General features: G+C 45.9%; 9 protein-coding genes and 1 long non-coding RNA gene across 17 annotated transcripts in view; 6 read left to right on the forward strand and 4 right to left on the reverse strand.

The window, feature by feature from the left end:
* nbn (nibrin) overlaps positions 1-12,114 on the forward strand; it is a 16,615-nt gene extending 4,501 nt beyond the window's left edge. The window contains exons 7-17 of the mRNA XM_030370643.1: positions 1-180; positions 293-393; positions 2,721-2,856; positions 2,981-3,189; positions 3,821-3,983; positions 4,311-5,037; positions 5,917-6,006; positions 6,149-6,289; positions 6,675-6,788; positions 7,102-7,151; positions 11,805-12,114. The exon at positions 1-180 is cut by the window's left edge and continues 14 nt beyond it. Of these exons, the coding sequence (XP_030226503.1) occupies positions 1-180; positions 293-393; positions 2,721-2,856; positions 2,981-3,189; positions 3,821-3,983; positions 4,311-5,037; positions 5,917-6,006; positions 6,149-6,289; positions 6,675-6,788; positions 7,102-7,151; positions 11,805-11,838 (1,945 nt within the window). The 3' untranslated portion in view covers positions 11,839-12,114. The remainder of the gene's footprint in view (positions 181-292; positions 394-2,720; positions 2,857-2,980; positions 3,190-3,820; positions 3,984-4,310; positions 5,038-5,916; positions 6,007-6,148; positions 6,290-6,674; positions 6,789-7,101; positions 7,152-11,804) is intronic.
* A 1,879-nt stretch (positions 12,115-13,993) lies between these two features.
* osgin2 (oxidative stress induced growth inhibitor family member 2) lies at positions 13,994-18,441 on the reverse strand. Of its 2 annotated transcripts, XM_030370645.1 has the most exons (8): positions 18,269-18,441; positions 17,219-17,301; positions 16,096-16,188; positions 15,858-15,994; positions 15,579-15,770; positions 15,356-15,447; positions 15,058-15,251; positions 13,994-14,928 (listed from the first exon to the last, which is right to left on the reverse strand). In XM_030370645.1, the coding sequence occupies exons 3-8, from the start codon at positions 16,160-16,162 to the stop codon at positions 14,069-14,071; spliced, it is 1,542 nt and encodes a 513-aa protein (XP_030226505.1). In that variant the 5' UTR covers positions 16,163-16,188; positions 17,219-17,301; positions 18,269-18,441; the 3' UTR covers positions 13,994-14,068. The 2 variants fall into 2 exon arrangements, with proteins under 2 accessions (XP_030226505.1, XP_030226504.1); XM_030370644.1 differs by having other exon boundaries at positions 13,994-15,251.
* A 10,662-nt stretch (positions 18,442-29,103) lies between these two features.
* On the forward strand, positions 29,104-32,519 carry gtpbp10 (GTP-binding protein 10 (putative)). The gene is made up of 10 exons (XM_030369761.1): positions 29,104-29,275; positions 29,688-29,881; positions 30,008-30,099; positions 30,182-30,326; positions 30,449-30,522; positions 30,648-30,700; positions 30,795-30,902; positions 31,385-31,462; positions 31,613-31,736; positions 32,057-32,519. The coding sequence occupies exons 1-10, from the start codon at positions 29,243-29,245 to the stop codon at positions 32,278-32,280; spliced, it is 1,125 nt and encodes a 374-aa protein (XP_030225621.1). The 5' UTR covers positions 29,104-29,242; the 3' UTR covers positions 32,281-32,519.
* Positions 32,520-32,626: 107 nt separating this feature from the next.
* Positions 32,627-93,951, reverse strand: adam22 (ADAM metallopeptidase domain 22). 3 transcript variants are annotated; one of them, XM_030369758.1, is made up of 32 exons: positions 93,125-93,951; positions 92,630-92,793; positions 88,058-88,134; positions 78,412-78,478; positions 73,996-74,078; positions 69,874-69,937; positions 60,928-60,994; positions 60,552-60,628; positions 59,138-59,212; positions 57,027-57,098; positions 55,675-55,841; positions 55,475-55,559; positions 55,211-55,301; positions 54,766-54,817; positions 51,481-51,580; positions 51,093-51,164; positions 50,388-50,480; positions 50,188-50,268; positions 43,477-43,527; positions 43,297-43,360; positions 43,095-43,200; positions 42,780-42,899; positions 42,457-42,625; positions 41,091-41,202; positions 40,164-40,254; positions 40,015-40,068; positions 39,419-39,616; positions 38,720-38,820; positions 38,486-38,552; positions 37,695-37,784; positions 36,342-36,465; positions 32,627-35,696 (listed from the first exon to the last, which is right to left on the reverse strand). In XM_030369758.1, the coding sequence occupies exons 1-32, from the start codon at positions 93,213-93,215 to the stop codon at positions 35,676-35,678; spliced, it is 2,946 nt and encodes a 981-aa protein (XP_030225618.1). In that variant the 5' UTR covers positions 93,216-93,951; the 3' UTR covers positions 32,627-35,675. The 3 variants fall into 3 exon arrangements, with proteins under 3 accessions (XP_030225618.1, XP_030225617.1, XP_030225616.1); XM_030369757.1 differs by lacking the exon at positions 37,695-37,784 and having other exon boundaries at positions 39,512-39,616; positions 93,125-93,948; XM_030369756.1 differs by lacking the exon at positions 37,695-37,784 and having other exon boundaries at positions 93,125-93,948.
* cldn12 (claudin 12) lies at positions 60,979-64,913 on the forward strand. Its single transcript, XM_030369763.1, has 3 exons — positions 60,979-61,274; positions 62,416-62,671; positions 63,299-64,913. The coding sequence occupies exons 2-3, from the start codon at positions 62,453-62,455 to the stop codon at positions 64,151-64,153; spliced, it is 1,074 nt and encodes a 357-aa protein (XP_030225623.1). The 5' UTR covers positions 60,979-61,274; positions 62,416-62,452; the 3' UTR covers positions 64,154-64,913.
* A 64-nt stretch (positions 93,952-94,015) lies between the features above and the next one.
* Positions 94,016-102,255, reverse strand: dbf4 (DBF4-CDC7 kinase regulatory subunit). 2 transcript variants are annotated; one of them, XM_030369760.1, is made up of 12 exons: positions 101,740-102,255; positions 101,477-101,602; positions 100,947-101,153; positions 100,757-100,807; positions 100,270-100,339; positions 100,092-100,168; positions 99,938-99,983; positions 99,780-99,825; positions 99,556-99,672; positions 99,270-99,366; positions 95,178-95,293; positions 94,016-95,062 (listed from the first exon to the last, which is right to left on the reverse strand). In XM_030369760.1, the coding sequence occupies exons 2-12, from the start codon at positions 101,591-101,593 to the stop codon at positions 94,240-94,242; spliced, it is 1,767 nt and encodes a 588-aa protein (XP_030225620.1). In that variant the 5' UTR covers positions 101,594-101,602; positions 101,740-102,255; the 3' UTR covers positions 94,016-94,239. The 2 variants fall into 2 exon arrangements, with proteins under 2 accessions (XP_030225620.1, XP_030225619.1); XM_030369759.1 differs by having other exon boundaries at positions 101,477-101,606.
* Positions 102,256-102,564: 309 nt separating this feature from the next.
* slc25a40 (solute carrier family 25 member 40) lies at positions 102,565-108,129 on the forward strand. The gene is made up of 9 exons (XM_030370895.1): positions 102,565-103,079; positions 103,550-103,609; positions 103,804-103,910; positions 105,355-105,422; positions 105,531-105,655; positions 106,572-106,855; positions 106,955-107,036; positions 107,181-107,264; positions 107,350-108,129. The coding sequence occupies exons 1-9, from the start codon at positions 102,983-102,985 to the stop codon at positions 107,481-107,483; spliced, it is 1,041 nt and encodes a 346-aa protein (XP_030226755.1). The 5' UTR covers positions 102,565-102,982; the 3' UTR covers positions 107,484-108,129.
* rundc3b (RUN domain containing 3b) lies at positions 108,125-114,979 on the reverse strand. Of its 4 annotated transcripts, XM_030370892.1 has the most exons (12): positions 114,892-114,979; positions 114,204-114,445; positions 113,184-113,299; positions 112,863-112,996; positions 112,123-112,208; positions 111,826-111,915; positions 111,293-111,373; positions 111,014-111,188; positions 110,504-110,661; positions 109,720-109,866; positions 109,330-109,451; positions 108,125-109,235 (listed from the first exon to the last, which is right to left on the reverse strand). In XM_030370892.1, exons 2-12 carry the CDS (start codon positions 114,296-114,298, stop codon positions 109,090-109,092), a joined length of 1,350 nt encoding a protein of 449 aa, XP_030226752.1. In that variant the 5' UTR covers positions 114,299-114,445; positions 114,892-114,979; the 3' UTR covers positions 108,125-109,089. The 4 variants fall into 4 exon arrangements, with proteins under 4 accessions (XP_030226752.1, XP_030226753.1, XP_030226751.1 ...); XM_030370893.1 differs by lacking the exon at positions 114,892-114,979 and having other exon boundaries at positions 109,720-109,780; positions 114,204-114,586; XM_030370891.1 differs by lacking the exon at positions 114,892-114,979 and having other exon boundaries at positions 114,204-114,581.
* An 18,606-nt stretch (positions 114,980-133,585) lies between these two features.
* On the forward strand, positions 133,586-134,364 carry LOC115554174 (uncharacterized). The gene is made up of 2 exons (XR_003978566.1): positions 133,586-133,704; positions 133,851-134,364. It is a non-coding gene; the product is annotated as an uncharacterized LOC115554174 (long non-coding RNA).
* Positions 134,365-136,101: 1,737 nt separating this feature from the next.
* Positions 136,102-139,045, forward strand: part of abcb4 (ATP-binding cassette, sub-family B (MDR/TAP), member 4) — a 19,173-nt gene continuing 16,229 nt past the window's right edge. Inside the window, exons 1-6 of the mRNA XM_030370931.1 lie at positions 136,102-136,206; positions 137,083-137,159; positions 137,464-137,547; positions 138,135-138,279; positions 138,386-138,419; positions 138,840-139,031. Coding sequence (XP_030226791.1) covers positions 137,482-137,547; positions 138,135-138,279; positions 138,386-138,419; positions 138,840-139,031 — 437 coding nt within the window. The 5' untranslated portion in view covers positions 136,102-136,206; positions 137,083-137,159; positions 137,464-137,481. The remainder of the gene's footprint in view (positions 136,207-137,082; positions 137,160-137,463; positions 137,548-138,134; positions 138,280-138,385; positions 138,420-138,839; positions 139,032-139,045) is intronic.

Consider the following 139,045-nt stretch of genomic DNA (forward strand, 5'->3'; position numbering starts at 1 on the left):
TGCCGCAGTGAGTTTCGGAGGTGGGGAGAGCCTGCTGCTGGAAGAGGGCTCTCTGCCAAGGCCCCTGCTCGAGTCTCCACAAAGCTGTGTTGTGTACCCCGCGGCCTCAGGGAGCTCCCAGCTACTGCTGCCCAGCTCCACCGCGGGCTGGCTGGACTCTGCGAAGAGGCTTGTGCACGAGTACGCTGAAATCCCCACACTTCTATAGAGTCACACCAGCGCTGCTGACCCTGGAGTTTCTCTGTGTACCCTGCTGAAGCTCTCTTGGTTCGCTTTGTTTTTCCCATTGCAGAAGTGGCTGTCGACTCATCACAGAGTCTGAGATTGGATTAGCAGCCATTTATGTTTCTTGTGAGAAATACTGCAATCCGTCCATTGCCTTCAGTGAATCAGGTAGGGCAAAAAATGTCCCACTTTGGAATAAAGAAATCTGTGATTGACCTCTTAGTTTGTTATTTAGGGTTATCAAGGTGTGCAAGTATGAGAAAAAGATTTTCCGTTATATCCATCTTTCCAAGATGTCCTTCTATTCTTTCAAGCCAATTTAAAGGTTGGGTAGGTGATTTGCGAAACGCCAGCAGATTTTGAAAATACACAACTCAAATGGTCCTACCCCCTCTCCTTCAACGCTGACTCTGACTCCACCCATTCCAAGTACCTGGACGCGCAATCATGCACGAGCGCGAACAGAGATGCGCGAGAGCGAGCCAGGCTAGCTTAGGTTTTCGTTTAACAACATGGCACTACATTCAGCTGTAAGTTGCACCCAGTACCGCGGGAAGTAGGAGTGCTGGGGGTGCTGCAACACCCCCTGTCCGAGGCCCTGTCTTATCACAGAAAACGATCATTTCTAAAAACTCCGGCCAAAGTGGAGATTTCTGAAAACGCCGGTTATGTGTTGTCGTGTCAACGGGGAGAAACGGGATTTTAGGTTCTGAAGCGTCACATTATGCACCAGGAAATGCTTAACGTCATGTGAGCGCCCGCTGTACCGTATTGGTCCGAATATAAACACAAACCCCATTGTACGACCTATATTTGGAAAAAAGATTTGAAGACCAGATCCGTTTTTTATGAATAAATAAATTGTATTCATTGAAATAATATACGAAAATAAAAAGGCATCGAATAAAACACTGCATTGCCACTAAACAGTAGTGCAAATAGGCCGAACTGATGTGTACACCAAAGACTATTCCTGACACTCCTCTGCCCCGCTGTGTTCGCTCTGGCTGTGGTCGCTCCGAACTGTTTCGGCCCGTGGCAAAGCGAGTCATCCTCGCGCTGTCCAAGGCATTTTGAGACGCAGCATTTATTTAATGCTCATATGACCTAGTGCTGAAAAAAGGTTATATGAAAAAGTGTGAGGGTAGCGGTGGTGCGCTAAACTTGTTCTGTGAGCAGCTGGATGTGAACGATCGATTTTCAACTGTCCGCGCATGCACTGGTGTAATTGAGCTGCGCTGCTATACATCTTTTTTTTATCAATGTAACGAGTTGCGAGTCTAGTGCAGGCTGAGTTTTTTTTTTCCCCAGCACCCCCTGCTGAGAATACGTTCTCGCTGCAATGGTTGGACCAGATGTTATAAACATTAAACGGTCACATAAATCATTACTATTTTTAGAAAATGTATGTTTGTTTCATATAATTGTATTGGAAGTCCTGGTTTTCACTAGGGTTGCCGCGGTGTGGACATTTTCACACCGAGTAATACACTCGTCTCCACACCGGTATTACCGAGTATAAACGGTATAAACTTTGAAACTAGGTCAACCGCCACACAAGCATCGGTTTTTAGACCCTTCTCGTCCTTCAGTTGCCGCCAACGTTCGAAAGCAGCGCCTAGGATTATTCTTGATTTCAGTTTTTCTCTTTCAGCGTTTTTATTATCAATTACTCTCTGAAAAAGAGTTTTCCTTCTCTTTGCTGGTGGTGGTGGTGGGGATGGTGGCGTCTTGTCTGCCATGGAAATTGTCTTCTACTGCTAGGTCCAAATGTGGATTAACTAGTTCCAGTAGCTACCGCAGGATAACAACAAACAGGAGCTTGCTCTGGGTCACGAGCTCTGGGTCACGAGTACTGCACGAAGGGGTCGCGCGCGGGGCGCGGGGGAGGGGGAGTGCAGTACGACCGTTTGATTGATGTACTTACTGTCCAATGCAACTCGGTGGCAATGGAAATGATTGGCTGGAGTTTTTCGAGCCCTGCCCGTTCCACAGATGATTGACTTGTTTAATTTTCATGTCAGTACTTCTAACTCAGTGGCTGTAAGCGGGTTATGATAAGGATTTCAAGTAATTTTGCAAAAATGGCCAAAAAAGCAAATCACCTATACAACCTTTAACTGGTGGATTCTATTCACCATCCTGGCTACTTAACCATAGAGGGTGATCATTTTACTGTACACTCACATGGCCAAGAGAGTTACCAATGACTGTACAGTCACATTACGTTTACTCAGATCAAGCTAAGGTGTATCCGACTTTGAGGAAGTAGACCATCATCCTGTGTCTTTCCTAGACTGAGTTTATGAGCTGACTTTATTTTAATCAACTTTTAGACCTTTTCCTGACAAAATATTTAGGTGGTGTTAAGTAGAAACATCCCTCTGTGATATGCTGTACACTCTTTAAACATATTTATATAATTTTTTCCTGAAATGGATGTGTTCTTTGTTTCCTCTTGCCTGTACTGTTATCTGTGTTTGTGCGTGCGTCAGACTCAGTCCAGAGTGTCCGGCCCCGGCTGCCCCCGTATGCCTCTCTGTCCCAGAACGTGGCTGTAGAAGAGACAGTGCTGCAGGCATCATCTATCAACATCACCGCATACGTTGGCAACACAGAGGCCTCTCAAGGGTACTCTCACTGGATTATAACTCGCATCCCCTTATAGTGACCAAACGGTCCTGCTGAAGTCACCCCTTCCTCGTGTGCCCCAACACCCATCACTTTCTGTGTGTCTTGTTCCCTCCCTGGCCAGGCTGGGGACGAAGTCCACCGCAAGGATAGAGACGGTGGGAGAGACCCAGAAGACGCCCCAGCACAGCAGAACCCATCCGCTTTCCAAGCCCAGGCCCAGCGCTCAGGGAGCTGGACGTGTGTCCGCTGTCGCTGACACCATGAGCGCCTCCTTCCACACCGTAGAGAACACCGGCTCGCAGCAGCAGGAAGCAGGCCCCAGAGAGCAAGGTCAATAGATGTGTCTCATGGGGTTGTGTTTGTGTTGAGAGCCTTTGATTGGTCTCCCAATACACGTCACAAGATAATCACTGGCTGATCTTTAAGGGATTGGGCCAGTTTGAACCCAGGTTCATTGTTTATGTGTCATGATTGTTGCTATGTTCACCAACCCAGCGAGGGCAAGTGTAGGAGGGTTCATCATTTCAGTCGTCTTCTACTGCCCAGTGGTGTGTCAACACGGACATTGAACTTGTGGATTTGCATATGACCATAGCTGGGCTGTATGCACTACAGATACACCCAGCTGTACAGCGATGGCAGCGGCTGAACACTGTTGTTAATAGAATGAACGTCAATGGCTCTCCAACAGTTTCAGAACGGGAACCAGGAATGGGGGCGAGTTTAACAAAAGTCATGATTAACATCTGGACGAAGACAATGTCAACAGTTAACCCAAAGTCTGTACATATCGGCACAGTCTCTCTGATTAAGTGGAGATTATCAGTTATTTAAGAAGTCTTTATTTTAAGCAAAATCCCAGATATTGACATACAGCCTGACATGACATGATACGTATATTGTTAGGTAGAAGAGCAAATGTGCAACTTAAAAATCAGTTCAATATATTTTTACCGACCAGGTGCAAAGAATGCTGGTGTCTTGCCATCCAATCAGAAGAACCACATTGGTGTTGGGGCTTCCTCACAGAAACGCTCTTCCCAGAAACAGAAGCCCCCAGCCCAGTTATCCCCACAGAAACAGGCCCCCCTCACCAACTTCTTCCAGCCAGTCAACAAAAAGAGGTATGCATTGTTTTGTTTAGCATAGTCTTATACTTAATATTCCTTTTACTATTCACGGTTAGTCAATGACCATATAGCTTTATCTAAAGCAGCTTAAAGTGAATAGGGTTGAACAGCATCTTGCTGAGGATGCCTACATTAAGACTGCATGCATAGGGTATTTGATATCAAGATAACAATGCTAGTCATATTAGCACTACATGTTTCATCCTAGAATTACAGATTTTCTTTAAAATCATCAGCCCCCGGTCCGTTCCCTGTCATGTCCTCCATGGTTTATTATCTGTCCATGTTTAAGTCATGTTTACACCCGGCACTGTGCTCCAGGCCTCGGGCGGACGAATTCTCTGCTGAAGAGTCGGAGCCCAAGAGAGCCCTCCAATCAGGCGCCTCCTCCTCCTCCTCCTCCTCAGCCGCTTCGAGAAATCCCACAGGGGCCCAGAGTCCGCCGGGCTCAGAGTTCGATCTCTTCACGAGGCCCATGGACACTCAGTCAAGGGCAGGCGGGGTCTCCCATCCATCCCAGCAGGGGACGCTGGGCAGGAAAAGGAAGGAGCTGGAGGAGGTTGGGGACAAGGAGCTGGAGAAGGAGAAGGCAGATGATCTGGACATGGAGGAACTGGAATCCCTTATGTCTTTAGAGATGGAGGATTTTGGCGAGCCGTCCCGGGCTGCCCCGGACCAGCAGGCACAACTCGTAGGAAACCGCTCGGTGGACAAGAGGAATCCCGCCTCCACGGTCGCTGTGGAACACTCCTCTACAAGCAAGAGGCCGCGGGTCGACCCGCGGGACCCCGTGGGTGCTGGTCCAGGGCCCAGCGGTGGCCTGCTGAAAGGCTCCACCTCAACCACCACCACCACCACCACCACCACCACCACCCAGAGCTTGGAGGCGGAAAATTGCACCAACTCCATCATGAGACCCAATCCCCTCATAACTGCGGACCGTGCAGGGGGTGCGCGGTGGCTCTGCGGGGGTCCAGAGGAGGCCCCAGCTGGCACCAGAAGTCAAGAAGCACTGGCTGTTAAAGATGAAAATGTGTCTATGGTTGTGGTGAGGCCAGCGTCGGCTCAGTTGTTAAATATTGAAAGCACCCATGGCCCCCTATTGCCGCTTTCACACCAAAAAGAACCGAGAGCCAGTTCCGGGCTGGTGCTAGGGCCAGTTCCAAACTGGTTCCAGCCTTACCCCAGTTAAGAACCGGTTGGTTTCACACCGGCCAGAGCCAGCCATGGAGCCGGCGTGAGCAACGTCATGACGTCACTGCAAACGTCTCGGCTAGTGAGCTTGGACAGAAGCATACGGCCGACATCTTTCTTTATTCTGGGTGGAAATAGTAACATAGTAACGCCATCAAATGCGTTTATGGAAACATTTTTAGCGAGAAATGTGCATTTTACTTTCATAATGTTCGCTCGGTGAATGTGAAGGATGTTTGGTTTGATAGTTATGACGAAGAGGGAACGCTCCGTTGCGCGTTGACGCGTTGAACCACCACACAATAGGCGCGCAGAAGAACCCTTGCGCCAGTTTCAAACACAACAACAACAATTTCGTCTTCGATTCAATCCGTGTATGGTTCGTTCTTTGAATATTCCGATTTAAAACAAAATCAGAAAAAACAAAAGAACCATACACGGATTCACGTCCATTGTTTACTTCGGTGTTTTAAAAAATGCCGGTCTTCGTTGGTCTTCCTGTTTATGAAGGTACGGATAACTCCGCCCCCTGCCCCCGGCGTAAAAGCGGTTCTAGTTCTAGCCCAGCTCTAAAGTGGGGCCAGAGTTGAACCGGTTTTTAGGGGCCGGAGCCGGTTCTTTGGCGGTGTGAAACCAAAGCCCTGGCCCTAGCTCCGAACTGGCCCGGAACCGGCCCCGATTTTGCGGCGGTGTGAAAGGGGCATATGTAACCAGTCTCCCTGTTTTGCTCCAGGATGGTTCAGAGGCATTAGGTGGTACAGCCCGTGGACAACCTATGGAAGTGCTGGAAAAACCACTGAAAGTATTCAAACAGGACAAAATAGTAAGGGGTTTCTTTTTCTATTGGTTCTGTTTCAAATGTTGTTATTGACCAAGAAACCTCGCACAACAAATAATTGTAATACTTACGTGGAAACTAAATAAAGATACTCAACTGATAAACAATCCATTCTTTGTCACTTCAGGCCTCTGAAGCAGAGGAAGGTCTTCCGAAGCGGCTGGTATTGGTGGAGTTTAAATCCCTCATGGTCACAGCGCCTCCTAGAGGCAAACCCCAGCAAACACAGGGGCCCAGCTCCACAAAGAACTTCAAATGCTTTTGCAAAGTCAGTTGAAGATGCTTTTAATTATTTCATTATTAACCTTAAAATCACTTTGTAATTATTCTGATTAGTATGTGCTCATATAAAGGTGGATGTATGCGTCCAAACATCCATGTGTATATCATAGTCATTTTTCTAAATTGTAGTTTCGATTCAATGAATTCTTATTACAAAATTAACTAGTATTAATTGAAATATGTAAAATTGCAAATGTAATGCACCCAATATTTATTGGGTGCATTACATTTACATAATTATAATTCACATATTCGCAATATACAGGTTTATTGTTTCCTCCTTTTGGCTATTATCCTCACATAGAAACTTCCATACTTGGTAGTAAGAGCCCCTGTGTTGACCTGGCTCACCCACTGTGTTCCTTGGGCAGGTACGGGGGTCCAGCACCGAGAGGCTAGCCCGGCTCATTGGAGGCGGTGACCTACTGGCCCACAACAGGGGCAAGAACTCTGAGCTGGATGACTTGCTGAAGGATGCTTCTGAGGTGAGTCTTTCACTGTGACCCTGTGCTGGTAGGAGACAATGGAGTGCGTCTAGTGTTACTGGGGCGGCAGTAGCTCAGGAGGTAGAGCGGGTTGAGTGGTAACCGGAAGGTTGCTAGTCCGATCCCGGCTCCTCATAGCTGAGAGTCAAGGTGGGCCTGAGCAAGACACCTCAACCTAACTGCTCCAGAAGGGCTGGCTGTTGCCCTGCGTGGTTGACACCGCCGTCTGTGTGTGAATTTGTGAATGAATAGTTGTCAGCAAAATCCTATAAATGTATAATGTAATTGTTCCTGATGTGTGTGTTGGTTCCAGGAGGAGCAGCAGAGCAGGCGGGATGAGAGCCTTGGAGATGACCTCTTCAGGTGAGGACAAATGTTTTTTTTCTTCAGATTAGTTCTGAGTTACGTCTTTATGAAACACAACAGAAAATATGAACTCATTTTAAAGCTCCCATGCCATTAAAATCTCATTTTTCCTATTGTTTGTTAAATAACATGGGTCAGAATAAGTTTGTGACCTATGGTAAGTTTGAAATCTATGCAGTTTGTCTGCTGTATGCAATAGCGAATGAAAGGAAAAAGGCAGAAAAAATGAGCCAATCTCGATAAGGTGACACTGCTACGTAGCGTCGTCAAATTATTATTCATCGACCTGCCCACTTGGTTGGTTCGTAACCACCCACAGAAATCCTGAAGGAGTCGAGTTTGAGCTAATGCTGCTAAATAACAGGCTAGTTACAGAATTTTGAATGCAATGGCAGAACGACATCGAACCTGTGTGTCATGCCAAAGGAAAACGTCCACATTGCATCTACTGCCAAAGACAGAGGTATTAAGGGAGAAATGGTTACAATTTATTGTAACCAAAAATACCAAAAAACGATGGAACCAGATTAGTGCTGTGTTCGGCGCATTTCGGGGACGATGACCGTGTCTCGTCTCTGGTATTTCCACAACGAGACTCTTACTGTGGGTTATCTCAGCCATGGTGAAGAAGGAATTGGGGGAAAGGAACTCTGGATTTTGACTCCCTGAAGTACAAGAACCACAAAATGGGGCAGAAAGGGATTGTTGCCCGCGAATGTCTCCCGCTTGATCCCCGCTTCCCGCTGCCGAGGGACCACCGCCTCGGCGCTGCCTGCTGCAGGAGGCGTTGGTGCCTAAGCGCCGAGACTCCGGCGGGAGAGAACCACGATCAACAATCCCTTTCTTCTCCATGTCGTGGTTTCAGTCTACTTCAGATTGTTGTGGACGTGGAAGAAACCAGAGACGTCAGAGAACCAGACGCAGTCGTTTGTGATTCATATCGTCTGGAGGCACACACAGCTTTTGGCCGTGATGATATGTATTATATGATATAGGTATCATTAAGAAATAAAGCTCCTGGACTGTAACGCAAGTTTTGTTAAATTAAATAATCACCAAAAGTCCACATTTAAACGACAAACGACACAAACTAAGTTGCTTCAATAAATGCCATTTATTAAATTAGCCTAGGTAAAAAAACATAACAGCCATTCTCGGCAAAAATGGTAAACGGGTAAAAAATTATTAATTAGATAATTGGAATTCTTGCAGGCTACTTTCGGCGCAACTTCATGGCATGGATATGCTCCGCTGCTCGCGAAAAGTTTAAGCCTTTCAACCCCGGCCCAAGGCTCGATCTGCGCATCAGCCATCACCTTTTCCTCAGCTAGGCGGATTCTGATAGATGTTTTATTCCTGTTTTGGAGTGAAAAGCCTCGTTCCGCAGGAACACTGGACACGGGGATTGTACTGGCGATTTTGACCAGCTTTGCCCAGTCGGGAAAGATTTGTGCGTTCACACCAAACTCGACGGGGCGATAAGATCCCATACAAAGTGAACATAGAGACGCGTATCGGGCAAATTTTTCGCGAGAGAAAACCGGCGATAATTTTTGATTTGTCGCGCCACACTTTAGCCGGGGACAGGCAAGCGCGTTCACGAGGATTTGTGCCACGACAAATTTGCTCGAGTTGAAATATTTCAACTTTGACGCGAATTTCGCGTGATGACAGCCGATCAGCGTTCAATAGCGTGGCCACTGAGTGACATGTGTATGCATGTGCGGTAGCACTGCACGCGTTCATGAATGCACGTTCGTGTTTGCCTCCCTGGTGAGCTCGGCCAGGAACCGCTATTGGTTTTCATCTGCTGCTGATTTATTCATACATATATGCAAACTTCTTTCTTTTTTTTCTCGGACATGTGGGCCGTTTACATTTTATTATACCGGCCATGCGTGCGTGCTATCGGCCAATGTCCTGCTATAGCCGGCTAACGTGAACACTGGTTCTGCTGTTGGTGTTATGGCGCATAACAGGTCGGACTCTCGTCTCTGGTATTTCCACAACGAGACTCGTAGTGGGGGTTATCTCAGCAATGGTGGAGAAGGAATTGGGGGAAATAACTTTGGCTTTGACTCCCTGAAGTACATAAACCACGACATGTAGGAGAAAGGGATTGTTGCCCGCAAATGTCTCCTGCTTGAGCCCCGCTTGAGCCCCGCTTCCCGCTGCCGAGTGACCACCGCCTTGGCGCTGCCTACTGCAGGAGTTGGTGGGGCCTAAGCGCTGACCACTCCCTCGGCAGCGAGGCTACGGCGGGAGACAACGGCGGCCAACAATCCCTTTCTCCTCCATGTCGCGGTTAAGTCTAATTCAGATTGATGTGGATGTGGAAGAACCAGAGACGTGGAAGAGCCCGACGCAGTCGTTTGAGATTCATAATATTCTCTGGAGGCTCACACAGCTTTTGGCCGTGATAATATATATTATATTATATAGATATCTATGTATAATACGATATTATTTAGATATAGAGCTCCAGGACTCCCGCCGGAGCACCCGGAGTGTTCACAAATATTTACAGAACGCGGCCAAAGGCTGTTTGCGCCTCGCCATCACGAAACTAAACAGAGCGCATGGTACCGTGGCCGCAAGATGCTCAGGGCCATACCCATACACCCTCCTCCTTGACCCTTCTCCCTCCTCCTCATTTGCATTAAAGCTACAGACACCGAAACGGCACATTTGGGGAAAGCTCAATGTGCGACTGGCTCGTAGTGGCTGTAATTCTGCACCACGGCTGAATTTCGGGAACGTCTTCAAATACTGTGTTTGGGGCCCACTAATATCTGTATTAAAGCATCCATAAAGTAGCATGCCATGGGACCTTTAATTTGCACCACCACAGTTTCAAATCTCTCAAAGACAAAGACATATTTAAGCACCCATTTCTTAATCTAAATGATCCTTTCTAAGTGCACCAGGCATATGATCTTGTGCACAGGAACATTACGACACTGAGGTGCTATTTTTACACATGCACCCACGAACGCACAGACTATGAAATAGGATTTTTGTCAATAACATCTAACAAAACTTCTTAAATATCAAACAAAAGTAAGAATTTGAGAGAGAATAGAACCCTGTTGAAGCGAAAAAATTATTGGGTATTATTAGTGTTGTTGCTACTGCAAGCACATCTACTGTTCTTCTTAAGTTTCTTTATACCCTTTGCCAGTTTTTTGTGCTGTTAACTGCTATTTCTTACTTTCTGCTACAGAAACCATTCAACTATCAAAACGTCCAGCACTTTAACAACATGATGGCTATCTCTATGCGTTTTTCAACTCTTCAAAGTTTTTAAACTATTACATCAACTACTTAAGACATTATAACTTGGTCAATTTTCAACGTTAACCTTCATAACCCTAACCATTTAATAAATCAACACACTGTATCCTAAATAATTTGAATAACCGAATTTCGATTACCTCTGTACTTTTTTCACAGTTTTAAGTTCCATATCGGCTTCGTTTTCAGTTGGTCTCATTGATTTACGCTGAGGTGAGAGCGCGGAGGACGTGCGGGCAGTGTTGCCAGATTGGGCGGTATTTCCTCCGAATTGGACTACTTTTTACGACGTTCAGGCAACGGTGACTCTAGCGTTGACGTTAGCGTTGACGTTAGCATTGATGTTAGCGCTGCCGTTAGCTTTGACGTTAGCGTTGATGTTAGCATTTTAGCAAGCACACTCTCGCAATTTGTTAGGACGAAACGCACTCTAGTTTAAACCTGTTTTTTTGCGTTTTTGATAGCATTTCCAATTGTTTTCAGCCTGGAAAAAAACAGTCCACACAAGAAGTTTGCGTCCGAATTCAAACTAAAGTCAGGCAGTAAACGAGACAGCTTGCAGCCTGTACGCAAAGTTGACTGTGGGAATTGTAAACTAAAGGACTTGTCATCATACATAGAAAATAGCTAGTTTCCACGATTAAAAAAAAAATGATTTGTTTGCAAGTTAAAGTTTTCCTTTTGAAATTTATATTTTTCGCTTCATTAACTTTATGGTCCCTCAAATTCTTATTCTTGTCTGATATTTATGACGTTTTCTTTGATAACATTGATCTGATTCCACATACACATACACACACACATCCTGTTATATTAATGCATTGAGGTGTTGGTATTTAGAGACACCTCAGCTTGCTTCAACTTCAACCAATCATAATGGTGCCATTCCTACGTGATAGGAATTTAAGAGTTACCATGGCAATGAAGAGGATAGGCTGGCTCTTAGGCTGTTCTGTTTTCTCAGGCTGAGTAAAAAGGTGCGCGTGTGTGTGTGTCTGTTAAATATTTGGTGCGCATGTGTGTGTGTCTGTCAGGGCTGAGCTGTTTGATCACTGAGTCACCCTGCTCAGCCAGTCATGCGTAGCCAGGGAACACATTCGGTCCCTAAGAAAACAATCTTTTCATATTTTGGTTAAGGACAAACCCTGCCATTCAGAAGTGCTTTATTGGAAGGGTGTTTGACTTGCTCAAACACTGTCTGTGATTTACAGATCCTAATTTGGTCTATTTTTATGGTTTGAGCAAAATGTCACTCAGGACATTAAGGAATGATCCACCAGGGAGGGTAAAAGCTGTTGTTCCAACATTGTGTGTGTGTGTGTGTGTGTGTGTGTGTGTGTGTGTGTGTTTTTGAAGGTACAATCCATCCAGGCTGTCCAAAAAAAGATGAACCCTCCACATCAAGCGATGCCGCAGTGAGGAGGTGGTTGACAGGCATCAGGATAATATAAAGGCCCTCTCTAACAACGTCACCAGACCTGCTGTTTGTGGTCTAAGGAACAAGTTAATGACAGTGAATGTTTGTTTTGTTGTATGTAGCAGGCATACCTTCATGTCTCTCGCACTAATTGCAGGTTGTTTATACAATGTAAAAAAAAAAAGACTTCAGATTTGTTTTTGAAGATTGTATTTGTTAATAAAAAAATACAGTTTATAAAACATCAAATCCATATTGTTTGTACTAGAAAAGGAAGTCAAAGCTTGCATGCACAAAACTACTATTCCTGTTTCTAAACCAAGAAGCCAAACAAGTGCCCTGATTTCATAACTACAAACAAATATCCTTTTCTATTTTGATGTATTTATGTATTAACTTATTTCATTAGATAAACCAACATATAAGGCACTTGCACAATGCTAGAAACAAGTTTTTTGTGCAATTGGTTGATGCAGAGAAAGTCCATACACACATCCACAGCAAGTTCATAGGAGCAGAGAAAGGAACTAAAATTTGGCACATATATTCGAGAGGTAATAATCTATTTTCTGTAGTAGTAGCAATATGGTTTTCCAAGGAGACAGAACCTCCTCCAATGCCCTTGAGCAAGGCTGCAAGACCTGCTGAATATTTTTGCCCATTTTATTTGTGAAGAGGCACTGGGCCTTGAGTGGGATGCTCCTGTATGAAGCTACCTGGAAGGGAATCTGGGTCTAGACAGGCTTAGAGGCCTTGGTACCTCAACAACAAGCCAGACGACCTAGAGATAATGGCAATTTCACAAACTCTTATACAGAGGGAATATATAGTTAGTACACAAGCTTCAAATGAACTCATTGACAACTAAACATCTTAAGAGGAAGAAAATGTAATCTTTTTTGTTCAAACACTGTTGAGACTTGCTTCATTTCCTTCCCATTCTGCCTGACTAAGCAGCCTTTTCTGTTTCAGACAATATGCAATTCTATCTTTTGAGATGCTTTCCTATTCTAGTTCGCTCACTGACTTATTGTATGCCTCTAGTAGACACAGATATGATCAGCTTCTTTTCAGTATCATAAGACTAATGAACCACGAGATCAGGCTAACATTTTGAGCATTTCAGTAAAAAAAGCAAGCTACAAAATTAATGCTCAGGTATTTGACACAATATAGTTTGACGGATTAGAGTATTGATATACCCTGGCCATTTTAGAAACTCTAGGCTACAGCCAGTATAACAAACAAACGTAGAACATAAATACATAAAACCAATACTGCTCAAGTGGTTGTTTGATTCAGTCCACTATCAATATAAACCCCCTAGATGCAGAGCAGATTGGAAAGCAAGGCCAAGGAGCAACTTTTCTTCTAATTTTCTCAGGTTGTCTAACATTAATGGATTTAATTGCATTTGAAATTATAGAATTTCACAGTTGTAGTTTTCTTGCCATCAACAGCAAATAATCTGCATTTAATATTCAATATAATATTTCCCAATATAATATTAACCAATAGAATTGTCAAATAATATAAATATTGATGCCATCGTATATTTGGCAGTTACTTTCAAAAGTCCTTGTCCAAACTAAGGTCACACTGAAGGAAATATAGCAGCGGGTAACAGGCTCAGAGTCCACAGGCTAGTGGAAATTGTTTGGAGATTGTTTTCTGCCGAATATGGCAAATAGTTTGTCGCATGTTTACATTGATAGAAGGGCATTAAAGAGTGTGTGCAGCACATGCCATGCAAGTATGCATGCGTGCATGCATGTCGGTACGGCAGTCACCCACAAATGCTGTCGATGAAGGCTACGCCAGTCTTTAAGCATTCAAGTCTTCCAAGACAATATTCATCCTCATTATGCATTATGTTCTGGGCTTAATATTTGACCCCAAGAAAAAACAAAGATCACCCTTATTTGATGTAATGCATCACTGTCATTTACACATAGAAGAGAGGCTTAGGTGGTAATGAAAGACACACGTTGAAAATGTTTTTAAAAGAAGAATCAGATCCAAACTGAACAGTGGTACACTATTTCCTATATATGAGGACCTTTCACAATCGTACTGCCCTTTCTAGTAATAAACTGACTAGGATTAACTTGAGATGAGCTTCACTGTCTTTTTTTATCTCTATTAGTAACAGCTTTTATCAGGTGTGCTCTTCAGCCAACAAGCCACTACCAACAATAACATTCTAGATGAATGTTTTCGCCCCGTCGCCGATAAGCTTTTCATTCTTCTTTAGTCGCTTCATTAAACAGGAGGCTATGCCTAAAGCTCCACCCTTTAAAAAACGAACAAAGTTGTCTCCTACCAGGGGGCCCATCGCAAACAACCCCGGTTCCTTGGTGCATTCAAAGTTGAAGGGATTGATGTCAATGGGATTCTGCTTGCAAGAGATGGGCTTTGTGGGGTCAATACCCAGGTACTGGCCCTGGCCCTTGAGGAAACACAGGTTGGGGTTTGTCCCGATCAGAACCAGAGCCATGGAGATCTTGAACGCTTTCAAGGAGTTGTTCCCCTGAAGTACACACTTCCTGTCGGGCTGAAAGGAAACCACACAGTGCTCTGGGAAACTAGTGTAGTCAGGGGAGAGATTGCTGTCACCGTTGGTAGACATGTTAACGGCCTGTGGGGGCTTTGAGCATATTTTGGCACACATTGAGGAGGCAACACTCGCTACCTGTGGTCCATTAGCGACAGAGGGAGCAGCCATGCTTGTCGTGTGAAGTCGGGAGCACATCATGTTATAGACCTTGTGATATTCTGGGTACAAAGTCTTTGGCAGCTGTTTGAAGATTAGGTCAGGGTTGTCAATGTTTTTACGAAAGACGTGTAAGACAGGAATGTTAGCACTGCAAGCGCATAGCACTGCGTCAGCAGCACTAAGACCAGCGCCTACAATCAAAACTGGATCAGAGGTTGAATCCAGTTTTCCCTGGCTCACAGCCAACCCCAGGTCAGAAATGCTGTGAAGTACAAAGGGAAGTTCCTCCCCCTCTACGACAAGTCGAGCAGGGAAATCTGATGCGCCGGTGGCCAGAACAACATTCTCTGCAAACAAGCAGAAAGGGACATGGCTGTCTTTCTGCAACCTCTGGTACCCCCTCACTTCCCAGAGCGTGCCCCCTCCCCCACTATCTTCACACTCAACTCCATTTCCATCAAACGCTTCATTCTCACCGTTACCAACCCCTCCACTCTCTTGCTCCGAACCCTCCTTTGCCACAGCCTGCGTCTTGTGGCCCCGGCAGAGTTTCTGTACAGAGGTCACATATGTGTTGTCAATGAAGTTCTTCTGCAGTCCCATGAGTTTCACATAATTACGGTAGTAGGACGAGATCTCCTCTGGGGTGGCTCTGTCATTGGTGACAACCCTAGGGAGAGGATCATAGAGAGGAGAGAGAATATCAGCAGCTGCTAGAAATGTTTGGTCCATGGCCATCCACCTGTCTCCAGCCTGCCCTGAAACTCTCAATACCTGCGTTTTCCATTGGTCAGGTCTCTATAGTTCACCCCAGGGAGCTCCATCCAGATGCCAAGACTAATAGTCAACATGGATCCTTCCATCGCCTAAGTGAGAAGAAATCCTGATTAAACCGGGGAAGAAGAGGCCATTCTAGAGGGGACCAGTGAATCTGTGTGTAGGTAAGGTATGGAGATGCTGACAGCAATGATGAAAGTGAGGAGAACAAGTTCCTTACATGCCAGGCCCCTCCAGGTGTTGCACTGCCCAGAACCAGGTGTGGGATCTGCTGCTGCTTGTCCCGTTTCCACTGAACGACTGGGGGGAGTTCATAGCCAAAGTCTGCGTTTGGGTGCATGAGGGTGTCAAACAACACCGCCACGGGGTTCCCTGACCTCCCCTCCAGGCCTTCACTCAAATACTCAAGATCCTGCCGCACAAAGGGAAAGGAATTTACAGAAGTATTAGCAACCTGTATTTCAAACTGCACGGTTTCCAGCCCCCGGAGTGTGTTTACCTGTTCAGTGATGGGGAGGTTCTTGGCCTGCTGTAGCTTTTGGTACAATATGGGGTTAGGATGCACTGCCCCGGTCTCTAAGTAGGGTTTGTAGCCACTCAGCAGGTAGGATAGACAGATACCTGACGGCCCATTGCCTAAAAACAGAATAAATCATTAGAGAGAGAGTTTAAACATAGAACAGGAAATGAGGAACAGGGTCATGACTGAGTCATGCTCATGACTGAGTCATGCTCACCTATGACGACTACAGGGAGGGTGGGGGGTCGACCCTTTGGCACCGACGTTTCTTCCAAAAGAGGCATGGCGGCAGTCAGGGCCAGCGCCGCTACTGGGGAAGAAAAGTAGGAAGATGGAAAATAAGAATAAAGGAAGAGCAAAGTGGATGCTATGAGACTGTGAGAACAAACAAGACTCATCTTCATTCCCACACTGCATTCATACTCATACCTGTTGAGCCCAGTTGACGCTAACACAACACAACAGTGCTCATTGCACTGTTGTGTTGCGTTAGCACAGTTCCCCTGGTGCCACCTCTGTCTACCGGGCATCAGCTGAGCCACACACATGCACAGACAGAATCAAAACACAGATTCATCCCGTTATTTCCCCTCAATCTCACTCTGGGCATTTCCCACACACCCACTAAACACGTGGCCACTCCCGCCACAAGCTCCCACAACAGACGGTGCCCCCATGCCCGCCACTGTCCACAGAGAACCCCCCCCCCATTCTACCAAACATGGGCAACGGCTAGACTAGCCTCTGTTGACTCCAGTGTCGCTTCCACAACAAAGGGGGATCTCTGGTCAGTTTGATGGAGGCTCACTGTCTGTTGTGAATGTTTGCCATTGAGCGTGTGTAGTGTGTGTTGTTGCGTCAAGCAACAATGCCATTGTGGGTCCGCTGGGCGGCAAATCCCCGGTGATCACTCCTCCGAGAGGGCCCTAATCCCAGCGGCCCTGTTTATCTCGGTGCTACCCATTTCAACGGCAACAGGAAGGGAATGTGAATCCTGGCACAGTGACAAACCAGTCTACCAGCCCCCCCCCCCCCAGACCACCCCTCGTATACCCCCTTTACCTCTGCCTTCCAACTGCCGCCATGCCCACTAACACACACACACACACACAGGTTCCCGCCAAACATTACCTTCAACTGCTACCTGGCTTTCGTGGCCTGACCTAGCTCAGCATAGTGCCAGACGACTAGCTCAGCTTTACCTCAACAGAAAGCTCCACCAAAATTATTTATTTTGCCGTCTTGCAGCCCTAAACTGTCAGTATTTTTTGAATATCTAATATCGAATAGCACATTTGGAATGACAATAAACAAAGTTAGATATTTCATAAAATTCCTACCTGCTCTCTGTTTCCCAGAGTCTATCGACCTGTAGGGCAACCGATGGTGGGATGTGTTCCTTTGGAAACTGGTGTGCTCTTTTCTGCAAACAAATTGGGACTTTATAGGGTGATTTGTATATTAGGAAGGTGTGGGGCAATGGGATTGATCCAAGTGTTTCCAGCCGTACACAGCCAGTCTGCTGCATTACATGAAATGTAATTTTGTGTACGCTTGTATAATGTTTACACCCTGATGTCTTCCTGTGAGAAACATGTACAGTGACAAAATGGTTTCAAGGAAATATGATAGACTATGAAGACTTACATTACATCAAACCACGCAAATTAGATTTAGTCATATTGAACACAAATGATACATCATTTGTTAGTTTGAAGTTATAAGGCTTACGTCATTTGAATGTTTTTGTATGTTTGTGTGTGTGTGTGTGTGTGTGTGTGTGTGTGTGTGTGTGTGTGTGTGTGTGTGTGTGTGTGTGTGTGTGTGTGTGTGTGTGTGTGTGTGTGTGTGTGTTCAGAGAGAGAGAGAGAGAGAGAGAGAGAGAGAGAGAGAGACTAGTGGGGAGAACTAGTGAGGAGAAGAGAAGGGAAAGTAATAGGAAAATATAAGAAGCATTTGCACTTGAGCTTGGTATTTAGAAAGTCCACTTCATAAAGGGCTGAGCATAGTTTCTTCATGGTTGGTTTCATTTTAAAAACATTATTTAAAAGATAACCTACGACACGGAAAAAACAACTAGATATCAGCTTCTCAGCAACATGAATGTTATATTATAAAACCAAAAAAAACTCTGTCTAGCGATATTAAAGACATGACAATCATATCAACCCCTTTAATCTGTTCAAAAATGTCCATGTTGTGTTGATGAGACCCTACGGTCCATCTCTCCTCCTGGCCGGTCAGCCTCAGCAGGGAGGCTGACTGTCTGATGCACGAGGAGCAGGCGATTCCGGCTTGCATCATTACATAATTTAGGTCACTCACACTTCCAACCATCCGCATCACTTGGGTAAGGGTGAACTGCGTCTCTCGCGCGCATTGCCACTTACCGCGGTTTGCTTTATCCGTCGTCCCGGTCGCTCCTCTTAATGACGGCCGCGTTGGTTGTGTTCCTAACGGTATAAATATGCCGTCAGTCACTGGTGGGAGGATCAATGTAGGCAAAGTCTTGCGTGAGATTGCCGACAATAGCCTATGCCAGCCTTCCTCCCTCTCTCTCCCCCCTCCCTCTCTCTCGTATTTTTCTTCCCCCCCCCCCCCCCCCCCCCCACACACACACCTCTCTCTCTCTCTCTCTCTCTCTCTCTCTCTCTCTCTCTCTCTCTCTCTCTCTCTCTCTCTCTCTCTCTCTCTCTCTCTCTCTCTCTCTCTCTCTCTCTCTCTCTCTCTCTCTCTCCCTCCCTCCCTCCCTCCCTCCCTCCCTCCCTCCTCGCCTCTTTTTTATGATTCTGAAACAAAACAGACCAGACCTATTATTGGTCTGGTCTGTTTTGTTTCGAGACTGTACTATAATAGTACAGTCTCGATGATAAACATTCATTGTAGCCTTTGTATTTTCAGTACAGAGATAAACCGACTATGCATTTGATGTAGTCCTACTCGTAACCCGCAGCACCGGCGGGCATTCACTGTTCCGGTACGCGGCGGCGCTTGTTCATATAGCCAGGGCCGCTCCTCGCCGTTTAGGCGTCATAGGCGGGAATGCTCATTGGCCAAAGAAATCCGTCGAAAGAAATTGGGTTAACACAGTTATCAATCTCAGAACGCTGGTTAATTTGTCAGATTTGTCCCATTCAGTTATTCAGTGTGGTATTGTAAGGAAAGGTTTTTTCAGACTACAAGTATGCTCATCGCTTATTCCTGTGTTCTTAATTTAGAGTAGGCAGGCTACATTCTGATTCTGCTCTCTACACAACCTTATAAACGCATCATGTAAATGCCATGTTCAGAAATAAATATGAAACAATACAAATATGTATTGTATTGGCTAATGGTTTAATTAATGATGCCAAATGTATTTGTGCTTCATCCCAAACTTGAATCCTTGATCATTATGATCATCATCATCCTCTTCATCATTGTGTTGCGAGCCCCCCTGCAGAACTTGGTGCCATAGGCGCAGCGCGTTATGCGCCTGGTGGGAGCGGCGGCTCTGCATATTACAACGCGACATAGCACTAATGTTGTAATGGTAATGGCAGATACGGTGAATACGGTTGGGGGGAAACATTCATAAGAAAAATTATGGATTGATTGATTGATTGATTGATTGATTGATTGATAATTAAGATGCTGTGGTATTTAGGGTGAAAAACAGATTAGTGATTATATCAGGCTTCAGGCTTGGTAAGGACAAAAAAAAAATAAAAATTATGACTTACTTACCTATCCCTGTGAAACAGTGCATATCAGATATCTGTGTGCAACGAATAAAAGTAGGTCGGTTGAGCTGATGTGTTTGTGTGTTCATATGTGTTTGTGAATTTAATATAATCAATCGGTCATAATGACAACCCACGATTATAGTATTTATGAATTCAATTTTACATCTCAATATATTTACATTTAATAAGTGGCATGAATTTTTTAGTAGCGTAACAGATTGAGGACCCGTCCACACGGAGCAGATTTTTTGGTGAAACCGCATAGGTCCAAACCTATGCGGACCGCGCCCAACCCCCTATCCGACGCGTCCCTCTGCAGGGAGAAAGGGAGATCAAAGTTAGGAGCACACAGGACCGACTTTCCACAGAGGGCTGTTTTAAAAGCCTCAAACGACACCTGACATGACTCCGACCACTGGACTGTATCTGGGGCCCTCTTACGGGTGAGGTCGGTCAAGGGGCTGGCCAGGTCGGGTAAGTGTGGTACAAACTGCCGGTAATACCCCGCCAGCCCCAAGAACTGCCTCACCTCTTTTTTGGTCCTGGGCCGAGGGGAGTTGGCGACCGCTGCGGTCTTCACGACCTGTGGTCGGACCTTCCCCCCCCACAGTTGGTACCCCAGATATTTGATCTCCCTGCCGCATATGCTGCTCCCACGTTCCGCTATAGATGACGATGTCATCAATGTAGGCAGCAGCATCAGCCGCTGAAACGTGGCCGGGGCCCCGAACAACCCGAATGGAAGCACCTTAAACTGGTACAGACCGAGCTGAGTGGAGAAGGCTGTTTTTTCCTGGGCTGCTGGAGACAGCGGAATCTGCCAGTAGCCCTTCATGCAGTCCGGAGTCATATAATAGGTGGCCATGCCAAGCCGGTCCACGAGCTCGTCGATCCGAGGCATTGGGTAGGCGTCGAACTTCGACACCGCATTCACCCTACGATAGTCTACACAGAACCGGACAGACCCGTCCAGCTTCCCCACAAGCATGACGGGACTGCATCAGTCACTGTGAGGCTCCTCGACCTCGCCGAACTCTAACATGGTTGCCAATTCACGCCGCACCACATCTTGTTTGTGGACGGGTATCCTGTAGGGGCGTGTCCGCACCGTTAAACCGGGCTGCGTCTCGATGTTGTGAGTAATTAGCGGGGTGGGACCGGGCAGGGGCGAAAAAACGTTGGCGAACCGGAGTTGCAGACCGGGCGTTGTCGGGCGGCAATGTCCCGCGCCTGACTCCCTGAGAGACCCTCGTGTGGTAGACCTGTGTGGTAGACCTGTGGTAGACCTGCTTGTTTTCGCCCCTCGCGCCTCTCGTCCGAACGCGCTACCTCGTAATCCACGTCCCCAATCCGCCGTGTGACCACAAAGGGTCCTTGCCACTTCGCGAGTAATTTGGTGCTAGAGGTGGGCAATAGTACAAGGACCTTTTCCCCCGGAGTGAGATTGCGTAATCACTCTGTCGTACAGGCGTCTCTGACTCTCCTGGGCTCGGTGCAAGTGCTCACGTGACAATACCCCTAGTGAGTGAAGCTTTGCCATGAAGTACTGGATTTCGTTGAAGTACTGGATTTCCATGAAGTACTGGATTTCGTTCTTGCTGTCAATGGACCCCTCCTCCCAGTTTTCTTTAATGAGCTCCAGGACGCCCCTGGGCTTGCGCCCATAAAGCAACTAAAATGGGGAAAACCCTGTGGAAGCCTGGGGCACTTCCCGCACTGCAAACAACAGAGGGTCTAGCCATCGATGCCAATTCCAAGCATAAAACCGGTTAAACCTCTCACACAAGCCGTCCATGGCTGGGTGATGGACGCTTGTGTGGATGGCCTTGACCTTTAACAACCCGTAAAGTTCCCTAATCGTGCGTGACATGAAATTGGTTAGGGTTAGTCAGTGAGAATCTCTTTCGGGATTCCCACCCGCGATATGAAATGAAACAACACCTGCGCAACACTCTTCGCGGAGATGTTGCGCAACGGAATTGCTTCCGGGTATCGGGTTGCGTAGTCGATGAGGACCAACACAAATCGACCCGTGTGAGCAATGCTCTAATGGCCCGATAATGTCCATGCCAACGCGGTCGAAGGGGGATTCCACCAGGGGAAGGGGCCGTAAGGGAGCCCTGGGGACGGCCGGGGGATTCACCAACTGGCACTCGAGGGCAGGATGTGCACCACCTGCGCACCTCCGCCTGAATCCCCGGCCAATAGAACCGGGCCATTATCCGGTTAAGTGTTTTCTCGTACCCCAAATGGCCCACCATTGGGTTATAATGCGCCGCCTGGAAAACCATTTCCCGGCGGCTCCTGGGTACCAGCAACTGGGTAATATCCTCCTCACTCTGGGTGTCACGACTCACCCGATAAACCCTATCCCTAACCACTATAAAGTGTGGGTAAGTCAGCGCTGCGTCTGGCCGGACCTTACTCCCATCAATAGCCATCACCTGGTCTTAGGCTGAGCTCAGTGTGGCGTCACGAGACTGCTCGAGGGGGAAATCCTCCACCGGTGGGAACCTCGGCGCTGAAACCTCGAGTTGGAGATCCCCCGCCTCCCCCGATTGTTTGGTTTGTATCGTGAACCTACGGGCTTCAGTGGGGGTTTCATTTCGTCTGCGCACGGCATCTTCTCAACGAGCAGAGTAAAACGTAGTTTTACTCTGTGTGGCTCATGAACCCCCAGTGGTTTTCCTTTTCAGCCCCCTTGTTAAGGAGGTTGAATAGCCCTGGTCTATAGCATATAACTGCGTTGTCTGATTACAGTTTAATTCATTTTTCAGCTCTTGTTTAAGAATAATCACCGCGCCATTCATTTCAATGGGAATCGCGACGGTCTATACTTTCAACATAAAGTGTACATATTTACAATACGAAATTTGTCCCAGCCTTTATACCACTCTAGGGCAGGGGTCGGCAACTGGCGGCCCATAATATCTGGCCCGCCAGATTATTCTGGAGTTATATGAATTTATTATTATTATATATTTATTTATTTTTTGAATATCGATTATTGATTATCGATTATCGAATATTTTCTTTCACAACCGTTTTTGAATCAAATCCTCCTACTACTCCCAGAATGTTAGAGACACACTCATCACGGTCACGCGTAAACTGCGAGGGGCTGAGCGGGAGTTATTGGAAACCATATTAAATTAAACAGAGCGCCCCTCTATAGGCCTATATACAACAATCTTGGCGACCCAACATTACGTATTTTTGTGTGATACTGCACGTAGAGAAAGGCAGGAGCTGTTGACAAAGGTTCACAAAAGATTTAAGACGCCAAGCTCTGAGACTTTGCTGTTGAACGCAAGTAGAGTCTCTGATGAGGCTACTTCGCCTACAGCTCTCTCTACGGTGAGCAGGGTTTGTGTGTGTGCGCAGTCAATCAGCACCCGCCATGGTGTGTGTGTGTGTTTGCAGTCAGTCAGCACCCGCCGTGGTGTCTGCGGGTGCACTACTGCCCTCTCTCCAGCATAAGGCCTTTCTACACTGCCAAGCCGGTTCGGTCAAGGCTTGGCACGTATGGCGATTTCACAGTCTTATCTCGTTTCCTTTGCAAAACCGAGGGGGTAATATGCAGTCATATTAAACAAAGACGTTGAAAGATGGTGTGATCTACAAGAGAGGCTTTTGTCGGGATAAAAAAACCTAACCCGTCCCTAACCCAAAAGTGGTCAGCAAAATAAAGAATATGTTGGCGTTTTTGCACTTGGAAATAGTTAATCGCGTTTGTAGCCTACATTCACAAGAGCGATGTTGGACCACGGACGACTGGGGATAGACAGCGGGCGAAGCAGTCCAGACCGAGGTTTGTTGGAAGTCTTGTTGCGTGCACAGGTGGCACATGTGGCGACGAAGGACCGGGTGTCTCGATCCATAGTAGGCCACCAGAACCGGTGGTGCAGGAAAGCCAGGGTGCGGGTGATCCCAGGATGACAAGCCAGCCTCGACGAATGACCTAACTGTAGAACGTCCGAACGAACTGCATCCGGGACGAACAACCGACCGGGAGGGCCAGTACCCGGATCGGCCTGGTGAGCCTGGGCCTGGGTCACCAAGGACTTGATCTTCCAGACCAACGAGTCCACTACGCAGGTGGGTGGTAGGATGGAGTCCAACTCGGAACACCCCTTGTCCACGGAGTGCAAACGGGACAAGGCGTCCGGTTTGGTGTTGCGGGAACCTGGGCGATAAGAAAGGGAGAACTTAAAATGACCAAAAAATAACGCCCACCTGGCCTGGCGAGAATTGAGACGCTTTGCGAATTGGATTCTTATGGTCCGATGCATCAACCTCGACCACGAATTGCAGCTTGCCATCGGGCTGCGTGAGAACCGGGGCAGAGACGAAGCGACGCTTCAACACCTCGAAGGCCGCTGCGGCCTCTGGGGTCCATCTGAATGCCACCATGACGGAGGTGAGCGCTGTGAGAGGTGCGGCGATGTAATGTAATTCCTGATGAATCTTCTATAAAAATTGGCGCTGGAGCTGCTTACGATTGGTGGTAGCCGGCCAATCTGTCACAGCAGTTACCATCTCTAGCCTCCCCTGGCTGATGATGAATCCCAGGAAGGCCACTGAAGGCACATGGAATTCGCATTTCTCCGCCTTGACAAACAGCTGATTCTCCAAGAGACGCTGCAGGACCTGGCGGACATGCAGCTTATGTTCTGCGAGGGACCGAGAGAAAATCAGAATGTCATCAATGTACACAAACACAAACTGATGGAGCATGTCTCTCAAAACGTCATTGACCAGGGCCTGGAATACTGCAGGAGCATTGGTAAGTCCAAAAGGCATCACCAGATATTCAAAGTGACCTAACGGAGTAGTGAAGCCCGTCTTCCACTCATCCCCCTCGTGGATGCGAACCAAGTGGTAGGCGTTACGAAGGTCCAATTTGGTGAAAACGGTAGCGCCCCGCAGAGGAACAAAGGCTGAGTCCATGAGAGGCAACAAATATTTGTTCTTTATCGAAATGTCGATGAGTGACGAATAATCCCCGCAGCAAGAGAGTCTCGGATATATACCTCCATGGCCTCTCGTTCAGGACGAGAGAGGTTAAACAGGCGGCTGCTAGGGAGAGGGGAACCAGGAAGTAGGTCAATAGCACAATCGTATGGGCGATGTGGTGGCAGAGATAGTGCGTGTTGCTTACTGAATACCGAACCCAAATCATGATAATCCTGGGGCACCAACGTGAGGTCCGGGGGATCTGGAACGGGCTGTGGAGTGACTGCCGCAGGTACTGAGGCGGAACGTAGGCAGTTCAATAAGCAATGGGTACTCCAAGCAGAGACCTTACCGGAGGTCCACTCTAAACTGGGGTTATGAAGACGAAGCCAGGGATGACCCAGTACCAAGGGGGACTGGGGTGAATCAATGAGGTGAAACGAGATTTGCTCCTGATGGTTCCCGGAAAGCAGCAGGGACAAGGAAGTGGTCTTATGCTCAATCCTGGCCAAGTGCATTCCCTGGAGAGCGCTCACCTCCATTGACACGTTGAGTGGAATGATGTCTACTCCCAGCTGTCTTGCCACCTCTCGGTCCAAAAAACTCTCGTCTGCTCCGGAATCGACAAGGGCGGAGAGGTGTAATGAGCGGTTCTGCCACGATACGGGTACGGGAGTTGGCGTTATTGGGAGCGCAGCTATATCTGTAAACTCCCATTACGACCGAGCCGGTCCGTTTCCCGGGTGCATGGGGCAGTGGAGGCGGATATGACCCACTCTCCCGCAATACATGCAGGAACAACGATCACGAGCTCCGCCACGCTGCGGCAACCCTGGCGTAGATCCAGAAGACGCTGAGCAGCCTCTCGCCCCCGAACTGGATGGTCGAAAGTCCGCCGCATCGCCCTCGTGAAAGCCAGGTAGTTGGAGGCCTCGGATGCCCCGCGGTCCATCTCTGCTGAAGCCCAGGTAAGCGCTACCAACCTAAGGCAGGCGATGAGGTAGCCGATGCGGGAGGTTTCGGTGGCGTAGGTGAGCGGCTGTTGCTGAAAAAACCCTCCTACCTGGAGAAGAAAGCCATGACAAACCCCAGGGTCGCCCTCATATGGTGCCGGAGTCGGAACGTAGGGCTCCCGGCGAACAACAGGACCCGTAGGGGGGGAACCAGCGAAGGACGGACTCAAAAATGCCATCCGGGATTCGAGGGACGACATGGCCGTAGCAAACCGACTTAGGCTCACGGAAACCTCCCTCAGGTTCCGGGAATGTTCTTCTCCGAGGGCGCCCTGGCGGTGTACCTGCAAGGATGAGCTTGCTATGCGAGCGGCCAAGGAAACGGCTGCGTCATCTTTGTCGGCTGGGTCCATGTTTGGTCAGATCGTACTGTTACGGCTCAAGACGAGTTGGACCCAAACGCACGGCACAAATGACCACAGATGAGAGCAGAAACAGTAGAACAGCTTATTAGTCCACCTTCGAAAACAAAAACCGAAAACGAACGGAATTTTACGAGGAACGGAAACCGAAAGGAAACCAAATGGTCTTCAACTGTTCAGGAACAGAAACGTTATTCTGAAATCCCCAAAACCGGTTAATAACGTTTTTTTTCGTTCTCTATATAGCCTATATAATTTCACAAAAGCATAGCCTATTTCATGAAAGAATTAAAATATATCCGGTTGCCGCGTTCACTTCGCCGCCCGCTAAGCTCAGTTGTCACAAATTCCCATCACCACCCTGGCGAGAGGCGATTTGGAAGCAACAGTTGCGATGAGCTCTATCTTCGACAAAGGTAACGTGAGCTAAATTAACCGAGTTCACTATATCGCCTTTGCATTGTTTCTTGTTGGTGGGCGTGCACTTAACCTGCGTCCGCGTCCAAGTTTCATTGACATGATCAAACAGCCCGCCCGCTCCCTGATGACAGCCCTCACTGCTGTCTACACACAGCTATTTGATATAAAATAGATAGATATAGAAATGCCAGATTATAAAACACTTATTTCAAAAATCGAGTCTGACTGTCAATAACAATTAGGGCTGGCCCGAATGCCATTTTTCAGGCTTCGAATACTTGAATATTCGAATACTCATTCCAGAAAAACACAACATCAAAAACAACATTAATAATCCCTATATATTCTCTGGAACCGATTTTGACAGTATCTGCATATTTTGTTACTTTTGAACGTTAATTAGTAGGCCTAAGTAAGTGGGAGTTACTTAGTTTATCCCCGTGGAGGCGAACAGCTGTTGTTCCGTACCAAATCAGATGTCCTCTGCCATCTCAGCCCTTGGGGGAGCTTTTCAATTCATTCTGGAACATGCATCTTTTCAGGGAATTTGTACAATAAATCCATAACAAATACAGAATATTGATTGTCTTATGTGTCCATATTATATCCATTATATTGACCGGGTATTCGCAAGACGCTCACGCTCTGCAGCAAGCCAGTCACAGTTGATTTGCGCGGCTCTGTACAGCGAACGTAAACAAACAACTAAGCTAAGGTTAGCGTTTCACTAAGCATTTATTTTCCTCCCGAGATCCCGCTAATGTTGTTATAAAGTAAAGGGAAACAAGATATCTATTCTTCCTCCACCTCTCTCGCTTCTATGCTTGGTGTCGCTTAGAGTTTGCCTCCCTCGCTCTGGTAACGTCACGTAGGCCCTACGTGAAACAACGAAGCTCCGAATACTGATTTAAGCTTTGAATACAAATTTTCCCAACGAGTATTTGAATACGTGAATAATTCGGCCAGCCCTAATAACAATGCGGGACAACGTCTCGATTTGCGGGACGTGTACAAAGAAATGGAAATGCGAGACTGTCCCGCACAAAGCGACACATCTGGTCACCCTTTTATCGACCACAAAAATAGACTAGGCCCAATAACACTGCCGGAACGTTAAGAACGAACGTTATTTTACGTTCCGAACCGGTTCAGGAACGATATGTTGGTGGCGGAACGCAAGAACGAAAACGTTAAATATACCGGTTCCGTTCGGAGCGGAACGATTGAAAAATAATTTTGTTTTCAAGCCCTGGTCCACGGTTGATCAAGGTTAGTGCAGAAGGTTGCATCCGTTAGGGGTAATCCTGAAACCACGGGCCGGGGGGTCCGAACCGGGGTTTGATGGGTCGGCTGGCAGCTGACAGTCACGCACGACGATTCAATGAAGATGGTAAACCGGCAGTAGAGCAGTTGGTATAGTTATGATGGGGATGACTGGTAGAGAGAAAGAAGTATTAGGAATGCGCAGACTTGCACATGAGTAAACTAGAACTAGGAATACAGGTAGGAATAGAATCAGGAAGCTACTCAACATGGTAAATACAAATGACGATCTAGCGACGAATGGTTGGAAGACTGGGGTAGATATCCTGGTGATCCTGATTGCAGATGACCGTCAGGTGCGGGTGATCAACGAGGCTGGGTCAGGGAACTGTGCTGGAATGCGGAGGCCGCGCCCCCTGAGACAGCAACAAACAGGGACAGACAAGACTGACAGAGAACGGAACTAGTGGGAGCTAGTATCCGATGGGAGAGACCGTGACACCGACAAAATTCTGTTCACCCTATCACAAGTGAAAAAAAAAAAAGCGTGGCAAGCCACTCAGCAAAAATGTGCGTTTGACAACAATGTGCGGGCCGCACTAACACTAAACTTTGATGTCAAGTAGGGGGCCACAAAATATCATCCCGCGGGACTCAATTGTCCCCCGGGCCGCGAGTTTGAGACCCCTGGTCTATAGCATATAACCGCTTTGTCTGATTACAATTTAATTCATTTTTCACAATTTACCAGCTCTCGTTTTGAAGAATAATCACTGCGCTATTCGTTTCAATGGAAATCGCGACAGTCTATACCTTCAACATAAATTGTACATATTTATAATTCGAAAGCCTATTCCACAGATAATCTAGGGTCTAGCATATAACCGCTTTTTCTGCTAACAGTTTAATGCAACAGTAAGCTGACAAAATCGCTAATTAACACCGCAACTGCAAATTAACCACACGGAGATAACCATGTTAACTGGTCAATTATATTTCTTTGCCATCTTTCTGCGCGCATCCACCGTGTTGATAAGCAAATAATCATCCACGCCCCTTCCAGTAGAGCCCATGGGATGAGGTCGAAAAATATGACAGGGTTTCAATGGAGAGTAAATTCTTATTTTCTGGTCCCAGTTTGTATATGCCCCGGATTACACATAATTATGTTGCTTGAGAATTTATATGCTAATTTTTCATGCAAAGAAAAGTAAACATGTTCGTGAATAAGTTTGACAATGTTTCCAAGGGGGGGGTTTTCTCTACAGCCTTTAACTGAGCAATTGCACAATAAACGGTCAAACTCTTGACATGAAAAAATGTAATTTATATCCACAACATATGTGTAATCCAGGGCATATAAAGACTGGGACCAGAAAAAAAAAACTTTCTCTCGATTGAAACCCATTCATATTTTTCGATCTCATAGGTCCCATGGGCTCTACCGGAGAGGGCGTGACTTCGCCGCTCTATGGTTACGGGTTTCCACGCCCCCTGCGTCGCATCAACCAATGAAAAACCAGTACTCTGGTCTGTCCCTCCTCTCATTCCACCAAACACATGTCGCCTGCTAGCTACCACTAGCTTCTTAGCAATATGAAAAGACTACATCAGCTCATATTAAAATGGTTAATCTAAGTAGGATTTGCTACCGGAAGGTAATCAGCCACTGCAGTACAGTTCGTTTATTATCCTTCATGGTGTTAATGTGGTTTGAAGAACGTTGCAGTTCTGCTAAATGAGTAAAGTTAGCTAGCTACCCTTCTTGAAGGTGAATGACATCTAGCGGGCAGCCTCTGCCATCTGTTTGTATATAATATAATGTATATGCTTCATTGACAATTGAATGATGTGCTCTGTGCAGCTCATTTTCATATATATATAACAGTGAGCTGAATATATTCTCAGGATGCTACATGTTTACATATGATAGAAATAAATGTTCTAACCCTCTCTGTTGTCTTAACGCTAATGTTAAGACAACCAAAAGAACAAGTCTCTGGGTGTTCTGAAGAAAATGTTCAGGGAACACAGATGCAATGTTTAGTGAAGATGTGTTTTTCCTGCTAGTATGGGAACTTGGTGGACAACCTCCGGCTCTATGTGCGTGGAGGCAGTGGGGGCATGGGTCTGCCTCGCCTCGGGGGACAGGGAGGCAAGGGAGGAGATGTCTGGATGGTGTCCAAAAAGGAGGTGACTTTGAAGCGGATCCACGACAAGTACCCCCATAAACGCTTTGTCGCTGGCGTCGGAGCTAACAGCAGGTTAATCTTTTCCATTAAGCTTAAATGTCAAATGTATCAATAGGAAGGGTGTGGATCTATTATGATTTATGGTAGAACCAAAGCTATGTGATGTTATTAACAATTGCAACAATTATTTGTCAACAGCGTCAAAGGGTTGAAAGGAGAGAAAGGAGGGGATTATGAACTCCATGTTCCTGTTGGCATCACCGTCACTAATGACGATGGCAGAGTTATGGGTAGGTCAAATACAATATCATGGTCACCAGCACCAGAGTCTTTCTTTCCTATGACTTTCCTTCTTAATGCCTGGCTGATAAGGTGAACTGAATGCCGAGGGTGATCGCGTGTTGGTGGCTAAGGGTGGACAGGGAGGGTCTTTCCACTCTGCGTTCACACCCTCCAAGGGTCAGACCAAACACATCCGCCTAGACCTCAAACTCATCGCGGACATCGGCCTGGTCGGGTGAGTAGAGTTAATGCTAATTTTGTCCCAGTATGAATGTGCACACTTCTACTGGAGTAGGAAAACACCATCACGTAGCGACATACCAGTTACAATGTGACTGATGCCTCTATGTTACACAGGTTCCCCAACGCTGGGAAGTCCTCCCTGCTGACTGTCATCTCCCACGCCTCGCCCCAGATTGCTAACTATGCCTGTAAGTAGTCCTCCTGTATATACCTTCGCTACTTTGTCTTAGATGACATCTCTTCTTTGTCAGAAATAATAATGTTCCTAGTCCGTCCTCATTTGTCTTCCTCTATTAATGTCTGTGATTGACAGTTACTACATTAAGGCCAGAGATCGGTAAAGTGATGTATGATGATCATAAGCAGGTATGTTGACTGTTTGTTGGTTTGCCGATTTTCTTTCCCATATTGTGTTTGGATTGGCTGGTATTGTAATGGATGTGGTGTTGCAAACCCTTAGATCTCTGTGGCAGACCTTCCTGGTCTGATTGAAGGGGCTCACCTTAACAAAGGAATGGGCCACAAGTTTCTCAAGCACGTGGAGAGAACCAAGCAGCTGCTGTTTGTGGTCAGTGGAAAGGGTTATAGTAAATAAGATAGGGTATTGTAACTAAGTTACGGTATAGTAACTAGTAACAAAGTTAGGTTATAGTAAAAAGTAACTAGTAAGTAAGTTATGTGTATTAACTAAGATAGTGTATAGTAACTAGTGAATAAGTAACAGTATAGTAACTAAGTAACAGTATAGTAACTACTAACAAAGTTAGGTTATAGTAAATAGTAAGTAAGAGGGTATAACTAATAACTGGTACCGTAATTAGGGTATAGTGACTAGTAACTAAATAAGAGTATAGTAACTAGTCACTAAGTCAGGGTATAGTATCTAGTGTATAGAAACAAATAACTATGTGAGAGATACGAAGTATAATCAGCTTGGGGACTGTGTCATTGGCTCTTGGCAGCTGATCTACCAAGGTATTTTAGTAGTATAAAATGATGGAAGTGCTGAATGTTCACAGTATGGATATGGTCTCCCACCACTGGCTCTAGGTGGATGTATGCGGATTCCAGCTGGCAAGCAAAACACCATTTAGATCAGCCTTTGAAGCTGTGCAGCTCCTGACCAAGGTATGACAATAGACAGTATATGGTTCCTCCAATCGGTAAGTGTGAAACCCCAAAGACCAGGGCAAAGATCATAGCACACCAACACCCAGAGTGATCACACAGTCTCCCAGTTTTCTGAAACCTAAGCTACACGGAACCCCTGTTGTGAAGGAGCTGGAGCTGTACAAGGAGGACCTGCTCTCCAAGCCTGCCCTGCTGGTGGTGAATAAGATGGACCTCCCTGATGCAGAGCACAAACTGGAAGAGCTGCGGGAGCAGCTGGAGAACCCAGAGGGTAACTTCAAAACAGTCTCCTAGCTGTACAAATTTACTATGTGGGCATTCTTTTTAATGTTTTGAATGTGTTGATTTATGTCAAAAGTGTTTTATAAGCCGAATAACACCAGGTGACCCTGGCCAATGGCCTTATTGTGACAAGTATGTTTTAAAAGAGTGGACATTTAACAGAAAGCCTATGTCGCCTGATGAAGTGACATGTTAAATCCCTATCAACAATAAGGGAAGGACCACAACCTGTTTAAAAGCCGACATTGGAAAGCAAAGCTCCTAGTAACTCAGCATCTGTGTTTGTCTTGGCTGTCTGCTCTGGCCCAGAGTTCTCCCACCTGCTGCCACACGACATGATCCCCCGGACCAACCTGGCTTTCCGAGACGTCGTCCCTGTCTCCACCATCACAGGCCTGGGTTTAGACCAGCTGAAGCGCCGCCTGCGTGGGTCGCTGGATGAGGAGGCGGCTAAGGCCTCGGAGCCCCTCCACAGGGAGCGTCTGGGGGCCCTTAGGCCAAGCAGGACGCCCCTGCCCGTCTGGGGGCCCTGAGGCTGTGCAGGACGCCCCCGCCCATCTGGGGGCTCTGAGGCAGAACCCCCTTCCCGCCAGGGGGATTTGAGGCCAGGCCCTGAGCTGGACTGTGCACAGAGGTGCTGGATGGTTCTCTTTGGACTCCATCATCACTGGTGTACGTATTAGACTGCAGCACGCTACAGCCAAGTGTAAATACTGATGTAATGAACAGATTAATTGTTTTGACATATAAAATGCATTTCTGAACTTTTTAATTACGTGTGTTGTTTATTTCCTGGGCTTCCATTAAACATATCTTAATAATTCCAAACCTGAATGTTTTATACAGATGAGGGCACAGACATTTCAAACAACAAGGACATGTTGTTTAAAGTTTTATTTTATATTAAATATATTACAATACTGAATAATTAAGAGAAAAAAAATATGGGCATTTGCATTGTCAATTTATGTACAGCAGAACGCAAAAACAACATTTAAACAAACCAAACTAAAACCATACCAGGTGTGCAGCTAGATCTGAAACTATTACATCTAGTAAATGTGGATGAGGATCAGCTCTGAACGCGTTGGATGGAAGTTCAGCTTGGCAGTTGGTGAGCTCAAGTGTACTGATGAATGCCGAACGTCTGCCTGGCTGTCTGCTGTGTCTCCGTAGGGGAGAAGGAAATCACAGTTGTCCTGTTGGATACCTCCAGGCAGGACAGTCTTATTAGTGAGTGGATGTAGCAAGGTTGTCTCTATTCTCTACCACTACAGTTCAAAGACATGAAACCATGGCAATTTTGAAAATGGTTTGGCCACAATATCTGTTGGCCAACGACAGAGAAAAGGGTCATTGTTTGTTGTTGCCACACTACGTTGAATATATTGCTGCAGTGTTCCTCTTACTCGTCACACACTTCAATAATGAAAAGAAAGCTCTTGTAGCAAAAGAAAGACAATACAGGAGCCTGTCGGTTCAGTTATGGTTGTTATACTCAATGCTTCTATTGCTTCCCTTCATCCACCTACTGTGGAACCTTACAGATGGACACGAGCCAGAGTAAAGCCACGGGACAACTCCACAACTAGTGCTTAAAGACCCAAATCACCAAATCCCACCCAAACTAGCCAATGCAAAGAACGCGCAATATTGCAATTCATTTAATTAATGTTAGATTAATTGCAGTTCATAATACTGAGAAAGAAGAGAATATTATAAAGGTAATTAAGAAAAAAGATGGTATCTGTCACCCAGTTACAATATCAATCCAATATTGTGGGGACATTAGCTATACAGTCAGAGTGCTGACAAATTAAAATGAACAGGGGCAACTTCAAACAAAGACAAATATCAGAACGAACGCACAAGAAGCATTAAGGCAATTTATGCACATGAAAGGCGATGCCGTGGAGCTGAACAAGACAGGTTGGTGATGGATCTTGGTTTGCCCATCTAAACAAACAAAATAAACGATATTACCTCTAATATCTTCAGAGTTTTTAGTCTTGGCCAAACCAATGGCTGGATGTTCTATCGAGCATAAACCATTTCAGACTGACTGAATTATTGAGCAGACTATATTAATAGTCGTAAATTACCGTCAGTGCAGTGGTATAAAAAACGGTAAGACAACTTTAATAAAGTAAAAATTTTCATTGACATGCTTTTTTTTAGCCCAAATAGTCTTGCAGTTAGCCTAGGAGAGGACGGACATGATGTGCTCATTGCCCAGTCATTCTGTTGGTCGTCATAAAAGCTTAAACAGCAAGCACTATACAGCATATTTCATCATTTACATAGGTCAATCAAAGCCATCGCAGATAAAATCCAAAATGCAAATTTTTAGATGTCAATATTCCATGTTATTTCATTACAATTGCCATAATTTGACTTAGCTAAGCGGCCTCCCCTGATCCCAATGCTACGTTGTATAGGCTTAATAACGGCCAAGCTTGCCATCCAGAAGTAGAAACAGGAGGAAAACGAAACACATCTTTACATGAACCAAGTGAGATTTCTGAGCAAAATTGTCCATCACCAAGTGAATAAGACTAAAATGGGACGTTCACATCTACAACTTCTACCAAAAACACATCTTTCGCCCTTTATCGCCCACAGAAAGACCACATTTAAACGGTTTTACTTAGTTTAACAAATTAAAGAAAGAAAGCTTTACAAGCTTCGCCATAACACTGTTCATGTGCTAGGACATGCCCCTCGCAGCTATTTGATCAATGAGGGCTGAGCACATCTGTGTCACGTATAAGCATATCTCCCCGAGAAGGATGTAATAGACTGAGATGAGACACTGTTACATTCTGCTGTGGATGGAGAAAGCTTGGGGCGGAGGGGGGGGTACATTGGAGGAGGAATGAGGTTCTGCAGGGTTAAAAAACAAACACACAGACATAAGGAGGGTATGATAGCCTGGGGAAAACCCCCAGGAACCCCACCAACCTTCCCGCTTTATGACACAACACAGTATGAGCAATAGGGAGAGGACGCACATCCGCATCCCCTTATCCTTAATAAAAAAAGAAAACAACATTATCATGGTATGTATTTAACTGTACATATTTACACCAATTATTCACTGAGCGGACCCCGCAAGGTGTGGCAGCGGGATGTGAGCAAGTTGGGGTCTGTCTTCTCGAGACAAGGTAGCTATGATGATTATTGATACATTGAGAGTTGGTGATAGATGAAGGAGAAGTGGCAGCCTACACATTGAAGAGGAAACGTCAACGGCTAGGTATAAAATCCCTGCTCCTCTGCATGCTTTCCATCCAGGTCGTACCAGCGCTCTTGTCCTTTCTTCGACAATAGACGGAGGTTGTCTATAAACAAAGTTATCTCATGCATACATTGTTGGATTTGTCTACAGCGGTTTGCGTGCTTTTGAAATGTCTCCATTTGGATCGGAGATAGGTTGACCTGTTTCCTGGTTCCGCCTCCTTTTTGAGAGGAAAGCCAATAGAAGTGTAGAGTTAAGTGTGGATATCACCGGAGAACTGCTGGGGTTGTCAGTAAGCGCCAGGGCCACAGAAGCGTGTTGGGGGTAAGGGGCAAGGAGGAGACGGGCTGGATGGTGGGGGTATGTCCGGTCCTGAAGGCCTGAGCCCTCAAGAGCAGCTCAGTCTGACCTGACCTCCAGCGGGTCAGAAGTGGAGCCGAGGTTCTCTCATCTCAAAGACGTCCAATGTATGGACAATTGCTGCCTGCTGCTGTTTAGCAAGTCAGACTAAACAGGTCCTTGCAGAAAGTAATACACATGAACCTGGGATTATCCTTCTGTTCCGCTGGGGCGCGCTCACACTCTCATTGTCCAGTCAGGAAGTCTTGATCCATAGAAAAACAAAAGAAGGTAGGCAGAACAAGGTAGTTCTCACCGACTTCTGCAGATCAGAGAGGGCAACGCCGGCTGTTATATTGAGGTCTCCCACAGCTGAGGAAGAAAAACAATTTCAGTTTAACAAGATCTTAGATTTCCTACATTTCCATCTTATTTATCTAATTTTTACACTGCCAACCCGGTTCCATTGCGGCTTCGCACCCCGGCAATTTCAATGCCTCGCCTGTGTAAAACCGAGGGGTTAAAATCCCCGGTCGCCACGGAGCGGTCTGTCTTGGTTCACTGGAGAAGGCAGGGCTGCGCACGGAGAGTAGACCTCTTTAGAGTAATTTGCATACAACAAATGTTTTTATTTTTTTATGAAGAGACTCGCATGCAAGAATGAGTATACATCTGAGTGTGGGCAAAAAACGCGATTAACTATTACCAAGTCTCCACTTGGTAATAGTTAATCGCGTTTTTAGCCCACACTCAGATGTATACAGTGGAGCCATCTAATTGCATCAACATCAGAATGAAACCCCCAAATGTGTGTAGAGTCCGGGAGGGTAAATTGGTGTGCTAGCTCAAGCCAGCTTTTCCGCGGGCAGTCTAAACGCGCGGACCATGCCGGGAAAAAGACGGGCATAAGACGGGCATATTTGGCAGTGTAAAAACGCTTGTTCCTCTCAGCTCATAGTCCAGTGTGGTTGGTGTTGCTGATCTTGTCTTGTTTGAGACTCGAGTGTATGGATTTACCCTGGCACTCTGCCTGTTGGCTTTCCTCTTGTCGTCGGGGAGCGGTGGCATGGGGTAGGGGTACCTGCGGCTGGACGCGATGGACCCTGTGGAGGAAGTGGGAGACTTGGCAGGAGACAGAGTCCTGAGGAAGACAGGAGATCAGACACGGATCAGACGGGAACTTCTCTATCTGTCCATCAGTGTGGGCGTGGTGGGACGTTGGCCAAAGACACAGATCTGGATAAACTGGATAAAAACAGCATTCCAGAATTTCGCCCTAGGTCTATGGCTTTGGGCAACGTCCTATGACTGTAGTTTCAGTTCTGTCCAGTTTGAGAGAGGTTGCTCTTAAAAGTTGTCATGGAAACGTTTACCTAAAAAACTTAAAATCCTTATATTGTAATTTAAGTCCCGCTTTAAGGGACAACCTCTCCATTGAGTGTTTAAGAACTGCAGCACTGGTCTGGGCATAGGTCTCTCCTCTCTTACTACTCAAATCCACAACCCCCTGCTACAACACCTCCTCCGTCATCAACCCATCAACCTGTTGCTGACGTGTGGATGAGTCATGAGGTGGCTCTGAAGGTTAATGTGGATATTTAAAGACTGAGCGTTAGGAGGTCGACAACAATGACAGACCAGATCTGCTTGGTAGTAAGCACCCAATCAGAGAGAGAGAGAGGACTTTGAAACACAATATTGAAGTTTGACTTTGTTCTCCATACTGGGTCCAGGGACAAGGGCGGAATAAAAACACATCAAAGACATTTTGGCAACAGTACTTAATACATTTTCTGGGAGTACGAGATATTTGTGAAGAAGTTTGTGTTCAGCCATCTTCAATGAGCTACATTTAAATTAGAAAGCTTTTTCAAAAGAACACTAAGCTGGCAAGCTTCTATTGAGATGAATTAGTGATGTTCTTTTCTATGGAACTGAACTATATCACAGGAGCAGAGAGAGGATGTCAGAACATGGCACAAGGTGGGTGACGCAGAGCAGGCAAAGTGTGACACACTTGACCACGCACATATGTACAGTGAGCATGCAGAAATAAACAGTGTGCTGCACGAGTAGGACAGCGTGTAACATGAAACAAAGGAAACCTTAAAACCCAATATCAAATTACAACACAAGCAATTAACACAAGTATTATTATTTATACTATTTGAACTGCTCTTTCAAGAGAATCAGTAATCTTATGAATACTACATGTGGTGTGGTCTTTATGAACCCCCTCCAGATGGTCTGAGGGGGGTTAACCTCAGCCCCAGGAAAGGCCAGAGGGGAGGGTGAGTGGGATGTAAGACCGGATCTCGGTGGGGAGGTGGGAGGTAAGTAGGTGGGAGGTTAGGAGGTGGGGAGGAATACCTAAGGAAGGGTCCTTGAGTGTTTCTATTCACATCTTCTACCCATTTAGTGACATCATAATGCTCTTTTTTGGAGGGGGGGGTCAAATACCTGTCGAAGAGGGGGTGTGATGGATACAACACAAGGAAGAGGAAGAGGAGGAGAGAGAGAGAGAGAGAGAGAGAGAGAGAGAGAGAGAGAGAGAGAGAGAGGGAGAGAGAGAGAGAGAGAGAGGAGCAGAGAAGAAAGAAGCAGAAGAAAAGAGGGAGGGGGGAAATGAACAGGAAGGGACATTTCAGGAATCAAGCATGTGGAGGAAGAAGGAGGAGAGTTGTTTTAGGAAAGCGGAGCAAACATTCTGAAAAGACATACCACCAAGATGCAATTGAGACGATGGGGCAAGATTGGGGACAATGTATTCACTGTGTGGTTTTAGATGAACAATACAACCGTGCTGTGTGATGGCTCAAATGCATGTTGGTTATTTGTCAAAGCATTTCAAGCATTCGTTCTTGGCCAAGTCAGAGTCATGCCTGCCATGACACCATCAGTGTCCTGCCTTACATGTCCATCATGAACTGTAGCAGACAGACAGAGTGGCTGGGGGCGGCCATTGATGCTTTAGTACATTCACAAGTGAATGCAAATCAGAACCATAGGTATCCATTGATTCTATGAACTCTATGAACAAGACGGTTTCTACATTAAGGGTAATCACATTTTTAAAAGTTTTTTCGTAACCATTTGTTCACGCTTTTCTACATAATATGGCTATCCATCTCCAATATCAGGCAGCACTACAGGGAACTCACTCTGTGGAGTTGGAGCGGGCACGGAACTTCTTTCCTTTCATCTTCTTGCGTTGACCACTCAGATTACCTAGAACACACACGCGCACACACACACACACACACACACACACACACACACACACACACACACACACACACACACACACACACACACACACACACACACACACACACACCTTTAGTCAAAGATAGACATCTGTCAGGGATCATTCTTGTTCCTGGTCTGAGGCTCACCCTGCCAGGAGTTGCTCCTCGGCCGCCCGTTCTCGCAGATGTCAGAGATGTGCTTGGCGTCGGGAATCCTCTCGCTCCAGGAGTGGGACAAACCGTTAGATCTGCACGCCAAAGCCACCACACGTTTAACGCAGACTCAAAAACGGCAAAGTTCCTGATGTTATGAACCATTCCAACTCCTCAAAGATCATTACAGATGCAGTAGAGTCACAAAGGTTTACAGTAGTGTCGCTGTGTGTGTGGGGGTACAAGATGGTGTTAATGGTTGGAGTAAGAAGATGGGAGTCTATTCCAGCCGTCAGATGACCACAGTGGTACCTCAATGGCAACGCAACATAGCTGAATGAAGGTATGATCAACAAATGGTCCAAAATGATCCAGTACACAACCGCGAAACGGCTACGCACACACAGACACAGCAAGCAGACACAGCGGTAGACAAAGTTCACAGCGGTGGACACAGCGGTGGACACAGTACACTGCGGTGGACACAGCGGTGGACACCGTTCACAGCGGTGGACACAGTACACAACGGTGGACACAGCGGTGGAGACAGCGGTGGACACAGCGCTGGACACAGCGGTGGACACAGCAGTGGACACAGCGGTGGACACAGCGGTGGACACAGTACACAGCGGTGGACACAGTGGTGGACACAGTGGTGAACACAGTGAATGAGGATAGGGCGAGATGGCGGACCTGAACACAAAAGGCGTGATGCTCTGGGGGATGGAGCGGATGGAGTGGGTGAAGGACGGAGTGCAAATCTGCAGGTGAGACAGACAGGCGGACCTCTTCTTGGAGCTGCAGCCAGAGTTGGTGCTGACCCCCGGGGGCCCATCGCTGTACGAGTCGGGGTCTCCGGGCTTCTTGACGTAGTCCCCGGCCGGCATTTGCCTGGTGTAGGACAGAGGACTGGTGGATGAACACTTTCACTCTACATCGCTTTCTTCTTCCTATTTAAGTTACGGTTACGTTAAAATTGACGTCACGTTTAAATGAGGGTTGTGTTCCAGTTACTTTAACTCTGCGCCTGTTAAGGTTATGTTTAAATGTGATTGTGAATGTCAGATTTAAGGGAATGTTGTGTTTAAAGTCGACGTTAGGTTTAACGTTACTGTTCGGTTTATGTTCCATTGAGATTTAAGTTTAAATTAACATTACGTTAAAGTTGATCCGACGTAAACATTAACGTAACATTTTCGTTATCGTTAGGATTATTTGTGCAACTGCATTGTATATCCTGAATAAAAATGAAAATACTAAATGACAAAATAGTGGTGTTGCAAACAAACCGGCAAAATCTTCGGTGAACTTCAGATTCAACATATCTTTTCTGCCTGTAGCTCCTATGAGGGAAGAACAGTGTTTTATTTAGAGGCTAGAGCTGGTGGGAGTTAGGTCAAAGATGCTCCTCGGAAGACAAAGCCTTGTGAACACTTACTTGTAGCGCCAGGCCGTTATAGCCAGGATTAGGCCGAGGAAGAGAATAGAACCTGCAAAGGCCCATATGATGATGTTGGTAGTGGTGATACCTGAGCCAGACAAGAGGAGAGGGGAAGAGGAGAATGGGAAAGGAGAAAGTTTATTCTATACACCCTAATCCTTTTTTGAGTAATAGACACACACAAAGGAATTCACAAAATGCAAAAAATCACAGCAGCAACACGTAAACATAAAACACCTAGGACAAAAGGTTTGATATCAGAGCAAAGGGCAAAGTAACGAAAAACAATCTGTTAAACTATATTTTTAACGACCCTTGTAGTTCAACCGGGGAGAACTTACGAGTACAGTAAGTTCCCTACAGTGAGAAAACCACTACTGGTTGTGGGTCCAGACAAACCAATCATCGTTTTTAACACAGATGTACGAAAAGTAGGAATATGGGGTAGGAAGAGCTGGAAATGACACCAAAGACAGAACAAGCACAATAAAAGAGGAACTCAAATCTGACCTCGAGTGACCCCGTCAAAGACATGAGCCTGTTGACAAAGAATGAGTGTGAACAAAATGGCCAAAAGAAAAGAATGGCGTGCATGGTTCAATGAGCGCAGCTGGTTTTAATGAAAATGCATGAACCCAAAGGCTAGAACAATCAAAGAAAATGGTCTGGCAAACATTTAACTAAACACTCTATTGTGAGGTAACATTGGAAGAAGAGAGGGAATGGCTGAATGAGGTAGTGGAGATGGACAGAGAAGAGGACTCTTTATGAAGAAAAAAAGGAACAGAGGCAGAGGAGAGAGAGAGAGAGAGAGAGAGAGAGAGAGAGAGAGAGAGAGAGAGAGAGAGAGAGAGAGAGAGAGAGAGAGAGAGAGAGAGAGAGAGAGAGAGAGAGAGAGAGAGACCGGTGTGGATGGGGCTATACCTGATGTAGTGGCAGTTGGTCTCACGACCAGGTAGCTGAGAGGAGAGGATGAGTTACAGTCCTCCCCGGTCCATCCCAGGTGACACACACACTTCAGCTCACTGCTGCACACCTGGAACAGGAGAAACAAGGGCTTCAAAGGTGAGGCCAAGAACAAGGTTTTCATTGTCTCCCAGGTCAAGAGCCTCGGCATCATTCTGGACAACACCCTCTCATTTGCACCCCATAATCGTAACATCACCCAGACTGCATTCTTCCACCTCCGCAACATCTCCAGACTCCGCCCAACACTGACCCAATCCAGCACCAAAATCCTGGTTCACTCATTTGTCACATCACGCATCGACAACTGCAATGCCCTCCTCACCGGACTCCCCACCAAACTCATCAACAGACTCCAAATCTGACCACTGATTCTCATCACCCCTGTTCACCCCTGTTCTCATCCAACTTCACTGGCTCCCTAGCCTGGGTAGCCCAACCCATTCTTCCAGCGAATTGAGTTCGCTCTGCACAAGGGTCTGGAGAAGAGCAATACGTTTCTTTCTGCTTCCGATACGTTTTTGCGGGAGCCAATCACCAAGCTGGCTTTTCCCCTTGGGGCGCTATTGGCTGGTTTAACACTGACGACAGGGAAGCGACGGCAAGCAGCCAATCGCGTACAGAGTCAGTTGAACTAGGCCCGTTGATTACGCCTCTTCTGCTGAAGAAAATGACGGCAGCTTCCCCAGACCAATGTGCAATCTACGATTGGCTTGGTATGGTAATAGCCAGGCTACTGGCTCCCGGTACAATACCGCATCCACTACAAAAACCTCCTCCTCACCTACAAAGCTCAAAACAACCTAACCCCCACTTACCTCTCCGACCTCCTTCACGACTACACTCCCTCCCGCTCCCTCCGCTCAACCTCTGCTGGAATACTAACCATCCCCACATCACGTCTCAGTGCCATGGGCGCCCGATCCTTCAACTGCTCAGCACCCAGGCTTTGGAACTCCCTCCCCCCACACATAAGACAGTCAGACACCATCACAACGTTCAAGTCACAACTCAAAACTCACCTGTTCAAACGGCATACACCCTTTAACTTGACACTATGCACTTCACTTGTTTTTATGACAATATCTTTATTTTATTTTTTTCTACGATTTTATACTCATACTTTGTACGGTGACCTTGGGTGACTTGAAGGGCGCCTTGAAATTAAATGTATTATTATTATCATTATTGTTTGGGAAATATATTCTCCCAATGTTTCCGAAGTCTCTGCTGGCTTCGCACAGAGGTGGGGGTATGTATGCGGTGTGTGCTTGTTGGGGTCCCGGCAGCAGTGGTGTGGTCCTCGTATGAAGGGTGTGTTTACCCCATGTCCCGAGCAGATGATCTTGTCCGTGGTGCCGGGGCAGGTGCTGAAATTGAACTGCTGGAGGGGGAGACACTTGTGGTTGAAGCAGATGCTGTCCGTGCCGCAAGCCGTCCCGTCCTCCACATAGCCGAGGTCAGTGTCTCCATCGATCACCACGTGGCCCCCGCTGCCCCAGACAACACAGCTCAGTCAGTCTCACAGGGGGGCGGAGAGTCATGTGCCCGTGTCATTCACAGCGTCTCTCCCCACGATGAGTTGTGTGTGTGTGTGTGTGTGTGTGTGTGTGTGTGTGTGTGTGTGTGTGTGTGTGTGTGTGTTACCTGCAGTCCAGAGATGCGCTGTGCTGGGCCACGGAGAAGGACGTCAGACCCCCGTGCAGCTCTCCCAGCCGCGGGGATGGGGAGATGTTGGAGCACAGCAGATACCCACAATGCACGTCTCTGGAACACAGGTGGAGGAAATGTCAGGCTACGTCAAGAAGTCCAGATCATGGATGATGATGATGATGATGATGATGATGATGATGATGATGATGATGATGATGATGAGGATGATGATTATGATGAGGAGGAGGAGAAGGAATTGGAAGATGACGATGTTGGAGGCAGTGGAGGACGTGGTTGTGGTGGACTCACTGTTTGTTACACTGGATCCAGGTGTCCTTGTCCTTCCCACAGTTGCCCTTCTCTGTGCCTTCAATGTTGAGCTTCTCGTAGCAGAACTTGTCGGCGGCCATGGCCTCTAAAGACGGAGCAGAGGAGCACATGGTACATGGTCAATGTCTGGACGGGGGTTTACTTTGATAAGGTTGAATGAGATCCAGAAGACGTTACTTACTCTCTCCCCAGATGTACTTGCACTGCCTGTCTTTGGTTTTGCAGCGTCCGTTGAAGCATCGACCCTATGACCAAACATATAGTGAATGCCAGGTGGCAGGAGTCATACTCTGTGGTAATTGACGTTATTTAAACTGCAACAAGGGAACACCTGTTGGTAACCATTATTGAAAGCACTGACCTGGTCTTTTTCACAGGTGTAACCATCCATCTTGTGGACATTGGGCGGACACTAAAGTAAACACAGAGACATCCGCTTTAGAGGAAAGGAGAGACCCAGGTAATACCCACCCTTTTTAAAGAGAACTCATCGAAGCGCAAACACAGGTGTGGCTCATAACACTAGCATGGACCACTGGGCCATGGACCAATGGACCATGTGGTACATAAAGGAGCAGACCAATGGTTGGTTTTGCGGCGCCCGTGTTTGGTCTACAAAGAGCTCTGTGAAAAAGGTCAAAGGGTCTCTGACTGTAAGAGATGAACGGTGTTTCTCAGTAACAAGTAGGCCAAGTTCCGACCTTGGTACTTGGTAGTTGGGACTTTGGTACTTGGTAGTTCAGACTTTTGTAATTGGTAGTTCAGACTTAGGTACTTGGTAGTTGGGACTTGGGTACTTAGTAGTTGGGACTCGGGTACTTGGTAGTTGGTAGTTATCAGTTGTGGGTTTTCTCCTCTGATTTTGCAAGTTTTTGTTAAGAAATACATTCTGGGATACTTGGCTGTCTTAACTGTCAAAGGGGACCTATTATGCTTTTTCAACTTTTATGACCTAAAAACTTTGTTATAATGATTGATAGTCATATTTAACCATACACAAAAAACGACGTAGATTTTCGGGAAACTCTTCCTCTCATCTGGGTGCTTTCAGCATTCTCTACGCTCGGTTCTATTTCATGTAGGCTACGCCGTCTAGGCTTCGCCTTATGGGCTTGTCCCGTGCGTGCGCTTGCGCGCGCTGAAAATTCAAACTATGCACCTATCAGCGTGGGCACCGCCCACATTTCCCCACGGTATCGTTTCTATATAACGCGGTGTATACCGTCGCTCATCCTCCCTTTTCTTTCAGCACTTGTGCTTATCAGCGAGAAATTGAGAACTACTATTAAGAAGATGAAACTTCAACACGGATCTCCCAAGCCGGTGGCAGCGGCTCGGGCGAGGCCGCGGACAAACGGCCCTTTTCAGGGCAACCTGAGAGCGCTCCTGGAGCTAGGTCCTTTTCAGGACTCCTATGGGCCTCTTGTCCCGCCTCCCTGGCACCGGGTGACGGGCACTTGGCGTGCTTTCGGTGCCTCGGCGCCGACCACGCCGCGGCTGCTATGGCGGCCCCCGTCTCCTGTGTCGCCTGCCGGGAGCTGCCTGAAGAGGGGATCCTCTCCAGGCATCTCTTCTTTTCCCCTGCGTTGGAACTGGCTGACGCCATCGACCTGTTCAGGGCCGGCCCTGACGACGACGATGGCATCATCGACGCCTCCATGGACGACGTCTTCGGCGACTCGGCGTCCGGGTTTTCCCGCTCTCGGGTTACAACCGCCACCGTCGTACAACACGAGGGTCCGCGCCGGATGACCGATCTCTTCCGGGAGATCATGGGTGAGGCGGTGGTCATCAAAGGGATTCCCATGCCGGCCAGCCTCTCGCCCCCGTATCTGACGATATGCAGGGCGAGTGCTTTCGCAACCCATCTTCTTCCCGGCGGGTTACCCAGTGCCCCTTGTTCCCGCCTGTGCAGCACTTGTTTACTGCTGCATGTGGGGACCCTTCGACCCTGAAGGCTCCGGTAAGATCCTACACAGATTTCACCAACGTGGAGGGGTGGGCCGATACTCAGGCGAGGGGGATCTCTCGCAGGGGGATCCCCCTCGCCTGGAGCCTCCCCTGGCAGCGCTTCTCTGTCCGGGCGCCGGATGGCGCCCTAACGAAAAGCCGCTGCCCCCCGACCGCCTCCAGAAGCAGATTGTCGGCCTAACGGACAGGGTGTTCGTTTGTGCCTCTCAATCCGCGGCGGCGGTCAACAACATCGCCCTGCTCTCCTCCGCCATGGTCTCCTTGTCGGCTGACAGGGAGGCCTACGGCCCGGAGGAAGCCGTGAGATGGCTGGCGATTTCCCGCTTTTCCAACACCATCCTCCAGCTATGCCAGCCGATAGCCGTTTCGGCCGGCCGGCATATGGCATGGGCCACCATGATTCAAAGGGTCATATGGCTCTCCCACACTGCGGTGCCGGAACGAGAGCGGGCCAGCCTCCTCCAGGGTCCACTAGCGCCGGATGGCCTATTTGGTCCACGGTTCTCCGAGGTGCTCGCGCACCAGCAGTCAGTCCTTGAGAATCGTTCCCGGTTCGGGGCGATTCTCACGGGCTCCTCCCGCCAGTAGGCTTGGAGGAAGCGGGGTCTAGGCTGGTCCCAGCATTCCAGGGGGCCGCCTCCGACTCCAGCCCCGGTGCAGCAGCAGCAGCAGCCGCAGCCGCCACAGACGGGGAGAGTGGCGCCACGGACCGGGAAGTTCCGGAAGCTTGCTCCTACTTTTTCTTTCCCTTTTAAAGAAAAAAGTTAAGACCGTTCGGCCGAACGGTAGTGCATGGTTCCTAAAGAGCGATATTCCTCAGGCCGCCTGCATCCTACGCTTCTTTCTCTTTCCCCCTCTCTTTCCCCCCCTCTTTCCCCCTCTCAGCCCGGTGGCTGTAGGGTGGCGGTCGGACGGCACATGGCCTCTGGTTCACCTGCTTCTAAGAAGCGGCGTCCCTTGGAGCCTCGTGGACGGATCAGACACTCGTTGCACGAGCCTGTGGATACGGCCGCTTGTACCGGTCCCCTGGTTCCCCACATTATCCCCTCTACCTCCCTTCAACAGTTTTTGGGAGGTGAGGAGACGGGTCCGCGCGCTGTGGCTACAGCCTGCGGACAGCGCATGCGCACAGGTGCGACGGCTCCCTGTTCAGCGGGCACGAGCGCGACGTCTAGACAGCTCGTTGTTTTTGCAGCGGCTGGTTCTGGTACGTCTCCTACGTTCGCTGAGCCTCCTCCCTTTAATGGGAAGCCCCCCTTGGTTCATACGCAGTGTGGAGGCGGTAGGGGCAGAGGAATACGGGTTATTCCAGGACGGTCTTCCTCAGCTGTCGGCTCGCCCTCTCTCCGACCGCTATGCGTGTTGGCAAGAGCGGTGCGTTCTACCATCGTGGTTGGACACCACGTTGAGATGGGGCCATCCCATACAGTTCAAGCGTTGTCCCCCACCCTTTATGGGGTTGGTGGAGACCACGCTACGGGACCCGGCTGCGAGCACGGCTCTGGCAGCAGAGGTGGCACGTCTCTTGGTAAAGGGGGCCATCACTGTCGTTCCCCCCCACGAGTCTCACCTAGGGTTTTATTCCCGCTACTTCCTGGTTTCCAAGAAGTCAGGGTAAAGGAGACCTATTCTGGATCTTCGCGTGTTCAACAGATTCGTTGCCACGAGGAAGTTCAGAATGCTCACTGTCGGAGCGTTGTTCCGGTGTGTGAGAGAGGGCGATGGTTCACATCCCTGGATCTCAAGGATGCTTACTTCCACGTCCCTGTTCGGCAGGCGCACAGGAAGTTTCTCCGCTTTGCCTTTATGGGGATGGCGTACGAGTACCAGTGTCTGCCGTTCGGCTATTCCCTGGCTCCGCGCACCTTCTCGAAATGTGTGGAGACGGCGTTGGAACCGCTCAGGCGTCAGGGAAAGAGGATTCTCTTCTACCTAGAAGACCTGCTTATTCTGAGCAACTCAGAAGAGACCGCGAGAAGGGACACCATGTTGGTGATAAACCATCTCTCCTTCCTGGGTTTTGCCATCAACTGGGAGAAGAGCTCCCCGCTCCCCAGCCGGCAGACAGTCTACTTGGGGCTTTGCCTAGACTCAGCCACCATGACTGCGATGCTTTCGCCTCCTCGGCGAGACGCCATCCTGTCGGCCCTCTCCCGTTTTCGCGTTCGCAGAAACGTGACCGCACTGTCCACCATGCGCCTGTTAGGGCTGATGGCAGCTGCCCACCCCGTGGTCCCCCTGGGTCTGCTTTTTATGCGCAGACTCCAGCGGTGGTTTGCTCGCCAACGGTTGGAACCCAGGCGACACAAGCTCAGGTTGCTCCTCGTTCCCCGTTCGGTGTCGCCAGACCTGGAATATTGGAAAAGACCCTCCGCCCTTCTCAGGGGTGTTCCCCTGGGCAGGGTGGCGTCCTACGTAGTGGTCTTCACGGACGCCTCGTTGACGGGTTGGGGAGGAACGTGCCTCTCTCACTCGGTCGGAGACGAGTGGCGCATCCCTGATATTAGTGGCCCCGGAGAACTGTTCAGCTCTGTGGTTTCCAGAGCTGGCCGCGCTCTCGCGGTCAGCGCCGTGGCCAGTACCGTTCAGGCCGGATGCACTTTCACAGGCCCACGGGACGGTGCACCACCCGCCCGATGTCTCGGGACGGCTGTTGGTTTGGCTCCTGATAGGTTGATCCTGCAGGGCAAAGGTCTGCCTGAGACGGTTATCAACACTATTCAGAGTGCTCGTGCGCCTTCTACTTCTTCCCTCTATGCGGCGAATTAGTGCTCCTTCTCTAATTGGTGTGAGAGGAACCACGCTGTCCCATCTCAATGCGAGGTGGGAAGCGTGCTTTCGTTTCTGCAAAACTTATTGGAAAAAGGTTTGGCCTTCTCCACTATCAAGGTCTATGCGGCAGCCGTTTCGGCTGGCCATGCAGGCTGTGATGGTGGACCGATCTTCAGCCATCCACTGGTCAAGAGATTCTTGCGTGGGGCTAGACAGTTTAGGTCTGATTCACGCGTGCTTACACCACGCTGGGATCTCCCCACCGTGTTGCGCGGATTGTCCAGGGATCCTTTCGAGCCTCTTTCTCAGGCCCCTTTGGATGCCCTGTCATTTAAGACGGCGCTCTTGTTGGCCTTGGTTTCTGCCAAGCGGGCCGGTGAGCTAACCGATCTATCCATCAGCCCGAGTTGCTTGTTGCTAAACGAGGACAGCTCCTTCGCGTTGCTCAGACCTAATCCGGCGTTCCTCCCGAAGAACATTAATAGTTATTTTCGGTCGAGGGATATTGTGCTTAAGGCTTTTCACCCCCCGCCTCATTCTAGTGAGGCGGAGGCGGAGTTGCATCTCCTGTGCCCGGTTCGGGCGTTGGCTATGTACGTGAATCGCTCGACCGCGTTCCGCTCCACACAACAGTTGTTTGTGTGTTATAGCAACGCTAGCAGGGGCCGCTCTCTCTCTAAGCAGCGGTTTTCTCGCTGGGTATGTGAGGGTGTTTGCTTAGCCTACTCTCGGCAGGGCTTGACGCCACCGTTGGGCGTTAAAGCTCACTCCACGCGGAGCTTGGCCGCTTCAACGGCTCTACTCAAGGGCGTTTCGGTGGAAGACATCTGCGCGGCTGCGTCTTGGTCTTCCCCCGGCCCCTTTGTCCGTTTTTACATGTTAGACATGTCCAGGGGCTCACTCGGCAACTCTGTGCTGGAGTCCGGGACCCCTTTTACGGCTTAAGAATATAGACATGTTCTTTAAAGCGGCGTGGTTGGATTTCCTCTCGCCGGCTGGCGAGTTGGACTTGATTACCAGTCTTACTCTCCCACCTTTTTTCAAATGAAAAACAGGCTAGGGGGGTTTTCTATTGGCTCGCCAATTGTCAGGTGGTTTTGTTTGCCAGTGTGGCACTCCCGCAGTTTTTTCTTCTAATAAGAAACGGCCGAGAGAGTCCCCTTATTGGAGAGCCGGATGCCGTAGCTCCGCCCCCGATGGTAGCGGTGGTTTCCTAATGGAAACAGTGTTGTTCTGGTTTTTCTTTTCCTTTTCATGGGTTCCATGAAGCACGGATTAGAGCCGGAGTCTTTACAGACTCACTTTTTTCTCCCTTGATCATTGCCTTGCTTGATCTAGGAGGAATTCGTTTTTTATTAAGCTGTTGTGTTTTGTACTTCCTTGGCTTTTTTGAGTCTTAATGTGCTCTGGTGACTTAGGTCGTTTTGACTGGGGTCCAGCAGGAGTACATTGATCGGGCTCCGCTCGCAGCTTCACCTTAGCCCATAAGGCGAAGCATAGACGGCGTAGCCTACATGAAATAGAACGATAGTTATGTTATTATAACTCTAGTTCTATGATTTTAGGCGTAGCCGTCTAGTTGCCCACCTGCTGTACCCTCCAAATGCTGAAAGAAAAGCGTGGAGGATGAGCGACGGTATACACCGCGTTATATAGACACGATACCGTGGGGAAATGTGGGCGGTGCCCACGCTGATAGGTGCATAGTTTGAATTTTGTAGGCGAATTTTTTCGCCTACAATCATAGAACTAGAGTTAGAATAACATAACTCGTTTCGTTTCGTCCTTCTCCGCGCCCTCACCCCCCTCCTGCCAACCCAACTCCGTTGTGATTGGTTACCTTCCTTTAAGCGCGCGCGCGCAGGCAGATTTGACCAGGCATATGGGGGCACGGCAGGAGTGCATCTACGCAGATGATTTCCCGGAAATGTGAACATGCAAACGCTGTCCCGAGTGTTTAGCGCTCTGCACAGCCACCCCAGACTTTCAGCTGAGAATACGTCGAAATGCATGTACGTCATTATTTGACACTTTAGTATGGTTAAACATGACTATCAATCATTATAACAACGTTTATAGGTCATAAAAGTCGAAAAAGCATAATAGGTCCCCTTTAACAAGTGACCTCCTGATGCAGCCTCTGGGCAAAGCAAGCAGCCAGCCGGGCATTAGGTGAGTACTCGTACTAGGTGCTAGGCTCCATGCTCCTTGTTCCATCTTGGATGGAACAAGAGTCTGCGACTTATGTTGACTTGTCTGAGGTACAGACAAGAACGCTGATGGAGAAATGGCTTCAGTGTGCTCTGTGTGTGCATATGGTCACACCCACCTGGCTGGAGTTACCCGTGCAATTCTCTGGGATGTCACAGTTGTTCACTGCCTCTCTGCATACCACACCCATGAACTCCATCTAAGGTGGACATCGTAGACAGATGACAGTAGATTATGTTAAACAAAAGAGGGAGAGAGAGCGAGAACAGGGTCATGTATAATACGTCCTCCTCCCCCTGCTACTCGTGTGAAGCCCACCTGGCAGCTGCTGCAGCACAGCCCATTACTGCACTTGGAGCCCTGAGTCAGGGTGCACCTGTTGCAACAGTTCTCCCCTTCCTTGGCACACTCCTGGATGAAAAAGACAGGATACACAGTACTTCAAACAGTGTTGGTCCTTTATTATTAGAACGTCTACTTAAGTTAAGGTAAAGTCTGAGTTTCCCTGTAGTCCACAGCGGTATATTCTTCCACCTGTGCTATGCATACATCTGGTGGTAAGTGAGAGTACTGCAGGTGGTATGTGGGATTATATTCTTGAAATAGACACATTCCCAAGAATATATAAAATATATAAGGATATATTGTAAATATTGTTTTTAAAACAAGGTATCATAGCTTGTTAGTATTTCAAGAAAAGTAACACTTTGTTTCATCATATGTTTTCCATTGTAATGTTGACCCTTGATGTTTCGTATTTCTTTGTGTTTGCTAAACATACACAATGGGAGCAGCTCACCTTTTTTTTCCAGGTCCGGTTGCAGTAATAATGTGTATAAACGACGCGCTGGCACTCTTTACTCAGCCACTGCATGTGTATACATTCATTTAACCGTTTGCATCTGAGGTGGTCCGCGGAAGGTCGTGATGACAACTTAGTGTCACACCTGAAGTAAAAGACTGGTCCAAGGCTGTTCTATGATAGCATCGGATGGGTAGCATAGCTAGCTGCTCTCTACTCACCACTGGGCTTCCACAGTCACACTCCTCCCCTGGTTCCACAAAGCCATTACCGCATTCTGGAGGGTCCAGGAGCTGGGAGGGGAAGTGCCATGTTAGCAATCAATTAACTAACTCACACATGGTGGATATAGGATTAAGTGTGTGTTTGTGTGTGTCTCTGTGTTTGTGCCTGTGTGTGTGCCTTGTGTGTGGATGCGTTTGTATGAGCCTGGGTGCACCCCTGCATTTAAGTGTGCCTGCGTTTGTGCCTACGTTTTTGTGTACCTAGATTTGTGTGTGCCTCGGTGTGTACATGCGTTTGCGTATGCCTGTGTGTGTTTGTGTGTGCCTGGTTGAGTACGTGCATTTGTGTATGCCTGTGTGCGTGAATGTGTGCGCGTGTAAAAACCTTCAGGGGCTTGTTGAAGAGACAGGCTCCTCCCCCACTGTTAAGGAAGTTGTGGAACTCCTCCACGTTGCACTCAGAGAACTTCTTCGGGAGGTAGAAGCTGTCCAACACAACCACTGAACAGTTATATGAGGTTCCACTGTAACACCACATCCACATCATTATCTCGACCCTCATGATAATGTGGATCATTTGGCCAACCCTAAGTTAAAATCAACCACGCGTGGACACTGATCCTGTGTAAAAACATTGTGAAACTGATATTTTAAGAATGAATAGCAGTCAGTGTTAAGTATCACAAAACAAATCACATCATCTTAACTGTTCCTAAAAAAGTCACAATACAAAGACAATACAAAGACAAAACAGTAACTTCTTTGTCATTTTTTCATTTCCGTTAGGTTTTTCAAACCATACTCACAGTTAGGATGAGCTCCTATAAGAACCAGACAGAAGTGTAATGCTAGTGTGTGTGTGTGCGTGTATCTGTGCGTGTGTGTGTGTGTGTGTGTGTGTGTGTGTGTGTGTGTGTGTGTGTGTGTGTGTGTGTGTGTGTGTGTGTGTGTGTGTGTGTGTGTGTGTGTGTGTGTGTGTGTGTGTTCTTGAGAGCGAGGAGAGTCTTTGCATTGCTAAATGCAAAATGAAATGAAAAAATTATTATTTTCATTGCATTCCCTCAGAATGTTTCGAATGTAATGGATTGAACTGTTATTGCATTCCTTAGTCTATCCTTTCAAATGCTGTTCACTTTTCCTGCCCGGACCTCACAGTGGATGAGAAGCCTGAGCAGGAAGGCAAGCAGCAGCTGGAGCCCTACAGAGAGCCCCATGAGGGGAAGTCTCTTCCAATGAAACATATTGAATTTGATCTGAATGCTATTCGTGGTTTCTATCCTAAAGCCTCAGGTTCCAGCATCAGCGCTACGATCCCACAGAGGATCAGTTCCGCCTCTCTATCTTGGACTGGACGGCGGACCGGAAGCAGCTCAGTGTCGCAGGGAGAGACACAATGCAATAACACACAGGCCTACTCGCCGCACTGCCAGAGAGGGTGAGCAGCCTGGCTTCTTCCATCTTTTTTAGTGAGTATGATTCGAGAACAATGCGATGTGGCTGAGTGACGATGGTAGGCCATGTTGCCTTTGGGGGGAGTGCACTGCAATATTTTGCAAGGATGTCCAGGAACATTTTAGAATGTAATTTGAGGTCAATAGGACATAATCTGTTTTTTTAGTTTCAACCGTCCCAAAACCATGGAATGATAATACCCCCCCCCCCTCCCGCCTCTCTATTTTATTGCAATATTGAATCATTTGTTTAATAAAATAAGAGGCAATGTGTGGGCAAATGGTAAAGTGGGCACAAGAATAGTAATTATGTAGGTATTGACGTATATGACATTATCATCATCAGTACAGTTGCAATCAGAACAACACACCAAGCCTTCTTCAAATATACATTTTAAAGGGTAAAGACATGCTTTTGTAAGGTTTGTTGCAGTATAAATGTTAACTTTATTACATTTTTTATTTTATTTTAATATTATTTAATAAAAGTCCCAATATTATTGCCCTTTAAAATGTATATTTATATGATTTTCCAGTGAAGCCCAATATTTTCCAATGGAAAAAATGAAAATTCTCACAAATTTAAATCAAAGCAAAGTAGGAATAAATGACATAAAAGAAAACCCATAAACCATGGAAAGAGAACCTCAACATCCTGACTCGATTCATTCATTCCTGCTCCAGTGGTATTGATTGTTTGGGGGTACCATCTGCCAAATTAGAGCAGGCTTAGTTGGGCAGATATATTTAAGATCTATGTCCATTATAAGCCAATATACACACACATGCTTGCAAGCTAGGAAAAATAGAGACACACACAAACACGCACACATAAGCACACAATCTTTCTGAATATAAACCCTGTGAAAGAAATCTGTGGATAGTTTAGTTGATTATACATGCACTTGCTCATAAAAAAATAAACAATAATTAAATGACCACCAATTAGCATGATGGAGATGAGGTCTTCTTGTTGAATACAAGTGTCTGAAATACCATTGACCTAATTCATAATAATATCCTTATTAAGGCCATGGCCATTTTTGGACAAAAGGGTCATCGTAACTATGGTAACCAAATAGTACATGGAGTCGGAACTGTGCAGGATATAGAGACAATAGATGTGTCTAAGATGAGAATGACATTGCAGACTGTATCTTGTTGTTGATCGAGTGGCTAAACACACCAAAACTAAACAATAATATACTTAAAACATAAGTAGAAAAATTGATCATGAAAAATACAACCAGAATTTAAAAGGGCCAATCAGACTGTATTTGTTCATATCAATTGAATTGGAGATGATTCTAAGGGCGGGACATTGGGCCACAGAGGCTGTAATGGTATTGGATGAGGAGGGAAGAGTTGTGATGATTGACAACCCTTCTGCGGCAGCCAGTTGGTTGAAAGAGCATGAGCAGCATTCTAGCCAAGCTTCTGCTCACCTGCTGTCCCATTTGGGATTCAGGGAAACAGGGGAGGTATTTAAGAAGAAACGTAAACAGACACTCTCTTAGAGCCCAGTCACACAGAGACTGAGGACATCACACAAGTAATACCATCCTGATGCACACACTGGCACACAAGCACTGGCACATGTGTTTTGTACCATGACAGAAAAACATAAAATTACTGTTAATACTTCCTGAAAAAAACCTAATAGCATTCAACACTACTGTACCAACACAATATAAGCAAGAGTCAAGTGACATCTAGTGGTAACATTCTTAGTGACTGAAATATGGGCCCTGGACAATGTGGTTTAAAACCAGACTCTACTGACATCTACTGGTGACTGAAGCAAAGTAAATACTCTCAATTATCAGAGATCTGTGACGATATAGATTGAACTAGTCCATAATTATTTGAATATTGACTGGGAATCATTAAAAAATAAATTATGTAATATATATTCATAGGGTTAGGGTTATATATATAATATTTTAATGATTTAAATGTATAATATCTTCATTCTATGAACATTCTTGATCAAAATATAACTAAATATATTTTACGATGCCACTTGCATAGGAATTACTGGTCTTCACCAGTCACTGTCAATCAAACAGTGTTTTGGCCAGCAAGAAAACATGTACAATGTGGACCCCTGTCCTACCGTAGAACCACCTTCAACCATTATGTTAGGGATTCATTAAGGAAACACTGATTATTATTGCACCAACATAAGAACATAGGAGAGGAGTTCAGAAGAAGCTTACCCAACATCATCCATGATGCAGCCTGACCAGCGGTCTTCACATTTACACTCGCCTGCAAAGTACAAATACACACACACACACACAGAGACACATAAGCACACACACACACACACACACATACACACACATACACACACATGAAGATCCCCTCCCACAAACACACACGCACACACACACACACACACACACACACACACACACACACACACACACACACACACACACACACACACACACACACACAAACACACACACACAAACGCACACACACACACACGCACACACATGATACCCCCCCCCAAACACCCACACACACACACAGACACACACAAGCACATGCGCATGGACACACACACACACAAATTAAATATTTTCATGAGCAATGTTGGCTGTAAAGGAGTGTGTATGTGGGAGGCGCCAGACAGATGAATCAATATTTAACTACCGTTCAGAATCCTCTTCTTGTCCGAGAAGATTCCAATGTTCTGTCCCAGAGACTGGGCGAGGGTGATAGACATCTCGTCTGTTTTCCCATACTAAAGAAAGAAGGAGGGAGAAGGGTAGAGATAAAGCAAAGCAGTGTATTTTTGCCTTCACATAACCTCAAACATCCCCACATCAGTGCATTACAGTCAGTATGGAGGCCTGTGTGCATATCTTTCCCATGAGAATAAACAATGTAATCATTCTCGTGGGACGCTGGGCTCACCTCATTGACTCCGCCTCCTTTAGTAAGGGAGCAAACTCCGCCCATATATGAAGCTCCGCCCCAGCTGCTATGGAAACGGTTCCCACTGAAACAGAACAACAGCTTGGCTTTTGTCCTCATGTGATCCTTAATGCACCGTTTGAATCCTATGTCTTCCCGAACTGTTTCATAAGCTCATTAGTGTGATAAGTAATACTCACGAGAAAAGGTGCACCGAGTCACACTTCTCTTTGATGAAGTCTCGGCGGTACTTCATGAACTCCTTGAGGGTCACCATGGGGTCGTCGTCGATGTTGAACCGGTTGTCAGCGGCCCATGTTTCCATGGCAACCAGTACTATGCGTGTGTTAAGCTGTTCCTTGAAGAGCTGGAAGAGGACCAATTTAGACAGTTTATCAGCAAACAAAACGACGTGTGTGTTAAAAAAAAAATGTTCAACCCAGTCCCTGTGTTACAGAGCTAGCGTCAACAGTACAGATGTATTATCATATACATAATTTCAATCTTATACACGTACATATCCTCAAGGTCCTCTAGGTAAGGTTCAAGACCTATCTTTTAAATAAAGCCATTCTTCACCTATTAGTGAATTAATAAATCACAGGTGGGTGAAATGCAACGTTTTTCAATGGCAGACAAACATGAGTGAGGGGAGGTTTTTTTGGGTTGTTTAGTTTCAAGATATTGCTTCAGCTCTTTTCTGCTCCCTCTCTTTACAACTCTTGAATCTTCCCAACATCAGCTGGAAGCGCATCTTGATAACACTTTACAACAACTTGTCATCCCTATAAAAGGGCAGTAGAACATCGAGGAAGGCCAGACAGAGTCAGAACCGGCGCTATGAGCTCAGAGGCACGCTCAAAGATTGGGTTTGATTTAATAGGATCAAAATCAATTAGGCTTCCCGGCCAGACAAACAGGAGAGGAAAGGGCAGCAGACACTTCTCTCTGGGTAGGCTGAAACCAAGAGCCTGCAGACACACCAGAGAGGCTAAAACAGCACTCCTCTGTCTGCTCTTGCTAAAGGCATGACAAGAATACTTGAATACTTGCACACACATTTAACAATGTTGATCCTTCAATATATTACCTTCAATGTAAAATTTAGATAATATTAAAGATCGGTAATAAATAGAGGAAACTGAGGTAATGTATGAATATATTTGTTTCATGTGTAACAGGCTGGGTAACATGGGGAGACGAGGCAGGTCTATATTTCCGTACCAATCAATGGAGCTCATTCTCATCATGACCCCATGCTTGTTTCAATATCATTGCCCGATTTTCAAGGACAATATATATATAACCTCAACTTTCACAGGCAATCCTCTTTCGCCTTATCGGGTTTCAGCCGCCCCGCAGACAGAGCACCACACAACAGATAATGTCAGTATGACAATGATTAGCATTGTGTTTGTTTTGCTGTGGTATACGTGGGGCTAGGGGGATGTAATGATAAGTCCTCCACATATACAGTGTACATCCTGTACATTTAGTGAGGGCTGAGTGCTTGTGGTAGGCTTTCCAAGAACCCGGATCGATGAAATCTTACCATGTCAGCCATGTTGACCACTGACTTTGCATAGTTATTTGTCTGGCCAACAGAAAGACGATGCTTCTTATACTGAAAGTAGAAAGAGTACAACTTATTATACAACATATACAATAAAAAGCCTTCTCATATATATGATCCCTTAGAACAGGCCTTTTAGAATGTGGTCACCAAGTCACACACTATAAAGACACTTTAGTGTCATAGAGACATTGCTTCCGGTAATGGATGACAAACGTTTTTTACCATGGGTACTAATTAAGTTATCCTAGTATGTATAAAGTCGGTGCTGTTTTGAAATAATAAATTGCAACTGTACAATCAAATTACCAATATCGTTGCTGAACCAAATACCAAAAGCCTACAGATATTTCTGTTAAAGGTCCCATGACATGCTATTTTATGAATTCTTTAATATAGGTATTAGTGGGCAACTAACACAGTATTCAAAGACGTTCCCGAAATTCAGCCGTGTTGCAGAGTTACAGCCACTCCGAGCCAGTCGCACATTGAGCTTCCCCCAAATGCGCTGTTTTGGTGTCTGTAGCTATAATGCAAATGAGGAGGAGCGAGGCGGGTCAAGGAGGAGGGTGGGGGTGTGGCCCTGAGCAGCTTGCAGCCACGGTACCATGCGCTCTGTTTACAGTGGATGTATCGCAATGGCGAGGCGCACACAGCCATTAGCCGTGTTCTGTAAATATTCTAGAACACACGGGAGTCCTGGAGCTCTATATCTAAATATTATCATATAGCCTACATAGATATCTATATCATATAATATATATTATCACGGTCAAAAGCTGTGTGAGCCGATATTATGAATCTCAAACGACCGCGTTGAGTTCTCCGACGTTCCTGGTTCTTCCACGTCCACATCAATGTGAAGTAGACTGAACCGCGACATGGAGGAGAAAGGGATCGTTGCCGGGCAGCGCTTAGGCACCTCCGCCCCCGGTGGTGGTCCCTCAGCGGGGCTCAAGCGGGAGACATTCGCCGCCAACAAACCCTTTCTCCTCCATGTCGTGGTTCATGTTCTTGAGGGAGTCAAAGCCAAAGTTCCCTCCCCCCAATTCATTCTCAACCTTGGCTGAGATAACCCCCACTACGAGTCTCGTTGTAGAAATACCAGAGACGAGAGTTCGACGTGTTATGCGCCATAACACCAAAAGCAGAACGGTTATCCAAATAACAAGGAAGTGTACAACACTTGCGTTACAGTCCTGGAGCTCTATATCTAAATAATATCATACAATACATAGATATCTATATCATATATAATACATATTATCACGGCCAAAAGCTGTGTGCGCCTCCAGACGATATTATGAATCACAAACGACTTTGTCGGGTTCTGCAACGTCTCTGGTTCTTCCACTTGCACATTTTTCTGAAGTACACTGAACGCGCGCTGCCTGCTGCCGGCTGCCCGCTGCCGGGCGATGGTGGCTGCCCGCTGCTGGGCGATGGTGCCTCCCGGCAACCGGCGGCATGTTGCAGTTCATGTACTTCAGCGAGTCAAAGCGAAAGTTCCTTTCCCCCAATTCCTTCTCAACCATGGCTCAGATAACCTCCATGACAGTCTCGTGGAAATATAAGAGACGTCAAAGAACCGACAAGAAACACTTAAGGTACAGTGTGTGTATCCCCAAACACATATGTGGCGCTCGCACGTGTCTCATTGGCAGGCCAACGTCTCTGGGCGGGCCAGGCAGAGTAAGGGGAGGAGCTTAGATGCTTTATGACGACATAAATAAAGACATTCCAAATCAGCGCGCTTGAGCATCCGTTTTTTCAAAGCGGCGAGCAGAACAACTACTGCTCGTTTTACACCAAACGCAAGTTTTAGCCACTGGGGGACCATAGGCAGGCTAGAGGAACTCATATTTATGTTAGCAAACCTCATAAAGTGAGATTTTCATGTCATGGACCTTTAACATTTCAAGAATGTTTCATTAACCATGTCAAACATCATAGTGAGTCCCTTGACCATGGCATCATCCATATGAGAGGAGACTACTGTATTGATGATGTCATATGTACATAACTTACAGCTGAAAAACACGGAAATACTATTGTAACTTTCTGTACATGATATGAACAAGAATACTTACCATGAGATGGTCATTAATCACCATCAACTCAATGTATTTGGTCTCCTCTTCCACACTGCGCTGCTCACGAGGGGCCTAGAAGCACACAGACCAGTCCATGAGCTTAAAGACACATCATGAATAACACATGAAGGCAGACAGATTCCCTTGCGGATATTGCAGATGACAGTAAAAATATCTTCAAATGACAAATTTGTGCCTAAAACGTCACAGACCAACCTATAGACAGGGGATTAGAAAGTAGATTCACAGAACCAAGGTGTCCTAATGCTATTCTGTATCCTGGCCATGTCCCTTAGAACCAAAGTCTCCTAACGCTATGTCCTTTAGAACCAAAGGCTCCAAACGCTATGTCCCTTAGAACCAAAGTCTCCTAACGCTATGTCCCTTAGAACCAAAGGGTCCAATCGCTATGTCCCTTAGAACCAAAGTGTCCTAACGCTATGTCCTTCAGAACCAAAGTCTCCTAACGCTATGTCCCTTAGAACCCTGAGAACCAAAGTCTCCTAACGCTATGTCCCTTAGAACCCTGAGAACCAAAGTGTCCTAATGCTATGTCCCTTAGAACCAAAGGGTCCTAATGCTTTGTCCCTGAGAACCAAAGTGTCCTAACGCTATGTCCCTGAGAACCAAAGTGTCCTAAAGCTATGTCCTTCAGAACCAAAGTGCCTTAACGCTATGTCCCTTAGATTCTAAGGGACATAGCGTTAGGTAACTTTGGTTCTACGGCTGAGAACCAAGGTGCCCTAACGCTATGTCCCTTAGAACCCTGAGAACCAAAGTCTCCTAACGTTATATCCCTTAGAACCAAAGTCTCCTAACGCTATGTCCCTTAGAACCAAAGTGTCCTAACGCTATGTCCCTTAGAACCAAGGTGTCCTAATGCTTTGTCCCTGAGAACCAAAGTGTCCTAAAGCAATGTCCCTGAGAATCTAAGTCTCCTAACGCTCCCCCTGTAGTCTGGCTATGCCCCTTAGAACCAAAGCCTTCACTCAAGTTGTCGATATTTGATGTCCCTCCCTATGCAAGTGTTTCTTTGGGAGGTGGCAGAGGTGAAGCTAGCCTCCGTGGTTTTTAGAGCACTCAATTAACAGTGCGCATAAAGGCGGGAAAGAGAATAATTAACTTTGAGGCAAATAGCATGCACACCATAATTATACTTCATCCTTATCTTCCCTGTCTCTTTATTCAAGACACACACACACACACACACACACACACACACACACTCATACAGGAATAACGCACTCTCTCACTCTCACACACACGCGCACGCACGCACGCACGCACGCACGCACGCACACACACACACACACACACACACACACACACACACACACACACACACACACACACACACACACACACACACACACACACACACACACACACACACACACACTTGTTGCTATACCTGTCTCTTCCTTCTTCTTTGTCCAGTCCTGGACCCTGGAAACGGAGGACTGGGAAAGGGGGGCTCTGGAAGATCACCTAGAAAACAAGGGACAATATTTGATATATTTTAATGTATAATAATCTGCTGACCTTTATTATTTTCTATTTTATTTTATTTGGATGTTTTTAGTTATTTTCCACAATATATTTATTAGTAGCCTAGGTATTATTCATTTGGTTTGGTTAATTAATAGTATTGTTTTTATTTATCTAAATACCTTGCTTATTGAGCATCCTATTGGGAAGGGTTCACTGACTAATGGCAAAACTCGCTGTGGATAAAGCTAAGTTACCTAATGCATTAGGTAACGTATACTTATTGTTTCCCATCTCACCATTGAGGAGATCAACCAGTCCCTCCTGTCCAGCAGATTTGTAGATCAAGTGGATTTGTACATCTCCCTTAAAAGAAACATAAATATGTAGAAGCAACCATTCATTAATAATGTACAGTCGTACACGTGGAAACAATAATTATCCTAATCACATTTTACTGACAAAAATATGTTCAACACCCCCGCGCCTGCGCACATGGCAGGCCAGCGCTCCACCGTCCACATCCCGTGTGTCGCTGCGGGTCTCTGCGGGCTACGGAGGCTTCGTTCGTTTCTTCGCTCATGAAAAACGAGCAAAAATGAATCCAGGTTCTTGCTAAAGTAATTTGAATCGTTGAAACGCAAAGGTAATGTATCTTCTAAGTATTTGTGTGACTTGTGTGGTGATCACTCGGTCAGGGCGTCAGTGTATTAACTTGAGTTCGCACATCATCAGGTTGGGCTAGTCAACGTTAGCATTAGCTTGTTGTACCACAACAGCCCGACCTGAGACTTCAACAAGATCACTATGTTGGGTGAATAAAGCATTTGGATCACAGAGGCTTTGGTAATGATCGATTGCTAATCTCAGGAAATGTGGAGACCCGACATTACGTCTGCTCTGTTGCTGTGCGGACAGGAAGTGTCTGAACATTATCAGAATCAGAGTTACTTTGATTACATCTTATTGTGCATAAAAGTACAATTATTAGGCTTCGTTCCTCAACAGCCACATAGCAGCAACAATACAAGATAGAGTAAATAAAGATAAGTAAAAATTAAAACATGTAAAAAATAGGTAGAAGCATAGATCACAATAATAAATAATAATAAAGTTAGTAATAATAAGAGAAACTAAGACGGTGGTAATAAGATATAATAAGTACTGAGGTGTAGTGTAAAGTATACACACTCAAACCCCAGAGTTACTGGATCGATGTACATGGTTGACAGGAGCGACACCGTCTCCATTGTGGTAATGGCCGAAGATTTCACCCCTTCGGGTTGGTAAATCAATAGTATTGTTTGTGTGTGCAGCGTAATGTACTTTAGTTTAGACCATTGAGTTGTGTCATGGCCAAACATAGTGGTTCTTTCTCCTGGATCCCCCATAAAGGAAGAGCATTGTTCCCGTTGGAGAGTAGATAGTGGGTCAACTATGCTTCAGTGACTATACTGATAGGGGTGCTGCCCATAGCCAGGTCAGTGTGTGGCAGAGTTGGCCAACTTCAGTTAATGAGAGCATTTCAAGAAACCTGTTGGGTGTCGTATGGGAAGGTTGGGTTACTGTTTACTAAATTACTTTAAAAAATATTTTTTATTTAGCTGTAATGTTTAATCTGCTCCCCTTTTTGGAACGTGAATATTGGTTTAAAAATGTTTCTCACACATTTTCTACTTCAGAAGGATATTTCTTTGGATTGGTAATCTGTCGTATTTCGCACCGGTGTTCTCTTGTTCTAACTATAACTTCTCTCATTGTGCCTCTCTCCTCCACATGAACAACAGTGATTTGCGGTGACCTAATCGCCTGTCTGAGTTGACCATGTCGTGCCGGGACATCCATGCCACCAATGCCTTCTCCTTCATCCTGGCCTTGGTGTCAGTGGTTGGGATGGCCATCGCGGCCCTAATCCCTCAGTGGCGCGTCACCAGGCTTGTCACCTTCAACCGCAACGCCAAGAATGTCAGTGTGTACGACGGACTGTGGGCCAAGTGTGTGAAGCAGGACGGCTACTCGGGCTGTTACTTCTATGACTCAGAGGTATGGAGAAACACCTCCCTTAAAACCTCAAATCTCAAAGCTGTGTAATAGTTAACAAGTCCTTTCCGCATGCTCGGTTCGATCCTCAATATCCCCAAACGACCTGAAGCATTCTTGACCAAGATGCAGAACCCCTACCTGCTCCTCAATGACATGTATCCGAATTCCATGTTCACTCTCTTTGGACTGACTGGCTGCTAGTTGTAATTTAAATATAGGACATTGAGCAGACGATTTTATCCAAAGCGACTTGCATAAGTACATTTGTCAGAGGAAAGTGAAACAATATACCGTGAGGTAAGTTACAGTAAGGATGTTCATAGAACCAAGTGCAAATCACTTACAATCGTTAGGTTAACCCATTCCCTGTATACAGCAAAGATAGCTTGGGTAACGTGCTACACAACTAAGCACTATAACTAAGTACGACATACAATGAGTGCGTACATTAAGTGCCAGGAACGTACAACAGACAATAAGTAGGAGGGCTGGGACAGGGTGGCTATGCATAGGCTAGGTGAACTCTGAACAGGTGAGTCTTTTGCAGAAGCTGGTGAGCGACAGCGGTCCGGACATCTGCATAGTGGTCCGGACAGTACTGAGCGGTGTGTCCTGTGTGTTTTCAAGTGGTACTCTAAGGTGGACCAGCTGGACCTGAGGCTCCTGCAGTTCGGCCTGCCCATGGGCCTGCTGTTCGGCACCATGGCCCTGCTGCTGAGTATGGGCGGGCTCTGCAAGACCTGCTGCTGCTCGGACAAGCCGGAGCCGGACATCAAGACGGCCCGCTGCTTGGTCAACAGCCCCGGCTGCCACCTGGTGGCTGGGCTGTTCCTCTTCCTGGGCGGAGCCGTCGCCATGGCGCCCTCGGTGTGGTTCCTGTTCCGCACCAAGGAGATGAACCGGCGCTACGAGAACATCTTCACCGACGGCTTTGCCGTGTACGTCGCCATCGGCTGCTCCGGCGGACTGATGCTGGCCTCCCTGATGATGTTCATGTGGTACTGCATGTGTAAGAAGCTGCCCTCGCCCTTCTGGCTGCCGCTGCCGTCGGTGCCCAACTCCCTCTCACTTCAGGCCCTCACCGCAAACGGCTACCCCCCCTCGCCCGTCTACGGCCCCCAGGCATTCCCCCCTCACACCTACATGCCTGCCGTCATGGACGGCCAGCCGTACGCACCAGGGTCGCAGGGCTACGCGCAGGGGGTGGCGGTCCCTGGCCCTGTCCCGCCCCAGGTCTACATGACCCAGATGTCTGCCCCAGACGCTTATGGGTCCGAGGTGGGCGGCGCCCAGGCCTACAGCTACGCCCCCGCACAGAGCTATGCGGCGTCTCAGAGCTACGCCCCCTCCCAGGGCTACGCCCCCTCCCAGGGCTACGCCCCCTCTCAGGGCTACGCCCCCTCCAGCCACGCAGGCCAGCGGTACTCCTCACGCTCCAGGATGTCCGCCATAGAGATTGACATTCCTGTTCTGTCACACTAAAAAAATAAACATTGAAGAAGACATGCTGCCACTCCAATTGTATATAGAAATTCAATGTTGATGCATTATGGATGGGAGCTGAAGAGCTGTGTAAAAGCTTCCACCAAGTGATGAAGGTCATTGTGTCCCCGGGACGGAGCCCGGTCTCAGGCTGGGGTACCATTTGAAGGAAGGCGCAGCTTGGGTCTTGTACAGGTTAGGGTCATAGGTCCACTAGCTCTAACAGTGGCCTTTTCTTTTACTTTTGTAAAACCTTTTTTATTTTTTATGATGTTTATACAGTAACTGTCATTTTTGTACTTTCTATTGCGCCTGTAGCACTACTGTAACTTTTTCCCCCTTAAAATGGCCAAGTGAAGAACGACTTTCCTGAGTGACTTCTGAAGGATGACCTGCTCATATCATTGTCTTGATCATGTCTAAAATAACATTTTAGTTTTACTCACAATGTACTAAAGATGCGGATGTGGATTTGATGGATCACTATATGTTGTTGACTGTGGAGTTATTGTTTTCTTTCTAGTATAACATAGCAAAGAATGCACATACCAACACTAAAGCGGTGCCTTATGTTAGGATCCCTGTGTAAGACTTGTATCAGTTACATGTCATTGTTTCCTATTAATGCCATTACGGTGGTCAAAAATCACTAATAGAAAGCCATACCAGCAATTGGTTTATGTCTTTGCTAACAAATCTGCTGTTCTTTCATACCGATAACTAATGTCTTGATTAATTAAAGTCAATTGAATTGTCTGAAGATTAATAACTTTTTTGACTGCGCCACACGATACTGAACTGTTGAGGGTGAATGAGTTCAGCTGGTCAGCTTCACTTTTACATTGATTCTGAAAGAGAAAACTTTTCAAACCATTTGATTATCGGGGAACTGGCCCCAATGCTTCTAACAGGTTGACACAAACCCCTGGCACTAGACGTTCAATCATCCCCTGATGGTGATCTGATATAAAACCATCTGAAGGGATCTGTTGATAGAACAAAGGTTTATTTTCATATTGCACTGACAAACCGTTTGGACAGTGAAGCCAACTCTTCTTTCTCCAGTGTAGTTTGCAGGCTTTGCGTGTCTTTCATAGCAGTAGCATTAAGAAAGGGTCTGCCAATTATTTGAGACAGCAGTAGGCTGTTTCAAATAATTAGCTGTATTCATTCTGATTATATGGACTATATTACAACTTTTATCTTTATTTTTAGGGTACGCACTTGGCATCACAACCAAAAACACTGAAGAGTTGCAAAACCTTTCTGTTTCCGAAAGCTGCCTTTGATCCAAACAACCAGTCTCTCCATCTCTCCAGTGTTTTTTTCTGAGATTCAGGGTTTGGCTGAACAAGTTAAAATAACTGAATACCTAATGCGTTGTGTGCTGTTAGATCCATAGTCTCAGTCTCCTGTAGTAATATAATATATCACTTTATAAAACATTAACAGGCAATCTTTTTTTATAGTTTTGGATGGATTTCAAATAGAATAAACTGCTTTTTAAGGTACTTGGAGGGTAATAATTAAATAAGTGATATATTCCCTACAATATTAACATAGGAACCTTTTCAAATATGAGAACAAACACTACTTATTAAATGGACTTCCAGTGATGTTCATCCATGTCTTTCTCCATTTGTATGCACGCACAACATGAACAACCCAACACATACACATTCACGGGTTTGAAGATCCTAACCCAGATGGCTCTAAGCATGTCTCAGTACAAAGGAAGGGGGCGGGGACTCTGTTGCCATGGGAGATGGTTCGTCAGATGCACAGACGGCCAACTCATGAAATTAAAATTGGGAGGTGTAGTGCCGCTTTCATTTTGCGTTTCTCTTCTCCTCCATCTCTCCCTGGCCTCTGCGTCTCCCTCCCTCTTACTTCATCCGTCTGCATGAATGAGTCAGGCTTTGTTTTGGTGGCTGAGGACCACAGGGAACCCCCCGTCTCTACCCAGCCAATTAAGCCTCCCCTTTTCCCCCCATCCCCCCTCTTCCCCTCCTTACCCCCGCTGTCAAACCCAGGAAAAGAAAGCCCCTCCCCAACCACTTGCCCCCTTGTCACCAAACCACATCCCGCTTCCAGAGCCCTCCGCGATGGAGAGCCAAGCCCCCGTTCCGCTTCTCGTGTAGGCCATCTCAACCCTCTGCCCTCCCTCCCCCTCCATCACTCCCCCCACATCAACCCCCATCCCCCACAACGCCTGCCGTCTCAACCCTATGACCTCCCGCCCCCTCCGTCACTCCGTCCACCTCCACCTCCACCCCCACCACGCCTGCCAGTGCACTCATCTCCGCCTTGATGGACCACAACTGACCAGACGCCAGCCTCTGGGCTTGTGCTGCATGTGCGCACACAAACGCTCACACACACACACCTACCAACATACACACACACCTACCAACACCTACCAACACCTACCAACACACACACACACACACACACCCACACACACACACACGCACACACACACACGCACACACACACACGCACACACACACACACACACACACACACGCACACACACACACACACACACACAGCAGGAAAGCCCACAGAGAATGGGAGGTGTTGTATGTTGTCAATCAAATGCTAGTCTTTGCTAGATGGAGAGCTAATGTTAGGCTGGGAGGAGGGGGAGGGGGGAGTCAGCCGGGTGAGGGAACCTGCTGGGGGCAGGCAGGTTGCGGTGGGTGGCGGGACTAGAGACAGAGGGAAACATATGGTGTACTCTGCATAATGCAAGTCAGCATCATGCAGCATCACTCTTGCTGTAACTGCTGCACCTAGACACACACAGGCCCAGCCTTGGTATGCTCACGCACAGGTGACGAGCGCCCGGTTGGCGCCGACGGGTGGGCGCCCGGTTGGCCACCACGACACCACCAGGATGACATCCCTGCAGCAGGCAACCCAAGCAAAGCTAACTCGAGAACTACAAGTCAAAGAACTACAAGTACTCTCTTCTCTTAAGATAGACGTGTCCGATTGAATCACTCTGATTTGCACATCGACAAAAAGTGTTTGCTAAGTGCGTTTTGTTAAGTGTTCACTTTTATTATAAAACGTCCTTTAACTGCATCTAAAGCATGATGAAAGCATGTTTTGAGAGAGACATGCTAATGTTGACAACTTTCTGTCCGTCCCGGTGGAAGCAGTGCAGATGAATCGTCCATATGGCCCACAGGAGTGAGGCCCCCCACTCCGTCTCCCGCCCGTTTTGCTCTCTCTTTGTCTCGAACATGCACTCAATATATCATGGGCCTGGAGCATCACACCTTCTAGAGACTGAAGGGCAGGTGTATGCTGTGTTGTTAGACCAGTGTGCACAATGAGTTATCTGTTTTTCCCTCAGCAAACATTGGCTGGATAGAGATCGCACTTGAGGAGTACACTTCAAAAACTATTTTCTTTTTGGCAATAGTATGAGAGTGTAAATACATGAGTGAGTGAGTGAGTGAGTGAGTGAGTGAGTGAGTGAGTGAGTGAGTGAGTGAGTGAGTGAGTGAGTGAGAGTATTTGATGCTTTATTGAAAGAATTCTGTGTGTCTGTTTGAGATATCTCCTTGGATAAACTGCAAAACAACCAGCCTGTCAATTAAGGAGAGAGTCAGAGCTTTGGGGGGTGTGTGTGTGTGTGTGTGTGTGTGTGTGTGTGTGTGTGTGTGTGTGTGTGTGTGTGTGTGTGTGTGTGTGTGTGTGTGTGTGTGTGTGTGTGTGTGTGTGTGTGTGTGTGTGTGTGTGTGTTGAAGGGAGTAGAGAGAAAGAGGATCAGGATGGACTATCAGGTCTTAGCAGGTCAGTACCGTCACTCTGACAGGCCCAAGTGGGCCCTGAGAGAGAGAAGATGTCGCTGCGTTGTCACTGAGCCAGGATTCTCCCATCTAACAAACCAAGCCACACATGCCTCTGGTGCCTGACCACACAGTCATATACTAGTCTGCTTCCCCAAGGTACACAACCATGATTTGAGAATGATGCTCAGCATAGCATCTGCTCCAATTTAATCAATTACTTCAGCCCATGCTTTTCTGTGGTATAGTGTCTGTCTGTCTGTCTGTCTGTCTGTCTGTCTGTCTGTCTGTCTGTCTGTCTGTCTGTCTGTCTGTCTGTCTGTCTGTCTGTCTGTCTGTCTGTCTGTCTGTCTGTCTGTCTGTCTGTCTGTCTGTCTGTCTGTCTGTCTGTCTGTCTGTCTGTCTGTCTGTCTGTCTGTCTGTCTGTCTGTCTGTCTGTCTGTCCGTCCGTCCGTCATGATTAAACAATTCTGTCTCTCAATCCCTTTGATAATCAAACCCAGGCTCTCAGTAGAGCAGCAGAAACAGTGGAGGATGGGGTTGTGGGGCTTGGGCCAAACAACATATCCAGTCCCTTCTCAGAGTCACCCTTTAATACTGTCTTGTCTTCATGCCAAATTAAACATCCAAAACCCAACCCAGAATAAAACGATTGTAAACCCGGAGAACATATATATATACCCTGCATTATAGAAAAATAATTGATTAGACAGTATGCTACCATCCAGGGTGCTGTTAATATCGAATGGCTAATGGCTTCACTTAGAAGAGACATTACAGCCAATGTGCTCTACCTCCTCCTGCTCCTCCTGAGTCACCATTCATCTGCTCCTCCTCCAGTTGCTCTCACATGTCCTCCATCCCTCCCCCTGCCCCCACCCTGCCGTTAACACCATCACCTCATGTATCTGCTCCTCATCTCCCCCCCCCCCCCCCATGCCCCCACCCTTCCGTTAACACCGTCACATCCATGTATCTGCCCCCCCCTCTCCTCCCCCCCTGCCCCCACCCTCCCGTTAACACCATCACCTCCATGTATCTGCCCCCCGTCTCCTCAATCCCTCCCCCTGCCCCCACCCTCCCGTTAACACCATCACCTCCATGTATCTGCCCCCCGTCTCCTCAATCCCTCCCCCTGCCCCCAACCACCCGTTACCACCGTCAACTCATGTATCGGTTCTTCACATCTCCTTCCATCCCGCTGCTCTGGTGGCTCTGTGCTCCAATCCTGCTGTTAACAGGACGGCATGTAACGTGTGCGTGCACACGTACACATACACACAAACACAAAGACACACACTCAGACCCCTCTCCCATCCGTCATTCTCATGGTACCTCCTTGACGTTTTAATGAGAGCGTAGATAAGAGCCTGCACACATGCAGGTGACACTCTCATCCTCTCGCTCTCTCTCTCTCTCTCTCTCTCTCTCTCTCTCTCTCTCTCTCTCTCTCTCTCTCTCTCTCTCTCTCTCTCTCTCTCTCTCTCTCTCTCTCTCTCTCTCTCTCTCTCTCTCTCTCTCTCTCTCTCTCTCTCTCTCATGTGCAATGCATCCATTCATCTCTCCCTCGTATGTCCTCTAAATTAATCTCGGCATCAGGTCTCTTTGCTCCACGAGTGGAAAGAAAAAACACCTGAGTGTAAACAAGCGGTGATGTTTACGTTGACTGGGTTGGTTTGAACAACACCTCGGTACCTCCCCTCTGTGAGCACTGCTTCCGCTCTGGCAGAGTGCCACCGCCGGGACTTCACACGTGAACCGTTGGGGTGCGACAGAGTGAGGGGCAAACACAGATGGATGGAGCGACCAGGAGTCCAAAATAGGACTACTAAGAGGGTTTCCAGTGGTGTGTGTGTGTTGGGGGGGAGAGAGAATGTATTATGGTACGGCCTTTGAGCTGAGTTCAAGAGTACTTACACTGGTGCTGCTCTGTCCTCCGGGCTCAATCATGTAGGTGTGATTCCCATCAAAGAACATACCACTGGAGAGAGAGAGAGAGCGAGAGAGAGAGAGAGAGAGAGAGAGAGAGAGAGAGAGAGAGAGAGAGAGAGAGAGAGAGAGAGAGAGAGAGAGAGAGAGAGAGAGAGAGAGAAGAAGTAGGAGGGTTCAGATGTCATTATTATACCCATTGTGTATTACATTATGTTACATTATATTATTTTTTCTGCTACAAATGATAATATTTATTTGTTATTTTTTGTTTCAGATCTACCACCAGCCTACTTGACAATAGACTTTGTAGGAAGGAAAGGTCAACTAATGAAACCGCTGAGAATTGAACTATAGAACACAACTTAAAGGTCATGCAGGGATTTAAGTGTCCAAAACTGATGATACCTGCAGTGGCTCCCTTCAAAGGATCTGTTGGTATGAATGTTTGTGTATTGACAGAATATACAGATAATATATAATTGATTCTAATACAATAACATTCAGAAAACCAACCAATAAAGTTGGATATAATCAGAGACACCAACACATTTAAAGAATGAAAAATGTCTAAAAAGACACAAAAGGCAACAAATATCCCCGAGGTCAGTCTATCTCTGCCATCTACCAATCACTCTTAAACCTTGGAGATCAGTACCTCGTTCAACCTTACACTGAAGGTCTGTGGTCTTCATGCCTGCCAAAGTTTGTGTTTGTGTGTGTGTGTGTGTGTGTGTGTGTGTGTGTGTGTGTGTGTGTGTGTGTGTGTGTGTGTGTGTGTGTGTGTGTGTGTGTGTGTGTGTGTGTGTGTGTGTGTGTGTGTGTGTGTGTGTAAATAAGTAGGTAAGTACAATTTATTTATAAGACACATTTTCACTGGCCAAAGTGCCGTGCATGGTGCAAAAAAGGCATAAGAACAAATACCACATACATGGACAGTACATGAAAAACATAAAAAATAACAGCATATCATAAAAGGGGAGGAAAGGCAAGGGTGAAGAGGTGTGTTTTGAGCCTAGATTAAAAAATGGTGACGGAATGAGCGTCTCTAATTTAAGGCAGCAGTTTGTTTCAAAGGCGGGGGCAGCCACAGTAAACGCTCTGTCGCCCCTCTGTTTTAATCTAGTGCGTGGAATGTGCAGGAGACCCATGCTACATTATCTGGGAGCTGAGTGGTGATGGATGAGCTCTGTAATGTAGGGCAGGGCCAGACCATTTAGGGCTTTAAAAACCTTAAATAGGGTTTTTAAAAGAATTCTGTGCTGGATGGGCAACCAGTGGAGGGATGTTAGGATGGGGGTTACATGATCCCGCTTTCTGGATCCAGTCTGCAGCCTTGCTGAGGAGTTCTGGAACAGCTCCGAGAGAGGAGTGATTGAGGGAGTCCTAGGTAAAGGGAGTTGCAGTAATCCAGCCGTGATGTGATGAGTGCGTGGATTACTTTTTCCACATTGTGAAATGATAAATGGGGTTTCATTTTAGCAATGACTCGGAGCTGGTAAAAACTGCTCTTGACTACAGCAGAAATTTGCTTGTCAAAGCAAAAATTTGAGTCAAAGATGACACCAAGGTTTCTGGCGTGGGGTTTGACGTAGGGGGAGAGAATGCCTAGGTTGGCCGTGCGAGGGGCTTTCGATTTGGAAGGGCCAAAAATAATGACTTCCGTTTTGTCATTGTTAAGTTGGAGGAAGTTACTTCCCTTCCAAACTTTTACCTCCTCAAGGCAGTCAAGGAGGGTCTGGAGCGAGGCCGCAGATCTGAGAGGAAGATATAATTGCGAGTCATCAGCATAAAAGTGAAATGAGATGTTATGCTTTCTGATTATATTACCGAGAGGGAGCATGTATAGGCAGAAGAGGATTGGGCCTAAAATGGACCCCTGGGTCCAGTTTTCCTCAGAGGGTGAGGAGAACTGTCTGAAAGATCAATTGATAAGATAAGAGGAAAACCATTGAAGAGCTGTACTACTGATACCAACCCACTGCTCTAGGCGCCACAAGAGGGTGTTGTGGTAGACAGTGTCAAAGGCGGCACTGAGGTCTAATAAGATCAAAATGGCATTTTCTCCAGAGTCTAGAGTGAGGAGCAGGTCATTTGTTACTTTCAGCAAGGCTGTCTGAGGGCTGTGACGTGATTTAAAACCTTATTGGAAGGGCTCCAAAATCTCGGCATGGTGTGTGTGTGTGTGTGTGTGTGTGTGTGTGTGTGTGTGTGTGTGTGTGTGTGTGTGTGTGTGTGTGTGTGTGTGTGTGTGTGTGTGTGTGTGTGTGTGTGTGTGTGTGTGTGTGTGTGTTGCATTGCCAATTAACTTAATCTGAAGGATTTTGCTCCAGTCAAACATTCAGGCCCTGAGGGCAAATACCACACCACCCACTCACCCATCCATCCACACACACACACACACACACACACACACACACACACACACACACACACACACACACACACACACACACACACACACACACACACACACACACACACACACACACACACACACACATGTTTACATTATGTTTTGACCTCCTTGCCATTCGCCAGGGAATATGCACTTGGCAAACAGGTAGTACTTTTTATAAATGTAAATGCTTGAATATTCTGTATCGTATCACACTGATAACTACCCTTACAGGCAGTTTAGGTTATTTTTCCGATATGATGGATTGGCCTCCATACGCCCTGATATACATTTACTACTTGAGTACAATATAGCTTCTAAGGCTGTTAATATTTCATTGGGAATGGATGGAAAGAAGGAAGGATGGGTAGGGTGTGTGTATTTGTGTGTGTGTGTGTGTGTGTGTGTGTGTGTGTGTGTGTGTGTGTGTGTGTGTGTGTGTGTGTGTGTGTGTGTGTGTGTGTGTGTGTGTGTGTGTGTGTGTGTGTGTGTGTGTGTGTGTGTGTGGCTATAACAGGAAGTATATGATGCCTGACTCAGCATTATAGAAATACTGGAATAAAAACACTCTACACCTTCCTCAACACACTCCATCTCTCTCTCTCTCTCTCTCCATCTCTCTCTCCATCTCTCTCTCTCTCTCTCTCTCTCTCTCTCTCTCTCTCTCTCTCTCTCTCTCTCTCTCTCTCTCTCTCTCTCTCTCTCTCTCTCTCTCTCTCTATATAATGTCTGACTAATGTCTGGTGATTTTTCCATGCCCAAACACTATTGCATTAAGACTTACGACATTCATCTCTCGTCATACCAGTGTGTAGCCATGCAGGATGTATCCTACTACCTTAGCAGAGTATGTATCTTACTCACATAGACACACACACACACACACACACACACACACACACACACACACACACACACACACACACACACACACACACACACACACACACACACACACACACATTGTAGATAGGCCTTGTTTCTGACCCATCTCTCTGAGCGAGAGTGGCTTCTTTGGAGCACAAACTAAAAATACTAAAGGGAGAAACAGCAACATCCCACAGGAAAACACTTCAGAGAGGGAGTGTGCGTTTGCGTAGGACGGGTGCGCGTTAGAGAGAGAGAGGGAGCCAAGTGTGACTGTGTGCCTTGATTCAACCTATAGGAAGCAGAAGAAGGATCTCCATATCTGTCCATTATAGAGAGACAACATGAGTGCTTCAGTTTTGAGGACAGCTCTTAGAGCAGTGCTGGCGTGTTGGAGTGATGACCTAGTATAATACATAGAGGGAAGGCTGGCTAAAACTAATTATACTGGCCCTAATGGCTAAATGGAAGATAGGTTCAGGAGTGAGACGTGGGGAGAAAGAAGATCTGGTGGAAACAAAAGCACACTCACAAACACACTGACGAGCAGGGACTCATGGAGGCTCACCTTTACACAGACAGACTAATGTGCAAGCCCACTAACCCTAACCCTATCCACACTCAAACAAAGACACACAAACATCCAAACTCACTAATGCACGGGCCAAAGTGCATGCATGCACACAAACACGCACACAAATAAACTAACGCTTACCCCCCCCCCCACACACACACACACACACACACACACACACACACACACACACACACACACACACACACACACACACACACACACACACACACACACACACACACACACACACACACAGGTATAGACTTACTGGAGTCCATGGCAGGTAGAGAGGGCCACGAAGGAGTCTGGAACGTTGCGGACCTTCCCCTGGTAGTAGCAATGCTCCCCGCCCTGCAGACACAAGCGCCAGTAGAGCAGGTTAACGAGACATCTACCAAAGACATCATACAAAGCTACCCACAGCCTCTTTAGCACCGCTCAATGAGAAGTCAATGGGTCCAGAGAGCAGAGCAATGAATAGTTTTCTGTATAGTCTGTATATCTATTTTGTCTTTGGCATTACACTGTTTAAAACACAACATAGCGCAAGTCATGCAGAGTTAAACATCCACATCCAAATTTTTTTCCTCAAATTCAGTTGAATCATGTCCCTGAATGGGTGTTGTTTGTCAACAGGCTGCGTCTCAATGTTTCTCTGTCTATCTCTCTCGGGTTTCGTATGTGAGTGTGCACACACACACACACACACACACACACACACACACACACACACACACACACACACACACACACACACACACACACACACACACACACACACACACACACACACACTTATGAACACATACACACAACTATGAATACACCTACATACACACGCAATGATGAAAAGGCAGACAGAGTGAGTATAGATGTGCATGATGTTTAAGTGTCTGAGTGCTCATCCAGATCCATCTCCCTGCAGGCTAACAGCCATTAGCCAGGAAGCTATCCTCCCCACGGGACGCCTGCTCTTATCATCTGATCACTGGATCCATTTCTACCTCTACACACTGCCCACCAGACCTCCAGACTACACTGCAGTACACTACACTACACTAACAGTACACTACACTACACTACACTACACTACACTATGCCATGAATGCACTACAATACAATACAATACAATACTGCACTACACTAATACAACACTACACTAACACAACACTACACTAAACTACACTGCACTACACTACAATACAATGCAGTACTACACTACACTACACTACACTACACTACACTACACTACACCACAGTAATGCTGGGGAGATGATGCAAAGACTGTAGACAGACAGAGTGAAAGGCAAAAAGACAATTACACAGACACACAGACTGTCAGACAGAAAGACACACGTGCAGAGAAATAGGCGGAAAGTCAGGAAGTTAGAGGGCACACACACAAACACACAGACACGCGCACACACATACAAACACAAACACATTCAGACTAAGACATAGACAGACTTTAATTAGACAGACAGTCCCAGACACAGAGACAGAGAAGAGGAAGGTCAGAGGGCTCTATAGGATGTTACATATAGCTTCATGTTATATTAGCTACAAACACTGAGCAGGACAGCCTAGAGTGTGAAGACTAGAGGCTTAGAACTCAGTCAGGTAGAAGAGCCAGAGTGGCTACACCCAGTGAAGAACCAGAGTGGGTGAGTGAGAGCGAGGGCTATTTATAAGTGATGCTGTGCTCTACTATTCAAGTGTCTCTCATCTCTCGTCCTGTCTACCAAAACATTCTGCTCCACTTCTCGTTGAGGTAAGGAAACATAAAAAAATGTGCGCTTGTGTGTGTCAGTGTGTGTCAATGTGTGTCAATGTGTGTCTGTGTGTCCGTTTGTCTGTCTGTTTGTGTGTGTGTGTGTGTGTGTGTGTGTGTGTGTGTGTGTGTGTGTGTGTGTGTGTGTGTGTGTGTGTGTGTGTGTGTGTGTGTGTGTGTGTGTGTGTGTGTGTGTGTGTGTGTGTCTGTCTGTCTGTCTGTCTGTCTGTCTGTCTGTCTGTCTGTCTGTCTGTCTGTCTGTCTGTCTGTCTGTGTGTGTCAGTGCGTGTGTATGTGGGCATGATGTGAGTTCTATCAGGCCCATTTGAGCATATGGCTGTATCTAAAAACGCCTGGGTTCTCGGAGTAATTAATCATCAAAAACAATCTGGTAGCAAAACCCTGAAGTATAATTTAAAGTTGAGGTCAGACGCTAAGTAAATAAAGTAGGGCAGTCTGGTCGCCTGCAGTGTCCGTGTGACTTCCTTAGTGCAAACAAGGCCATACTTTTGCATGTTAGCGTGTTCATGCAGAAATAAGGATTATAATCTGAAATCACATCATCTGAGCATATTGTTTAGAAGCATTTTTTGTCCTAGTTGTTAAAATGCTATTAAAATTATACAGCCATCAACAAATTAAATGATCTGATCATCTGACTAAAAAATAACGTCTGGGTCTGTAGCAGGCCTGTAAAAAACCCTTCCAATCACTTTATTCATCCTGGTTTAATGATGGGATGGCCCACCTGTCTGTCTGTCTACCTACCGACAGACAGACAAACAGGTCCTCAACAAGGCTACGCAGGCCTACTGCTAAAGCTAGCGAGCTGGCTAGCTGGTAATTTGTTTTCCTGGCTTTGGAGGGAGGCCTGAAGGAAGAGGTGGGATGTTTTCGGTTGGACACTTCAAAGTCTAGTTTAGTCTGAGTGCTCTCTCCAAAGTGCCTACTCCAGCTTTAATCATGGACAATAGTGTGATTGAGTTCCATTCATTTGGGTTGTTAATTGAGCAACATTATTTTAACATTAAATATTCAATGTTGATGTCGTGCTCAATAGAATTACAAATATAGTGTATTCTAGTTACATCTAGTGTATCAGTCCTGTAAAGAGAGGCCATGACATTCCTAACAGTCACACGCATACTACACATTACTCTGCATATTATATATATATATATATATATATATATATATATATATATATATATATATATATAATAATGAGAGACTCCATGAATCATAAGGCCTAAAAAATATTCTATTTTGTGGCTAATCCTCTCAGATGAGCGAATCCTTTAATCCCATCACTAATCTGGCCAATGAAACATGTGACCTCTGACACGGCTCCAAGTCCTGGGATTTTATATGAATCGTATTCAAATTCAATGAAAGTAAAAAAAATGAACATGCAAATGTGGATCAAGTTCAATCTAATTTGTTCTAAAGGGGAAATCGTTTTGCGGGCAGGGTTTTACCTTAAATTCACAAGTGATGCAAATGACCACATGAAAACCACAACATCTGCGGCCGACAGTAAGGAAGAACAACAGGACAGCAGAAAACTATAATAAAACTGTCCACCAGCTCGTTGTCATCAACTTTTATAACAGTTCGCTTGGGGCTGGGGATGAAATAAAATATGATGTGTTTAGTTTTTGACACGTTTGAATGGAGGGAAGACTGGTCCCACCAAAAGCCATTGAGATCCACCTCTGGCAAGATCCTGACGCTCTTCAAGACCGCTTCAATCACTGAATCAACTGTTACTGTGAGTCTATTATCTTATTAGTAGCAGACGACATTGACTTGTATCCCCGATGTAAAGGGAGGGGGAGAGACAACAACCTTTTGGAGAACCAGTGGTTGAGATGAGCTGATTTTAGTGGACACCATTTAGTCTTACACACATATCAGTCAAAAAGTCCGCTGTTCAGCAGACTATGTTCAAATCCAGTTAAAAATGACGGAGAAGTTTCTCTTGGAGCAAGAGTGGCTGAATAGGATCAAATGCAGAGGAAAGATGGATGGAAGATGGATGGAAGATGGATGAACAGTCAGGTGTGAGCCTGAGGGCCTTGGAGTAATGTAAGGGTGGAATGCTGCACACCTCTGCCAACACATTATATAAGTTACAAGGGATTTAGTCACGTCTCCACCTGTATTAAGACTTCCTTCTGATGAGCTTTTCAAATGACTTGATGACTAGTGATGTAAGAGATCATTGAAACACTAGGGGGTTTACTGCTGGCTACTGGTAACAGTGTGGAGGTCTATCTAAGGAACTTTCTGCAACCCAACAGATTGTATACATCTATGATTTATAAAAGGATATCATTATTTTAAATTATTCTGCAGGAATCTCTCTCTAGATGATGGGTCAGAAACATATTGCCACCCTCCAGAATCAGTGTCAGGCATGGGAAGTGACAGGGGGAGACCTCTTATGGTCAATGCACCTTAGTGTCTTTGTAATTTAGACTTTACGGCGCTCTACTCACGCTTCATAAGAATAGAATATATATTTATAGAAAAATATCGACGGGTATTGAATTGCCTTCCTGCAGAGTGTGGACGCCCTGCGGTGTCCTGATGGTGATTTAACCTCGTCATGCAGTACTCACCCAATGAACCAGATCTGCTCCTTCAGCAAACCTGCCATTCCTGACAGATAGCACTTTTTTCTGCCTGAAAGCTTACCTTTAGATATGCTTCTACCACATAGACAATAACGGGGTCGCCCTTTCACTTACTGTGGCACAACCCAAACATCCACTGGGTCCAAAGAACACTGGACCTTTTGTTTAACTTTATGGCTGTGAATATGCTGACGCCGGGGGTGTGTTCAGTTTGTGTGTTGAATGTGTTTCTTTAGTGTGTGCATTCAGTGCGGAAGAGATGGCGTTGTCTTACCTTGGTGATGACTGCTTTTCCATTTTCCGACAAATGCCTCTCCACGTACTTTGAAGACAGGAGATCACTGGGGAGAGAGGAGAAAAGAAGAGGAGATGTTAGGCCAGGCATCCATCTCCGTTCACATCCTGTTTCTCTCTCACACATGGTAATGGTGTTAAATAGGAGGATTGGATTCCATACTGTACGCACAGAGCGTCTATGCATTTGCTCAGCTACATAAATACAGCCTGAAGACATCCTCCAGTGCACAGGCTGAGAAATCCAACAGAGACAGCCTTGAAGCTCAGCAGCTAGTAAGCTAGGTACGCCCATCTGTTTCTCCTACCGATGCAGATAGAGAGTGTGAGGGGCTGGACGGGCTGAGGTACAGTGTGTTGATATATAATGATATATATTGACGGGATGATATTAACAAAAACAACCACATGAGTAGAAAGAAAGCCATGAAAGCCAATAAAGAACTAAAAGACAAGGAAGCAATATATGATAATGATACATCACTAAGGGGTAAATTAGGTGTGCTTCCTCAGCAGAGCTGGACCCGAGTATCCCCCGCAGAGTTGCCCACCACAAGCTCTTTTTGAGACAAAGATGCATGAGTTACTTTCAACGCACACGCGCGCGCGCACACACTCACACACTCGCACTCACACACACACACAGGCATACAATACACATAGAGACATGCACGCACATCAACTCACACATAGACATTATTACAAGCAAACACACAAACAAACACACACAATGTGATTCTGTATCACGTATGAAGTGATCACTATTAGTTACCCACTCACGTTAAACAGTGAGTTGCTGTCTCAAACAGAAATAAACCGACGTGGTCAATATCTAATTTAGTCTATGTGGAAAAAAGGGAACATTTTAGTTGTTGTTTCAACAGTATTAACGGTTCCTATCCACATTCACTATTCATAAGGAGAACTCAGTGACACTGTGAGTGTCGAACAGATGTTTGAAACCAATCGCCCCTCTGAATAGCGATTTAACCATAAATAAATATGGAGATTACATTGGCAGTACCCCAGAGAATGAAAGGAACGACACACAAAATCTATAACCAAGATGGGATGCAGGGCCTGAACCGGCCAGTCACCACACTGGCCCAGAGACTCATCAATAACTCTGATCTCCTGCTGGCACCCACCAAAAAAGGGTCGTAAGCAGGAGTGAGTGAACTCAATTTAAATGGAATAGATCATTCTCCTTTTAATTGGAAAACGTTTCAAAGGAAAGGGCCTGTTTGCAACTGAGATGCAGATGGGGGGAACCATAATTACTCTAGAAAAATTATATTTCAGCTTTTGAGAACGACAAGTAAATTAATTGTAGCCTCACCCGATGTTGTGACTTACAAAAAAGAAGACAGCATTAGGACAGAGAAAAATATACAACTGCATGTTATGTGCTTTTGGTGACATGGTATTTAAATATCCCAGAATGAGACAGAATCTATCTGTTTCTTGTGTTATCTGTATTTGTCACCGTTGGACCCAGAGTCCAGGGCAGCTCTCCCCTCTGAACCCCATTTGAAGTGAGGGGTTCAGTCTGCATCCTCTCTTGTTCTGACAGAGCGGCCGCAATGTGCTAGACACGTCCCCCCCCCGGCCTCACCTTCTGCCCCTCGCCCTCTGCCAGCTCACACCCATCCACTCTCCTCCCACCCTCCCCAGTGTGGACCCCCCCTTCGACTCCCTTTGCCTCCTCCACCTGGGTCTGACCCCCTACAAACAAACACCACCTCCAAACTAAAGCATCCAGAAACCGCCGGGCCAGGGCTATTGAGACATGTCCTTGCTGCATTAATGGATTAAGAAAAACAACCAATATATATATTTAAGACCAGATGCTCATTGTCCTGGCCAGGGTGTGTGTGTAAGATCCAGGCGGTGTGTGATCTCTCTCTGGCTGCATGCAGCGCTGCTCTTTGTGCGGACCAGGGTGTGTGTTTAATATCCAGGGTGTGTGTGATCTCTATCTGGCTGCACGCAGCGCTGCTCTTGCTGCCTGGGAGCAACCCGGGCCGGCAGACCCCAGGACGTCTAATGGAGGGCGCTGATAACAGATTTCTGCCTTTAATTGTTCCGGGATTTAAATAATTTATTGGACAGACAAAGACGCAAAGTCAGCCTTGCGAGAGCAAGGTGCTCCCACATCACCCATCCCCCTTCCCCAACATAAATCTCACTCACACACACACAGACAAACACACAACAGCACAAAGCAAGCTCCAGTCATGAAGGCCACTGAAGACATGAATAAAGCCTAATACATTATCTTGAAGGGTTCCAGTGGGAGGACAGTAACATACTGTCAATAGACAAGATGCAGACATCTAGAGGAATACTGGTAGCATTCCTCACACATACATACTTCAATCTCTAGAATATAGTGGAATATTACAATAATATAACTTGACTTCATTCTCTAGAATATAGTGGAATATTACAACAATATAACTATCCTTCATTATCAAAAATTTAGCGGAATATTACAAAAATATAACTATACTTCCTTCTCTAGAATTTAGCGGAACATTACAATAATATGACTATACTTCCTTCTTTAGAATATAGTGGAATATTAAAATTATTCAACTATTCTTCATTATCTAGAATATAGTGGAATATTACAATATAACGATACTTCCTTCTCTAGTATATAGTTGAATATTACAATAATATTACTAACTTAATCCTCTATAATATAGTGCAATATTACAATGATAGAACTATACTTAATTCTCTAGAATTTAGTGGAATATTACAATAATAGAACTATACTTCATTCTCTAGAATATAGTGCAATATTACAATGATATAACTATACTTCACTCTCTAGAATATAGTGCAATATTACAATAATATAATTCTCTAGCAGCCTAACCTGGTTCCATTATTCAATCGGCCCCTCATTTGTTTGCCTCACACAAGGCAAACGAACAAGGGCCCATCGTGTGTGTCAAACGATGGCCCTCAACTGCTGCTTTTCACAACTGTCCCCTTCTTCAAAAGATTCCTCCTTCCCCAAGGTACCAGAATGAGAAGTGTTGGACCATTGCCATGGTAACAGCTTAGCTTGTCTGCTGGCATCGAGCTGTCAGTCACATAGAGAAAGGTGCCTTTCTAGAGTGGATTAGCAGACATCCTCCAGAAATACCATCAGCCACTCAAGGACAGAGGTTCACAGCACAGGCCTAGATTGTTCTACGCATACACATACGCATACACATGTGCACACGCACAAGCACACGCGTGTTTGTGAGGACTATGGGAAACAACGTAGCAGTGTGGTGATCCTCCGTGAGCCAGCCTTTTCCACAGGACTTTGGAGAGGCTCTGACTGAGTCTGGGGAGGCTTAGAGGCTGTGGGGGTATGGAGGGCTTTTTGTTACTGTGTGTGTGTGTGTGTGTGTGTGTGTGTGTGTGTGTGTGTGTGTGTGTGTGTGTGTGTGTGTGTGTGTGTGTGTGTGTGTGTGTGTGTGTGTGTGTGTGTGTGTGTGTGATACAAACCCATAAACCAACTGTCCCAGTGTAGGGATATTCTCTTCACGTACTCTGTCAAAAGACATTGCTATAGCACCCGGGTAAGAAAGAACCCACAAAGGTTGGATTGGACGGCCAGAGTGTGTGTGTATGAGTGTGTGTTTGTTAGGTCTTTGACAGATTCCCCCCCCCCCCCCCCCCCATCCAACGGTCCTTTGAAAGAGCATTGTTAGCAAACCTACTTAAGAAAACTAAGCAAACTAGACCGAGTCATTTCAAAGCACAAACTTCTGTTCAAAACACTGCAATCATAAAATGCACTTTCTGCTACATATGTGATCTGTCATTTAACCAGTGATACAAGGACACAGGGGGAGAGACACGTGTCAGGGTCCCTGAAGAGCATGGAGGGGGGGGGGGGGGGGGGGGGGGGGGGGGGTGAATGAATGGAGTGGAGACGCCAAGCCAATGGAGAGAGAGACATGGGCGTGGGATCAAGATGACCAAAAACAGATGACAGATAACAGAAAAGACATCATGAGAAGTAAAGCAGAAAGAAGCAGAGAGTGGGGGAGGGACAGGGAGCAGAGGAAGGTGGATGGTGTTTTAGGCAGTGGCTCACAGCTGCCCAGCCCCCCATCTCCCCTTTTCTTGTCATCTTGCCCTCCCCCTACACCCCTCTTCCCTTCTCTCACCTCCATCCTTCCGCCTCCTCCCCCATCCCACACAGAGGCCTCATTAGAGATCTCCAGGCTGCAATTCATTGGCTCTGCAATCACTTATCAAACACAATTTCCAGAGACCCCCCCCCACACAAACACACACACACACACACTTACGCACACACACACACGGCCGCATCAAATCCATCAAAGAACAACAAGACAACAAACACAACAAAGCTACTCATTTGATTTAGAGCACGACTAATAATAATAACAATAATAATGCCTAAAAAAAAAAATAGTTTGGTTCCTGTTGGTTGTCAGTTGAGGTCATGGGTAGGTAGGGAATTTATTTTATTTTTTTATTTTATTTTTTCCAAACGAGAAAATTCGCTCATCCTTGTACAGAATGAAGAAGTGCTGTACAAAAACGTAATTATATATATATATATATATATATATATATTTTTTTTTTTTTTTTTTTTTTTTCTTTAAGCTCATAAAATAATTTGGGTCGCACATAAATTGACATGGTCGGTCGGAAACCGGAACCAAACAAAAAAATGTTTTAGGCCAAATGACTTCAAGGCCGGCTCAGACCCTAATTGCATGCTTTAGAAGAGTCTCTCCATCATGCATCACGCACATACGGACACAAACACCGGGGCTGCTGGGTAACGCAGGCACCAGGGAGAGAGCGGGACCCCGCCTGCACCCCTTTCAGTGACCCATGGTCCACAAACAGAAGGCAGCTTGCCGAGCGACACACGCTCTTAGTTGATAGGGTGACGGGGATGTTACACAAAAGGTGGAACCATCTAATGTTGTTTGTTGCCCTCATTTATTTTGTAGGACTGGAGGATTTTAACTTTTTCAAATATATTTTCAATATTGATGCTGTTGTTGCTTGCTTCCTCCTCCGCCTCCTCAATGTGACCTTTAACCCTGCCCTCTGTGTTCCTGCTCCGCCAGGCCGAACCCCACCCCCACAGCACCTGGTAACCACACAAAGCTACTGCTGGTCTCCTCAAGCCCATCTTTTTCCCACAACGTAGGTAGCACTCATGCGTACGCACACAAATACAATCAGACAGACTGACAGACACACACACACACACACACACACACACACACACACACACACACACACACACACACACACACACACACACACACACACACACACACACACACACACACACACACTGCACCACAGTGGCGGTGATGTTGAGCTAGCTAAAGCATGTGTCTGACCACACGACAAATGAATCAGGGAGAGCCGCCCCTCCTGGGGCAGCATAGGGGGTAAACCGCTCGGGAGGAGAGAGAATAATGGTTGAACGAGACGCGAGGAGGATGGGAAACCCACTGTCCAGTCTTTGTGTTTGTGCCTTTTTCCCACAAATTCCCAATCCCCATGCTGAGACTCAAGGGTGCATGAAGGACAATCTCTCTCTCTCTCTCTCTCTCTCTCTCTCTCTCCCTAGAGGAATACTCAATCCTTCTCCCTTTTACTATTTATTTTTACAGCTCGTTCTCTCCCCTCCCTCTCTCTCTTCTATTTGTCACTGGGACCTCTCTCTCAAACATTCTTCCTCGCTCCGTTTTTTCCCATTAAGTCACCGGTGAAGCAGATCATGTCATACGGCAATAAATTACTATCCTGGGACCAGAGAAACGAGAAGAAAGAGATAGAGAGAGAGAGAGAGAGAGAGAGAGAGAGAGAGAGAGAGAGAGAGAGAGAGAGAGAGAGAGAGAGAGAGAGAGAGAGCGAGAGAGCGAGAGAGAGAAGGGTAGAATGAAGGGACAATGATGAATGACTCTACGGTGAGACAAGCAGGTAAGTTATATTATGGTCCCAGATGGTATATATGGATGCTCCCCTGCATGCAACCACACATAACAACGCACATCACACTCACACACACACATAGACCCATACGCACACGCCTGGTCCAGCACAGCCCTTTGTGATCCATGGATAGGAGCTGTCCACACTGCAGCCTCACCACCTGCCTTTAGACGTGTTACATCCAAGCTTGGAAGGCTTTCAATTATCACACGACCAATGTCAAACACACCTGCTCTCTGTGTCAGACTTCCCGCAACATCACAGGGATGACAGTCCAATCACACGGGGTCTCGTGTGTCCGGAAACATTGAGCTTTTCATTTTATCATTTTGTTGGCCAGATAGTGAAGGCCAGGTGTTCAACTCGCATCCTTACTGGGTTCAGTCCTCAATGTCCACGTTGAGAAAGATGCTCCTCAAGGACATGTATCAGAAAACCCTGTACCCACTACACATACATGGTACACACTCACTTGCTCTCAACACACACACACACACACACACACACACACACACACACACACACACACACACACACACACACACACACACACACACACACACACACACACACACACACACACACACACACACACACACATCCTTGATGAATTACGTATTCTGAAAGCGTCATTGAGGTAATTGACTCTCAGCAGCATTAGCATAAACAATGTGTCTGCATGCTGGAACTAGCGGTGGCCTAGCTAGGACCCACTGCCTGGGCCGGTGTCATGACACAACAGCCTGCGCTAGCAGATCAGGGAGAGCAAGGGGCTCTCTCTCATTGTTTGTTATGTCATCACACTCTCGCTAGTTAAATACTTCTCCAGTTTTGTAGAAATTAAAACTTTATGTTGCGTTACGTTGCGTCGTAGAGGGGCTTGGTAATTGTATGGACACGTGCAATGTTTCTCACCCCTCTGCCTCCCACACACACACACAAACACACACATCCACACACACACATACACATACACACACACACGCGCGTAGTCACCGCTGAGTCATCAGTTATGCGGAGGAAATGATCAACGGAGAACAAACAGAACAACACGGTTTCCTCTTTTCAAATGTAAATCTGACCATTGCAGTGTTTATACACACGCACAATCCCTTTTCATCAGCTCTGGAACACACAGCCTTATTAGTTAGAGAAAGCCACGCTTTCACCGATCCAATCACATTCAAATCTGTCCAGCTAACACATCAATATTTCATTCATGATATGGGTTTATACTGGCAACATAAATATATGGGTATATTTGAGACTTATTATTGAATTGCTGCCAATTACCGTGAGCACGTGGGTGTGTGTGGGTGTGGTTGTGTGTGTGTGTGTGTGTGTGTGTATGTGTGTGTGTACCCTGACTTGACATTTCCCATTCACAACACAGTAGAAAGAGAAATCCAGAGACAGACAGACACATAGACACACAAACATGCAAACACATGAATTTGCACGCACACGCACGCACACGCACACACACACACACACACGCACTCTTCCCATTTCAGCCAGCAACCCTTTAATCTCTCAGCATCTATTATTCAGTGTGGGCAGGTGGGAGGGGTGGGTGAGAGAGAGGCAAGGGCAGGGCTGAATGGAACACACGCAGGGAGGGTCATGTTGGGGGATGTACGTGTATGCATGGCGGGGGATGGTGGATACTAAAGACAGAGGCCTCATCATCTCAACACACACACACACACACACACACACACACACACACACACACACACACACGGGTGCACACATGCACACACACACCCGGCCCCAACAAACTCCAAGCCCATGAATTCCAATTTGTAGCCCCGCGTGTTCCACGGACAGGGGCCCGGGACAAAGGCCTCCTGGTCCCCTCCCGCAGACGGACACACCTCAGTGACATGTGCCGGAGTCAGAGGCGACACGCACACACAACACACACATGACAAGCCATACACACAGACACTGGGTGAAACCGTTACCAACTTTTGCTTTTTTTATGACAGGATGGTAGCGCAGACATGAGCGAGGGCTGGACCACAACCTCTCCCAGCATTGAGGGAGAACCCTATTCATTTCAATCCAGGAAGCCATCCGGCACCAAGGATCACTATTCCTCCTCGGGAAAGGGCAACTGAAATGGAAATCAGTGATCCTACCGCACCCCCTTTAGACAAGTCAGGAATCCTATCCCAAGAGAGATGGGAATTAAAATTGAGATGGTGAGAGGCCTCTTGCAATAACAATGTGCAGCCATGCATCCGTGTGTGTGTGTGTGTGTGTGTGTGTGTGTGTGTGTGTGTGTGTGTGTGTGTGTGTGTGTGTGTGTGTGTGTGTGTGTGTGTGTGTGTGTGTGTGTGTGTGTGTGCGTGCAACATTACAGAATAGAATGCCTCATTGGTTTCAGCCGACTGCACTTGCTCAGTGTAGAATCCTTACCAAGTATATTGAATCTATGTTGAAGTGCTGCGAGTGAGGCTAAAGGCTTAAGGCTCACAGGCTCACTATATCATGACATCCTACATTAGATGTGTGTTCTGAGGGGTTTTAATGCATGCTATTGAACTATCCCTGAGCAGGTTTGTATGAGAAAGGATGAAATCCGATGCAGTGAGAGCATACACAATGTGCCACAGAGATGGATTATGTAACTGCAATGTGCTCTCAACATTGCTATGAAAAGATAATGCTTATGAGGCAATTGAAGTAAATACATACAGAAAATTGAAAGAGAGAAAAGTTGGAGTTGAATGAGAGCTAGAAGAGAGGGAGAGAGAGAAGAGATGACAGAAGCACAGACCTGGAGAGAGGAGCAGACGGGACAGACGACAGGAAGAGCAGAGATTAATGAAAAGAGAAGTAAAGAGAGAGAGCAGAGAGACATAAGAAGAGAGAGTAGAAGGGTGAGAGAAGAAAACATAGAAGCCAAGAGATTCTCCCTCTCTTGACTTCTCTCTTCTTCTCTCTCCCTTCTAGAGAGAGGGGAGCAGAGAGAGAGAAGTAAAGAGAGAGAAGAGAACAGAGAAGTAAAGAGAGATAGAAGAGAGATAGAAGTGAAGAGAGAGATAAGAACAGAGAGAATGAAAGAGAGAGGTTCAGAGCGATAAAAGAGAGAGGTAAAGAGAGGAGCTATTCTTTCTTCAGCAGAACTGTGATCAATATCAGAGCCTGACAGGTCAGAGCTGCAGCCTTTACCGTAAAACACTGGCTATTATGAATGAAGCTCTAAATCACACACACGCATTTGCACACACACAAAACTGCACGCCAACACACACACACACATGCACACCGACACATACACACACACACACACACACACACACACGAAGACATAATATTCATCCCAGACCACCAAAAGGCCTTCACAAAGGAAAGAGAATGGATGTGCATTCCTGTCCGTTCTAAAAGCCTCCATGGTCAGCTATTATAAAACTTTGTCACTTTATTCACTACTCACTGGCGGTGACTAGTAATAATGCGCAAACTAGGGACTTTATTGATATAATAATAAAGAACTCAAAGAACAGTGAGGACAGCCAGCCAGACAGATAGGCAGACATATAGACAGACAGCCAACCACACAGACAGAATACCAGTCAGACATACAGCCAGAGGGACAGACAGACGGTACTCACTGGTTGAGTTCCACATCCAGGATAAACGTCCTCCCGAAGGCGTCCACCTGGAAGCTGGCCTGGGCCACGTGGTTCACCTGCGGATCAGAGAGGCCCCAGGATCAGAACAGCACTTGTTAAGATGGATACCAAGGCACACCCAGGCTGTTTCAAGCTGGGCTTTTCCCTCCTGTTCCTGATTGGCTTCCGTCCTGAGGACAGATGCCTGCACAGTGTTTAGAAACCCTGAGCAGATGTCATAAAGGTCCCCTACTGACATTAAGGAACCAGGAGCTTCTCATTGGTGTGGTCCACCATCTCCCGGAGGAAGACATACAAACACACTCATGCACACACACACGCACACGCACACACACACACACACGTACATACACACACACAGTCAATTATGTTGTTTCATGATGGGATGCACAGTGTGATTGGTTTGGGTGGGGGAGGGTTTAATATATACACAGCGCTGCATGCACACATATGGTGGGGGCTTTATTACACTGCCCAGGGGCAATATCAACTCCCTGCCATGGTGCCGGTGGATGTCTCCAGGAGTCCCAGAGCTTAGCCTACCCAGAGCCAACCCTCCCCCAGGCCCGGCCCACGGCCCTGCCTCATTATGGGGCAGACACTGCATGACAAATCACTGGGTGACGCTGGGTTTCACTCCTTTTTAAAAGGGGAGCTCTCCAGTCTTCACTCAAGACCAATCTTAAATCACAACACAGGATCTGCATGTTTGTGTGTGTGTGTGTGTGTGTGTGTGTGTGTGTGTGTGTGTGTGTGTGTGTGTGTGTGTGTGTGTGTGTGTGTGTGTGTGTGTGTGTGTGTGTGTGTGTGTGTGTGTGTGCGTGCGTGCGCGCGCGCGCGCGCGTGTGTGTGTGTGTGTGTGTGTGTTTAACCCATTGACAAATGTAACCAGACTGCTTGTATCTGTATGAGCTGCTAACGGTAATGATTTTTCTGGGATAGCACATTTCCCAGTCCAGCCCAGCTCGGCCCATACCGTCAGAGGATCGCTGACTTCTGTTTCATTGATTATCCGATATGCAAAAGGCTGACTCAACATCCACCCCATGAAATTATAAAGCTGTAAGTGCTTGCATTTCATTGCAGGAGGACAAGGAGGCAGAGACAAATCCAGAAATAAAATAACTATTGTTCAGTTGAACAACAAGCAAGCCCCTGCCCTGAGTGACTCTTCTACCAGGACTCCAGCCGCCCATTCGATGGATATTGTCATTTTTGCACAAGCCTGAAAATAGGTAAAATAACAAAAGAATATGAATTATGCATTTCACACCTTTCACGGCTTTTTGATTAAATTTGTTGTTGATCAGTTGGCCTTAAACTAGCAACATAAAACATAAAAGTATAACTGAAGATAAATGATACTGGGAGGTTGAATAAGAAACTCCACAAAATTCAAACCCTGATATTGGATTGAACCTATTTTGTGATAATCATACATAAGCAGCTGCTTATTCTGAATATTACCAGAGACTAATTGACATTGAATATTTTTGCAATGGCTTTACGTTTGGAACAACCAAATCGACCCTTACTGCAGGGTCACAAAGGCCCATATGGGAGCAGTTGCTTGAGAGCGGTTTCCTGTATGATCAGGCCTGACTATAGCCTGGCTCCGCCCGCCTACGTACTTCCGCTCAATTTAAATTTCCCTTCATTACTAATTGGCTGAGAACGATAGACCTCTGAAGAATAAGTCCCGCCACCGAGGCTCCGGTTCCCTCGGTCAAATGTCTATGGGAAATAACATGTTTTTATTTAATGATCGTACATAACAAACACCATAGGTGGCAAAGAAGTAAAAGCTGCGTCACATTTTGAAATACTTTTTCCATCTAGTTTCAACTGGGTTTTTGGATTGTCGGTGCCGTTAAAGTATAATTTATAATTGTTTACTACTATAACGGCACCGACAATCCAAAAACCCAGTCGAAACTAGATGGAAAAAGTGTGAGGCTCGGAGGCGGGACTTTTTCTGCAGAGGTCTATGACGTTGAGGTTGTGCGCTAGTTTGAGTTGCAGTCAAATGTTAGCGATTGGTTATGGCAGATCCAGAGTGGCACTAGGCAGATCTAATAGTTATAAACTCCAACAGACTCCCGCCTTCAATTTAGTTAATCGTGTGTTCCTGAATCCTCGGACGCCAGCCTCCGAGTCGGAAGTCGGAAATCTCCCAGCTTTCTTGCGGCATTTCTCTGAGGCACGCCCCCTTTTCGTCTTCACCTCTCGGAATTCTGAGTGTAGACCGAGAGCAGTGATGACGCTCTCAACACAGAGATTTACCATCTTTGTAATTGTACCACGCAGGTCATTTTAATGTTGATTTTAAATGCTCTTACACCTGATTACATTGCTACTTCATTCCGGTCACCAATTTATGCATTGCACAGTCTTGCTGTGTATGCAATAGCCTACAATGTAAAGTTGTGTTGTTTGTTTTCGAGCGGGTTTGCTAAAGAGGCTAACGCCCCGTGCCCACTACCTCCGTCAGTTGTCCGTTGCCCATTGACTTTGAATGGGGACGGTCGCGCAATGCATTGTGGATCCGTCCGTTGACTTGGAGCGTTCGCCACCGTCAAAAAGTTGAAAAATGTTCAACTTTTTCGGCAGCGACGGATCCGTCATCCAATCAGATCGCGTATGCAAATTTAAGCACTGTGACGCGACTCGGGCTCTGACGATACTGGAAAGCGGGAAAGCGGGTAATCTTGCCTCGCAACAAGCAGGAAGAAGCGGGAAGAACCCGGCGAACCGATTTGATTGGCTGACGGATGCATCTGCAAAGACTACTACCCCATCCGTCAGCCACGCCTTCTGACGTCCGTTGACTGACGGTGCAGTGGGCACGAGGCGTCCGTTGCGTGATCCCCATTGACTTTAATAGGGACGGACGCGCAATGCATTGTGGATCCGTCCGTTCCGTTGGAGCCTTCGGCTCAGTCAAGAAGTTGAAAAATGTTCAACTTTTTCGGCAGCGACGGATCCGTCATCCAATCAGATCGCGTCTGCAAATTTAAGCACTGTGACGCGACTCGGGCTCTGACGATACTGGAAAGCGGGAAAGCGGGTCATCTTGCATCGCAACAAGCAGGAAGTAGCGGGAAGAACCCGGCGAAGCGATTTGATTGGCTGACGGATGCCTCTGCAAAGACTACTCCCCCATCAGTCAGCAACGCCTTCCCACATCAGTCAACGGACGCATGTAGTGGGCACGGGGCGTTAAGGCTCGATTCCACCGGAGGCGTACGCGCCGCGGGACGGCTGCGCCGCGGTCACCGCTGCTGATCGCTTCCACTCTAATCAATGAGACAATTTCCACCGGGCGCGCCGCGGAACGTTTCAGCAGCGTCCCAGGAGCGGCGTGCCGCGCCGCGGCACTATCTTTCCGTCCAATTCTACTTTTGCCGCGAGCCGCTGCTAAACCGCGTCAATTTCGACAGAGCAGGTCGAGCCGGGCAGGAAGTGAAAAGTAAAAGCCATAGAGCATCCGGTCAATTTTCAAAATAAAACACAATACTCAGCTCATGTAACTTCACATCAACATTATTACGTCATGACCGTTGGCACCAGGTCAGCAGTCAATCAATCAAAGGGTCTCAGAGGGTCGGCAACATGGACGACGAGAGTCGAAGTTCAGCAACATGAAGTCATTTATGTACCAAATCATCATTTTTATAAGGAAAATGTCAGAAAGGAAAAAGCGTGGCATTTAATTGCAATAGTTTTGGGAGTGGAAGGTGAGTAGGCTACATTAGGTTAAGGATTATCGCGTGATCTCGTGTGAATACGGCTGGCGCGTACGCGCCCATCGTATCGTAACGTGCCGTTACGATAGCCAACTTCATGACAATCACAAAGTCGAACGGGAACGCTAGTGCTCCGAGAAAGACGTCACACAGAATGACGTCACAATTGCAACTCGGAAGGCTGGTGTCCGTAACGTTTGTCAACGGAGAAAGGTCCGATTCTGTGCAAATGAAATGAAGTAGGCCTACGAGAGTCTGGTAGGACCAGTCTAGCCTGACTAACCATGAACACAGTATGCATTACAGCAATTTAGTGCAGCTCCCATAATCACCACAGATAGCCTTTCTGACTCCCACAAATTCAAAATGAACAATTATACCAGAGGATACGAATTTATCATGTGACAAAATCAAGGTGGCAATGATGGGCCTAACCTGTTTCTCGAATGACAAATGTTTTTCTAAGATGAATGTTAACAATAGGATAGTCCTATCAGATTATTTTATTTGGCACCGGTTCTTGTCTCCGCGGCCTTCTCATTGTTTATAAAGGCATCCCGCGGTGGCACACTTACATCCCTATTGGTCAATCTAGATAGCCAGACTCTGAATGATCAGCATCAGCTCATAGCCTCATAAAAATAACTCTACACATGCGACGGAACAAGCAAGAGTAGGGAGGATGTAAAAAAACAAAAACAGAAAAACAAACATTCTTTATTTATTTATCCAGACGTCTCCCATGGTAACGGCTGAGACCGAGGCCTCGTGGTGCTGTGCCACAATGAAAACAGGGGATGGGTACCTGCGCGGGGCTGGGGCCGGTGGCCCTGATCCGGGTGGTGAGCTGGTCGTGGCTGATCTGGCTGTGATTCAGCCGGCTGTAGACCAGGCGCATCGGCACCGTGTCCTCCTTCCCCGCGAATCGGCTGGTGTCTCGGAGGCTCTTCGCGCTCGACAAGGCGTTTCCTACACGACGGGGGAGATACCATTCACAGTTTGGACACCTGAATCAATGCGATTCCACCTCGGGAGTCTTGTTATTGTTAAAATGTCGTCCCAAACGAGGATAATCATTTCGTTTTGTTTATGTATTTTATTCGTAAAGCTAACCGGCAGAATTCCTTTCATAACATAAAAAATGGACTGCATGCACATATTAAATATTTGAACGGCGTCGACTATTAATAACAAGGCACATTGATATTCTTCACGCTCGCCTTCACCCATCTCAGCAGTAGGCTACGGCCTGTTTTTCTACGTCCTATAATAAAGCATCTTAAATCAATCATTCGCCTACCATTCCGGGAGTCCCCATTTCTGGTGTGAATGACATCCATCAATCCATAGATGAACAAAAGAGAAATCAACCATGTCGAGTACATCATCATCCCCTTTCCCCTCTTGTTGAGCCGACGAGAAAGCAAAAACGAAAAGCTAAATTGCGCTCCGAATAAAGCTTCGCAGTTTCCTGCCTGTGCTACGAACGCTCTGCGCCGGGGAGGCTGGGACGCGGATGCACGCTGGAGCGTCTGGTTAGCGCAGTCTCTCCGGCGCGGGGGGCCATCGGGCTCCTCTGATTCTCCCACAGAAAAGGCGAGCGCGTTTGAGGATGGCTGAGCACCCACGGAACACACAGCGTAGAGAGAGGCGAGGAGAGGGAGACCAAGAGAGAGACAGAGAGGAGGGAGGGGTTTGGGGGGATATCCAAAGACGTGAATATCCACAAGCCCTCTGCAGGACGTCAGACTATAACCGGGATGTCGCAAACCATTGCCTATATTGAGCTCGAACCCGCATATACAACGGGGAGCTGCGGTACATTTCCCAGTCACTGCTACCCGGGGAAGAGTACAAAGCAGCCGAGGATTAAGGAGAAATACTATTAAAAATGTATCAACGTCCTAATGAGCATGTGCTTTTGGCATGGCATGCATTCCCAATTGTTGATAAACAGCCAAATAATGTAAGTGAAACAGGAAGTTATAGCAATGCGTTCCTGATTAAGCCTTCGCAGAATGAAAAATAACAGGTAATTTAAATCCCAGACAAACAGGACATATAGATTGTGAATATCAAAAGTATTCCTATTCTAAGCATATAATTGATCTGTTTTGTATTCAATTGTTGATTTGTATACATTAAACAGCTCAAGACAAGAACATTTATAAGTTGAATGAAGAACTGCACCTGGGTTCAGCCTTATAAAATAGCCACAAAAAATATCAATTTTAATTGCCTTTAGTATGCTTGAATCTTTCCCTTAAGACAGTCAACTATGTCATGTCTATGCAATGGCAGTGAGTCACAGTTGACACCGATTTGAGATCGGCCACACTAACCCTTGTTTCACAGTTGACATACAGTTCCTCCACAGATAAAAACAATTGTATTTTTTTAACTGCGTTTCAAACGCTATGGTGTAAAGACTTCCCTTCCTCCATCATCAAACCCTAGAAAGTCAAGGTCCGCGGAGTCGCTGGACTGAAACAGCTGGCCGAATAAGGGCTCATCTGGTACATCACATGCTGAGCTGGCCTGGTAACGACACCCCGACCCCATGTCCACTCTCCGCCTTTTCCGTTTTTGAACTTTGACCTTCCTCTGTATTGTTCTTACTGTAGAGGGTCTTTGATCGGGCAGGTCAATCCCCCGACTCTCTGGGATACAAGTCTCTTTCTCCTGCTCCTGAGAGAGTGGTTCTTCCTCAGGACGCTCTGATGGAGAACCGAGGATGCTCTCACACACCGTTTTCTGGAGAGAATGCGAATGAGGGAATGTCCTTGAGGAACATCCACTTTGAGAGAATTCTTTATGATACTGTGGCAATGCCCTGGCCCTGGTCCGACTGAGCCGGGAGAGTCTGGCAGAGTCCACAGCAGGAGAGCTGCCTCTAGGGGGAGCCAGTTCTACCTGAGGGGTAGGAGTCTGGAGCGACTGAGCAGTAGTCTGGCCTCTAACAGAGTCTGCCCTACAAGTTTGAGATGTGTGACGGGGTAGAGGTTGGGCCGAACTCCCATCAAGGTTCCTCAAGGTGCCCTCTTCACCGCTTAATGCCTTTACAGAACCAGGAATGGGTTCCATAACCGGTCTATGAGAGGCTTCTCTGCCACCAGCAGCTGTTGAAAGGTTGTAGGGCTTCCACCTTCTCTCTGTTGCGGAGGCATCTGGGGGCTTGTGTAGCGCTGCCCAATATGGTCCTTGGACAACCATGGTGGAGGAGACGCTGCACTTTGGTCTGAAGACGGAACAGAACAAACCAAAGATGAGCAGGACTCAGTTGGATACATGTAGGTCTGTCAGAGCGACCCAGCAGTATATTTTGTGGAGAAAATGTCATGGATTTGAGTTACCTCTTGTTTTTAGGTTTGAAGAGAGCCAAGTCACAATGCATGGTGGAGACTAATCGGTCCAGGACCGAGTACTCGTTTCCTTTGGAAAAGGCACGATGACTCTCACTCTGGACATGCTAAAGACAGGAATCAGAAATCAGTACAGGGAAGTGTATTCAACTATATTGTATACAAAAACGACCTAAACAAATACATGTTATAGATTCAACATTATAAAAACAGAACCAGGAACGGTGATCAAATTAATATTTTTGAAAATCCATGTGTTTACTCTCAAGCATAATCTTCAATCAAAATCTTTACAGAGATATTTTTCCTTCAGGGTTTCTGCAGGACTCTTTCCAATAGCTTAATCTCTGGATGCAAAGGTTTTCAGAATTTTTGATGAGCAGAAAAAATTAAATGCATGCAGACGCAAGCATCGGCATGTGAACAAAGCAGCATGGAGTTTAATTTGGACCAGTGAAGAGTGGAGCCCAACGGTTTTCTGACTGTGTCACTACATTTGGATGGAAGGGACATGGAAGGGACATTATAGAGATATGGAATAAACAAACCCCCACTTCAGTAAAGGAGAAGGAGGCAGTGCGATCTCTGATTATTGGAATCAGGACGCCACTCTCCCCCGTGCAAGGAGCTATAATGGGTAACACCATAGGCTGCCAAACACTGATTTGACCCTACATATAATCAATGTCATAGTTTCTCCTGTAATAGGCTTTGCCTGTATATGCAAAGGCAGAGGAAAGGACTGCACCGCTTTTCTGGGTCCTCTACTGGGAAGAGGCATCACCATATGGGGCCTTTGGATAACAAGCAATGAGCCAGTTCCATTGTCATTATTAGGCGTGTGTGTGTATACAATGGATTTTACAGCATGGCTTTGGATTGTTGTAAATGGCATGAAGGCCAACATACATGATGATGCAGAATGTGTGTACGTTTGGCCTCCTGTGACGTGCCGAGGGGTCCAGCGGCGCTGCGCAGAGCCCTTTAAAGGCTGCAGGCCTCCTGTTTATTCACAAGTCACCCATTGCCCTGACGGTGACAGGGCAGGTCTTTCAGTTCGACAACTGCAGCCTATGCAACTGTTAATCAAGTAAGCATATATACTTTTCATTCATTATTGACTCATTATTCATTATTGGTTATCTAGTGACTTTTGCACACACAAACTGGAAACAAGTTGCGGACAAATAAATTGAGCCAAAACTACAATTCAGATAATAAAAAACTTAGTTAGCAATATTCAAAGGAAGAATATGCAGTTTCTCATGCATAAACACAGTACATGGACTCAGTGACTTAGTGTAATGACGGTGACACTTTTTTTGAGTTACGTGGTCAGCTGCTGCAATCTGCCAATTTTAAGTGGATCCGCTGATCACTGTTATATGGTCGATAATGAATGGTGGCCAGGGCTCCTGAGTGCGACCTACCTAATTTCTTAAGGTGCAAGTTAAAATTTAATGAGGTCGCTCCGGTGCTACTTGCAGGAGGACGATTGAAAAATTAAAATAGGTTTTTTTTAGGGCTGTAACGATACGCGTATCAAACCGAAAATCGCGATACTCAAAGCCACGATCCTGTCTCGCGGTGTGAGAAGGCAGAAGCGCGATACGCCCTTTCTAACTCTGCGGTCAAATTGTCCGATTGAAATTTGCTAATAATTTGTCTAAATAATAGTCTGCTGACAGCGCCCCCTCCTATCGATGCCGTAAGTATGCGACTGCAATCCTCCGTGGCTACGGAGGATCGCATTTCTCCACAGCCGTCGAAGTGCTCATATGCGATATGAACGACATTTATCCAGAGGGGGCCTGTGTGATCCTGTCTCTAGTGTTTTGTGTGATTTGACTGGCAGTTTGTCTGCTTATAGGTCGGAATGAAGCGGCCACCGATTATTGACAGGATGGGTACTTTATTCTACCGGACTCGTTCGCTTCTTCACTAGACACACGCGCTACCGCTCGCTCTCCTCGCTCGTCCACTCACTCGCTGACGTCACTCACACACGCATACGCACATTGCCATTCTGGCGCACACACATATGCTACTCGTAACGCCTCGTTATTGCGACGTTCATGACCTTCAGGTTTTTCTCCATCTATTGAAAGTTAGGCTATTAAACATGTTGCATTCTATACGGCCTGATTATGTCATTATTTAAGCTACATGGCCTAATAAGAAGTGCCAATAAGGATATTTGACTAAACCAACCAAACAGTTGAAAAAAGCATCCTCCCACACGTTATTTCTTTATTCATTTAGCTATACTTTAATAGTATTCTTTCTGTTCAAATCTGTTCAGTTTTCCAAATTATTTGTTATTAAATGTTACATTAAGTTAATTGGTATATAAGTGTTGTTTAAATAAAATGCTTTTTAAATTTCAAAAAATCGTGGGATGTATCGAACCGTGGGTCAAAAATCGTGATACAAACCGAATCGTGAGTTTGTATATCGTTACAGCCCTAGTTTTTTTTGTTTTTTTCTCTCCCCACTCCCGCGGTTGTGGTTTATAATAAAATCGTACTTTCTGGCTCATTCCTGCGAGTCCACTACTCTCCCTCGCTCCCTGTCTCTGCCTGCCTGTCTGTCTGCACCTTTTACAGTCTATGGTCTGCACACTACACGTGCAGTCTTGCTGCGCACGCAGCACGCACAAAAAAGTAAACAAAGCAGATACAATATGAAGCGGTCGATAGTCGATTATTTTCGAAAAATGAAAAAATGTGCCAGAGGAAACGAATGAGGCTGTTGTAGTGGTGCAACGGTTCACGGGTTTCCCGTGATCCATACGGATCAACCCTCACGGTTCGGGACGCAAGTGATCCGCGGATCGGCTGCTAAAAAAACAAGTTGTTTTTGAACGGGAACCGGAACCGGAAGCGGTCATATTTATGTTTGGTTGCAGTCTTTTCGCTCGGTTCTCCGTATCAACAGTAGGCCTAGAACCGAGCGAAATGACCCTTGCAATGAGCAATGAGTCTTCCAACCGAAATCAATGGATTTACAAAATGCCAAATAAAACACGACAGAAACTGTATTTCGCGACCATACTTGATGAAAAAAAGATGAGGATGTCTGCATTGTCTTGGAAGAGTGTAGACTCTAAACTCTCCCCAGGCAATGCAGACATCCTGAATTTAAAGTTGTAAATCCAGAGTTGGGGATTATTTACTTTCCATGTTAAAAAGAAGGAATAATGCCTCAGATTGCAATCTTTTTAAATATTGACTATGCTTAAAGGAAGCAGGATTATTACCACATTTTTAACTTTATTTTGTTTTTACACATTTGAAGATTTTATTTGAAGTCAAATTTGTCTCGTTATCTTTTTTGCTGTTGTTGATCCGAAAATGATCCGACCCGTGACTCAAAAACCGTGACACGATCCGAACCGCGAGTTTTGTGATCCATTGCCCCCCTACTGTTGTTGGTGGTGGTGGACAAGGGTTAGCAGAGGAAGCGACAAGAATTTCAGATTCTTCTTCTGAAGACGAGTGACAGGTTGGCGGCAGTGGGGAGAAAAAATAAAAGTACAGTTTTCAACAACAATGGCTGGTGCAGTTCCCGTGGTTACGATATGCGGGACAAGCCATGGTGTGTGTGTACTGCAGGACATGTGGCCCATCAGTTGCAGGCAGGACACATTTTGTAAATGGATCTACACAATTCAAAGTGCAGTCATTAAAATTACACAACGAAAGCTAAAAGCATAAGACGTGCAGGGACCGCTGCATCACACGAAGCTCCCAGCCCCTCCCCACCTCATTTAATAGGATAGATGAGAGCAATCGCTCGGCGGAGAATGAAGAAAAGATCATCAAGTTTAACACCGCCTACAACATCACTAAAGAGGAACTCCTGTTTACAAAAAATATATATATGGTGCTACCTAAATTGTTTTGGTGCTACTAAATGAAAAGCTAGGTGGCACCAGTGTTACCTGTGAAAAAGTTAGTCTGGAGCCCTGATGGTGGCGGATCAATAGTTTCAGCTTCGACTTACTGCAGACTGCAAGTGTGCTAGACTCAACAAAACAGACACACACAATGGGACTGCCTGTTCAGTCATAACTGAACTTACCTTGATGAGGTTGTCGTACTGGAGCATGCAGCACTCACAGAAGCCCACCTGCTTCTTGGCTCGATTCTTCTTGGCTCTGCCATGACCCCACTCCTCACTGCATCCAAGAAACCACACATTATTACTGTGTACTTATGTGTACTAAATGGATTTCTACATTATAACAACATAAAGGTTGTTGAAAAAAGTTAATAATTGTTCACATGGGAAAATAAATTGACCCTGTCATTGGCATACCCATTAACTATTTTAGTAGTTAGTGATTAAGGAGACGGGATCGGCATACCTGTGTCCATTTTTATGTTGATCCTTTTTATCACCACAGAATGGAGTGCAAGGAGGAGCAATTGCCATGTTGATCTCAGGCATTTTAGACATGGCAGCATAGATTGGCCGATAGTGTCTGCAGAGGGAAAAATAAGCTTTCAAAACATATTTCAGTCTCATCACACTAGCTTATGTTTGACTTGAATTGATTTACTATTTGTTTATTTGAACCCATTCTCTCACCTGCTTGTGTCCTCAACCTTTATGAAGGGTGTATTGATCCGTTGGGCTGGAAATGGAGTTAAAGAATTTTAAATGAACAAAGTGATAGACGTTTTCCCTAGCAAGAATGTGTAGGACCGCAAACACAATAATTGCACAGTAGATAGTTAAATGTTCACCTTGGGATTTTGGAAAGCCTGGTCTAGGTTTGGATTCAGGTTTAGTCTACAAAACAAATGAAACGTCTAATAAAAAATGATTTCAGAATTGTTTTTAGAACTTTGCTTCAGTGCTTTATTACTTGCTACAATGTTTTCATTGTCAACTACATACCCTTTTTTTGACAGCACTAGTAACAGGTTGGCTGGGAATAATCAGTTTCTTCCTCTTTTCCACATATGTGATAACATCTGAAATCAGATCAAGGAAAATCAGAACATGATCTTCAAAAACTACATTCAGCTGTCAGCCTGTATACTAGAATAAGTTTAACATTTTAAGTGCAACTAACCATCAATGTAAAGGACCTTCACGCCCCACTCCAGAGCATCTGATAGTGTCTTATTCATTTGTATCCTCTCCTGTGAACAACAAGCACATAGTCAACCTATTGTGCATAATCAGACACCTGATTTTCGCTGCACATACAAGAAACAATGTGATTATTTTTAGTTAGCTTTGCAGATTACTGACAGAATATGGACTACTGTTGAATATAACAGCAATACAGTATTACAAATCATTATAAATTGAACTCCAATAATGCCCTCAAATGTTCTAATGCAACATATTCTGAATTTGTATGTAGACTGAAGGATTGCATTTGCAACAATAAGAACACTTAATCGTAAATTAAATTCTCGTTTTCAGTTTTTGTGCTGCAATAACAAATATCGGCGACATAAGTGCATCACATGGAAGCTTACTGAGCTATTTGATCCTATAATAGTAAGCCTGCCTACAGTTCAAAGTAATGTCTAGTGCATCGGGGGACCCACCTGCTCTTTAACCACTCTCTCCACCAGAGATTTCCCGCGACTCTTAGCCACCTGCAAAAACAATACAGTGTATTTAAAGCTACAAATCAACAAGCTTAGACTTTGATAAAGCCTTAATTAGAACAATGTATTGCAATGTATGTGCCACAATTAAAAAACGTTCTTGGTTCACGTAACAATGCAAACTCACAGAATCTACTTGACCCTGAGATCCACATTTGAGACGAGCCTTCTGGCCTCCGGCGGGCTGGTGGACCGTCTGGCGGGGGAAAGGTGAACTCGGTCCCGAATCGGGGCTGGGGACAGCGAGCTCACGTCTAAGGCGCTCCACATACTTGGCCTCCCTCTTGTTGGACACCAGGTACCTTATTTCCTTACTGAAGAACTTCTCAACCGTCTTGAGTAAAATGACACCATGTTATTAAATATGATCTGCAATACGTACATTACATTCAGTCAATCAAGTAACAGACCTGTCTAGCAATTATTGCAAGGAATGTAACCAGTGATCATTCTTATTCCCTGATAAATGCCCTTTTGAGCTCACCCAGCATCAGTACAACAACAACAATAAGCATAAGTAACAATATCATTTGTTTAAAATAAACAAACTCCTTCCAGAAGGAAACGTTTAAGATTTGAGATTAAGACCTATTCTAAGGAAAAGGCTTGTGAATAAACAGTTGTTATACTGATTTGACAGCAGTATAGGTGTCTCACCCCTCCAAGCAGTGTGATGTCGTTCTCCAGGGCCTGGGCTCTCCGGTTTGACGGCAGGTCCAGATAAAACACTCTCCCAGACAACGGTTTGGCACAGACATGCTGCTGGCCTGGCATGGCTCAGTGCTACCTGACACAAAGTACATCATACAAACATGAAACGGACAAAATATCAGCGTGAATATGAAAATTAATCCATGTAGCTTTAATACAATTAATTACACCGATCAATTTGAATGGCAATTAAGACGGAGGAGCCTGACCTTTTAACATAAAGGTGACTGTCATCTGGATGAACATCGCCTCCGTCCTACCGCGATATGCCAGGTAACATGAAACCTCGGCTATCAAAAGGTTCACATGAATCCGGGAGGTTGTCGGTTCGCGTCCCTCGTGTACTCTCTGTAGAGGTCTCAGTGGGTCTCTGTAGAAGTCCCTGTCTCTGTAACGGTCTCTGTCAAGTAAAGCTCTCTGTAAAAAAAAACTCTGTAGGTCTCTGTCAAGAAAACCTCGCTGTAAAGGTCTCTGTCAAGTAAAGGTCTCTGGTCCCCGAGGTGTCTCCTGAGTCCTGACTCAATGCGAACCATGTCAATATGTAACGAGAGCCTGATAAAAACGGATTTAGAGCCAGCTAAAAAATAAAAATGACTGGGGAGAAAAGGGAATAGCCATGGTAACAATGACCGCTGTTTGCACTTTTTTGTATGAATCGGTTCGACGATTTCAAACTTGCTCTGGATGAGGTTTACGAAATGAAAACTTCCGTTTCCCGCTTTGAATCACACAACACCTGGTTGCCAGGTTGGTTTGAAAGCTTCATGCATCCCGAGCTAAATCGTGGAAGGTGTACATTTTGTACCTAAATCGTTGTTTTGGTTATCACAACTGAAATAATGAATAATCAATTTTAATTTCTGAACATTAACGACCATAGATTGTCACTAGGGTAAAACTCACAAATATATAAAAGTAAGTAGCTGATTTCGTGGATAAAGGAACCGATCTGGCCACCCTAGATCGGCTGTATTTTGGATTGAGATAGGAGGTTTCCACACAAAACAAATAAATACAAAGAGAGTTACGTTGCTTGCAGCCATCATACAATTATTTATTTGTTTAATAAATGTAAGTCAATATTTGTTGTTGCCATACATATAATCTTAATTATATATCTGTAGAAGGAACATAGTAAAGAAAGTGCAACTAGCAATTTCAAATTGCATAATAAACGTAAGGCGATTTAACCAGCAACTCGAGGTTGTATACTTATACTTAAATACTGTACACTTGTATAATTTGACAATTTCCTTATGGTATTGGTCATGTTTGCCAAAACTGATATGAATATCTAGGCGTGTTCTCGGTGCTGTCATGCGGATACTGAAGAACTGCGCACCATAACATTTATGGATCAATCGTGTCATATCAGTATGGATCAACTTATTTCAAATGAGTTCTAATTCGTGACGTTAGGGTACTAAATTGTTCGATATCCAGGACAATATAATGACCAGTAAATGCCATGAAATGACCCCTGGTGGGATCACTCCAGTTCAGCAGATGGTGTCATCTTGCTCAGGAGCAATCCTCACCTCACTCCTCGGTGAGTTGGTTCACCTCCTCTTATAGTATAATATTATATTATATTATATTATTATGTTACTCTTATACATTGGAGACCGAGCCCCATGCTGAAGGCTTCTGGGTTCGATCTCAAATGTCCTCTGCCTGTAGCAACATAACCTGTCCCTGTCCAGTAAGGACGTCGCTTTGGTTAAAATAATCAACTCAACTACTTTAGTACTTATTAATGATTCAATCCTAATGACTGTCTCCGGTCGTTTCCTGAGTACATGCGTAGTAGGGTATCTAGTAGCCTAGTATAGTAATATAGAAAGTATAGAATAGTTTAACACTAGTGTTATTCAAGGAAGTTTTGTCAGCTAAGAAGTGGAGTGGGATTTAATTGGCATGTGTGCATATATATATACATGTATGTGTGTGTGATATAAGGAGACATATAAAAAGATGGATTATTGTGCAGACGCTCATATTCCAGGTTTTGTTTTTCAGTTACACCTTTGGATGTTGTGAAGATCAGACTTCAAGCACAACATAATCCATTTCTCAAAGGTATAATAAAAAAAATCTATGTTTTACAATGTGACCTGATGTTACATGAATATGATTATATCAGAATATGGCATTATTGGGAATTTCTTCTGACAAATGTGCTTATTCTAAGTCGCTTTGGATAAAAGTGCCTGCTTAATGCCCTAAATGTAAATGTAAATGAGATTATTCAATGACTTGTCCACCTTTTCCAGGCAGATGTTTTGTCTACTGCAATGGCCTCATGGACCACTTATGTCTGTGTGAAAACGGCAACTCGAAAGTCTGGTACAAGGCTCCTGGTCATTTCAGCGGTACACTGGTAAATTATCCTCATTCAAATAGGGGTTAATCTCCCTTCAGTAATGTCAACTACCCTGCCTGGGTCACATTGTTTTGCATTGTAGGCTGCAACTAACGATTATTTTAATAATCGATTAATCTGTCGATAATTTTTTTGATTAATCGATGAATCAGATGAAAAAATAAACATTTATAATTGCCTCATCTTTATTCAAAAACTGAACATTACTTCAAATTCGCAGTGCAGACTGAAGTGTAAAAACACCAGGTTATTGCTCCAACGTCCCGGAACTATCAAAAGTAATATTAAATGATAAAAAAATAAAAAAACATAACTGGGATAACGCAAACAAAACATACAGTGTATGATATACATTTATATACAGTATATAAGGGTTGTCCATGGTTAACCGGATAACCGATAAGATCTTTATTGATACCACTATTGATACTTTTCTATTATTTTGTTGAAATAGAACTTGGATTGTTGCTTTAATTGCTAATAAGATGATCATAGCTCAAGATAGGACCTTAAAGAGGTCATCTTTACTATCTATTTTGTATTGCTGGTAAAACAAGTTTTCGCCAAATTCTCACTTTTCTTTTTTTGTGTTGCAATTGAACACATCCATCATATTACTGGGCCGACCTGAATTTTTGACACAGTTTGCTACTTTCTTTGTAAGCTAACTAGCTCCTGCCGATTTTAACATGGATTTAAAAACTGGATTACTATTTTTAAGATAACTAGCTCTATATCCTGCCGATTTTAACATGGATTTAAAAACCTGGATTACTATTTTTAACTGGCGGGACTTTCTACACCGTCCGGTTGTGTGATTACTACCGCTGCTTTGAATGACTGTTGATGCACGCGGTGCCGATTTCGAGCCCGTCTGCACACCGTCTGCAGCAGCAGCAGCTGAAAATAGTTTTTGGTTGGACTAGACGGATACTGAGTTGAAGGAGTTTTTTTAACCCAAAGACAGTGAAGCTACAAAACTTTTATATAGGCCTACAGTCCAGTGTTAAGATATGACCAAAATCCAAGCTGTGGTCGCTCACACCTAAACTCGCTGTGGGCGTGCATGAACCATGAACCAACCTGTCGGCGACATGGTCGGCGGCTGGCTCTAAAAGCAGTGCCGCGCCTACGTTGTTGTTGCAGCCCTTTTTAGGTTAAACAGATGCTATTGCATGGTTAATCTCTTATTGGCTTATATGGTTACCCGGTAACCTGCTGATCATGCACTGAAGAGACAAACCTGTCCTCTGCAAATTGAAACTGATTTGCAGTGCATTTACTGGGGAGCCCCCAGCACTGGCCCTGAATGACCTGCAAGCATTAGTATTAAGCATTAGCATTTTTTTTTTTTATTGCTTCCTATGATTCAAGTTGTATTATGCCTATGACCACTATCCTATGCTATGCTTTTCTTTACACATGCATACCGTCTCTGCAGGATGCCTTTATTAAAATTATACGACATGAAGGAATCAAGTCCCTCTGGAGCGGTCTCCCTCCAACCCTGTGAGTCTGAACTCTACCGATGCACACAACCACAGAACACATGTATTGGGTTGCTAGGATTGGTGTGTGCCAGGATTTACTTGAATTAGTCTGTTGTGTGTGATGCAGCGTGATGGCCGTCCCGGCGACTGTGATCTACTTCACATGTTATGACCAGCTGTGTGTGGCCCTGAAGGCCAGGATGGAGGGCCAAACAGAGATGGCTCCTCTCTTTGCTGGAGCTATCGCTAGAGGTGAGCGCGCATCTATGGAACAATGCTAAACAGGATAGAATCATTTCTTTATCAATTAAAGGGGACCTATTATGCTTTTTCGACTTTTATGACCTGTAAACGTTGTTCTAACGATTGATAGTCATGTTTAACCATACTAAATTGTCAAATAATGACGTACATGCATTTCGACGTATTCCCTGCTGACAGTCTGGGGTGGCTGTGCAGAGCGCTAAACACTCGGGACAAAGTTTGCATTCACTTATTCACATTTCCGGGAAATCATCTACGTAGATGCACTCCTGCCACGCCCCCATATGCCTGGTCAAATCTGCCCGTGCGCGTGCTTCAAGGAAGGTAACCAATCACAACGGAGTTGGGTGGGCAGGAGGGGGGCGAGGGGGCGGAGAAGGACGAAACCGTTCGTTGACAGAGAATGCTGAAAGCGCCAGATGAGAGGAAGAGTTTCCCGAAAATCTACATTGTTTTTTTGTGTATGGTTAAATATGACTATCAATCATTATAACAACGTTTTTAGGTCATAAAAGTCGAAAAAGAATAATAGGTCCCCTTTAAGATATTTCTTGATGTGGAAAAATCGACTTTAATAAGGTAAACCCTGGCAGGAACATCATATGGAGATTCAACTTTTTAAATGTACCATTGTTTGCTCACACACAACGTTAACCCTTCCTATGGTCCAGATGTGACACATGAGGTTATGTAAAAGGTTTCCGCCCTTCTTAAAATGATCCGGCTTTTGTGTTACCATCAGATGGTCAGGGACAAATAAATGCCCCCCCAGCAGAGTGAAAAACCAGGTACTCCATTCAGATACATGCAGGAACCAGAAAGGGCTAGGCATCTGGCTCAAGGTAGACATTGGGGTGTGAATCCAAAGCCTTTAGGCCTAACCAGCAATCCTGTCTTATTTCAGTAGGCTCGGTGACGGTGATCAGCCCCCTGGAGCTGATCCGCACCAAGCTCCAGTCTCAGAAGCAGTCCTACAGGGAGCTGGGCGCCTGCATCCGCACGGCGGTGGAGAGCGCCGGGTGGCTGTCTCTGTGGAGGGGCTGGGGCCCCACGCTGCTCAGGGACGTGCCCTTCTCCGCCATGTACTGGTACAACTACGAGAAGGGGAAAGCCTGGCTGTGCGAGCGGAACAACACCACAGAAGCCACGTTTGCCATCACCTTCCTCTCCGGGGCTGCATCTGGTGCTGTGAGTCGCTCGAGTGAGCTCTAACCACCCAATCAGAATTAGACACTATTTCATAGTCAAGTAATAATTCAATCATTTACTTTGTGTGTTCTGTTTCAGATTGCCTCTATAGCTACTTTACCATTTGACGTGGTCAAGACTCGACGGCAGGTCGAGCTTGGAGAGTTACAAGCACTGAATTGTAATTACACAATTAGGCCTCTGTTTGTTCATTCTTTATTGGATTTTGATTAGTAATGGAAGGAAGGCAACTATTTGTTTTTTACAAAGTCACCCTCAATAGAGCTGTGTGTTTTGCTAACCAGCAGCGTCTCTTTCTTGTCAGTGTCATTGTGCAAGAGCTCCAGCTCCACATGGAGCGTGATGAGCAGGATCGTGGCCGAGAGCGGCCCTCGCGGACTGTTCGCAGGTCGGTACTGATACGAAGCTTCAGCCACGTGATTTGACCCACCGATGATCTGCCAACCCTTCTCACCTCAACCTCTCGTTAACAGGCTTCCTGCCCAGGCTCATCAAGGTGGCCCCGGCCTGCGCCATTATGATCAGCACCTATGAGTTTGGGAAGGCCTTCTTCCACAAGCAGAACCAGGAGACCGGACTGTTTCGGCTTCAGCCTGGCAACAGCTGATTCGCCCCCGCTCCTCAGTGCATTTGCTTGACTGATGCAAAGCCCATGTGAGCCCATGTTGCCTGAGCTGGTCCTTTGCAAGCGAGTGCCAAAAGAAAACTATTGCATATATTTAGATTGGTTTTGTTAATGAATGACAGGTATATTTATCATGATTTGACGATCAATGCATACCAGTTAAGAGTCCTTCTGAGTCGGGTATGATGCAAGCTGTGATTTATGTAGACTAGTTGATGCAGACTAAAGAACCTCCCATTTCCCTGGAGAACAGGGAAATAGGGCAATGGCAACAAGCAGTGAGAGCAACCATAAATGGTTGCTCTCACTGCTTGTTGTCAATGCCCCATTTCCTTTGATATATGGGGGAGTGGAAGGGGCAGACGTTATGAAGATACCACTGGACCACACGGTCCATTATGAGCACACGTCTTTGAGTCTCATTCTATTTTCCAAATCTGATTAGGTTTAAATTAAATAAATGTGTTTTTCTTTACTCAAGATGTTTACATTTCTAATTTTTAACACATAATAAATAAGCAAAGTATAATTTCAATATGTAATTGAACATAACAGAACATAAACGTGTTTATCCCAGAATGGGCTAATCATATTTATAATGATAAAATAGTAAGGAATCAATATCATAGCAATCGACTTGGTTCACATTTTATTTCAACAGACAGAAAAAATAAATAAGCACATTCAATCAATCTAGGTGCAAATGGCCGCTGTGATTAGCTAAAGGCAAAAGGTAGAAAGGTAAAAGTTCACTCTCCAAGTACACAACTGGTCATAAACCCTGTCCTAACAAATCTTTATATGTGATGGCACTTCATTTATTAAGTTACTCCTTCAGGACAATTGGATTAAAAAAAACAACTAAGAATAAAGAAAGTTATATACAAAAGCAAAAATGTGTACATTTCTGAATTAAGATAATACAGTCAGTGCAATCACCTCCCCAAATTATAACTCGGAGTATCAGGGCTTGTGATATTTACCTGAGAACCAAACAGTTCAATACTTCAATAGACAGATAAATTGTTAAATGGCTGAAAAAATGCTGAGTCAATCCAAACAAGGAGCACAGATAAAAGGAACAGTTTAAAAGTGGCCAAACAGAGGGGACTTTGTAGTGCAACATCTGATATGGGAACAATTTTGCAATATGTCCCAACCTCAACACCTTTTTTTGTTAAATTATTTTTCCCTTAAATAGCTTGTCGGTAGTAAAAAGTTGCTGTGCTAACTTTGGATTGACTTCAATGTTTATCTTTAAGAAAAGATAGGCGTGAGGAGACAATGTGATGAACCACAGATGACAACACCAATTAACCACGTCAAATAAAGCCTCCCACAAGGTGTCTTACAGCTGAATGCAACACAGAACATGTGGTTAGAGATCATCTCAACACTATTTATTACAAACTCTACATGCAAAGGCAGATTCTTGCGCACCATCACCTTTACAGTCACCATGGTTTAACACCCCTTGAGTCCTACTTGTCACAGATTCCAACACAAATAATACCACTCAGATCAGTGGAACCATTGTTTTTGAAGATTGTATGAAGGAAGGCCTGACTGCTCTCCACGTGTCCATCTCCTAGGAGGGGGTCAGGCCTGGGGTGCTTGTCTCTGTGGTAGGACTGGCCAAACATTCGCTGGATTTCAGGCTGGCCAGAGACTTATAGCTGGCTACTGAGGTCAAGGAGCCACACAGGCCTCGCAGAGAGGGCGTCTCCTCCTTAGCTGCGTTACAGGGAACACAAAGGGTTAAACATCATCATCTCAGGGACACAGGGTCCATTAGCCGTTACCAACGTGCTGCTGCAGTCCTGCGCACCGTGATGTGGCCAGTGCTCCCCGGCGGGCCTGGTCTCCGCGCCGGGGCTCTGCGCAGGGTCCAGAGACGTCTGGGATAGACTCATATTGACAGACAGCTGCTCCAGGCTCTGGAAGCTCTTTCTGCAATGAGAGTACAGAGGGGAAGAGGGAGGTGAATATTAAAGGGGACATATTATACCACCAGGCGTGAGTGTGATTTGCCCTTAAGCCGTTTTGAAAGTCTGCCCCTTCTGACATCACTAGTGGGCGTGTCCACTTAGATCTGTGCAGGATAGATGAGTAACGTTTACTTCAGTCCACTGGGTAGGCTGGTAGACTGATCTATCCAGCACTGATCTATGCAGACTTAGATCTATTGAGACAGCATGATAGGACCTGGTTCACCTACTCCTCCCACGGCTCCGTGCTTTTCCTGAAGAGCAGGGTATCCAAGGCAACAGCGCTGGCATCTAAGGTACCAGGAGAGGGCCACTGATTAGTCAGGTGGGCCGTCAGCTCCTGTCTGGAGCGGAGGTCGTTGTTCTTCAGGACGGTCCTGTGGAGGTAGGGGACTGACAGCTTTGAGTGACCTGATTCTACATTGGTTTGTATGGTAATTGGTCCTTTGTGAACAGGAGAGAGGAGAGAGACAGAGGAGTGGGTGGAAAAGGAGAGGGGATCACCCCGCCAAGACACTGATTTCTGAATGATTAATATTAGTCACATTTTATTTATTCACAATCTGTAATTTAGGGAGAAAGGCTTTCTGCATGTTCCAAGACAGGCATAGACGCGAAGAGATTGATCTGTCATCCGTCATGATTTTCCTCAATTAGAAAATCATGTAGATTATCACATTGTAGACATGTGATTGATATTTAAATGTAAATATCGATCAAAGGGGCTTTTAGAGGTGAAGATATCTAAAAGCACTGAAAATGCAGAGAGTTTAAAAGTTGAAATTGTCCACATATTTTAAGTGTTTGTGAACAAGCAGGCCACAAACACACATGCACCTCAACGCCCCCAGCTGTGTTCTGAATGTCAACTCCACATTGGACCTGCCGTCATACCATCTCCAGCCAGCCATCAGTGAGGTCACACGAACACAGTTGTCCACGCACGTTCCAACACACGCACTGACGCATGCACACACGCATGACGCACACACACAGGAAACAGAGCACACTTACAGTTGGTTCTGTAGCTCGAGTATAATGTATTCAAGCTGCTCCTTCTCCATGCTGTGAGATAAGTGTGTGTCTGCCAGCTGCTGTTCTAGAGCCGAGTTGTTTGATATTGACTTGGACAGTTGGACTTCACGCAGGCGGACCAGGTCTTCCAGGTAACTCTGAGTTGAGATGAGAAGGACACACACAGACACACGACGGAAACAAACGTGCATTTTAACAACACCACCTACAGCACAAATTTTCTTGAGAAGCTGATTTTTTATCAACGTATATGCACTGCTTGTTGCACCTGCATTAATTCTCCAAAGATCATCCCGACCTTTACCTTTTTGAAAACCGGAATTATTTAACTCTTGACATCATTCAAAGTAAATGTTAAATCTGGCAATCATTATCTGCACATGATTGCATCTGATCTGACACACACACACACACACACACACACACACACACACACACACACACACACACACACACACACACACACACACACACACACACACACCCTACCTTTTGTTCCAACACCATGCGGTACTTTTGTTCGAGGCGTTTGCATTTGGTAACCAGGCTGCTCTGCTCAGTAAAGATGTCGGCTGCCGTGGCCATTTTGTCCGGAGTGCTGCTTTCACTGCCACTGCTCCCAACAGTCCTCATCTCGTCCTCATCACTACTGATACTGTCTGCACTGATGGACGCACACACACACAGCATAGCACCATGTTAGGGCACTGTCTTGTAATTCTGATTTAGGAGTATGTTGGCAGTGAGACTTGAAAGCCTTTTGTTTACTTCAGGGTGAACTTCAGGTAGGGCGTGTAGTCGATCACAGAGGGGTACGCTCCATCTAGCCCCTCTCCTTTCAGACAGAAGCTGAAGAGAAAGGACATTCAAATGGAAGGAAATTAAAAAGGAAACTGTTCGTTTTTTGTACGCACTAACCCCCTATTCAATCCAAGATTGCATCAGCTGATTAATCACATTTATTACAATAGTGAAGGGGATTCTATGGTCTATATTCAATCTCTGATTATCAGATCAGTTACGCACAAGAACGCTGCGCGGTAATGGAGGTCGGCTGTGAGGGTACTACCTCAATTAATAGCTGTAGTGTTAAGAAGCTATTTAGAATTCTATTTTTTTTGCCAATTTCAAACATCCTGGACAATTTAAAAAAATTAAGGTTGGTTCAGACAAACAAAAAGAAATCAAACAGTCATGGTAACAAAGATATTGACATGTAACCCAGAGAGGCCTTTGTGATGACAAAACAGCAAAAAGGGGGTGAATTACATCAGCAGGCAGAACGACAACAAGAACTGCACCTGAAGTCTATGGTGTTGAGGCCAATCAGGGTGTCAGCCAACAGGCCAGCCTCCTCTCCAAGCATGATCGCTCCTTCCTCATAGAACCTCCTGGAACCAACATGTTCAGACCCAGATGAAGCATTCACATAACCAACAATGTCTCTGTCCAATGGTAAGATGGGACATAGGGGTATCAGGAAGTTTAAACAGTAAAGTCTTTATTGTTACCGGCTTAATGCTAATATTGGTATTGCATGCTTTTTGTTTACAATACCATTAAGCTGGCACTTGCATGTGTACCAAGAAAGACCAGACCTGGATGTTTTAAACTCCCGCAGGGCAGTGGAGATGTATTCTGAAAATCTTTTCTCCATTAGAACCACCCTGATCCAGGCCCTTCCCTGCACACATGTAGCACGAAAGAAAGAAAGAAAGAAAAAAAGAAAGAAAGAAAGAAAGAAAGAAAGAAAGAAAGAAAGAAAGAGTTCATTAGGATTATTTACCATCATGAATGACATCAAATGGATAGGACCAATTAGTATGAATCAGTAACAGCACCCAGACCCTACAACCCTGACCCCGTACTACCCTGACCCCCCACAGATGGACCAACCTTTGTAGTAGAGGGTCCCACGGCAGCCTACCTCACTGCATTCGAAAGAAAACGTGTGTGACTCTTGTTGTCTCTTGTGGCGTTTTCATTAGACAATAATTTATGAACAGTACATTTCATGACCACAAGGCTCAGTATAATGTTCGACTGTGCAACAAAACGGTCGTACTAAGTCTGCCTCAACCCCTGACAAAAACAACAACAAAAAGAATGCACCATTCACAATAGAGTGTTTGTGGTGTGTCTTTGTGTGCATGTGTTTGTTGCAGTTTGGAAAAAAATAAATCAGTTGACTAGAGGCAAGAATACCTCATATTTCGTTAACATTGCCCAATTTCCCCTGCTTTTCTGCCTTTCAATATTTATTCAAAGAAAAAAAATCACATTCACAATGACTCATTCATTCAGGTCATTCTGTGGACTCTTTAGTCGTGATGTTTACCTTCGCCCGAGACGACTGCACATTCTCCATGCTTTCAATGCTACGTATGCAACTGTGTGGGACCTTATTGCAGGCCACTTTAACATAATCCCAGAAGGTTCGGGTGCTCTCATAGCCAAACCATGTCACCTGACCTGAGAGTGAGAGTAAAAGAGAGCGAGAGACACAGTATTAATCACACATTTAGACTTCATATCTCCTGTCTGTATTGCACCTGTGTAGCGTGTGTCTAGTTGTTAAATAATAATAAGAATGCAGTTACTTGCATCCCTTGGGATAATGAAGGATGATTGACGTGTACTGGAGTGGTCTATACGTTACCTTTGAGCCTGTGACTGAAAATGTGCTCCAGGATGGAAACAAAATTGATAAATTCTGGAGACGAATCATCTATCGTCTCGAAACAAGAGCGGTCGAGCAAGGTCTTCACAGAAAACCTGAGTATGAGAACATAACCGGCCCAGCTTGTCACCACGCAGAACGTGTTGCACAACGACAACAACAACTACAACAGCAGGAATGATCCTAAATATAAAACACTAATCAATATAATTTCAGTGGCTAGCGCATGGAATTGATAGCATATCATCTCCAGTATAAGCAAGATGCTTTAATTTACTATTTGGCATTAAGCCATTTATCTAGTTAGAAGTGCAGCCCACCATGCGCACTGACTTTACCTAATAGGGGTTTTGTCAATTAGGCAGAAATCAAGAGTAAATGGGCAAGGTTGAGTGTATTCTGATGCTCTTCAGAAGCAAGCTCACTGCTCTAATCCAACCCATGCACATTTCATAACGAAGCCGTATTTGGATTGGATATACAGATGCATTAATGGGAAGGCGGACTACCATAGATTGACTAATGATGGTCAGGTAGCATTTACCTGTGAATGGGTGCTGCGTGGTCATTCTAAATGCAGGGTGTGGATAAACTTTGTGTGTGTACGAGGTAGGACATATATGAAAATGAGAGAGAGAGAGAGAGAGAGAGAGAGAGAGAGAGAGAGAGAGAGAGAGAGAGAGAGAGAGAGAGAGAGAGAGAGAGAGAGAGAGAGAGAGAGAGAGAGAGAGAGAGAACGAACGATGTAAAGTAGTATTTACATCATAAAGCAGCTAGCAATATTTCCCTTCTGCTGTGGTTTGTTTGTTGATCTTAAAACCCCAGAACCAATTCTGTTAACGTCAGAGAAAGATATCTGCGTGGGGGAGATAAGTGGCTGATGTCATCAAAATGATGCCCTCGCAAGTTGGATATGAATCCCCATCAGCTAACATAATGCTCATTCTCACAAGACTTGACCAATCACCGATCGTCAACATATTTATAATTGATGCTTACCTGCATACAGTAAGAAGATTCCTTCTCTCCACCGCTCCGCTGCGGAAAGATCCCCGTTTGCGGGCGAGATGCAGCCCCAGGCTGAGCGATGCCATCCCCGGTTCCGCTCCGTAGTCCCACTCCGAATCAATGTTGGCCGATAACGCAGTGGCTGGTCCGCCGTTCACTGCATTAGAACAGGACCGAGTCAACGGGCCCGGTTCTGACGATGATCTTTAGTCAACACGACTGACGTTCGCTCTCTTGCCAAAAAAAAATGAAAGGATGGTTTGAATGGGAGTGGTTTGTTATCAGGTTCGCCTGTTCCGTGGCCTGTCCGGCCCCTCTGCTAGGCTGAGGCGGAACCACTGTTGAGTGATATGACGCCACTACGTAGGACACTCAAGATATCGATCAGTAGGTAAATCCATCGTTTGAGAATAACAGTGATTTCGTTTCTAATGAGCTTCATAGTAGGCCTAGTGTGCCAAAATTGTCTGACCAAATCAACGGATGGACAGTTTGTGACATTGTTTACATTGAGGTGTAAACTGTAAAATGACAGCTTTACAATAAGGTAGGCCTACTGTTCAATAGGCATAATATAGCCCACTAACTAACAATGTGGGATTTTTATGAAACACGTCTTAAATAGACCTACATTTTTGCATATAGAATGTATAATACCATATTTAATTTGTTTACTTACACGTATTTAAGAACTGGTTTAGGCGTGATCCATACTACCACTGCATTTAAATCCTCAAACTATTAAGCGCAGAAGACCCTGATGACATCATGTGGGAGTTAGTGAGGGACAACGACACCCAGCGGCCGTAAAGAGATGAGGAGTCAGAAACGATTCCAATGATTAAAATATGATTGGACCTGCTTGCTCACTCATTTGATGGCAATAGCTTAGGCCTTCAAGATGAAGAATGCATTGTATTCACATTATATAGGCTTTCTCAACAGAAAAAAGAAGGCTGTCTACTGTCTTTTTCTTACTACTGCATAGCACTGAATGTATGGAGGCGTTTTGATTTGTTGCGCAATGTGTGTGTGTGTGTGTGTGTGTGTGTGTGTGTGTGTGTGTGTGTGTGTGTGTGTGTGTGTGTGTGTGTGTGTGTGTGTGTGTGTGTGTGTGTGTGTGTGTGTGTGTGTGTGTGTGACCTGTGACTTTACAAATTGAGGAGGACAGGAGGCATACATTTTAATGGGGAATTTATTCATAAAATAAATCCTGTTATGAAGTAGTAAAAAAAGTTGGTTACGTCATAACCTAAGCCCCGCCTGGTGTAAACTAGGTACTGCCAAAATTATGTCATCGTCTATGACAGACTAACCCTAAACATAAGGGAAAACATTAAATTGACTTTAAAAGGGTTGTTAGGGAAAGCGAAGCAACAAATTTTGCCGATGTAAGCAAATGTTGACTTCGGATTAAAATAACCTTCACTAATGGGCTAACAGAGGGTAGTATTGATATATTTGAAGGGACACTTCACCGATTTGCATTAAAGGGTAATTCCGGTGTAAAATAGATTTGGGATATGTTTTGTATGATAACGAGTTGAAACTTTTGTTTTGGAGCACAAAAACTGCATATAGACGCTTTCTTCAGTTGGCTTTTTTTAGCAGATTCTATCGAAACGCTACAAGCTTGGAACGTTGGGGGCACTGGTTATGGTAAAAACTAAATCCCTATTTTAAACCACTTAAAAGGCTAAAAGTAGCCCGACACTTCTTCAGTAGTATAATAAGGGTCTTAACATATTAAACGAGGCATTGAGAACTTTGTAAGTTTACAGATTTTTTATTAAAAAGGACATTTTATACACAATACCATCAGTAGATCACCCGTCGACCCAATTTTGTTTTTAAAACTCGATAATTTTTTGGCGAACACAGAGTTTGCGTGTTGCTGACGGATGTCACAATCTCTGTGTTCGTCAATCTACCTATCGATTTAGATACAAGTGTGTAGATTTGTTATGAACGAAGATAAACGGTTGAAAATTGATTTAGTTATGTCTTAAACAGTTTGAAGTACCAGAGGACCAATAGTATTCAGCTGCAGCCCCGGAGAACAACACCCTAGCGTGACAACAACAACCCAGGCGCGACGGAAGTACTCTGTGGGGTATTCCACAAACGGAGGTTTAACGAACACTAGCCTTACACCTGACACATCTCTGGACCGGCGGCGACATAATGGACGTCTTATCACTATTTGGCATTGTGAATTTGATTTTAATGAAAGCACAGCAGTAGAGAGCTTTTCTCTGCCTGCTGCTTCAATTAAGAAGGAAGAGGAAAGCACAGCTACGTCAATTTCTCGTCCGATCTTTATATTTACCCCCACCTCCGCCGCAAATAAGAGGAATTTGGATGCGAGTCCGCAGCCAAGACTGATGGGAAAGAGTGGTCTTACGGGAATTTAGAGACCAGGAATGGCAAGAAAATTTTAGGATGAGTCGGCAGTCTTTCGTGAAGTTATGCAAGCTCATGAAGAATATATCGCCAGAGGAGGTAACTGTACGAAGAGCAATACCGTTGGCAATGAGGGTTGCCATGGTACTGTACAAGTTGGGCAGCAGCGCCGAATATAGGCTGAACGCTAATCAGTTCAGGGTGCATAAAAGTACCGTTAAAAAGTTTGTTTATATGTTCTGCAAAAGTACTAGTAGTAGCCTACTCATCTACAGTTATCTCGGACGCGCGCCGTCACTACGATACGCGAACACGTCATTAATAAACACCCATGTCCCGTCGCTTAGCAACCGGACATGCTTACCGGACTACTTACGGAGTGATAACAAAGACGTGAATCAGGCAATAAATCCACTTTCCTTGACAGCGGTCAAGTTCGGTGTGCATAAAAGTACAGACGGAGCTCAGTGGACCAATTGCGAAGTACTGCAGTTGCTCTAAATTAAACCCCAATCTATTCGGAATAAGTGTATACATGGCGATTAAAACGGACTACACCACCTCTTCTATTCGGCATAGAATTCTATGCCGAACAGATAATTGTATTCCAAATAAGGCATATATATGATAATTTGTATTCCGCATAGAAATCTATGCGGAATACATAGAGTTAACTAACCCAGAGTTTTCGGTTCCACAGCAGCGGTTATGCATTAGTTCAATCAACGCGGGGTTGGTTAACACAGGGTTGTGCGCGTCCACGCCAAACCTAAAAAGGCATGATGTATGGATCATGGAAACCCTGATCGATATGGCGAAAACGGGCCGCTTATTTCAATGAAATGGAACTCCAGGTTCTCCTGGAGAGTTATGACGAGGAGAAGGACATTATCACAAGAAAGGGGAACGCTAAAGCCTCTGCAACCCGGAGAACCAAAGCCTGGCAGCGGATCGCTGACCACGTAAATGCGTTAGTTACACGTCAAAAGCATGATCCTTAATATTTGAGCCATGAATCTATAAATATCCCAGTTAAGCATTCTTAACGTTCCTACCACATAACCCTTTTCATCTAAAAAAATATGTACTCCGATGGCCCCCAAGCGGTCAGCGGATCAAGTAAAAATGAAGTATAAAAACATACAAACTGGTAAGCTTTTCCCACCATCGTATTGGTCTAAATTTAAATGAGCCATTGTTTTTAAGCCAATTGTGAAAAGGCTGACAGTCGGCAGACTGGATCTGGCCCTCAAATTGTCTTGACCCCGGTGGAGGAGCTGTTAATAAACATAAATTCAGGGCGCCCTGGCATGGAGGGTGCACCTGGAGGTACCTCCTCAGAGTCAGGGCCCATTTGAGGGTACCCCACTGGTTGAATGTAGGTTTTTGTGTTTTCTTGTACTTTAGATTTTGTTTGCCTTCGAAGTAACACATGCAAACCGTGTGCGTGCCTCAGCGCATATGTTCCAAATGTTTCTTTTTTTGGTAACAATTCATCAACTTCACAGATCAAGATGAATTAGTGCTTGTAATGAAGCCGCCGGCTACGATCGAACATTCTCCAGTGGATGTAAGTCCGTTAGGACTATTTTATACTTTATGTTGTAAGTGCCTCTCGGCATAGGCCTAGTACTCAGACAATATTGCTCTTTGTATGATAGGAGGCCGATAAAAATCTTGGATGGGTCATCTGAAAGGACTGAGATGCGCTCAGCATCTCCAACATTATAGATAAAACCACCACTTGCAAAAAAACAGAGGGCTACGCATATAGTCTAGAGTGAACTGAGGCCAGGTCCTCGATTGATAGTGTTGGCTATGTAAGGTTGGAGAAGGCTATTTAAATATATTAAAGATTTGCGCGAGAATCTATATCTCTCCAGCAAAAAGTCATCCGTTATGCCAAGACGCGAGCCGTGGTTTTATTAATCGCTCCCGGTGGATTGCACGTATAATTTGCGCTCCGATATCAGCAGTTCTCTCATCAAAAGGGCATGCCTTTGGAACACATGAAATCTGCGGTGAACGCGGGTTTAAATACCCAAAACCGGGTTACGTTTCAAACTTAACCTGCGCAAAACCTCCTCCGACCAGGTTTGGTTCAGAGCATATGTTTCTACAGTAACTAACATACCGTGTTCATTTTGGAACAGAAAACCTAGGGTTACCGCAAACCCTGGGTTAACTTACCAGGTTATGTGATAAAACCGGCTTTGTGGAATACCCCACTGGTGTGACGGAAGTTATTTATTTGTGAGACTGTCAATATGCTTAATATACTGAGTAATATTCATGTTAACTCTCACTTACTTCCATGAACGAAGTGCAGCAAATTTTCAAAAAGGGCACGGTATTATTATATTCGAATTTGGCGAAAAGTAAATAAACCGCGGCACAGCTTTAACATGAATATAATTCAATATTTTAAGCATATTGACAGTCTCACTTCCATGGTTGATCTTTGATGTCTGATAGCGGTGTGTAAAAAAGCTTTCAAAATAAATCACTTCCGTCACACCAGAGTATTTCCGTCGCGCCTGGGTTGTTGTTGTCACGCCAGGGTGTTGTTTTCCGGGGCTGCAGCTGGACCCTACTCCCATGACTCCCATGTTAAAAAAAGATAATATTTTAAAAGTAGAATATTTTTAAAAGTATAAAATATTTATAAAATCTGAAAAAAAGCGCACGATTCCAAGCTATTCTGATCTTTGGTCTTTCCACATCAATCTGAAGTCGCGGTTCAGTCTGAACTTTAGAGAGTCAAAGCCAACGTTTCTTCCCCCAATTCCTTCTCCACCATGGCCGAGAATCAATACCCGGGTATTATTTTGCAAAGCCGCTCCCGTCCGTACCTGCGAATTGCAAATTAAAAAAAGCACATCATCCACTGTGGACGGTTTTAGCTCCTGAATAACCTATCTAGCACCGGAGAAGACTCGCTCGTAATCGCAAAACCCGTGACCGACCTGCTCTGTTCAGGCGACCGACCCGACCCGAACCCGTGCAGGACTCTGGCCGAGAAAACCCCACTACGAGTCTTTACTTGTTGTGGAAGTACCAGAGACGTCCGAGAACTCGAGAACTCGCAGTCTTTAGTTCATAATATCGTCCGGAGGCGCACACAGCTTTTGGCCATGATATTATATGTTATATTATATTACATAGATACCTATATATTATATAATTTCGATGTAGAGCTCCGGAAGGTGTGTTTAGGAATCCTACTATCATAGCCAAGACCCGCCCTACCCTAACCCTAACCCCTAGCTAAACCTAGTGAATAACATTCCGCACCTGACCAGACCCGTTATAAATTGATACCGACGCCCGACCCGCACCCGAAAGGAAAGTTAGACACATTAGATGGAACGCCGGGGAATAACAGGTGTTTGGGGTGGTCCATTAGATTGCTGTGCAAATAAAGCACATCATCCACTGTGGATGGTTTTAGTTGACTCCTCCACTCCTGAATAACATATCCAGCACCGTACTAGGGCTCCGGGCGGCGTATTTATCAATCCTACTATGGCCACGCCAAGGGCCTTCCTACCCTAACCCCAACCCCTAACCCTAACCCCTAACCCTAGCAGCTAATATCAAGCCAGTAAAAGTGCGTAGTTGAATCCAAAGACAGTAGAAATAAGATAGGCTGACCCTCATCGTCTGGCCGAACGGGCAGTCATCGTGGCGAAAACTGCCGGTGTCATCCTCTGCCTCTGCTCCACCGGTGCGGTAACAGCGGCCCGGACGGCGGCATGGCAGCACCTCATACAGAGGAACCTGTGGCCGCAGCAGACCCCGGGCATCCCTGAGCCGATGAGGCGACAGTTGCCGGAGTGCCCCATCAGCCCGGACGGGCTGTTCGGGCCCCACCTGTCATCTATGGTGGACGAAATGCAGGCTGCTTCCGAGGAGGCAGAGAAATTCCGGAGACATGTCTCCCGCCCTCCGCCTCCACCCCGGCAGCAGTGCTCCGCCCCGGGTTCCCGTCGCCGCCATAGGCCCCCGACAGCCACTGTCCCGGCGCCGTCGGCAGCTCCTCCTCCTGGCCCCCCGGCTTACCAGCCTCGCCTGGCTTATAAGCCCCGCCCGCCTCCATCGCAGGCTGCGGCGAGCGGCCAGCAAGGGCCCCGGGCAGCGGGCTCATGGGGCAATGTCCCGCCCCATAAGCGCCGGCGAAGGCTATGATGGGGCGAGGGAGAAGCGTGAGTCGGCGAGGAAACAACGGCTCTTTTAAGAGCCACCCACCTCTTTACTAAAGACGGTTGTTTTCTCCCCACACCCCAGTTAACGCCGGAGCCTACTGGCTCGGCCATAACTGTTTCACACGCATCTCCCGCTACATATAGGCAGGCCGTCAATAAACCTTGTATTATTGATCGAGCCAACCCTTCATTACCTTTTAAAAGGCAACCTCGCCCGGCTTACCAGCCCCGCCCGCCTCCATCGCAGGCTGCGGCGAGCGGCCAGTAAAGGCCTCGGGCAGCTGGCTCATAGGGCGATGTCCCGCCCCACAAGCGCCGGCTATTACGGGGCGAGGGAGAAGCGTGTGACAGCGGGAAACACCTCTTTACTAAAGACGGCTGTTTTCTCCCCACACCCTAGTTAACGCCGGAGCTTATCGGCCCGGCCATAACTGTTTCACACGCATCTCCCACCACATATAGGCAGGCCGTCAATAAACCTTGTATTATTGATCAAGCCAGCCCTACATTACTTTCCCCTCACCACATCATGCCTGGCATGACATGTGGCGAGACGGCCGCTATAGCGAGTGCTATTCCTCCTCGCGTCCCAACGCTCAGGAGATAGGAAGCTACACTCTTGTCACAAGCTGAGCAGGTAGGGCATGCCTCTGCTAATGAGACACACCCAGTCCTTTCGGGCAGAGCTCCCCATGGGCTGCGGGGAGGACTCCTCCCCTCGCAGCGGCGGCAGGGGCTCAAGCGTGGCTCGTTTCCATGACAGCCGCATCAAAACAAGAAGCCGCACAGCCGCTCTCAGAGCATTACTCAGAATGGCTGAACACGTGCACCCAGGCCAAATGGATGGACAGGCTGATCAGCAAGGGTCACCTCCGTTCCGCCACGATTCAACGGGACTGAGGAAACAATGCTGTCATCCAAGGATCAACAGCTGTCACTTTTGGCGGAGCTCCAGCAGCTTCTAGCGAAAAAAGTGATTTCCACAGTCCCGAAGGGAGAGGAAATGCAGGGATTCTATTCCTGGTATTTCCTGGTACCCAAGAAAACAGGAGGGCTGAGACCGATACTCGATCTAGCCCTATTCAACAAATGCACCGCGGAGAGGCCGTTTCACATGTTAACAATCAGACGAGTGTTACAGTGTGTAAAACCAGGCGACTGGTTCACTTCAATAGATTTAAAGGACGCTGTTCTGGCACCTGAGCGTGTAGCGATGCACACATCACCAGACAGCTAAACACTTTTCCCAACAAAACTTGAAGACAGGATCAATGATGAAAGTCCGTAGAGGATGTTGTCGACATCCACTTGTATGTCCATTTATTGATAGTTGTTGAACAAGTTGTTGCCGGTTTAGAAGTGTGAAACTGAAAATGAACCAATATGCAAATTGGTTATAAAAACGTACTTATAAAGTTGTGAAATACAATGAAATACGAACGTAAATAATTACATAAGACATAGATGAATTAAGTTACTTACAAACAAAGCTTCTCCAAGGCTCACACGGATGAATGACGTGAGATAAAAAAGATGTTTCACCGTGTGGATCCCTGGCTCGAATGACAGATCAAAATGGCTGCCGAAATACTGACCGATCACGTCTGAAATCACGTGACTAACAGAACGTGACTCTTATCAGCCAATGAGAATGAACGCAATATTAAGAAACTACGAAAGAACTGAATACAAGTAATGGCCTGCAGGGGGCTCTAAAGTGCCTAATACAAACTCAAAATGTGTAACGTAACACTCCCCGCCTGGTATTGAAAACAATAACACCTTAAATAACCAAACATCTGGGGGTCAATCAAGAGTCTGTTTGATCCTAAGGGGTTATCAGCACCACCACTTCAGTGATAGGGCGAAGAAAGGTCTTGGAAGTGCCTCCTCTAGTTACCTTGAGCTCCAACTTCCTGATCTTTCCGTCACTTCCAGGGAAGGTTTTACTCACCAATGCCATGGGCCACTGGTTTCTCTTCAGCTGAGTATCGCGAAGAAGCACTAGGTCTCCCTCCTTGATGTTGGGCTGGCTCTTCTGCCACTTAGAACGACTCTGGAGGTTTGAGACATACTCACGCCGCCACCTTTCCCAAAAGGTGTTGGCCAAGTGCTGGACTCTTCTCCATTGCTGACGGTGTAAGTCTGCGTCGACGAAGCAGCCTGGAGGAGGATATGGACAGCAAACCTTCTGGGTAAGAATCGTGTTGGGAGTCAGAAGTAACGGAGCGTCTGCATCGGTAGAGATGGTTGTCAGAGGTCTGGCGTAGATAATGGCGGACACCTCTGCCATCGTAGTAGACAGAACGTCGTGGGTGAGTAGGGAAGGTGGAGTCTGACTTAGCATGGAATCCAGAATCCTTCTTGAGATGCCAATCATCCTCTCCCACACACCGCCCATGTGTGATGAATGAGGCGGGTTAAAGATCCATGTACAACCCTCTGCACTGAGGAACTTAGAGATGTTGGGCTCCTGGTCGTCTTGCAAGAGTACTTGCAGCTCTTTACAGGCTCCCTTGAAATTTGTGCCACAGTCTGAACGTATAAGCTTAACAGGACCCCGGATGGCAAGAAATCTACGCAGAGCGTTGATGAAGCTTGATGTGTCCATGGCTTCAATGAGCTCTATGTGAACAGCACGTACACTGAGACAGGTGAAGATAACTGCCCACCTTTTGCTGTTGGCAGCGCCTCCACGGGTGCGTCGAGTAAAGATACTCCAAGGACCAAATACATCGATGCCTACGTTAGTGAAAGGAGGCTCTGTACTTCGATCTGCGATCTGGAGGGAGGTCGGCCATTTTTGCTCTGCTGTTTTACCTCTGAGCTTGTTACATGTGACACACTTGTGTAGAAGCTCTGCGATGCACCTCTTGGCTCCGACCATCCAAATGCCATCTGCACGTATAGCTCCCTCCGTGAAGTTCCGGCCCTGGTGTTCAACTCTCCTGTGGTAGTAGCTGGTAAGTAGAGCGCCGACGTGGATGCGACCAGGGACAATGAGCGGGTGTTTCTCCTCCGCGGTAAGACTTGAGCGTTGAAGCCGGCCACCGATTCTCAAGAGTCCGTCACAATCGAGAACAGGTTCCAACTTCCTCAGTGGACTGTCGTTAGGATGCTTATCCCTTGCTGCAGACAGGACATCTCAGTGGGATAGGTTTCTTTTTGAACACATCGAATGATGACCTGTTTTGCCTTCAACAGATTGTCGGATGTGTGTGCTTTTGAACATTGATGCCAGCCTTTACATTCTTTGTTTCCAGTTGTAGTGCTGGATCTGATGACCTCTGTGATGTGGATGAGTGTGGCTATGGCTCTGAGAGACTGCCATGTTGAAAACCGTTCAAACCGCTGAGAGATGCTTGCTCCTTCAACCGCCAGGACTGCTGCTCCCAGTTCAAGCCGCGGGACTGTATGGACTGACATCGGAGCTAACTTTGCCTTTCCTATGACGAATCCTACATGGACTTCGCCGCTGTTGTCTAGCACCTTGAGGTAAACTACTGCAGCAATGGCCTTCACAGAAGCATCTGAAAAGATGTGTAGCTCCACGCACTGGGCGTTGGAAACAGATGTGCTTGTGTAGCAACGAGGAGTCTCAAAGCTTTCAAGGGCTTGTAGTGAATCCCTCCAAGCAATCCACTCGGTTTCCTTTTCAACAGGGAGCGGCTCGTCCCAATCGACGGTGTTGTGGGTGAGTTCTCTCAGAAGGAGCTTTCCTTGTATGGAGATCGGTGCCACCAGGCCAAGTGGATCGAACAAACTGTTCACACAAGCGAGCATACCTCTGCGTGTGAAGGGTCTATTGGTGTTGGCGACCCGAAAAGTGAACGTATCTCTGCTCAGGTCCCAATTCAATCCGAGGCTGCGCTGCATCGGTGGAGAGTCAGTTTCCAGGTCGAGGTCCTTCAAGTCCTTGGCATACTCAGAGGATGGAAACGCTTGCATAACTGCTGGACAGTTGGACGCAATCTTGTGGAGACGTAGGTTGGACATTGCTAGCATACCTTGTGCTGCTGTAAGTAGGTTGACCGCTTGAGACACAGAGGGCAGAGATTTGAGGCCATCGTCTACATAGAACTCTCTATGTACGAACTCTTTCGCTGCGTGACCAACCTCCTCTTCCCCGTGTAGAGCAGCTCGTCTGAGGCCGTAGGTGGCTACCGCTGGAGACGGACTGTTGCCAAACACATGGACCCGCATCCGGTATTCTACAACCACGTCCGTAGGGTCGTTGTTCCTGAACCATAGGAACCTAAGAAAGTTCCTGTGATCTTCTCTCACGATGAAATTATGGAACATCTGTTCGATGTCGGCGGTGAAGGCAACCTGTTCACATCGAAAACGCATCAGAACTCCCAGCAAACTGTTGTTAAGATCTGGTCCAGTCAACAACACGTCGTTCAGAGACACTCCAAGATGTTTGGCGCTGGAGTCAAACACAACTCTGATTTGACCTGGTTTGAGGGAGTGATACACTCCGAATGTGGGGAGGTACCAGCACTCCTCTTTGTTAGCCAACAGAGGAGCGAGCTCTGCATGATCTTGATCGAAGATACGTTGCATGAAGGTGACAAAATGCTCCTTCATCTCCGGCTTTCCTCCAACGCACGACAAAGAGAGTTGAAACGATTCAGAGATTGCTCTCTATTGTTAGGCAGAAGTGGTCTTGACAGCGGGACGGAAGTGGGGCTACCCTGCTGTTGCCGTCGTCGATGTAGCTCTCTTTATCCATTAACTCGATGAACAGCTTGTCTTCAATAGAGGGAGCGACCTTGTTGTCATCTTCGGTGCGTTGGAATATCTTGCTTCCCAAGGAGTCATTGTAACCGCATCTCTCTGCTTCGCGAGTCAGTGGTGAGCTTGACAGTTCAGAGAGACTGTTGGTGCTTTGGGTCTTCACAGTGAGTTTCTCCTTAACTGTGAGATGGTTCGGACAGGGTGAGAAGTGTGAATGGCGGCCGTTCTCCAGAATGTGAGTGCGGAACACACTTGCATGTTTGGGTTTGTGAGCTGTGCCTAGGCAGACCTCATCGATGATGACCCAACCAAGATCCAAGCGTTGGGCATATGGTGCGCTATTAGGTCCGTTGCGCTGGTCTCGTACCTTGTGAGCCTGTAGGACATCACGCCCAAGGAGAAGAAGGATCTGAGCCTCTGGGTCAAGCGGAGGAATGTGCTCAACAATGGAATTGAGGTGAGTGTGATATTTTGCTACTTCTGGAGTAGGTATCTCGGACCTGTCTTCAGGAATGTAGTTGCATTCAATGAGTGTCGGAAGATCTATACTGAGATTTCCATCCAAAGGTTGTGCGACAAAGCCTCTGCCTCTCCTACCTGACATTTCAGTGAGACCGGCACACGTACGTAATGTGTAGGGAGCTTCTGAGCTTTCAAGGTTAAAGAGGTTGAAGAACTCTGGCCTGGCGAGTGACCGGTTGCTCTGGTCATCAAGAATGGCGTAGAGTCTCACTGACCTGTTTGGTTCTCCCTTAGGATGCACTGTGATGAGGCAAATTTTAGAGCAGGAGCTAGGTCCGTTGTTTCCTCCACAGATCTCGGTGCACATGGAGTTCACTGTAGGAGGAGGTTCCGACTCCCCGCCGTTCTCTGCCTGAGGGGACTGGTTAGCCCAAGGAACTGGCCCAGCGTGAAGAGCCGATATATGCCTGTCGCTGTTGCACTCCTTACAGTGCACTTCTGTTTTGCAATCTTTGGCAACGTGTTTGTTTGAAGAACAACATTGAAAACATATACCAGCTTCTTTGAGAAATGCCATGCGTTCTTCGATATGTTTGGATCGAAAGCCTCTACAATGTTTGAGGGGGTGAGGCTTTTGGTGGATGGGGCACTGTTTACTGACATCAGGCCTAGCACTGGAAGTCTCTGTTGTGTCGGAGTCGGAAACCGGAGAGACATCCGTTATATGGGTGGATACGAAGTTTCTTGTCTTCTTATCTGCAGCGTCTGGCTTAGTTGTTGTAGCAGCTGAACTAGCAAAAGAGAAGTTTGGGTCGTTGCGGATGAGGGCCTCTCTGGAGACGAAGTCAGCAAAGTAGGTGAAAGGTGGGAAGAGCAAGTTGTGCGCTAACTTGTAGTTACTCCCCTTACAAATCCACTTTTCTTGGAGGTTCCATGGTAATTTTTCCACTATGGGGTTCAGACCTCTAGCTGTGTCCAAGCAAGCAAGTCCAGGTAAGTAGCCCTCGCGCTTAGCCGATGCTAGCTCCTGTAGCAGGTCTCCAATCTCTCTTAGTTTAGGATAATCCCTGCTGTTGATTTTGGGAAACTTCTCCCCTCTGTCAAAGAGAGCCTTTTCGATCATCTCTGGTGAGCCGTAACACTCCTGAAGACGAGACCATGCCATTTTCAGGCCTTGAGTTGAGTCGTTGACGTGGACAGCTCTTATCCTCTTGAAGTGCGCTGAAGACTGCGGGCCTAACCATTTAGTGAGCAGATCGAGCTCTTCGCTGCAGGTGAGATCAATTCCTCCAATGGAGTTTAGGAAGCTCGACCTCCATGCCCAGTAGCTCTCAGGTTGATCATCGAATTTGGTAAGGCTGGAGCTCAATAGTTCGCGCCGATCAAGGAATTGAGCTACCTCACTGAACCTCCTCATACTCACGTATGGTCACCATAGTGAGTACGAGGAGCCTGTCTGGGGTGAGTGGACGAGAGTGGCTGATGTGTCCCCATTGGGTAGGGGATGTGAGGTTTATCATCAGGAGCAGGGCTTGGTGCCTGGTTGGTTAAGGCAGGTTGCCTAGATCTGTTGAGGTCTCTATCGAAGGAGTCTTGATTGTATTGCCTTGTGCTATTAACGTTAGCAGGGTTACGTTGTTGAGGCTGACGTGTTTTGTCAGTGGGTGTAGACTCAGAGGCTGCATTTGAATGACACTCAACGTAGTTAAACGTTCTTTCACGTGGAGATTGAGTTGGAAGAGAAATTATAGTTCTGGAGCCTCTCTCCAATTCTGCTGCAGTTGACTCAAGAGCTTCGGCTTCTGCTTCTGCTGATGCAATCTCTTTGTCTAGCTTTAGGGTAGCAAGAGTAGCGTCCATACAAGCTTTTTCTATTAGTAGATCATTTTCTTTTTGAACAAACGTGCTGCGGCTTGCTTTAGCTGCGGCTAGGCTAGCCGAAGAAGACCTTGAGCTTGAGCTGGAGTCACCATACACAGACTTTGTAGCATCTGCTAACGTAGTGTCTTTTTGTTCTTCCGTTCGTGAAGCAGCTTCCATCTTAACGCAGTGAGATCACACTGATGCACTGGAACGGCTAACGGAGAATATCTCTCTTGATCGCGGTAGGTATCCGTTGTTTAGAGCCCGCTGTGATGCTGTTTTTTCACTGTTCTGGCACCTGAGCGCGTAGCGATGCACATCCTCCGTAGAGGATGTTGTCGACATCCACTTGTATGTCCATTTATTGATAGTTGTTGAACAAGTTGTTGCCGGTTTAGAAGTGTGAAACTGAAAATGAACCAATATGCAAATTGGTTATAAAAAGGTACTTATAAAGTTGTGAAATACAATGAAATACGAACGTAAATAATTACATAAGACATAGATGAATTAAGTTACTTACAAACAAAGCTTCTCCAAGGCTTACACGGATGAATGACGTGAGATAAAAAAGGATGTTTCACCGTGTGGATCCCTGGCTCAAATGACAGATCAAAATGGCTGCCGAAATACTGACCGATCACGTCTGAAATCACGTGACTAACAGAACGTGACTCTTATCAGCCAATGAGAATGAACGCAATATTAAGAAACTACGAAAGAACTGAATACAAGTAATGGCCTGCAGGGGGCTCTAAAGTGCCTAATACAAACTCAAAATGTGTAACGTAACAGACGCATACTACGACGTCACAGTGTTCCCCAAACATAGGAAATTCCTGCGTTTCTCATTCCAAGGGTCACACTACGAGTACAACCGTCTCCCGTTCGGCTATTCTCTAGCCCCACAAACGTTTTCCAAGTGCGTGGAGACGGCTCTCCGTCCGCTGCACGCAGCAGGAATGAGAGTACTGTTCTACTTGGACGATCTGCTTTTGATGGCTCGCTCCAAGGAGGAAGCAGCTATTCAAACAAAAAAGCTGGTAATTCACCTGTCGAATTTAGGCTTCGCCATAAATTGGCAGAAAAGCTCCCCCCTCCTCCTGATGTATTTGGGGGTAGAGCTGGATTCGGCTGTAATGAGAGCACGGCTCTCACAGCGGAGGATGGAGACGCTGTGGTCTCTCCTCCGCCGCTGTTCCCCGGGCAGCGTTGTGACAGCCGTCTCTGTCATGAGGCTGCTGGGCATGATGCAGCCACTCACACGGTGGTGCCGCTGGGTCTGCTTAACATGAGGCGGCTGCAGAGATGGTTTTCTCGCCTGCGCATCGACCCGGTGCGCCAACGGCGGCGCAAAGTGACCATTCCCCTATCAGTGGGCCCAATTTGACCCACTGGGGCGATCCCCGAACTCTCACGAGAGGGGTGCCGTTGGGCAGAGCAACGTCACACATCTCAGTGTTCACGGATGCTTCTCTGTCGGGCTGGGGAGGAACATGCGAGTTTCACGTAGTGGGCGGTGTTTGGCCGCTCCCCCGTGACCATGCATATAAACGCATTGGAGCTCCTCACTGTCTTGAAAGTGGTCCAACACTTTGCCCCAATGTTAACGAATCAACACGTAACAAATCGCACGGACAACAAGGCGACATCAGCATACATAAATCGCCAAGGGGGCATGCGCTCGGCACAGCGGCTGAGCATAGCGAGACAGCTGTTATGCTGGGCGCACCCACACTTGCTCTCCATCAGAGCAGCGTACATCCCTGGTGTCCTGAACAGAGGGGCAGACATAATGTCGAGGGGGGGTCCCCAACCAGGAGACTGGGCTCTGCACCAAGATCTGATCAATCAGACATCGAGCGAGTTTGGCAAGGCGGAGGTCGACCTATTCGCCACGCGGGAGACCACACAGTGCGAGCTGTGGTTCTCTCTCAGCACGAAGGACAATCCCACACTCTGGATGGATGCGTTCGCTCACAGAGCGTGGCCGAACACACTCCTGTACGCTTTCCCACCCGTCCCTTTTATTCCCCAAGACTTGGACCGAGTCCAAGAGGAGCGGCTGTCTATGATTCTCATAGCACCGCAACGCACGAGTAGTCGGCGACGCCTCCAGCATCTGCTCTCGGGGCGGCCAGACGCTCTCTCACAGGCACGGGGAGCAATCATAGATTACCCAGAGGTCGGCCAGCGCTTGTGGGCCTGGCCGCTGAGCGTGAGCGCCTAGAGGGTCTCGGCCTCTCCCAGGAGGTCGTACGGACCATCCAAGGGACCAGAGCTGACTCCACACGAGCGTGTTACTCGGCTAAATGGGCGGCTTTCCAGAAATGGTGCACGGAGAGGGGTTGTGATCCCATCTCCTGCCCTTTGCCGCGTGTGCTCTCTTTCCTCCAGACACTGATGGAAAGAGGGCTGGCTTTAAGCACGGTTAAAACGTTCGCGGCTGCTGTTTCATCATGCAACGAAGGCTTCTGGGATAAAACTGTTTTTAGTCACCCCATAATGAAGCGCTTCCTAAAAGGTGTGAGGAGAGAGAGACCAGTGACGCGCTCTCTCACTCCACAATGGGATTTAACACTGGTGCTGCGCGCACTGGTTAAAGTGTGCGCAGAACGTCCGCCGGCGCCCGCACACTGTCGGTGGGCGGGGATTACACATTTTTCAGTGCTACGACTCACACCTAGGGAAAACCCAATGGCGATAGCCTTAAAAGGCTGCGCCTATACTCATAGAATCTATAGTTACAATACGTAACTAACGTTTATTCAGATCTACAAAGCAAACCTATAGATCGTCCAAGGGAGATAACGCCCCTGACTAGTTATTTCACTAAAGTAGCCTATACGAGCAGAAAAGTGGCACACGCGGTTTGCGCGCCCTTCTTCGGTGCAATCCGGCATGTTGGTCGCTCTTTCGTACCCTGCATCCTGCTGCTCCTCCAGAGCTGCAGCGGCCTCCTGCACCAGCTCCGCGACCGTCTTTTCCGCAATTTTCACATTATTACTACCGGTATATACGTCAACCAAGTCAAACCTGGCACAATGCTAGGCATAGAAAGGAAAGTGCCAAGTGCTAGGTTGTGGATGATCAGCTGGTCTGACAAGGAAGTGACTAGTTCCCGCCCAGACGTGATTGGCTGATTTTGCTAAATCTTTTGCAAAGCGTTTTGCATAATCTTTTGCAAAACCTTTTGCAAAGTCTTTTGCAACGTGTTTCGCGGATTGAAATTTAATTTGAATTTCGCAACACACAGAGCGGGGCGTAGTGCATTGCAATCACGGGAACGCTATAGCTTTTCAATTTGAAAAAAGGAACTTTGAATAACGTATTTACAAATTACATTATTAAATTGCATAATGAATTGTCAATTGCATAATGTAATGGCTTATTGAATTGCAAATTACATTGCCATTTGAATATTGCTACATATACCATAATGTAGTTCAACTCTACATTGAATTAAACTACACACTTTTCCCTTCTAGTTTTGACTAGGTTTTTGGTTTGTTGAAGTAGCATTAATAGTCGTTTACTTACGGCCCCGACAATCCAAAAACCCAGTCAAAACGACATGGAAAAAGTGTGTAGTTCAAAACGTGAAGCAGCTTTTACTTCTTCGCCACCTCCGGAGTTCGTTACATACGATCTTTTAGACCCATGTTATTTCCCATAGACGTTGGACAGGGGGAACCGGGAGCCTCCGAGGCAGGCCTTGTTCTTCAGAGGTCTATTGGTGTGTTCCGGAATCCTCGGACGCCAGCCTTCCGAGTTGCACTTTTGACGTCATTTCCGGTCTCGGAGCATTTATAGCGTTCCTGTTCGCCTTTGTGATTGTTTCATGACATTGGCAAGTCGTTGTTTGTTGTTAGCAACGTAAGCCTCTTTAGCAAACCAGCCCGAAAACAAACAACAAAACTTGACATTGTATTGGAAGCACAGCAAGACCGTGCAATGCATAAATTGGTGACCGGAATAAAGTAGCAATGTAATCAAGTGTGTAAGAGCATATAAAATCGACATTGAAATGACCAACGAAGTACAAATACAAAGAAAATAAATCTCTTCACGGGCGCAGCCATTTTTGTTGAGAGCGTCATCCCTGCTCTCAGTCTATTCTCAGAATTCCGAGAGATGAAGACAAAAAGGGGGCGTGCCTCCGAGAAATGCCGCAAGAAAGCTGGGAGATTTCCGACTTCTGACTCGGAGGCTGGCGGCCGAGGATTCAGGAACACACCATAAGCTGCAGTTCACTCTGGACTGCAGGGAGTGAACGCTGATTGGCTGTTATATTACGTCCCTCAGGGAGTGAACGTTGATTGGCATTGTGGGAGTTGTCGTCTTCAATCCACAATAGGCCTATCTCACGAAAATCGGAAATGACGTCACACCGGGTAAACATTCTTCCGGCGTAGTCATTTTTGTATTGCCGTCAATGCAAAAATGGATCGTTTCTTCGCCACTTCCCTGGTGGGTATTCCCAAATTGCGATTCGAAGATGTGCAGAAGATTGTGGAGACACACTCAGCAACACCACAGCCCAGGCTGACAAAGGGGTACAAGTTTTTTGTGGAGGAGTTTGTACACAATTATCAAGGTAAGTTGTCTAAGGTGTTTTGTTGTTGTCAGTAGGCTACTCAATGGCCGCCTTGCTCATTCATGTTTTGTGATGACAAGCAAACCATTTACGATCCATATAAATCGTCAGAAATATTGTCTGTGTGTGAAATGTGTGTAAAATGATCATATTTGTTACGTGTAGACTATAATATTATGAATATAATTAGCCATGGTGGCTATGAAGTCTCCGATGTGTAGCGTTAGCATTTTAGCATTAGTTTAGCCAAGGATAGGTTCAGCTAGTTATTTGCTGACCAGTTTTCTTCCGATCAGCGACATATTATTAACATTATGTACATGCTAAGTGTCAAATATAGTTGATGGAAAGGTGGTAGTGAGAGGTAGATGCAACCGCTCGATGAGGAGCCCCACATACTACAGGTTTCTGCTGAGTTAGGGCCCGTTGGCCCAAGTCTGTTAGTTTTGATAGTCTGTCTGGACTAACAACTGCAGTTGCAGTTTCCTCTTCTTCTGAAGTTCAGATCATTTTCATTGTTCTTTCTTACAAACAGTAGCGTGCTTAAGACTTGGCCCACCTAGCTTGCTGCAATGTTGTGGCTGTACAGAGTAGACCTATGTATTTTTCTTCCTCTTCATTAAGGCACAAGCCGTAAATAAAGGAAATGTGTTGAGTGCATTAAAAGGACAAACATCTGGGCTAGTTCATGTTATAACATTGCTAAAACAACAGATGTAATGGTGGCCCAAGAGTTTTGCACGGAACTGTACATGGCTTTTCTGCGGTTGCAGGCTCCTTGCCAGTTTCCAATGGCCTTATATCAAGGTCCTACCTACTAAGTTCAGTAACTCAATTCTTATGGTGTTCACAGATCACCCTGGAGGCTGTTGGACAACTGGGTCTCTCAGAGCTGTAGCTGTGCTGCGGGCAAAGGCTTCTGTAGCCATATAACCGCTCTGTTCCAGACAGCGCATTATGTGCAGCTGGGCCTTGATGTGGTTCCACCTTCCCTGGCCTGTACCAGTCAACCACAGATGTGGCATCGACCTCGAACCCATGTGTGCTGTTGTGTCCTCTGTTCAAATCATACACTTCAGTATTTGTCTAGAGTATATGCATTTCCTGTATTGTTGTTCGCCTCAGGGAATCCATCCAGAGGCTGTGAGTGACCTGGTGGTGAAGAAACCCAAGTCGGTGGGGAAGACTGGAGTCAAGTCCACACTCTACAGAGCGTATGCTGGTAAGACATTTGTTTTGCAATTTGCACTCTGTTAAACTTGCTCATTATGAAAAGATGCATATTAGAATACATCTGTTATCACTACAATATTAAAAAAAAGTCACATTTTTATTTGACGTTTCACCCTTTAATGTCCCACATCCTAGAGGGAATATCCAGCTTGGAGTTGGTACCATCTCAGCTGTGCTGACCTGGAAGATGTCAGCAATGACCTGTTCTTTAAGGCCAGTTGCTACTCTACAACAGTAGATGAAAACTCATCAATGACTGGAATCTTCCTTGAAGGGCGTGGTGTTGGAATCGCCTCTTGTCCAATCCTCTGTGCTTTGCTCCAATGAAGAATATATTGTGTTGAGGGGCAAAACAGACTCCCAAAACACTTGAAACACTTCTGAGATGGAAACCGAGTATAATATGTCATGGTCTGATCAGACACACAAAACCTGTTGAGGACAGTTTGTGGCCCCATGGACATTTCTTGCAGCCTTGCCTCCAGCTCAGCAATATACTCCAGGGCATCATCCAGTGCACCTACAAAAAAAGAAGACAAATAAGTCTTCATTACCATTCATTCGTATTCACCCTTTTTTTTTATTGTATTGTTATTCTGTATACTTAAGTTTATTTATATTTCTTATTATTAAATTTATTTGTACTGTTTTCTGTTTTTATTTTTTATGTATTAACTATAGGTTGAGTGTACATAGAGTAAAAACCAAAGTCATATTCCTCGTTTGTTCGCAAACCTGGCCAATAAAGCTGAATCTGAATTAATATGCAACCCCAGTTTAACAGTACGTCTGATGTTGATTGAATGTTTTAACGTTAACCATGCCATGTTTGGCAAAATTATACAATAGCCCAACAAGGGTTGAACACAAATAACAGACATAACAGCTAGTTAGCACACATCTACTTACCGGCAGGGGGGCGTGTCGCGTAGTCATGTTCCCCGGTACCTCTCCGGTCCGTTCGTGTTTTGTCCTCTCCTTCAGCTTTTCGAGCTGACACCCGTTTATACACGGGTGTTTTTTTCGGGGCTGTGGTGTAGCTGTTCCAGTCAAAACGACTAGGAACAGCTCCAGTATTCAGCGTAGCACTCCCGCTGCATAATCAGCCGCTGAGAAATGCCGACTACAGACCAGTGTACTCCCCTTCTGAATTACGAAATTAACTCCTTCATTCCGTCTGATCGCCACTGCTGTATTGGGTATTATTTGGGAAGTCGTGGACATGTAAATACGGTTGTTTTTGTTTTGAATTGGCGCATAGAGGTACACAACAGAAGCTTTTGTTTTTTGACCGCGCCATTGTCAAATATCATGGACTACGCGACCGGAAGTCACTTTACCCGGTGAAGGCAAAATCGAACGCCGAACCAGGAAGTTGTGAGATAGGCCTATTGCCAAAAAGTCACTGTCTGCCTTTTCTCGGTCAAGAATGCACCAAATTAGAAATGAATGTTTCTATTCGACTACATATATGACCCACATTAAATACAGTTCCATGTCTCAACCGGTGAAATTCTCCTTTAAATTATTATTCTACTTAACATTTCCAAAAACATTTTCTCAACTTCACCAGCAGAGGTCTCCCGCTACCTGATGCCCAGGCCGAGAGCTCATGTTGCATTGGTTTAATGCAGGGGTGTCAAACCTTTTTCAAATGGGACCATATTGGAAAAATGAAAAAAAATAAGTCTCTTCCACAATATGCAGATCAAACCACACAAGGAACAAGCAGTGAGAAATAGTCTATAGTTCATTTGAGAAGAGTTTCGCATGACTACTATTTGCCCATAAGTCAAATAGAACAGTCAAATAACAATAGTCTTTTCTTCAAATGGCAGTCTATCCATGCCACAAGGTGAGATTAGGTTTACAAAACAATTGTTTGTGTTCACATCAGAATGACAAAGGTAGCAGGTAATGAATCCTGTGATGAAACATATTTTCCATGCAGCCTACATTTTACCCACTAAATTAAATTAACTCAGAACACTAGGAAACTAATAACTATTTGACAAAAAAAAATGCACATGCAAAAAAAATACATAAAATACGTATCTAACAATTGGCAGATCAAACCACACAAGGAACAAGTATCGAGAAATATCGTATCTTCCCAGGTAAATTTGAGAAGACATGAATGAATTTCCATTGACCATAACATTTTTGACCATAACAAAGTAACATGAACTGTGTGTGTGTGTGTGTGTGTGTGTGTGTGTTGTGTGTGTGTGTGTGTGTGTGTGTGTGTGTGTGTGTGTGTGTGTGTGTGTGTGTGTGTGTGTGTGTGTGTGTGTGTGTGTTTGAGAGAGAGAGAGAGAGAGAGAGAGAGAGAGAGAGAGAGAGAGAGAGAGAGAGAGAGAGAGAGAGAGAGAGAGAGAGAGAGAGAGAGAGAGAGAGAGATAACAATAGGCGGTGAGGAGGGCTGCTCAGAGAGGTCTGGTCTCTAGTCCACATCTTCTCTCAGGCAGAAGGAGGCAGCAGGAGAGTACCGGTGAGTGGCGCGTATTTTTTGCTGTCTGGTTTTTATTCCTACCAAAGGTACGGAACCTTTACGTCGACCTTATATCGTATAAAGATATGATCGCATCGTTCTGTGAATTATATACGTATATATATCTATAACTGAAGTTCAGGAGTCCCGGTTAAGACGGCAGCAGAAATATACAGTTATAATACAATACATCAAATCAACTAAGCCTACTAAAAAGATAACATGATCGTTACACAAGGGGGAAAAAGTAGAGAAGTGAGGCATATAGGCCTCAGGCCATCATCGAGATCCATTACGGACCCGACAAGGTGTTATAAAACAGCAACATTTTTCTTAAGTAGACCTTTTTAGACCTTTAAAAGTTTTCTAAAAGGGGAGAGAGCTTATAACGTTTAGTTTGCAGCTCATTACATGTCCGAGGTCCAAAAAATTAGAAAATTGCTTTACCCAGCTCTTGCACAATGGGGACTTTTATAAGACAACGGATAGGAGGAGATGTAGTGATAGGATATGATAGGATAGGATAAGAGGCATGAGGTATAAGTAGGTAGTTTTCCTAACAATTCTTTTTCAATTAATACATGTGTTTTCCTCTTCTGGTATAGAGATCCTATGGATTCATATGAACTACAATGGTGCGGTCGTGAAGCCTGCACTTGCAGTTGTATTATAACACCACAATTATAAATGAGATTTGCATATCTGGCTTCAAAGTGAAACGTTTTTTTATATGGTAGAAAAGCTCAGTTTAGGTCTACATTTTCAATCAATGATCAACATGTAGGCCTACATTAAAAGCCACTTGTAGTAAGCCATATGCCTATTATTGTAAGAGGAGAGTCTCTGGGAAGCCTTCCGTTCAACTCTTTGTGACAGGTCGTAGACATGAAGGACAAGGTCGACCCCGAACTGCCGAGAGGCAGCCCTCTTCAGAATGGGGAGCTGGCCCAGAGGTGAGTCTCTTCTACAGGCCGTTGGCTCGCCACTCTGAGCTGAGCACAATTAGTCTAAAAATTGACCCTGACTTTTACTATAAATAATTCATTATACATAGGCTACTAGTCAAAATGTAATTATTACTAGTAAGAATACAATTTGCACCATTAATAATTTAATGAGAATTAAAATCTCTCTCTCTCTCTTTCTCTCTTATCAATACAAATTCAAACCATTATGATATCAACATTTAGAAGATTTAAACATGACATATTACTATTTTGTGAATGGTAATTATCATAACTTTGATATGGCCATTAGTGACAACTCAGACAACTGATGTGGGGGAAAGAAGAAGGAGAAGAAAAAGAAAGAGAAATCCCCATGGTGGGCCCCATCGAACTGGTAAGGTTTCCCACCCATCCCATTGTAGCCAATACAGTATTGGCCCTGTAGGGTTATTAATGTAGTAATAAGCAGCATTCTAAGTGTATTCTAGCTTGCAAGCATGCTGGTGTTTTGTAGTTTGTGTGTGTGTGTGTGTGTGTGCGTGCGTGCGTGTGTGCGTTCCTCGTGTGTGTGTGTTTGTGAAATGGCGGGCCCGGGTAAGAGAGCATCCTCTCCGTGCTAGGGAGGAACTCTCCGGTCCCCTGCTGTGAGAACATAATAGCTGCCTAGTGTTTGAAGTGAGAGTTGCATCAAACACACACTCACAAACACACACTCAAAAACACACACTCACACTCACACACACACACACAAAAACACAAATACAAACACGCACCTATTTGTTCAAGATAGTGAGGACAGAGAGGTACGTTAGTGAGCTGAAAGAGAGAACCTCAATCAAACCTACGTGGTCACTGGTCACTGCACAATAGCAGCTATAGCCCCCTTCTCTTATTTACCTTTTTTACCTATACAGATTTGGAATGCGTTGTTGTGTTCTGACGTTGCTACCTGTCCTCGGTTCCCACACACCTTGTGTATAGTTCAGGTTTGCAGATGGCCTGGACATCACCCTGATCGTGGTGGGGACGCTCATGTCCATGGTGAACGGGGTGGTGCTCCCCCTCATGTTCATGGTGTTCGGAGACCTGACGGACAGCTTTGTGAATCATGCGTCCAACATGACCAGTGAGTTACACCCGGACCACCACGACCAATCCGCCCATCCCCTTCCATTCCACTGAAAATTACAAATAATGGACCATCAAACATTGAGTGATCTCTTCTTTGACAGATAACACTCAGTCTCTGGGCGATCAGATAAGTGGGTAAGGCATTGTAAAACATATTCATTGATTTTTTTTAGGTACAATTAGAAATGAATATCATAAAAAATTATGTACCTATATAAAGATAGAAATACCAACACATAAGCAGAAAAAGAAAAAAAATATGCAACCATATATATACAGGAGATACAGTCCAGAACATATTGTACATAAAGTACAGAACCTATAGTATATGCAGTCCAGAACCTTTAGTATATACAGTAAATAACCTATAGAATATAGTACAGTATATCCAGTACAGAACATATCATATATACAGTCCAGAACATATAGTATATACAGTACAGTATATACAGTACAAAACTTATGAAACCTCTCTGTTCTAATGGTACTTCTCCCTTTTTGTTTATATTCTCCCCCTCTTACCTCTACTCACCCGGTGTCTTTGCGTCCCTACAGCTACGCCATCAACTACTCCATCATGGGGGTGATTGTGCTGGTGGCCGCCTACATGCAGGTGGCCTTTTGGACGCTGGCGGCTGGGCGCCAGGCCAAGCGGCTGCGCACGCTCTTCTTCCACCGCATCATGCGGCAGGACATTGGCTGGTTCGACGTGAACGAGACCGGGGAGCTCAACACCCGCCTCATCGAGTGGGTATTAGAGG

Source organism: Gadus morhua, chromosome 11 (genome assembly GCF_902167405.1).
Source record: "Gadus morhua chromosome 11, gadMor3.0, whole genome shotgun sequence".
In the NCBI taxonomy this organism is placed as follows: domain Eukaryota; kingdom Metazoa; phylum Chordata; class Actinopteri; order Gadiformes; family Gadidae; genus Gadus; species Gadus morhua.

What these genes read in the sequence shown, in the direction of transcription:
- adam22 (XM_030369758.1), bottom strand. Translation starts at nt 93,215, where the DNA reads ATGATGATGTACTCGACATGGTTGATTTCTCTTTTGTTCATCTATGGA. An exon ending in AAGGAGGCGGAGTCAATGAG is followed by an intron (nt 55,302 to 55,474) that starts GTGAGCCCAGCG and finishes TTCTTTCTTTAG; the next exon opens with TATGGGAAAACAGACGAGAT. An exon ending in GAGGAGCAACTCCTGGCAGG is followed by an intron (nt 38,553 to 38,719) that starts GTGAGCCTCAGA and finishes TGTGTGTTCTAG; the next exon opens with GTAATCTGAGTGGTCAACGC.
- osgin2 (XM_030370644.1), bottom strand. Translation starts at nt 16,162, where the DNA reads ATGCCTCTTTTGGAAGAAACGTCGGTGCCAAAGGGTCGACCCCCCACC. An exon ending in CCTCCCTGTAGTCGTCATAG is followed by an intron (nt 15,995 to 16,095) that starts GTGAGCATGACT and finishes TTCTGTTTTTAG; the next exon opens with GCAATGGGCCGTCAGGTATC. An exon ending in ACCTCCCCATCACTGAACAG is followed by an intron (nt 15,771 to 15,857) that starts GTAAACACACTC and finishes TTTGTGCGGCAG; the next exon opens with GATCTTGAGTATTTGAGTGA.
- rundc3b (XM_030370892.1), bottom strand. Translation starts at nt 114,298, where the DNA reads ATGGCATCGCTCAGCCTGGGGCTGCATCTCGCCCGCAAACGGGGATCT. An exon ending in TACCTGAAGTTCACCCTGAA is followed by an intron (nt 111,189 to 111,292) that starts GTAAACAAAAGG and finishes TGCGTCCATCAG; the next exon opens with TGCAGACAGTATCAGTAGTG. An exon ending in CTCGAGCTACAGAACCAACT is followed by an intron (nt 109,867 to 110,503) that starts GTAAGTGTGCTC and finishes CTACCTCCACAG; the next exon opens with GACCGTCCTGAAGAACAACG.
- slc25a40 (XM_030370895.1), top strand. Translation starts at nt 102,983, where the DNA reads ATGACCAGTAAATGCCATGAAATGACCCCTGGTGGGATCACTCCAGTT. An exon ending in ACATAATCCATTTCTCAAAG is followed by an intron (nt 103,610 to 103,803) that starts GTATAATAAAAA and finishes CACCTTTTCCAG; the next exon opens with GCAGATGTTTTGTCTACTGC. An exon ending in GTCATTTCAGCGGTACACTG is followed by an intron (nt 103,911 to 105,354) that starts GTAAATTATCCT and finishes CCGTCTCTGCAG; the next exon opens with GATGCCTTTATTAAAATTAT.
- dbf4 (XM_030369760.1), bottom strand. Translation starts at nt 101,593, where the DNA reads ATGCCAGGCCAGCAGCATGTCTGTGCCAAACCGTTGTCTGGGAGAGTG. An exon ending in CTAGTGCTGTCAAAAAAAGG is followed by an intron (nt 99,984 to 100,091) that starts GTATGTAGTTGA and finishes TTTGTTTTGTAG; the next exon opens with ACTAAACCTGAATCCAAACC. An exon ending in AGGCTTTCCAAAATCCCAAG is followed by an intron (nt 99,826 to 99,937) that starts GTGAACATTTAA and finishes CTCCATTTCCAG; the next exon opens with CCCAACGGATCAATACACCC.
- gtpbp10 (XM_030369761.1), top strand. Translation starts at nt 29,243, where the DNA reads ATGGTTAATCTAAGTAGGATTTGCTACCGGAAG. An exon ending in GTAGGATTTGCTACCGGAAG is followed by an intron (nt 29,276 to 29,687) that starts GTAATCAGCCAC and finishes TTTTCCTGCTAG; the next exon opens with TATGGGAACTTGGTGGACAA. An exon ending in CCAGATTGCTAACTATGCCT is followed by an intron (nt 30,523 to 30,647) that starts GTAAGTAGTCCT and finishes TGTGATTGACAG; the next exon opens with TTACTACATTAAGGCCAGAG.
- cldn12 (XM_030369763.1), top strand. Translation starts at nt 62,453, where the DNA reads ATGTCGTGCCGGGACATCCATGCCACCAATGCCTTCTCCTTCATCCTG. An exon ending in GTTACTTCTATGACTCAGAG is followed by an intron (nt 62,672 to 63,298) that starts GTATGGAGAAAC and finishes TGTGTTTTCAAG; the next exon opens with TGGTACTCTAAGGTGGACCA.